A 144,179-nucleotide genomic window follows, 5' to 3' on the forward strand; every position below is an offset into this window, starting at 1 on the left:
CGGTGGTAGTGTCATGATGTGGGCAGCCATCTCCTACGCTGAGAGAACAGACTTGGTGCAAGTTCAAGTTGAACAGCACAACATTAAACGAATGAGAATCTCCGGCAACAAGTGCCCTCATTATACAACCAGCGACCGTCACTTTCCGAGAAGACAACGCCTGACCTCACACGGCAAGACTGACAACAGCCTTTTCGAGGAATCACAACATTCAGGTCTTGCCATGACCCTCCAGGTCTTCAGATCTAATCCTAATGGATCTTTTATGGGATGCACTGGATCAACGAGAGCAACAACCGCACAATCTTCGACAACTGGCACACGCAGTTCAGGCAGAGTGGGCCCGGGATCTGTTTCCTTCCATGGGACGACGATGCCAGTCAGTTTTGGACTCTGATGGTGGCCATACAAGATATTGTGCACAGATGACCTTCACCTTGAAAATCTCCTATGTTTAATTGAGCCATATGGAACCTGGTCAATGAAAATGATGTGTGCAAATATTGAACAATCGATTACCATCTGTTGATTATTTATTTGACATAAAAAATATACATCTAAAATCACTTTTGCGTTTCTTTTTTTGCAGAGTATATGTTAAAGTCAAATGTGTAAAATCAGTCAGTGTGCCAAGTGATCACATAGGCAATTTACAAAACGCCAAAATATTTCAGTCATTTCACAATGATTTTTCCGTCAAATAACTAAAAGTTTCAAACACTTTTCAACATCATGCGAGTGATGCCTAGAATGTGGACCCCGGATTTTGTTGCTCTGCGTCACTATGTTATTGTTGATATGAGCAGTGATCCATGAGGTAGGGATTCGATGACACGCTATCTATCAAGTCACCGAGCCTGACCACCTGATCCATTTAGTCGTCTTTTACGAAAAATATAGTATTACGTTGCTGTGGAACTCTCATCTCTGTGGATGGTGATCCAGAGAACACGGTCAAGTACCAAAGCAAGGGCTACCTTTTACATGAGTGAGTGAGTGAGTGAGTTGGGTTTAACGCCGCTTTTAACAGTATTCCAGTTATATCACTGCGTGTCAGCCTGATGTGGGAGGAAAGCCCGAAGTGATGCAGGTCTCAGACGTTTATCACTTCGGTGAAACCAACGAGCTAGGGCATGGCGCTGACAAACTTAGAAACATAATCGGGGCGAACAGGGATTCGAACCCACAATCATAGGTTTCTGGCGTGCCCAAGGGACGCAACTCTGCTCAGCGAATCGCGGCACCTTAGACTACTGGGCCACCCCCTTCCACCACCACCCCTTTTACATGACGTAGTTTGTCTCTCTGGGATTTTGTGTGTACGAGTGTGTTTTTTATATTCTTTTTCTGTGAAAGAAGCTGTACAGTTAAGTAAATTTCGCATCACTCTCTGCCCCGGACATTCAGCACTCATGTGAAACATGAGGACATTTTATTCTGGAACAAATGTTGTTGATTTTTCAAAAACATCCCAACGCTTCTTTGAAAAATACTAAGGTGTTTTAGTACATGAAAGAGTGAGATAGTTTAACGCGGCTTTGAAAAATATTTCAGGGTGTGTCAGCCCGACGTAATGCAGGTGTTAGACGTTAGAGCCTGGCCACCCGATCCCGTTAGTCGCCTCATACGACGAGCATGGGTTGCTAAAGACCAATTCTAACCCGGATCTTCACGGGGGTTTTGCTATTTCATATAATGTACTTTTACAAGCAGCTAAATCCTCAAGTTTAGTAACCAGTAAACGGAGCGCGATACGAGAAATAATGAAGGAGAAAGATGGCCAAAAAGTGCAATGTTATTTTGAATGATTTATTAATAGACTATTTGTGTAAATATATGCATGTGTAACATGTCGTGCTAAGATGTACATGTATGTAAATATTGTTAACTTTGAATCAGGAGTAATCAGGTCACGATTTTACAATATGTTTTATTGCTGATGTTACTCTGTAAAAAAATTATGCATTGAGGGAGAAGATGCCAGCCAACGCATGCACTACATCCTTTCTCATATCAAGGGTGTCCTTCACATTGGCTTACTTCTCATTTGGCCTATGGTTTACAGGGGGATTAGTGTGAGTGAGTGAGTTGGGTTTAACGTCATCATATCCCAATTGCGTGGATCGATGCTCAATCACTGGATTGTCTGGTCCAGATTCGATTCTTTACACACCGCCGTCATATAACTGGACTATTGTTGAGTGCGGCGTTAAACAACAAACAAACACAATAACCTACTCGAGACTCCGAATGACGGATTAGTGAATGAACGCTGTAGGTAATTCGCCAAAGGCTTGGGATTAACACCATTCCTTAAATCGGGACAGATAATCCGTAATTCTAGTTCTGGATGATAAAACCTATTGTTCAGATGACGTAACGTATCAATTGGTGACGTCATTCATTATGTCCAATAAAAGCAATGCACATCGCCTCAGCCGACTAATCAAGACAGAATCGCTTAATGCACGCACACATATCGATAAGAACACGTGTGGTCAAACTGATAGCTGCGTACAGGGTGCACTACCGCTATACAGACACTTACAGTAAATTAGAAACCCGTGAAAATCCCGTCTTTAGCAACCCATGCTTATCGTAAGAGGCGACTAACGGTATCGGGAGGTCAGGCTCGCTGACTTAGTTGATGCATGACATTTGTCTTTGAATCCCAACTGCGTAGATTGAAGCTTATGACGTCAATCACTGAATTGTCTGGTTCAGGCTGGATTATTCACAGACCTCCGTCATAATTATAAGCCGGAATACTGCTGTGTGCGGCGTTAACAAACAAAGTAAATTGGCTTTGTGTAAAGGCGTACACGACAAGCATCAGCACCATCAGTTCTTATACATCTAAATGCGCCAGTTCATGCGGATACGCGCCCCGTGCACGATAAAGACGGGTTCCGCCCTTCTGTCGGAGGTTGCTTCCGGAGGACTTAAGATGCTGCGTGGTCGTCTGGCAGAAACTGCAGCTGGGGTTACCGAGTGAGATTTCTCTGTGATACTATGTATACGAGCGACTGTTGTTTAACGCCGCAATCGGCAATGTGCCACCATTAATATCCAGTGACCTGTTGGTTGGTTGGTTTGGTTGGTTTGTTGTTTAACGCCGCACTCTGCAATATTCCAGCTATATGACGGCGGTCTGTAAATAAACGAGTCTGGACCAGACAATCCAGTGATTAATATCATGAGCATCGATCCACACAATTGGGATCGATGACATGCATCAACCAGGTCAGCGAGCCTAACCACCCGATCCCGTTAGTCGCTTCTTACGACAAGCATAGTCGCCTTTTACGGCAAGCATGGGTTGCTGAAGACCTATTCTAGCCCGGATCTCCAGTGACCTGTAAATAATCGAGTCTGGGCTATAGGCAAACCAGTGACCGACAGTATGAGCAACGATCTATGCCAGGCAATATATCAAGTCACACCTAAGTCGACTCTTGCATTATGCAGGAAAAAAATCAACTTCCGAATCCCCAAAATTTACTATCAAAAGATAGTTTACCTTTGAAACATTAAAACCCATCAAGCCCTACTTTAACCCATTGATGAAACCGACGCGCACAGCACGGGGAAATGCTGACAAACCAAGACATATGAGGGCGAATCGTGATTCGAGCCCACGATCACATATTCCTGGCACATCGAAGGGATGTAACTCTGTACCATATCAATACGATGTGCATGCTATGCGGTACGACTCCCATAACTCGCTTTGGGAAAAATAATAAAATATGACCCACCAGGTGAAAAGAAAAAGAAAACAAGTGTGCTGTGACATCACAAAGACGCTTTAACATCAACTTACTTCAGTGAAGATCGCCTTGTGTGTCGACTGTACAAAAACATTTTATTTCTCTCTCGTTAGTTCGTAATGTTATAAAAACAATTTCAAAACCTTTCAACATACAGTCTACTTTCATCTTCCCGAGGTAAGCGTCCACTAGCATATATCAATGCCCATTGGAAGCTAGACTTTGATAAAAAGGCTGGTGGACGCTCTTGCCTCACGAAGATGGTCTACTTTCAATTCATCAGAGGTGGTGAGGTGAAATGGGGTTTAACGTCGCGTCCAAGATTATGTACGTGCATGTACGTGTGTGTGTTTGTGTGGCTGCTTGTACTAGTCCGGACTGATGCCGATTTATAGTGCTAGCTTACTGAGATACCATGCCGCCGTTTAACATGAATACCCCACTCAGACACAGTATACTGACTCCGAGCCAACCAGTCCTTGTTTTAGCCCCTTAATGCCGAGCGCCAGACAGGGTAACAAGAAGTACCATCTTTTACGTCTTTTGGTATGACGCGGCCGGGGATCGAACCCCGGACCTTCCGCTCTTCGGGCGGTTCAATTCATCAGACATATATAAACAGTATAAACAGTCATAAGTCGGAAAATGAGTTCAAATTCTGGTGCAATGTTTTTCTGTAATCAACATGAATTGAAGTTTGTGAATTGTGTTTTCATTCCTGAGTGAGTGAGTGAGTATGGTTTTACGCCGCTTTTAGCAATATTCCAGCAATATCACGGCGGGGGACACCAGAAATGGGCTTCACACATTGTACCCATGTCGGGAATCGAACCCGGGTCTTCGGCGTGACGAGCGAACGCTTTAACCACTAGGCTACCCGACCGCCCCCTTTCATTCCTGAGATATTGTAGTTTTTAAATAAAATGGACATGTTAAAATGTGATTTTTCACCCATAAGGTCCCTCATATCACTGTTGGTCACAAATGTCTCCAAACACTGACTTCATTTGTAGCGAGTGAGTATGGTTTTAGGTTACTTTTAGCAATATTCCAACAATATCACGACGGAGACACCGGAAATGGGCTTCACACATTGTACCCATGTCGGGAATCGAACCCGGGTCTTCGCTGTGATGAGCCAATGCTTTAACCACTAGGCTACCCAATCGCTCGGACTTCATTTGTGAGACAGGTTGGTATGTGGTTTCAGAGGGGTATAGTCCTTGACACATCGTGAGTAACAAACTCACAAGCTTCATGTGTTTTGAATAGGTTGATCAACAACGTAAATATAGGCTAATATTTTCTTTCATCCCATTAAAGAGGGATTATCTCCAGTCTTGTGACAAATGCCAGTGTTGGCGAAGACATTGTAATTAGAGTGAGTATGGATTTACGCCGCTTTTTAGCAATATTCCAGCAATATCCCGGCGGGGGACGCCAGAAATGGGCTTCACACATTTTACCCATGTCGGGAATCGAACCCGGGTCGTCGCTGTGATGAGCCAATGCTTTAACCACTAGGCTACCCAATCGCTCGGACTTCATTTGTGAGACAGGTTGGTATGTGGTTTCAGAGGGGTATAGTCCTTGACACATCGTGGGTAACAAACTCACAAGCTTCATGTGGTTTGTATAGGTTGATAAACGACGTAAATATAGGCTAATATTTTCTTTCATCCCATTAAAGAGGGATTATCTCCAGTCTTGTGACCAGTGTGAGCCAAGACATTGTAATTAGAGTGAGTATGGTTTTACGCCGCTTTTTAGCAATCTTCCAGCAATATCCCGGCGGGGGACATCAGAAAAGGGCTTCACACATTGTACCTATGTTGGGAATCGAACCCGGGTCTTCGGCGTGATGAGCGAACGCTTTAACCACTAGGCTACCCGACCGCCCCCATTTTAATTAGAGTCGTGTGGAAACTGATATATTATCCCTTGTATGAATTGCCTAATTGATTTGGTGGTCAGACTCGCTGACTTGGTTCATGCATGTAATCATATCCCAGTTGCTGTGCATCAATGCTAATGATGTGAATCACTTGATTGTCAGGTCCATACACGATTATTTACAGGCCACCATCACAGAGCTGGAATATTGCGGGGGTCGGCATTAAACAACAAAAAGAAAACCTACATAAACGTCCTGCACACCATTAATCCAGCATCAAGGAAGTTGAAACTGGGGATATTTGGAAATGTGTACATCAGGCTTCAGAAATGGGGGTTGTAAAAGTTTTGTTCAAGTAACACTTGTCCCCAACTTGATTCAAACATAACTGCTTTCTATTAACAACTTAGTTGCCCGCCCACTCCCCCTGATGGTCGCCTATTATTGCAAAAAAGTTTTGTTCAAGTAACACTTGTCCCCAACTTGATTCAAACATAACTGCTTTCTATTAACAACTTAGTTGCCCGCCCCCTCCCCCTGATGGTCGCCTATTATTGCAAGCATGGGTTGCTGAAGACCTATTCAACCCCGGATCTTCACGGGTCTCACAATCTTATAGACTTTCAATATTTGTAGAGGTAGCATCATTCTGTGCAAGTGGGACCATGCATACCCACCAGGGAGGAGCAAGTCTGACCCAGTTAGCACCCTGATAGTATCAAGGACGTCCATTATGTGTCTTGTTGAAATTCAGGCTGATGTCGAACAGTGGTGACCCAGCAAGTATCATCATCTGGGCTAATTTAGGATTCGAATGCACGATCATTGTATCCTTACACACCAAAGGGAAGCAACTACCCACAGACAATTGCAGGGCCAAATACTAAAAGTCTGTAGTTGAGCAAGTGGTCATTGCACATGTATAGTTTCAGGCAAAAACATTCATTAGTTTGAGAGTTATTGCCAGTTGTGTTTCAGACTAAGTTGAAATTGTTTCGTTGGAAACAGAAAAAAATAAATTATTTTGAATTATCAAAAGGCGCCAAATAAGCTGATGAGCAATGCATATATATGCCAAGTTTTGTTAAAATATGTAGAAAGGTTTTCAAGTAATGGCATGGAAACGAACCCTATCCTCATTAATGAAAAAAATATAAAAAAACAAAGTTTTCAAAATGTACCAGTTAAGAAGATGAGCAATACGTCCAGTCCAGTTTCGTTTAAAAAACATTGAACAGGTTTAAAGTTATGGCTTGAAATAGGTTGGGAATGCCAACACCAATGGGAACTGAGCCAAAAATAATGTATCCCTGCCCTTTGGGGGGAGAGATATAACGAAGGGTAAAGAAATGATGGCAACCGGTGTATGTTTTCTGTGTTTATTTATACATTGAAAATATACCTCCCCTTCTCAACATCATGGGAAGATTAATTCAACCGTCTGACAGTTACAGAAACAGGCCTCAAATAGTTAAATTTAATCTCATCAAAATCAGATCCCACAGCAATAAACTCTTATGTCTTATGATCTGAGAACAACTCGACAGGAAGTTGAGTCAGGTGAACCAATCAGATGTCAGCTTTCTAAAATGAACCTGCTTAATTATTTAACCAGCTGATACAAATGAAAACACATGCACATGTACCGGTAACACAAATATTCCTTTAATGGAACTCCCCAATGGGCATAGATCTGAAACAACAGGATGTACAAAACACAGCCTTATTTATCTACATTCAGAATTTGTCCTTTTAGTTCGTTTTCAAGATACACAAATCAGATATGCTGCCCTGAATGCTTGACTCATGTGTGCCAAGAGGTTAGAGTCCTTGATGCCGATCGGCTGTTTAGAAAGGTCACCTGATACAACCTCATATGGAATATGTAATTTTAACGACATTGGTGTTTCCATGGCGATGTACAAGTGTGACACCAAGTAGCACTATCTGTACAACATCATACAAATCAGCTCCTATATACAACTGCTTCCTGATCTCGATACACATCTTCAACACAGATGTAACCATTTGCTTCTTCAAAATTCCTTCTTAATGTCTGAAAATAAACAAAAACAAGTCAATAAACATTCCAAGCTGATAATCCTACAACTCGTTAACAAATACAAGGTGAGACAATAGACACAAAGTGGGAGGGGGGTACCAGCAATATACTGGCTGAAAAAGGCTGATATACAAATACAATAAGTAGTAGTGAATGAATGAGTATGATTTTACACAATCTTTTATGTGACGTTTCTTTTGCAGTTCAGTATATTAAGGGTGACCCCCAAAGATGTCGGATTTCTTCAACAATGATTATATATAGAACCCCTTAACTTTCATTCATTTCAGTCACTGACAAATTTTAAAAGAGATATATAAAGAATGAAATTTGCTTTGCAAATGTAGCATGAAGATATATCGAATTTTCAATTAAGAGCCTGTTTGTGGTAAATTGGGAGTCGGTACATGGCTTCATCATTGCCAGCTTACCGCTCTGTTCCTGTAAGGAGCCCCGCCACCCTGCCTCCATCTTCTTCACAAACACATCAAAGATGTCGATGGTCGGACCCAGGCTGGTTCTCTTGTAGTCTGGAAATAAGTCACCTAATCTTAGGAGGATCTTTACCTCATTCTGTTTGATTTTAAGGGACTGAAGCTCGAAACTGTCAGTGCTTGTTTGTAGTGAGTGAGTGAGTGAATTGGGCTTAACGTCGCTTTTAACAATAATCCAGTTATATCACAGCATTTCAGCTAAATATAGGAGCCTGAAGTGATGCAGGTCCTAGACGTTTACCACTTTGGTGAAACCCACTGAAGTGATGCAGGTCTTAGACGTTTACCACTATGGTGAAACCCACTGAAGTGATACAGTCTTAGACGTTTACCACTTTGGTGAAACCCACTGAAGTGATACAGTCTTAGACGTTTACCACTTTGGTAAAACCCACTGAAGTGATACAGTCTTAGACGTTTACCACTTTGGTGAAACCCACTGAAGTGATGCAGGTCTTAGACGTTTACCACTTTGGTGAAACCCACTGAAGTGATGCAGTCTTAGACGTTTACCACTTTGGTGAAACCCACTGAAGTGATGCAGTCTTAGACGTTTACCACTTTGGTGAAACCCACTGAAGTGATGCAGTCTTAGACATTTATCACTTTGGTGAAACCCACTGAAGTGATGCAGGTCTTAGACGTTTACCACTTTGGTGAAACACACGGAAGTGATAAAGTCTTAGACGTTTACCACTTTGGTGAAACCCACTGAAGTGATGCAGTCTTAGACGTTTACCACTTTGGTGAAACTCACTGAAGTGATGCAGTCTTAGACATTTACCACTTTGGTGAAACCCACTGAAGTGATACAGTCTTAGACGTTTACCACTTTGGTGAAACCCACTGAAGTGATGCAGGTCTTAGACGTTTACCACTTTGGTGAAATCCAAAAGGTTTGGTGCTGGCAAACCTAGAAACTAGGATTCAAACCCACAATCTTAGGTTTCTGGTATGCCCAAGGTACACAACTCTGTACAACTAATTGGAGTGCCTTAGGCGACTGGGCCACCTGTGCCCCCATGTCCCTTTGAGAAAAGAATCTTTTCTTAATACGTTACAAAAAAATCACATAACCTAAATTATAGGTTAAGCAAGGAAGTACCTTTCTGTTTTTTGCCTGTTTCTGTTGTCACAGCCTCTGTCTTGTTCAGCTCCTCGAGGAGACCACTGAAATGTGCAACAGAATATGTGTAACTGGCCAAGGTTGAACCTTGACATCGCTTGGCAGCCTCATCATGTCAGATGTTCCTGTAACTGACAGTTACCAGTTTCCTTTCAATCAGTGGGCATACAAGTCACTACCAAGTGTTTGGAAAGGCACTGAAAACACTCATGTAACATTTCAATCTATTCACAATCAGATCTATACAACTAAAAAAAGTGAAGGACCACCCAGTTATTTCATGAGCTTCCTTCAGGAATTCTCTATGAGAAGGTCTGACAAGCCCACTACAGGTCGTATCAGCTTTTCCTGATTCATATCTTTACTCACAGGTCCTTCTTTCACAAAGTGTTCTTAGCCCTACGATTGTTGTAGGTCTATGTTTAAGTATTGGAGTTACGATCGTCGTAGTACGAAGATGGCTTTGTGAAATGGAGTCCTGATTTCGAAATTTTGATCTCGACAAAAACAAAAAACTCACAACACAAATAAAGAGACATCTACCTGTATGGGGGTCAAGGGCACCTGTACCTTCAGGTCAAATGACCCATCACTTGTATGGGGTCAAGGGAACCTGTACGCTCAGGTCAAGTGACCCATCACCTGTATGGGGTCAAGGGCACCTGTACCTTCAGGTCAAGTGACCCATCACCTGTATGGGGTCAAGGGCACCTGTACCTTCAGGTCAAGTGACCCATCACCTGTATGGGGTCAAGGGCACCTGTACCTTCAGGTCCAATGACCCATCACCTGTATGGGGTCAAGGGCACCTGTACCTTCAGGTCGAGTTAACAATCATGTATATCAGGTCAAGTGACCTCTACCCTCAGGTGCAGTGATCTGTCACCTGTCTGGTTCTACAGATTGATACACAAGTATCAACGCAGCCCCTTGGGATCCACAGCTGTCGCTGGACACCCACTTGTTATACGTCATAAGCGGACCTGTACCTTCAGGTCCAGTGACCAATCACTGCAAGGGCACTGGTGTACCTCTATTCCTCACAGGAGGGTCATTTGTCTTCTTGCTGTGGACAGACCCTCTGGCAATCTGAACCTCAGCAGGCGACTTTTGGGAATTGACAATCTTTCGCCAAATACTTGATGACCCCTGATCAGCTCTTCAGCAACCCATGCTTGCCTTAAAAGGCGACTATGCTTGTCGTAAGAGGCAACTTACGAGATCATGACTTGGTTGATGCATGTCATCGATCCCAATTGCGTGGATTGATGCTTATAATATCAATCACTGGATTGTCTGGTCCAGTCTCCATTACTTACAGACCGCCATCATATAGCTGGAATATTGCTGAGTGCAGCGTAAACCAACAAACCAACCAAACCAACCAAATACTTGATTTGTTCTTTCAAAAGTCAAACTAAACACACACCACTTGTTCAACTGACTGGTTACCTGATTGTGGGGACAGCAAACGGACTGAACTTGTCTATCAGGGCAGGATCCATCGGGACACAGACTCGACCTGAAGTGATGGGAGTCTACATTACATGTCCTGTACCTGTGTTATATTGTCTATCCTGGCACAGCTCAGACTCGGCAAGCAGGTGATGAGTATTGATGTAATATTGAGGAGGATACTAAAGTTCATAGGATGATGACATGTGGATTATTTCTCAGTATTTGGGGTCTATATCAAGCCCTTTCTTGAGGTGAATGAGTTACCATGGTGACAAGTAGCTGACAATCTCACCCCTCTATGTCAGTCTGTACCCTTGACTATGACTGCTATACAAGCTCACCCCTAGGCACATGACAAACTCACCCCCTATCCCATGACAATCTCATCCCCTTGCCCATGACGATCTCCTCCCCTTGCCCATGACAATCTCACCCCCTTGCCCATGACAATCTCACCCCTACACATGACAATATCGCCCCTGGCCCGTGGCATACTGGGCACATGTACCTGTTTTAGGATGAACACAGAATGGACTCTTGAGAAGATGGTTCACCCCTTTGCTGACGTTCACATCAAGTCGGGGGTAACAATATTGTAGCAATATCTCCTCCTTCAGAAATCGAAGCTTCTTGTTCCTGTATTTCTCCTGAAACAAACGGGATGACACTTGTCACCAGAGGCAGCTGTAGAAACTGCATCAACGCATATGTCTGACCCAGCGTGACAGTCTCAAGATGCTCCAGTTCACCCTGTCTACTGTGTACAGCAATAGAGTACTATCTGCCATTGTTATTGGAATGCTTTGGCTGAGTAGTGAGTGACTCAGTTGGGTTTAACGCCGCTTTTAACAGTATTCTAGTTATATCGCGGCGTGTCAGCTTAATGTGGGAGGAGAGCCCCAAGTGATGCAGGTCCCAGACATTTACCACTTCGGTGAAACCCACGAGCACGGGTATGGTGAGGACAAATCTAGAAACATAATCGGGGCGAACCAGAATTCGAACCCACAATCATAGGTTTCTGGCGTGCCCAAGGGACTCTGAGAACACAGAAAATTGCAGCGCCTTAGACAACTGGCCCAACCGTGCCCCCCTTTGGCTGAGTAGAAATTTCTAATCCTTGATAGTTTCCTTTATGGCATAAAGGGGCGGTCGGGTGGCCTAGTAGTTAAAGCATTCGCTCATCATGCCGAAGACCAGGGTTTGATTCCCGACATGGGTACAATGTGTGAAGCCCATTTCTGGTGCCTGCCACCGTGATTTTGCTGGAATACTGCTAAAAGCGGCGTAAAACCATACTTCCTCACTCACGGCATAAAATGTTCAGGTGCTTTTCTCATATAGAAGACAATTTTGAAGGTCCTCCACAGTACATCATGAAGTGTTTGATGAGGAATTTATCTAGGATTCCAAACTAAATGCCCTTGTAGGCAAATTGGGAAATATAATAATGTTTTTTAAAAAATTGGGATTTTTGTTTGAGTTACTATTTTCTCTAATAAAGAGGAGCTTAACATTGCATTCACTGTAATAGTGTAAAACTAAGCATTAGAAACTTCTTCCTCGTTATTGACCCTGTTCTCAGTGAAATACAAGTCACCAATACAAACCCATAACATTAGTTGTCCTTGGTTACAATGAATTAGGAAATTTTTAATTCCAATTTAGGAATTTGTACTGACAATAGACTATCGAATATCCGCCTCTGAACAGGTGAAGATAACTCCTTGTTGATATCTTGAAGTTTATTTGGAATTGGTGGCAATGGAATATGGAGTAAGAAGTCAAGTCTTTTCACACTCAAGTCAGTTCCGGTATGACATTCTACCAGACAGATCTCAAATCTCACCACACTGAGCGACTCCTCCACCCGTCTGACCAGGATTGACCACCGATTGGCCGAGTTGGTCCCAGAATTCTTAAAATCTTCTCTCAGTTGCTCACGGAACTCTAAAATACAACAAATATATTGTAACTGTAATATTCAGGAGGCCCCCTAAAAAGAAAAATGTTTTCAAATCTGTGAAATTGTGGCACACATAATCCTGCTGACTGAAGGGTAAATTTAGTCAGGGATTGGCAGACAAATCTTTTATCAGAATATGATTTGTATTAATTTGGTGGAAAGGAGTCCTTATATACAGTGATCAGCAGTATTAACAGTAAGTCTACTTGCCCCAACCTGTCTACTAGACTGAACCTGTCTACTGGCCCGAACCTGTCTACTAGCCCGAAACTGTCTTCTGGCTTGAACTTATCTACTAGCCCGAACATGTCTTCTGGCTCGAACTTGTCTACCAGCCCGAACCTGTCTACTAGCCCGAACCTGGCTACTAGCCTGAGCCTGTCTACTGGCCCGAACCTGTCTACTGGACCGAACCTGTCCACTGGCCCGAACCTGTCTACTAGCCTGAACCTGTCTACTGGCTTGAACTTATCTACAAGCCCGAACATGTCTTCTGGCTGGAACATGTCTACTAGCCCGAACCTCACTACTAGCCTGAACCTGTCTACTAGCCTGAACCTGTGTACTGGCCCGAACCTGTCTACTGGCCCGAACCTGTCTACTAGCCTGAACCTGTCTACTGGCCCGAACCTGTCTACTGGCCTGAACCTGTCTACTAGCCTGAACCTGTCTACTGGCCCGAACCTGTCCACTGGCTTGATCCTAACCTAACCAGTAAATATTAGTGTTAATGTATGGACTATCATGAGCATAGCTTACTTGACCGAGAGACATTTTACTAGACTTGGGCAACGGACTAGAAGCTAAAGTCACAGACTGGTTTACTGTTACACCACACTTTGACCTGACCTGCGTCGGGGACGAGAGACAAGACCTTGTCCCATCTCTCCTCTGTGTCAAGGAAGTCTTGGCTTTGGCATGCGTAGTCCACAAAGTGCTTCTCAATGATTGTCAGGGCACGCCTGGAACAATAACAAAGCCGTTACTGAGAAAAGATCCCCTTTAACTCATGCTTGTCATAAGAATCTACTAATGGGATGGAGTGGTCTAGCTCAGTGACTTGGTTGATTGCATGGCTTTGTAACCCGGACGATGTCAATTGTTGCTCATTCTATCAATCACTGGTTTGTTTGGTCCAGACTTCATTATTTACAAGCACCCTGGGGGTAGATTTAACAACAAATTTGGCTTGCTTCTTTTTAAAGTTACTGGCCCTTCTCCAAACTAACTTGCCTACAACTTAAGGGTGGAGGTCGTGAAGTTTCCTCACCCCTGAAACGCCTTTTCTAGCACTCTGAGATTAAATCGATGCTTCAATTTGCCTCATTTTGTGGTGATTTATGAGCAAATAAAGATGTTGTACACAACATTACAAAATGGCGACTGGTTGTCAAGCTACTGAGATGATCAACGTACATCTTTCTTTGAGCTAAGCATTCACAAGACCTCACTCCCCCCAAATATTTTCTTTATCGAAATTACATGATTCATGAGCAGTATCCAATTAAAAAAACTAAACATACATGACGACAGATTTTGACCAGCCAGATGGGCCATCCACGTTACGCTTCAGCAAGCCCTTGTTAATTTTAACTGACCACACAGGCCAACGGGCCAGCAGTTAAATCAACCCCTGCTGCCTGTGGCGTTACACAACAAACAAACAAACAAACAAACACTTTGCTGGAGCTAGGTCAGCACTTAAATGCAGACAGCAATGTATGATTTACTCACTTCACAGAAGGATGCATCCGTTCATCAACTGTCACCTTCTTGGTTTGATTTTCTCCACCCTAAATAACAGAGGAAGGTGTTACCTACAATCACATGATGCAGACAGCGTTCACGATGTCCAGGTCTTACATTCAGCCATACTAGTAGGATTTTCCTGAGGCAAGGGCTTTAACAGACTATAAAAGTCCAGTTTCCACCCTTGCCGAACTAGGCCGGATTTCCTGTGACTATTACCAGTTATGTCCCTTCTATGTTCCTCCTATTGACCAATCGGATTCCATCTTTAATATCACTTGCATTTGCTTCAAACAAAATGGTGGCGTCCAGTCAAGACGATCAGCTGAATAATCAAGATCTATATTGTAATAAAACAGGACTTACCCCGCAAAATTCATCAAATCACATGAGCTCCTTGATTAAAAGCATGAAACAATTTACAAAATACCTGCTGACACCCAGTTGGCAGTACACATGCTTTGCAAATCCCGCAGTCGCCCAAAATCTGCACTTGAAATCCATTTTGTTCAGGAACCAGATGTAATGTTCGATTAGCGATTTTGATTGGACTATGCATAGACTTGTAAGTCCAGCCAAATATAACTCCATCATTGCAGCCTAGTTCGGCAAGGGTTGAAACTGGACTTTTATAGTCAGTTAACTCTCTTGCCTCGGGAAGATGGGACTAAAATGATCTTCTAAATCTATCATAAAAGCTTTACTCGTGAAAAAAAGGAAGACACTATGATTGAGCATTATTTATTTACATCTATGTTGTGTTAAATTGATACTCTTTGTATGAACTTGATAAACAGAACATAGAACAACAGTCATTAAAAATATAAACATGCAATTGTAAATATTGAATCACAAGCCTGTACAAGACAGATGGATTGAGAGGTTGGATCAGAGTGGAATTGAGGAGGTTTCAGGTCCTTGAGGTTAGCGCCAAAATTATTTGAATCTATGGATTCCCTAGATTATTTTTTCGGTTGTTTTTTTCTAATTAGATTTTTAATCTTTAAGTTTAGGCAAATGAGAAGGATCCCTTGATTTCATGCTGTTTCAGATTCAGTGAATAGTTGTCGGTCTAAGGGAGAGAAATTTGGATGTCAACTTCTTTATTTAGAGGAACACAAAGTTTTGGAGGTATAGGTTTACAGCTCCATCATTTCACCTGATGAAGGAGAAGCATTTACTCCGAAATGTTGTGTTCCTTAAAATAAAAAAGTTGACATCCACAAATTCTCCCTCATGGGTATCCCTTCTATATGCCATTCCAAGACTTGTGTTGCTGGTCTGTCTGAAATATTGCAGACAGGTAGATGACACATGACAGGTCAACTAAACAAAATGTGACGTGTGTCTCTGCACGTTACCTTGACAACACTGAGGTACTCGGCAATGGCGGATCTGGCTGCCTGTGAGAGTTTGCGTGCTCCCTCGTCACACACCCAGCAATGGATGCCTCGTCGCCCAGAGTACACCCATAACAGGTGCTCATACCCAAAGTCATCTGGAGAAGAAGAATATTTCAAAGTTAGTTTGATCGTTGTTCAATGTTGTTCAATGCCACACTCACGATATTACAGCTATACCAGTGTGGCTTGTTAACAAGCTTGGACCAGGCAATGCCGTGATTATTATTGTGAGCAACAATTTGCACTGTCAGGGTACGAGCACACAGTCATCTATGTGACCAGGTTTGACCACCAAATCAATTAATTGAGCATCGACCAGCATACACCGCCAGGGGGTTCTTCTAACATGTATGTCAAAGGTCAAGGTCAAACAAACCTCAAAGATGACCTTGACCTTTGACATACATGCCACAAACATTTCAAGTAGTACGATTCGTTTAAGAATAAAGATACATGTAGTTTTATGCATGAAAAGGTAACCACATTTCAGAAAATGACAAAGAAACAATTTCCATAAAAACTTGAATGCTGGCCTTGCCCTTTGACCTAAACTTTTTCAAAGCCTGTCCCCATCTTAAAGAATGTATATACCAAGTTTAATGACAAGTGTATGAATAAGGTGTAACCACAAACTTTTAAGTGAGATTCCTCTATCTCATGACCTTCACCTTTGACCATCTCATAGCATGTGCCAAAGAATTCATTAGGTGATATATGTGATATATCAGATATATTGTAGGATATCTTCTGGTATCAATAATCTTTACAGTGAATTACACAATATTAAATTTAAAGTATGATACAATTACCTTTTACAATGTTTTATTGAACGTGACCTTGACCCTCGACATAAATGTAATTGTCATGTAATGTAAGATTTGTTACGACATGTGTAAAAAATAGACAAGTTCCTGTGGAGGAAAGCATACCTCAGAACAAACAATGACATTACCATGATTACAAAACCTAAATGCCCTTCACTTTTGACCAAAACCTCAAGCAGGGCACCAACAATGAGAAGGCATCTACTTCGATATGTTTTTTAGTTCTTGTGACCTTGACCCTTTCATGAAGTGTGACAAAAGAATTGCCCATCGTCAATTGGAAGATGTTCACGGCAGACTAATGTGTAAAGTTAAGAGTCTTTGTTAGGTAACCATTAGAAAAATTACTGACTGCGCTCAAAATGTCAATGCAGACCCACTTCACAGAGCTAATGATAATATTATCAAATAAAAGACAACTCTTGAAGAAATGACAAACTGATGCTACTTCATTCACAGAAGAGTGAAAACAGCTACAGAAAAGCAATGTTTTTGCATAAAATACCCCCCCAAAATATTCAAAACCCAATTACTTTCAATTAACTTGCGTACAGAAACGCATGCATTAAATGAAAAACTCAAATTATAAAAACAGCACGCCAAAATACCCAATGAAGACAAAGCAGCTAACTTCCGAAACACAATTACAAGCTAATTTACTTTCAGAGTCAAGCCTATATATTTAGAACAGTTATCATGGTTATAGACATCTAAAAGACTATTTAATTTTTTTCAAATCTTAAAATATTCACTCTCATGAAGAAAACAACAAAATAGAGTGATGAATCGATGTGTGGAAAAATATTGGCTACCCAATGAAAAATTTAAAAACTCAATTAAAACAGAAACGGTAGAATAAAAACTCAATTGCTCAAAAAGTTATCTGGAGCTTTGTGAAAAAGAGGCAAAGCATAGAAATCATGTACGCAGAAGCCATTGATATATGGGACATGGCTACCTCTGAGGGCTGCGTCCAGGATCTTCACAGCGATGATCATGAGAGGCCAACACTTGTCACAGATCTCTGCACCCCTGCAACACAACCACATTTCTAAATCTATATACGTATAAGATAGCTGAGCTATAAATCGCAAAGAACAATGAAGAATGAAGTGTGGTATATTTCACGATAAAACATTGTTCTGTCATGACGTCATTTCTGGAGATTCAAACATGCACTCACAACTTGATGAAGTCGTAAACTGGACGACATTATTTTTGAGAGGGAAGTGTCTAGCAAGATGTTCCTCACAGATGAGGGCCAAGCAGATATATGCTATGGCCAAAAAATCGCACCCAAAGTAGGCGAGATACAGCTATCCGGATTCAGAGAACTGTGCAGATAATCGACGTGAAAATTGTGAGAACACCAAACTTAACACACACCCCACTACATAAAATGAACATTGCTGAGGTCACATTGTATTCAGAGAGTCATCATTATTTACAAACAGGTAAATGTTCTTAAAGCTTAAACAGTTCCCACACGTCGTTTATTTCTAAAATACAACCAACAGCATCAAGGTTCTATACACAACCAACAGGATCAAGGTTCTATATACAACCAACAGGATCAAGGTTCTATACACAACCAACATGTTCAAGGTTCTATACACAATCAAACATCTTCAAGATTCTATAACAAAATAAAAATCAGGGTCCCTTTTGAGTTGGTTATAACCGTAGTTTACTATACAACCAACAGGTTTCGTGTCCTTCTTCTTGACCTCAGCTTTTCATAGGACAAATTTTAGATAATTACCAAATGGAAAAGATTTTAAGGACAATTTGGATGACAATCACGTCAATGTCCCAGAAAATGGACCAATCTGAAACTTTGTTCATATGATAAAACACTTTCACTGACATGGTATGAATCATAAACAGTCAATACATTACATAGTAACAGAGGATCTATGAATGGGCACCTGCTCAATATTTTCTGCCTCTTTTTTTAAGATAAAAGATTGACCTGCAACTCATAAAAAACTAGAGGCCTATAGGGCCCGTATCACTCACCTGGATATTTACGCAATCATGACAAAATATACATTTGCATTGTACATGTTTATAATACTGCAAATATTTCTTAATTTTGACTCTGTCAGCATTTAAAATGGGTGGATAGCAAATCTGACGGCATGAACATGTATTTCTTTAGATACATATGTAGCATAAAGATCTGACTGTTTCCATGTTATGATCAAGGATAAATCATATTAAAGGTATTATTCTCTTCATAACAAACAAATGTATACAATGTATCTGTTTATTACAGGGTGGGGATAATATTGGTTTGCATGTTATGGTTAAGGTTCTAACTCCTTTGGGAGTGCCGGACAGATGAACAGAAGTGCTTGTCCTGGTAGCATATGTGCATTCCTCTCATTATACTCTCAATTGTACATATGGTTATGCAGTGGGGATCTTAACTGTGTCCAAGTTATAAACTCTTTTTGACCCCGACCATCAGCCACTGTACACCCTGTACAATTGTGAATTCCACCTGAGAATACTTCCAACCAAATATGGTTGATGTCCATCTCTTAGTTCCTTATAAAAAGTAATTTAAAGCAATATTGCCAAATTACCGTTTTAGAGCTGGGGGGGGGGGGGTAGGGTTCAGCCTCTCCATTTCTACAATTTGAATCCCCACCATTGGAGAATGCTTCCAACCAAATATAGTTGATAACTATCTCATTGTTCGAGAGAGGAAGTCATAAAAAGTAATAATGCTAAATTACTCCTATTTGGATCCGCCCCTCAGGGGGTCAGCCCCACCATTTGTACAATTTTAAATCCTCACCACCAGAGAATGCTTCCAACTAAATATGGTTGATATCTATCTCTTACTTTCAGAGAAGTCGTTTAAAGCAATGCAGTCAAATTACCCCTATTTGGCTCTGCCCCTCAGCCCCTTGGGAGGTCAGCCCCTCAATTTGTACAATTTTGAATACTCACCACCGGAGAATGCTTCCAACCAAATATGGTTGATATCTCTCTCTTAGTTCCATAGAAGAAGTCACTTAAAGCAATATAGCCAAATTACCCCTATTTGGCCCCGACCCTCAGCCCCTTGGGGTGTCAGACCCTCAATTTGTACAATTTTGAATCCCCACCACCTGGGGATGCTTCCAGTCAAATTTCGTTTATTTCCAATCAATGGTTCAGAAGAAGAAGTTGTTCGAATAAATTGTTGATGGACGGACAATGGATGCCTTGATATGTCATAAGCTCACCTTAATAAATATTAGTAACCCTATTTGTTCCTGAAACATGAGGACAGCCTCTGTCTTGGCCTGGTGTACTCACGAGCAGCAGTTGCGGACGTCATCGTAGTCTGTCATGTCGATGTCAAACACCAGCTCCTTCTCCTGGGCCTGGAAGGAGGCTGCCTTCACAGTCTTGTGTTCCTTGGGCTGCAATAGTCACAGCACTCCAGGTTTAACATGCTTAAAGGGCAAGTTAACATTGACATGGAGAAATTTCGCAGTCGAAATATGAAACATTACTAATTTAGTATCAACAAAATAAAATTGCCGATACCTTGATATTACAACAAATGATGACATCCCCAGGGTATACTATTGAGGGTGTATTTGTGTTAGGTGGTGGTTTTCTTTCATAAGATGGAAATTTCTGAATTGAGGTGATGAACATGATGAAGAAATTAATGCAAATTTCTTTGAGGGTTCCTCAGATCTCCGTGCAGGGAGGTTTGTCTGTTTGTTTGTTGTTTAATGCCACATATAGCTATATGATGGCAGTCCGTAAATAATCAAATCTGGACAGACAATCCAGTGATTGACATTATGAGCATCGATCCGAGCAATTGGGACATGATGACAAGCATCAACCAAGTCAGCTAACCTGACCACCCTATCCTGTTAGTCGCCTCTTATGGCAAGCACGAGTTGTTGAAGACCAATTCTAACCTGGATCTTTATGGGTCTTGTGGGGAGGTCTCATATTGGAGTTATATATCTGCACTTATGTGATTTGAATAAGATTGCTTTACATGTAACTTGCAAACATGGTAAATAGACTCACCTAATTCTGTCATAATTTTCAGACTTACGGTTATCTCACCTACAATCTCACCTTCTCTCTACACACACTTAGACCCGTGAAGATCCTGGGTAGAATAGGTCTTCAGCAACCCATGCTTGCCGAAAGGCGACTAACAGGATAGGGTGGTCAGGCTTGCTGACTTTGTTGATTCATGTCATTGATCCCAATCGTGTGGACCGATGCTCATAATGTAAATCACTGGACTGTCCGCCGTCATATAACCGGAATATTGTTGAGTGTGGTGTTAAACAACAAACAAAACAAACAAACTTCACACCCACAGTAACATAGCAGTATCCTTCACTATCGTGGTAAGTTTTAAGAAAGACATCTGACAAGGCCCTGTAACAAGATTAATAAACAGTGGTACACAGATTGGCCATGTCACAACTTACCCTGTGAGAGAAAATAGCTCCAATATCAATCTTGTATGGACATCGCTTCTGAATCTCTTTTTCCAGCTCCTGCTGATCTGAGAACGACTGGTACCGAATATACACATCATCTTTCAGAGTGAAGGAGAACTCTCGATGTGTGAAGTAGTGTTTGGGCACTGCAACATAAATGTGACGGAAAAATAAAATTAGCATGGCTACATCACTACACCAGAGGCGATATATATTTTGTCATTCATTTCTTGACTATATTTCATGCAGCTTGAGCTTTCTGCATGCTTTACAAGCATTCAACAAGAGTCATCAGTAGATGACCCTCCCACCCCCTTCAAATTCAAGAGAACAAATCATCTGACTGCAGGAGTTAAAAAATGCCATTGCCAAGTAAGGTTTAGTGAGTGAGTGAGTGAGTATGGTTTTACGCCGCTTTTAGTAATATTCCAGCAATATCACAGCGGGGGACACCAGAAATGGGCTTCATACATTTTGCCCATGTCGGGAATCGAACGCGGGTCTTCGGCGTGACGCACTAACGCTTTAACCACTAGACTACTCGACCGCCCCCCAAGTAAGGTTTAGATTCCGGGCAAGCAGAGCACAACATAATGAACTGGGCCAAGTTTCACGAGAATGTAATCATGTGATCATGTTTATTGTTATGATATTTCATTGGCTAATATTTTGCTAGTGTCCCAGACTGGCAATCTTTTTTGCATACAGTTACACCATTCAACCAATAGGATTAATACACTTCAATGACAGGCGGGTAAACAATGAGCACCAGGCTTGCTTTTATTGATAAATCGCTGTAACACTTCCATATATGGCACACGCTTCTTGGAAATTAAATGTCGGAAAGTTAACTACATTTCTTTGAATTTGTAATGGGAATTAGCTCCACTGCTGACTTGTGAAGCTTTGTTAGGCCTAGCTTTGAAAAAATATTTTATTTGAATACACAAGTCACTGTCAACGCTCACCCGCTCCCGATCGTGAAAACTTTGTTGACAGATAGGTCAAACAACAATAAATGTGACTTTTAACGAGTCAAAGTATAGCATATATGATATATAACTCCATTCCCTGTCAACTAAAGTTTGTTTCAAGGCGTCAATAGCGATAATCTGACCGTGGTTGCTGTAAACTAAGCCGGAAATATCAATCAGCTGTACGGATGTTTTCTCCAATCTACCGGTGATTCAGCTCAAAAGTACCCAATGATACAACTTCAAAGAATTTTGACGAACGGTTGAAAGAAACTGTACCTGAAATTATTGTTTTATCAGGAGTAATATATTCCAAAATTGAGTACTTTTACAAAATGTTAAAAATTAAAAGAATCATAAGCGTAGCACTTTAGTACAGCCGATTGCTATTGCAGGGTATGGTTCGAATCCCACTCAGGGACTCGGAAATTTAACGGCCGCTACATTACCTACTGAGGACGTTCATATTAAATTTGAGCAAAATAAGCCTCAGTACGGCAGCACCCTTATATGGATGGCCGCTACACCAGCATGCAGAGAGCAGACACATGTCGACTGCCAATATTGCTCATATTTTTGATCAACTGAAGTTGAAAATGTCATTTTCGAAAGGTCAAACGTACCTCCGCCATAATGAAGCCACCTATAGTAAGGACCGTAAGGAAAAAGCCTCTTGTAATACATGGGCAGCAGATCAGGCAACGAAGCAGGATCATAATTGTGTTTGATATCTCCCATCGTTGTTGTTTACAAACAGGTTTCTTTAGCGGTACGAAATCTCCCGCCAAATCGTCAGTTTACGGCAAACTTCCGTTTGATGCGTTATTGACATTTAAAGCATTAGATGGACATTATAAAACTACAATAATTGAAATCAAACCATCATAGTTTGATTAAAGTCCGTCAAATCATTTCTAGGTAATCTTAAGTTGTCGTAACATTTCACGTGCGGCAATATTTTAAATTTCCTTACAGACATATTCATTAGGCTTCGCTATGCCAAAACCAATGTTAAAATCGTGAAAGGCTGTTGAGAGTTCGGTAAACTCCCCTCCCACATTTCCGGGTTTGGACAAGATTGTGTTTCTTGGCATTATCACAATCACATTCTCAAATGGTGATTTTGTAAGTGGTAGCTAGTTTTTGTACCTTCCGATTGCCATCATGAGTTAATTGAAATACCTTTTGATTGTATTTGTTTACGTGAATCTTTCTCTGTTGGTAAGCATGTCAAGGGGAATGAACTCTGTCACGACTGTTGTTCAGTTTCAATATATGTAAGATTTGATCCTTTGTACCGCTGTGAAAATTATTTTCAAACAAAGGAACACTTATCACCACATACCACTCCGTATGTAACTTATTAAAATTTTAATAAACCAAGTTGAAAACATTTATTTAGGTTATAAAGTAAAAATTGTTTTCATCCCAGTGCTAAGGATATCTAAGTCATATATTTATAGCCTACCTACTAACCTGGAATAAGAACTTCTTTTGATTTGCCCAGAAAAAGTGTTGATATTTAAAACTCATTTGAATGTATTAAAACCTCTGAAGAGAAGTATGATATTTTCATGTATACATCTTACTTTATAGTAGAGTTAAATGATTAGGCTACTAGAGATTACATATGCACCAAAGAAAATCCTTATTTTCTTGGGCGCTCTTAAAAACTTATTCTTAAAAAAAGTTTGTTAGTTGTTTTTTTCTATGCCAGCATTCCGATTTATTAGGTCAAGATGTTCTTGATGGAGGCCTGCTATATTTTGAGACTGATTTATGTGAGACAAGACAGTTTAACTCTCCTGGCTATATTGAATCTGGTGTGTCCAACTTCAAAGATAGTTTTACTACTGCATTTTTTTTTTATCTATCTGGATCAATCAACAACATTTAGTCTTAAAGGGACACTACATCGACGGATCTATGTGTTCATAAATCATGCATGAAATATGTTCTGAGTGTGTCATCACATGCCCGCTTCAGTTATCAAACCAAAACAATAGCGATCCATACAGTCTAGCCAATAATGCAAGAGTTGCACAGAGAAAACTGGCTTCAGTCTTGTTTATTAATATAGTCAAATTGAAGAGAAAGCTGTTTATTTCTTGAGGCTGAGTTAAAACATACTTATTGCCAGTTTGATTAGATTAGAAGCCAGTGTTTATCAAAGCCTAGATTAGAAAATAAATGAAGTTTACAAATCTATACAAATTACTGCACAGCAATTACAATGGCAGTACGCGATAGAGTGGTAGTACAATATTCAATGACTGTATAAAATGCGAAAACAGTGGAAATGGTAATGACAAGAATAATAATCACCTCGGAGATAGGTCTAGGCTGAACATAGGGTGAAAAGTGATATTCACATGAAAGATGGTCTTGATGTAATGTGAGATGAGACAGGCACGTGCCCACTCCACTTATTTCGCTTCCATCACTTTCCACACAGTGCTAGACCAGTCCAGTTTCACTAGAGCATCACAGAATATTCCACGTTTCTGACATGCTTGACATCCCTCCATGCTATTCCGGAAGTTTACAGATAATTCAAGCATCTAGATATAATAACTTCCACACCACTGCTTCAATTAAATAGTACTACATTCTTTACAGCCACCCATTGTCCATGCAATGAACTTCTACTGAATCTCAACAGAAACAATGTAAGTTACAATTGAGTTAGCTCAATGTTTAATAATAAATTAAACTGCCTTATATAACAATATGCCCTCGTTGTGTGAAGCCAATCACTCTTCTACCCAGGGTTCCTTGTGGCCAGCCGAGTACCTCTGTCATACAGTAACATCTTTTACAGTCCATTTATGTGTTTTTCATCTGTTTCATTTTGGATTAGTCTACACATTTCGATAACACAACAGTCATCATGAAATATTTAACCTTCATGAAAACATATCCTAAAACTTGAAAAACTATTACCATTTGCATATATATCCTCTACGTCCTGTCATCGAAGCCCTACAGAGAGCTTGCGATACGGTCACTTTGATGTGTCAAACTATCATGTCTTGCATGTCACTATATTGCAGTTGTCGTAGTATATCTATATAATTATGCAAGACAATATGTATGGCACACCGAAAGGCTTGCACTAAGCATGCCTGTTCTTATTTGAGAATAAGTGTGTGTTTACAAACAAGAGAAAAGTCTGGTCACATGATAAGCCCGTCCCCCAAACCCACACACGTTGCTATGTTGTGCATTATTTTTTAATGCAACATTAAACCTCACCTCACCTCACCTCACCTCACCTCACCTCACCTCACCTCACCTCACCTCACCTCACCTCACCTCACCTCACCTCACCTCACCTCACCTCACCTCACCTTATAGACCTTGTAAAAGAAGTGCCCATACCAGAGAAAGCCAGCTGACAAAAAAAATGTTAAAAGCTAAGGTCTGAGTCAAATATTTACCCAAACAAATTTAAATATCTATAAAATATTCAGAATCAAAGGATTTAAGGTTGAATGCAATGTAGTCTTTTGATAACTATCCGTCATACATATTTGTCTCATGCCACATACTTTTCACAATGCAGTTGCTTTCTGATCAGTGCCACATTAAAGGAAGATTTATTAGTTTATCAAATTTGGCAATATCTAGTTGGACTGAGGTCACATGTGACCTCGCCCCTGCGACAGGCTGACTTAAAAGTGGAACAAATGTTGATGGAGTTCAGGTCAGTTGGTAAACAGGTCATATGTCAGGTCCCAGATCTGTCAGTATTCAAGGATTCAGGTCAATAGTGATTGATGTCATCAGTTTGGGATGAGTGTGTAGACATACCATATTTGCACTATTGCCCCTTGTTCCAATAAGCCCTCCCAAGCTAGACTTTTCTTTTTGTTGTTTTTATAAGCACCACTTACTGAGACAAAAGTTTACTTGACAGTCCATATTTTGTTGTGTACACACTAATGTGTGTCTAGTACACACAAATGTTGAGATTGGACGCAGAAAAGAATACGCAGTGCCCCGAGGGATGCTCAGTCATATTCATTGTCCCTACAGCACATCAAGAGGAGTAATGGGTGTCTAGCTTCATCCATCAATCATGACCACTGTCCACATTATTATTGTTTGATTCCAGGCTCTCAAGGGCGGTCGGGTAGCCTAGTGGTTAAAGCGTTAGCTCGTCACACTGAAGACCCGGGTTTGATTCCCGACATGGATAGAATGTGTGAAGCCCATTTCTGGTGTCCCCCGCCGTGATATTGCTGGAATATTGCTAAAAGCGGCGTAAAAAACATGCTCACTCACTCACCAGGCTATCAAGTAATTACCAAAATGTACACCATACCGTACAGTACCATACCGTACTGTACCGTACCATACCATACCGTACCGTACTGTACCATACCGTACCGTTACATTAGTTTACAGGACCCATATATTGCCTACAATATGGACCCCCAATTTTGTAAGTCATGGTAAAACCTTGGTGTATATCATTTTTCTATGTGCCCGGGGCACTTTTATTGATTTGAAAGACTTTACATTTGTTGATTCGGGTCACTTGTCTTTAAAATGGGGTCACAGTTCTTATGATCATGGCTTCCTACGTTTAAAGGAGAGAACGCACATCAGAGGCCACCTTTTGTTAAGAAGATTCCAGTTTGAATTTGTTTTGTTAATTAGGTCTCATATCAGACTTTGTGGCTGATAAAATCAAAGATGTTTTGATAAGTTGATTTATGAAGACAATATTTTGCAGGGGTAAGCCGGTGACAGAACCTAGTTGACAAGGAGTCGTGTTTCTCCACACAGGGATTTACTTGGTTCTCTCTATAGTTATGTCCAGGGACACCCAGTAATAGATCTTTGGAGTCCAAGACATAGGGCTTGGTAAGGGACCCTGTGGACTGATACTTCACTGTTCAATCAGTTTGACCTTCACTATATGAAGGTTCATACTCCAATGAACTCGCACAAAGCATGCAAAGTGGAAGTCAATTCTTAATCATTAAAAATAAGTGTGCGCTTCAGTCACTTGGAAAATATTTAAACCGTGCCGGTAAGATTTTAACTGTGCTATTATCACGAAAATACAAGGAATTCTGAACCCTGTCATGCAGTTGTGAATCCCACAAGACTCGCAATTTAAATTTTATGTCCAATCTCAATTGCAGTAAACTATGTTTATAACGAACACGCTTATAACAAATTGGCGGATATAATGAACAGTTTTTTTGGTCCCGGCCATTTGCTGTATATATGTTGTATATATGTTTATAACGAACTACGGTTATAACAAACTAAAATTTGTGGTCCCTTTGAGTTCGTTATAACCGTAGTTTAGTGTAGTACCATACTCACTGTATTAAGCACCCCCTAACCGTCTTGCCGACCAGTCTGCCGGTAATTGTTAGCACCCCTATAAAACCCGAACATTTACATGACAGACCATATCTTCTTGAGTACATATTTTTACAGAAAACAGAAGTACAAATGGGGTATACACTTGCCTTGTAACTATGATCAAAAAGGTTTTAGCTGCATCAGCGTTTGAGCTAAAAAGATGTTTGTTCAATGTGCACTCCCTTTTGTTATTGTGGCGAATGTGGTATGCATGTAGGATTCAATACATTTTGTGTGTGGTAAAACCCTTTGTATTCCTGCACTCAAGGTTCAAATGAGGTTATACCACAGGTGCTGAAACTGTTTGCACTGTCTTCCAAAATAATACTGTCAGTGTACATGGTGAGTTTTCATATATATGCAGACAGCAAATGTGGCACCTTAACAATTAATTTCCTATTTCACACTGTTGACTGAAATACACCCATCCCCCACGGTCCCACCCCCCACCCTGAAATCTTGTCATTTCTGCTGAAAGCAATTGGCTCATGGATGTTTGTTTGTTGTAACATGACACACTAAGAAATATTCAATTTATGTGATGGCACCTAGTAGATAGTCAAATCTGGACCAGACTATCCAGTGATTGATATAATAAACACTTATCCGGCCCATCCGGGTGCAATGACATGGTATCAATGAAGTCACTGATCTTGCCAATTCTAACCAAGAATCATTAAATTTTGTAAAAACATTAATCCAACTTTTTAGAAATCGTTCATGGCAAACTGGAAATGTAGTTTTGTTTCATTTGAAAAAAACATAGCTACATTTTTCTATTAACTGTGTAAACTGATATACAAACTTCCTGGTGTAGCTATTAATGAATGTAAAAGATTCAGCTGTTGCTAGCGAGAGAAAGATTTCATGGCATGGTTGTCTGAGAGAGTCTGTTCCCGGGTGGGGGTATGCCTAGATGTGACAGAGAGTTGCTCCACTTGGCGATATTCCAGCTGTCAAGACAGACATCAAGGTGATTACCATTTAGAATACATAGTTCACCAACAAGTATGTTACTATGATACGTGCATAAATTTGACAGCCTTTGTTGGTTTTAGTTGGCACTTGTCGGAATCCAATGGTTGGGCATGTTACTTGGTTGATTGTGTGTCATCAAAGCCCAATGGTGGGGATCATTGCTTATACCTCTTTGCAGGCTGCTGTCATATAGCTGGAGTATTGCTGCGTGTGGTGTGGTGGTCCCTGATACTTTATTGCGTGTCGTAAGAGGCGACCGAATTAGATTGGGTGATTAGGCTCTATGACTTGCTTCATCCATCATACAACTGGGTGGGACGGTATTCACAATATCAACCACTAGTTTATCTGACCCAGATTTTTTATTTAAGCCAGGAATATTGCTGACTGTGTTATTAAACACAAGCAAACCAAAAAATCAGTGTAGTATTCTCCTGATATAGTAATTAAATAAATGTATTAGAATGTATCTGTATGATTTAATGATTAATGCCATGTAGGTATAAATATATATATATATATATAACCAACAGACAGGAGACTTAAAGGACACTTGCACACATATAACACTACTAGCCTTCAAAACGTGCAGGCGGCTATTTTGGCATCTTCCCGAGGCAAGAGAGTTAACTGACTATAAAAGTCCAGTTTCCACCCTTGCCAAACTAGGCTGGTATTTTGGAGTTAGATTTTGGCATAGTCCAATCAAAATCACACATTGAAATCGAAATACGGTTCGTAAACTGTCATGCAGATGTCGGTCGATTGCAGGGTTTGCAAAGCATGTGCACCGCCATCTCTGTGTCAACAGAAATTTCGGAAATCTTTTCATGTTTTTAATCAAGGTGATTTGATGTAAGATCTGTTTTATCACAATATAGATCTTGATTATCAATCAGATTGTCTTCACTGGGCGTGGCCATTTTGTTTGAAGCAAATGCAAGTGATACGAGGGGTTGAATCTGATTGGTCCATAGGAGAGGCATAGAAGGGACATAACTCGTAATAGCCACTGCTGGAGCCTAGGAATTCCAGTCTAGTTCATTCAGCAAGGGTGGAAACTGGACTTTTATAGTCAGTTAACTCTCTTGCCTCGGGAAGATGCTATTTTGGTTGCTTTTTTAGCAGTGTTGGGAAACGCTTCAGTGATCGCTATCAATCATTCAGTCATTTTGGTTGCCAAGGGGTCTGGGTCTTTGAATCCTAAAAACAGCCCTCCATTACTTATGAATGAGGTTCTTCAGCCCTGTTCTTCTAAAACGTACTTTACTTTCACATGGGTTACTGTACAAAGAGTGGGTGAGTGAGTAAGGAACAGTTTCTATACTTATTGGAGAGGTGCAGTGGAAAGTTTGATTTTGAAATGTGTATTTTCTGAAAAAATATGATTTTCTTCATGTTTTGAACTTAGACATATGTTGGCATCGCAGTTGTTGGTATTAGTGAGCCCTGCTCAATTTTTGCCTTGTTGGGTTTGTATCAGAATGATCATTGGCTATTTGATAAATCATGGATACCCGTTATGACCAGTGTGCTATATTTGTTATTGAATACTCTTGGTTATTATTACCCACGTGGTGAAGATACAGGTGGTAAGATACTAAATCCGTACGTCACACGTGTGTCGTACAAGGTTGAGCTTGTTTTATTCGTTTTGATTGGATAACCGTGACCTCTGTCACACCGGGACTACTTTTTTCATTCATAAAAAATCGCGAGACGTCATTCATTTTGCGATTACAAGGCAGAACTGAAGAAATTCATGAGAACGAGAGATATTTACAAACACCTTATTAAACCAAACAAGATAGTCACACGCATCAAATTCGGTTTGCATTCTATATAAGTTATGCATAGAGCTTCTACAGACATATAATCGAGCTAGATCTATAAATCGATTTACAATGTACGACTGCCGATCGAGCGCGTCCCTTGAGCGTGATGCACCCGACCACTTTCGCAACTTTCAATTTGATTTAACATAAAAGGATAAGCATGGTGAAATGAAGTCTGTTTAAACTATCTGGACAGATATCGAGACTTACTTGGTGGTTCGCAGTGGAAGACTAAACTTACCTTGCAATCAACTAAACGTGAAATCCCCTTGTAATCAACTGAACATGAAATCCCCTTGTAATCAACTAAACGATGAAAATGTGACAAGATCAAATGAAATGGATTTGAAACTAAAAGTGAAGTTGCCGTATGGTAACAATGTAAATGGGTAACCCTCTCAACTATTTCTATGCTATTCTAACTCACTATTTGGTAACCTAGAGAGAGATATCCATTTACTCCTTGCCCCTACGAATGCCAGAAGACAACTGAAACAAACTGTCTATAGCATGCGCATCCTGCGCTCACCCAGCAAGAAGCACGTGCTGCATGCCAACTCCAACGCTTTCCGCGAAGCTGTTGTGTACCTATGAATCAACCACTGTGTCCAGGAACATGACTCTTGTTCCCGGACAATTGTTCCCGGATGCTTCAGAACATGCCCCCTTCCATGATAGACCCCTGTCTATCATCTATTTGGAACAATACGTCATCAAAACAACGCAGTTCACAAACTACAAAAAAAACCAACTTATTTTTAACAATGACTAGTCTATGAAAACAGCAGCACTATTTACAAACTTGAACAACTGGTTCTTGTTCAGTCTCGATATTCGAGAGGACAGATCTTTGTAACTGGTCGAGTCAATCTCGACCCTCCAACTTTAACATCTACAACTCTAACATGGCCATCTTTGCCTGGGTAAGTTTTCAATATCCTTCCCATTGGCCAAGTTCCTCTTGGATTATCTTGTGATACGACAATCACCACATCATCAACTTGGAAGTCTCTTGATGACGTGACCCACTTTTTCCGGACATTCAACGTTGGAAGCCACTCTCTCATCCATCTCCTCCAGATATGCCTGATGAGTTCCTGGATCCTCCGCCAACGCTTCTGGGGAGAAAAGGAAGTGGAATCTATTTCTGGAGCGAAGTCTCCACCAAGCTGCCCATGTAGAAAGTGGTTTGGTGTGAGCGGAACATCATCCTGTGTGTGGGCACTCTGATATGTGAGTGGTCTTGAATTCAACAGAGCTTCGGCCCCAGTAAAAGCAGTCATCAGTTCTTCATCGGTGACATCACTTGAGCTGAGTACAGCATAAATAGCCCGTTTAGCTGACTTGACCATCGATTCGAATATTCCTCCGAAGTGAGGAGCATTTGGAGGATTAAATCTCCATACAATGCCTCTGTTTGCCAATTTCGATTTTGTGATGTCAGAATCTAATGAAGTCACCAGCTCTTTAAGTTCTTTCACAGCTCCAACGAAATTCGTTCCGTTGTCCGATATGATCTCCTTGGGCATTCCCCTTCTGTGTGCCATGCGGAAGAGAGCATTCAAGAACGAATTTGTGTCTAGTCCAAAAGCGATCTCTAAATGTACAGCGCGTGTAGCTAGGCATGTGAACAGGCACAGGTAACGCTTTTGACGGCTTTTACCTCGACCCTGTACAGTAAGAAATGGACCAGCGAAATCCACCCCCGCTTGAACAAATGCTCTCATTGAACAAACTACTCTTACCTTTGGAAGATTGCCCATGAGTTGTTGTGCTGGCTTTGCTTTTTGTTTTTTGCACCAAGAACATGCATTTTCCCATTCACGAATTTCCTCCCTTGAGGATATTATCCAGAACTTGGAAGACAATGAAGCTAATGTGGTATTTGTTCCCATGTGGTGACACATTTCATGATGATGTTTAACTATCAACTTTGTCACCGGGCTTTTTCTGGGAAGAATAATAGGAAACCTTGCTTCCCAGGACAGGACTTCTGCAAACCTCAGTCTGCCATTTAATCTCATCACCCCTGTTTCATCCAGAAAAGGCTGTAATCCTATGAGTTTACTCTTAGGTGGTATTCTACTGCCATGGTACAGTGCCCAATACTCTTTAGGAAATGCTTCCTTTTGATCTTCTGAAATTAGTTTTCTTTCAGCTCCTTCAATCTCTTCTAGGTCCAGTTCTTCTTTCCTTCTCATATCCTTTTGTGTCCGAGAGTTACTGAGAAACCTGTAGACCCATGCAAAGACTCTGCACAGTCTTTTCCAGTCGGAAAACCTACATGGATCCAAACGCCATGTCTGATCAACATCTTGCACCATCATTGTCACTTTCATATTTGATCCAGTTTTCCTTTCCATCTCAACTTTCTGGAAAGCATGTATCTGTTTTGGCCATTGGCTTACATCAAGTTTTAAAAACTCAGGACCTTGTAGCCATGCTTTTGTACCAAGTGTTTCAGGTTTACAACCTTTTGTAAGTATGTCAGCTGTGTTCAACTTAGTTGGCACATGCATCCATTGGCTGGGTTTTGTCACTTCTTGTATAAAACCAACACGATTGGCCACAAATGGCTTAAAGCTTCTACTGTGGCTTTTTATCCACCACAACACGTTCATGCTATCAGACCAGATCCTTGCATCATAAGGTGACATTTCTAGGCCTTTTGCAATAGCAAGCAGAAGTTTCACCCCAAGAACCGCTGCCATCAACTCTAGTCGTGGGACACTGATAGCCTTCAGTGGAGCAACATGACTTTTTGCAGCTACAAGTTGACTCGCTGTCCTGTGTTCATTAACACTCACCAGATAAATGACTGCACCAAAAGCATCTTGTGATGCATCTACAAACACATGTAGGCTTGTATTTGCTATTTCTGTTCTAAATTCAATCCATCTTGGGAAATATAAAGACTTCAAATCTGCCAATTCCCTATACCATTGCAAGACCTTCTCCTCTAAATCAGGATGCAGACTGTCATCCCAACCTACACCAGACACCCAAATGTGTTGCAATATTATCTTTGCCCGAATGGTAAATGGAGCTAACAGTCCCAAAGGATCAAATATCTTAGCAATCTCCCTCAAGAAAGCTCTTTTTGACATTTGAAAGTGATCATTTTTGATGTTGTAGCAGAATTGAAACCTATCACTCTCTGCATTCCAGAGCAACCCAAGAGCTTTCACTGATGGCAGTTCAGTCATCTGAATATTAATTTCAGATAGTCTATCTGCAACTGGAATACATTCAAGGACCTTCAATGAATTGGAGACCCACTTCCTGGCGTGCATTCCAGCTGTAGTCCACAGTTCATTCACCTGATCATAAAGCTCTATTGCTTTTTCTTCGGTTTCTACCGAATCCATTGTGTCATCCATGTATGTTGATTTAGCAACTGTGTCTGCAGCCAAAGGAAGATGATTTTTGCATGCCTTAGCATGTTCCTGTGTAATATACTGTGCCAGAAATGGTGAACAATTCATTCCGAAGACTACCCGTGAAAATTCATATACATCAGGTTCTTCGTCCAGTTTCATTGATCTCCATAGAAATCTGAAGTACGGTTGATCAGCTTCAGTAATCTTGATTTGCAAGTACATTTCTGCAATGTCACATATGATTGCGATTGGATGTTTTCTAAATCTTAACAATATTTCAACAAGATCATTTTGCATTTTCGGACCCTGGTGAACAACATCATTTAATGACACCCCATCACTCTTTGCTGATGCATCGAAAACCATCCTTACCTTCGTTGTATTTCGTTCAGGCCGGACCACTGGAAAATGAGGTAAGTACCAACATTTTTTGTTAACTTCTTTTTCAGGAACTTTTGTGATGTATCCTTTTTTCAGATACTGTGATATCACGTCCCCATATGCTTTCTGAATTGTAACATCTTTGGATAACCTTTTCTCAATTTGTTTCAGACGTTTGAAAGCACTATCATAATTACTTTCAGGAAGCTTTGACTTGTCCTTCCATGGAACATCAACAGTGTACCTCTTTGAATCATAGGTAAGTGATTCTTTTACAGCATCCACAGCCTGTTCCTCATCTCGTGTCATAAAGGGCGTGTACCCTGAAATGGTTTCAACCTCCCAGAACCTATTTACTAATGACTCAAGCTCTATTTCGTTGCTTGTTGTGTGTGAATCATGAGCAAAGAATGAGCCAGTCACATGTGCAGTATGTATTTCTGATTCGTGTACTTTACCAACACACGTCCACCCCAATGGTGTTAGCCTTGCTATAGGATCACCAGGATGACCACAAACATCTTTGAGAGAACAATGAAGTTCCAAATAGTCCATTCCAATCAATATGTCCACAATTGGTCTAGAACTCAATTTTGGAAACTCAATGTTACGCAAGTGACTCCAATCATTTGCATGTTTGTTCCAGTCAATCACTTTCATCATCCCTGTGACCTTTGTTGTAGTCAATGCTGATATGTTCATTTTCACCGATCCATCAACACTTTCTAATCCCACTTCAACAGCCATGCTATTAAAGGTTTCCTGCTTACTGTTGAGAACATTCACAGATACAGTCTGTCTTTGACCATGCACACCTAACTCTGATGCTACGTCTTCATTGATATAGGTTTGTGTGCTGGCGTCATCCAGAAGAGCATTGACCTGTATTTTGCGAGTTCCATTTTTCAGTACAACAGGAATTGTCCTGAGCGAAGAAAAGGAATATTCCTTTCTCGTAGTAGACATTGTTGTCTGTTTGTACTCATTCCGAGTTTCTTCAGATTTGTTGCTTGTATTCAAAGCGTCCTTTGTCCGTGAGTTTACCCAATCACTATCATGTAGTAATCTATTGTGTGTCGACCGACATCCCTCAATACCACATGGCACATTTGTGGAACATAATTTCCCAACATGACGGATTCCTAAACACCGAAAGCAAAGCTTAAGTTCTTTGGCTTTGACCCATCGTTTCTGGATATCTAAAGCTTTGAAGCTTTTACAGTTTACTATCTGATGACCCTTCTCGTGACAGAAGTGACAGAGCTGTACCTGTTTCCTGCCAAAGAAAGATCCTGACTTTTGATTGGACTTATGTTCCCTATCATTGGGCCTTTCAACGATACCCAGTTTCACCTCAGATGCTACGGTTTGAAATTCGGATTCTTTCAGAACCCATTCTCTTAATGTCTCCACCGATTCCTGACGTTGGAGTTCAAACAGCCATCTTTGGTAATTTGTTATCATTGACCCGGTCATTTTCCTCAACAACTGGGAGTACAGACACCCGTCACCCAATTCCTCATTTTTGTCAGCTTCTCTAAGACTGACAACAGTAATGTCTAAAAGTTCGGCATAATTCTCTAAGTCCTTGGCGTTGCCAGGACGAATGGGTCTGAAGTTATAAACTTCCTCCATTTTCAAAGCAATCTGCCTTCTTTTACCTCCATACTTTCTCTCAAGCCGTTCCAAAGCTACATCATAAGCTGCAGCAGTGTGACCTAGCCTTGATATGAGATTAGAAGCCTCTCCTGCAACATATTGTTTTAGTTGTAACAGCTTATACTCATTAGTGGCATTAGCTCTGTCCACGCATGCCATGAAAGCAGCTTTCCAACTTTCGTAGTCTTTAATGTTGCCATGAAACACAGGAATTGAAACCCGTTTCATCTTGCTCCACATATCAGCACCAATTTTATTGGTATGCGATGTCTTATTTCTTTCAATGAAAGATTTCATTTTGTGGTCATAGTTGCTATCTATCCGGTCATATGGCAAATGTAATTTCCCCGGTTCTATTTCAGGAGAAGCAGGTGCTTCCCTTTCTATTCTTATTCTACTCATATCTATTTCTGGTGGAACTGACTCACCATGACCAACATTCTGATGAACAGAAGGAACACACTGTTCTTCTTGAAGCTCTGCGACTTTAAGTTTCACAGGCTGGTATTTCTTTGTGTTAATTGGGCGAAATATCCTCGACATTACTGACCTTATACCAGAAGACGAGATGTCATCTGACCTGCTGCTCAAATGCAATCTTGCATTGTGTATTGCATCATCGCTATATTCTAAGACTTCATCTATTTCCTTACATGTTTTCTTGGCATTCTCGTAATCTCCATGCTGGTCGTATGCCTGGGACATGTCATACAATAAGTCAACAGCTTTAGCCTGAAGTGAACTCACCTTATCTATCTCATCCCTCACTGCTTTCCTTGTGGGGAGATCCTCCTGGTCTATCAAACTCAGCATCTGATTCTGAGCCTTTGTCAATGCAGACTTTGCTGCCGTCTTCTGTTTCTTAAGCTGAGCTATTTTTAACTCCAGCTTATCTACATCACTAATACTTGTAGCCTTTTCAGGATTTATTATCCCACATTCAGACTTTGCTATATCAGACATGCTTGTTGCTTTGCCAGCCATTGTGAACAAACAAGCATCAAACTACACCTGAAAATCTATCCTATTTTTGAATGACGTACGTTGACCCTAAGAACTATCAACCCCAGTCACTATAACTAACTAGCCCATATTCAGAGCAACCACGCTCTGCTACCAATGGTTCGCAGTGGAAGACTAAACTTACCTTGCAATCAACTAAACGTGAAATCCCCTTGTAATCAACTGAACATGAAATCCCCTTGTAATCAACTAAACGATGAAAATGTGACAAGATCAAATGAAATGGATTTGAAACTAAAAGTGAAGTTGCCGTATGGTAACAATGTAAATGGGTAACCCTCTCAACTATTTCTATGCTATTCTAACTCACTATTTGGTAACCTAGAGAGAGATATCCATTTACTCCTTGCCCCTACGAATGCCAGAAGACAACTGAAACAAACTGTCTATAGCATGCGCATCCTGCGCTCACCCAGCAAGAAGCACGTGCTGCATGCCAACTCCAACGCTTTCCGCGAAGCTGTTGTGTACCTATGAATCAACCACTGTGTCCAGGAACATGACTCTTGTTCCCGGACAATTGTTCCCGGATGCTTCAGAACACTTGGGATGATCCGGTTGTGCCATCGATGTGCCCTTTGAAGCGTATTTTGTGGCGCTGTTTCGGGAGGTGTTGTTCGTGGATGAACGAACACGACAGCACGACCAGATCACTTGAAGTTCACAGTTCCGATACAAATCATTCGAAAACTCCGTGGAAGTGTGCCTGACTTCTGATTTTGTGGCCCCAAACATCCCAAATGTGAACAATAACATTCCCTATCTCTAGCGTAAAAGCTGTGAGTGGATCGCGGTTGTCTTTTCTTATTCCGGTGGCGACCTTGCCCTTCGATCGTTCGAAGCTGTCACTGACATGCAAGCAGATTTGAGTTTGTTGATTTTCACGTCTTCAGTATATAGGGTGGTACAGTTAACATGAATGTCTTTGGCGAACAGTCTGATTTCCCTCTTCCAAAATGGAACGGGCATGATATAAATTCAGCTGATAGATCAAGGAAACCGAACCATTTTGATTGCACAGACGGGACCCCAGCAGTGTGATCGACTGTTGGTCCGATATTCAAAACGCTGCGCTAATGTGACATTTCAAATTTTCTTATCGGTGTCCTGCGTACTAACAAAATGGCGCTTGAATTACCATAAGTTGAAGACTTTCTTCCAAAAGGATCTTGAGCGTCGGTGCTGGTTTGTTTGCAAACAGAACAGCAGGCGCGTGTTGTAAATGCGTATGCATAAACATGTCAACAATGCCCATATTTGGTCATATATCAATATTAATGCGCAACCAGATTTTGCAACCGGTTTCAGTTTGGTCTGTCAACGAACGAAAGTTATGTATTTACACTTAAATATATATTTAACGTGGGTAATAAATAAAATACCACACTCATTCTCGTTAGATACCATTTTTACGAAACTCGTGAACTTTCTATGGTATCTAACGAGAATGAGTGTAGTATTCTCTATATATCCAATATTTAGATTTCAAAACATGAACCTATTTTGTAAAGAGTATGTCTTAGATAACTTTCCTTTGCCTAACATGACTGCAGATGATATCACTTAACAGAGTGAGTGAGTGAGTTGGGTTTAACGCCGCTTTTAACAGTATTACAGTTATATCACGGCGTGTCAGCTTAATGTGGGAGGAAAGCCCCAAGTGATGCAGGTCTCAGATGTTTACGAATTTTATAAAAATGTTTTAAGATCTGTCTGTCTTCAACATGTGGCCAAACCGATAACATTCATGTATTCCTTATCGTTCTGCTACATAGTGACAGATGATAGGAGATAGCTTACACGATATCACAAGGAAATCATGAATGTATCACAAACAAAGAAACAATATCTACATACAAGATGTGTACTAAGTCCTGTGTTTCTTACTTTGGTGTGAGTTTGAAGAAAGGAAGAGGCATCAGTGATTTACATCTAGCAAACTTTCTGAAAGAATGCTATACATGTCTGTTTATATTTTTCCATTCTTATAAGTTAGGTGTGTGTGTTGGGGGGGCCCCGGGATAGTTATCGCACACTGCAGTCTGAAATATTATCGTTAAGGGTATCATTTTGAATAATCTCACAAGTTATTGTATGAGATAACATTGTTCAGGTCGTAGGTTAAGCAGTGCACTCCTGTCGTCCTAGCCGTGTTTTCAAATTATTTTGAACCTATAGTAAGTCTTTGAAAGGCATTTAGAAGTGATACACACAAGAAAGAGAATTTATGGATGTCAACTTCTTTATCATGAGGAACAAAACGTGTCGGAGCACATGCTTACTCCTTCATTAAGACAGGTGATTATTTGATGAAGGAGTAAGCATATGCTCTGAAATGTTGTGTTCCTCACAATAAAGAATTTGACATCCATAAATTGTGTTCCTTATAGTAAGTTGCATGTGTTTTAATAAATGAATTAAAATGAATTAAAAATTTTAATATTAATTTTTTATAATGGCAACATTACAACATCCCTGAAGTCTAGATGCGACATTGTGTATGCAACGCTCCCTCAAAGCAAAATCAGCATTGCGAGTTCTCGCAAGCTTGCGATCATCACAACATCTTTACGGATATATTTTTGTAATGTTCTTGCAATTTTTGTCACAACTTTCTTTCAAATTTATATATTAATCTTCATTGCTTGCTAGATCTATATATAAAGGACAAGTGTGCAACAATATTATCCTTTTTTGATTAATAGTTAATAACTATGACATGAACAAACCACCCTCAAGCTTAAATTTGTGTCATAAATAAGATAATGTTGCTATTGGTTCAAGACAGCTTCAAGAATAGTTCTTTTGGCAGCCATAATTTTAGTCGTAAGTTGCTGAGATTTGTCGTAGCTAAGACATCTTTGTAAACAGGCCTCCAAGGGGTTAAACGCAACTCACTCACTCAAGCTTTGATCACTATGAAGAAAATGTAGATAATATAGTTATGGGAGATCGTGATTTAAAGCCATATTGCTATCTGATTGCTTCATGAACAGGTCATACTGTTTCAAACAAACATTTGTTGAGCCTGTTACAGTGTAAAGTAAACATCATTCATGAGATATAAACTAGATACAAGTGTATTGATTCTCGTTGTTTAGTTGGTAGGTTTCATATAGTACCGTTACTTTACAATGGAATGTAATCTTACAGATCCTCTCATGTAAGTCTTTACGTAAGCTATATCTAAGTCCATGATTGATCAAAACTGATGACGTGCAGGATCTAGTCACTGCACCGATTACCCTGGGACTATCTGAACAGAGATTACAAACGGAGGCATGTTTTTATGCTGTCAGCACAAGGGATATCAGACCAGGATGTGATGGTGTAGGGACATCAGGAAGTGGATGTCAGTTTCAAGTTGAGATGTAGCTCGCTATCTGACAGTGTGAGCTCATTACAAACCAACATAGATAATTGTCAACAGGAACGTCTAATGATATTGCATATTGCATCAGGGGCAGCGGAGTGGTCTAGTGGGTAGAGCGTCAGTTTGTCATGCTGAAGGCAGGGTTTGATGGTCCACATGGGTAAATGTGGCTTGAAATGTGCTCACCTACAAACTTCTTTTACATTCAACCATGAGACATGAAGTGGTGATACGTAGATTATATTCTACTCTTTTTTTTCTCTAGTGTGTGAGGGACTGATCGTGTGTGTGTGTGTGTGAGGGACTGATCATGTGTGTGTGTGTGTGTGTGTGTGTGTGTGTGTGAGTGTGAGTGTGAGAGAGGGACTGATCATATGTGTGTGTGTGTGTGTGTGTGTGTGTGTGTGTGTGTGTGTGTGTGTGTGTGTGTGTGTGTGTGAGGGACTGATCATGTGTGTGTGTGTGTTGTGTGTGTGTTTTGTAGGACTGTATCAGCTTTTGCGGAAGCCACCCATTTTTTGGAACAATTTCTTCATGGCCCCTCCCAGTTCCTAAATAATGTTCAAATTTATAACTTTTTATTTGAAAAAATAGAACTGTGTCATAATGTATAACAACTAATTATTATTTTTTCACATGTCTAGTTTTATGTTTTTTGCTCAATAAAGTTCTTGAAATAACTGGAAAAGAAAATATATGAACAAAAGGAATTTGTAAAAAGAAATCAGCACTTTTAATGAAAGTACGCTGTTTCTTAGATTCAAGATACGCTCATTTGTTTAAATATTCTTTTCGTGTGAAAATCTTACACCGTCAAGTCTACTGAAACAGATGCAGCTGCTATTAGGTGATGCTGCATGTGTTGGGATGCTGCAACAAATCCCCCACTCCCTGGACGTCCAGTAGCTAGTGCTGTGTGGGATTCAGCTGATGACCACCTCAGACTAGGTACTTCTGTAGGTGATGATGTGAGTGCTGTAGGCAAACAAACATGCCCGTTGGGTGTATTATGTTGAACGCTCCCTGCTCGGCTCACAGTCACGAACGCTTAGGCGTTTGACGCATCAAATAATTGTGTGTTACATACGTCACAACAAGGCTATTTTCATTGATGTACGTTATATGCATTTTTTTTTTTATTCAAATCAGTGTTAGACTATTAGGAATTATTTTCATTTTTTGCTGTCTTTAACTGAGAAATTGCTTTTTAAATTATAAGAAACCTGGCATAAAAATTACATGTATTTTTCCTGGATTATTACTTTTGGTAACTTTGAAATTCATTTTAACCCCCTTTCTTCCATATGTAGGACTAGAATGCCTGTACAACAAAAGATAAGTTTTGATCAGGAAAATATAGTTTTTTGATTGTTTTAAATATGGAGAATCTTACCCGAGTATCAAATATATCAACACGAGTTACAAAAAGTGGAAAAACTCTGAGGCTTGCCGAGGTTTTTTTCCACTTTTAACAGCGAGTTTTGATATATTTGATAACAAAAGACACGAGGGTGAGATTAAATTTATCATCCAACATTTTAACTTTTTAAGATTGTAGACAGTAATAATGTTGTTTAACACCACACTCAATATAATAGCTATATGATGACAGCTTATGAATAATCAAACTTGTTCCTCAGATCTTTTTTAAGATGATAAGACACAAAAACATAGAGTAAAGAAAGATTCACCAAAGTAAAATGAAGCTGAAACTTTCTATAAAAAATGGCCTCTCTCTTTTTTGTACATAATGTCTTCTTCCAAAGTATAGTTGGTTTCCATGGCATTGACATAATAAGATTGTTAACACAGATAATTTGATTACATTCACCATGTTGCTAGTGTTTCAAAGGTTCAAAATGAGTGAAATAAATTCCATTATTTTCCTTTTAAACCAATTATATGTACATTCTTTGTCCTTGATTAAAAAATAGCATAGATCTGGATGAGCTATAAGTCCCATAGCCCTGTCTATTTCAGTGGGGCGTCTGTTCAGCTGTCCCCTAGAGAACTGTAACAAATGTTATTTTAGGGATAACACTTGCTTAGTAAAGTACAGATTTTCGTACTTTTTTGGGTTGAGTCGAGAGAATGATAATCTGTACTTTACTAAGAAAGTGTTATCCCAAATATAACATTTGTTACATTTGACCACTTTCTAAATGGCATTGTGTATTTATAGCTTTCGGCTGGGAGCCATGCCAATTTACACTTGTCAGAGGGGTACTCAAAGTACGTGACCTAGACTACCAGTTGTCATTTTTGGCTTTAGAATTTTTGTGGAAGCCTCGGTGGCTGAGTGGGTTAGATCGGTGACTTTATGTGCTGGCGATTAGGTGCCTCACTCTGGCAGTGTGGGTTCGTATCCCGGACGGGACTCAACCCCAAAAAGTATGAGAATCTGTACTTTACTAAGAAAGTGTTATCCCAAATATAACATTTGTTACATTATACCACTTTCTATATGGCATTGTGTATTCATACCCTAGAGAACTGCTCCCTGGAAACTGCACCCCAAGAAAACTTATCACAAATGATTCAAGAACAGGGCCGGAAAACTGTTTCATTGGGACAATTTTTGTTTGTTTCTTTCATCGATAGAAGCTCCAACAAGAGACAGCTTAAAGGATTTAGATGGTCAGGTTCATTGACTTGGCTGGTGGTCAGGTTCATTGACTTGACTGATTGTCAGGTTCACTGACTTGGCTGGTGGTCAGGTTCATTGACTTGGCTGATTGTCAGGTTCATTGACTTGGCTGGTGGTCAGGTCCATTAACTTGGCTGGTGGTCAGGTTCATTGACTTGGCTGTTGGTCAGGTTCATTGACTTGGCTGGTGGTCAGGTTCATTGACTTGGCTGTTGGTCAGGTTCATTGACTTGGCTGTTGGTCAGGTTCATTGACTGGGCTGGTGGTCAGGACTTGGCTGGTGGTCAGGTCCATTGACTTGGCTGGTGGTCAGGTTCATTGACTTGTCTGGTGATCAGGTTCATTGACTTGGCTGGTGGTCAGGTCCATTGACTTGGCTGATGGTCAGGACTTGGCTGGTGGTCAGGTTCATTGACTTGGGTGGTGGTCAGGTTCATTGACTTGGCTGTTGGTCAGGTTCATTGACTGGGCTGGTGGTCAGGTTCATTGACTTGGCTGGTCGTCAGGTTCATTGACTTGGCTTGTTGGTCGGGTTTATTGACTTGGCTGTTGGTCAGGTTCATTGACTGGGCTGATGGTCAGGACTTGGCTGGTGGTCAGGTCCATTGACTTGGCTGGTGGTCAGGTTCATTGACTTGGCTGGTCGTCAGGTTCATTGACTTGGCTGTTGGTCAGGTTCATTGACTTGGCTGTTGGTCGGGTTCATTGACTTGGCTGATGGTCAGGTTCATTGACATGGCTGGTGGTCAGGTTCATTGACTTGGCTGTTGGTCGGGTTCATTGACTTGACTGATTGTCGGGTTCATTGACTTGCCTGGTGGTCATCTACATCTGGCCCAAACGACCATACATCTGGCCCAAACTGCCATACATTTGGTCCAAAATGCCATACATCTGACCCAAACTGCCTTACATCTGGCCCAAACTGCCATACATCTGACCCAAACTGCCATACATCTGACCCAAACTGCCATACATCTGACCCAAACAGCCATACACCGGGCCCAAACTGCAATACATCGGGCCCAAACAGCCATACACCGGGCCCAAACAGCCATACACCGGGCCCAAACAGCCATACACCAGGCCCAAAGAGCCATACACCGGGCCCAAACAGCCATACACCTGGCCCAAACAGCCATACACCGGGCCCAAACAGCCATACACTGGGCCCAAACAGCCATACACCGGGCCCAAACGGGTAATGTTAGAGCTTGCCAAAATACATGAACCCAGAAAGGGTGTTGAATGAATTCCCCAAAAGACCAAAATGGCCGAGCTGCTTGATGATGTGGGATGTCCCTGCTATGTTTGATGAAGGGACTATAGGAGGGTATGTATAGAATCTATGACGCACAAGCTGATTGTTTCACCGAACAAGTAAGGTCAGGTTTGTTAGTATTTCTCAGTGTGCAGTGTCAGCCAGGTGATAGATAAGGGACATGTTCTCTCTATCTACACACTCGCAGTGAGCAGCCAGCCCTACCAAGGTAAACACACTCCATCCATTGTATACATAGAGCATAGAAGAGTCTCATAATAAGCATCCTTGTTCATGGATGAATGTTGAGTAAAGTACGTCCTTACCAAACATTGCCTTTTTGTTTGGTTTTATGAGATTTATTGCAGTCTTATTCACTCATAGAGACATTCTTATTGGCGGTGGTGCTGTTTTGTATCTGTGTGGTTGGTGTAGAGAACTCATTTACTAGTTTTTCATGTTAAGTGGAAACAAATGTTCTGATTTTCAAGACAAATTTAATTCTTTTGTTGTATGCATGGTTTATTTAAGTCTGACATTCACATGGAATAGTGGTGTGTTGTTTATGCAGTGTTGTCTTGTGTTTTAAATGAATGTTAAAAAAATCATGATAACAGTACACTATCGGCTACTTTACATTTTTTTCCAAAATGTTCACCATTAGCTCAACTGGTAGAAGAGCACCTGTTCTAAGGAACTGGCATCTGGCATCATCTACTGTTGTTTTTGTCCTACCTTTTTTGTGGGAAGATGCCACTGGTATTATGAAACCTGAATTCCTCAGGGCATCTCTCAACTTTGATCAAGTAATTCCAATCTGTATATATTGAAAATCATTATAAGTGACCACAATGCACCAATTTATGCCCTTTTTGACATTTAATTCCCACTGTAAATTTAGTGAATGATAATTGAGGCTGCATGGTTGAGTCTATCTCTGTATGGTCAAGTCTATGATTTTGAAAGGCCACTGTGACAGCCATATTGAAAATCTGAGTTTCTACCATTTCCGATCTATTTGTGAATTTATCCTTGTGGAAATTGGGCTGTCAGGGCACTTATCCAATATTCAATGGTTAAATGAATTAGTTTGGTGGTCTAGCGGATAGAGTGTCTACCCAGCAAGTGGAAGGCTGTTCGTTCGAACCCTGGCCGCGTTATAGCAAATGGTGTTTACTTGTTGTTACCCTGCTACTTGTTGTTACCCTGTCTGGCACTGACATTTAGGGGATAAAACAAGGACTCAGTATACTGTGTCTGAGTGGGGAAACCAAGTTAGACTGCAGCATGGTGTCTGAGTAGGCTAGCACTATATATACCGTATTCGACGTAATAAGCGCCCTGCTCTAATAAACGCCCAGGGTGATATTTGCTAATATATTGGCTCGTGAACAATCCCAATTTGCACCCTTTCCGATTGATCAATGTACACAATACTTATTAATTTTTGTATACTACGCACTCGTGTGTTATATGCAATAATTATGGGCAATTAAATTCTGGAAAAATATATCTCTCGTATATAAACATTTCAGGCTGTAAGCATAAACCACTAAATTTATCTTTCAAATCTGATTTTTTTTCGACAAAAAAATATTCTAATGAGAGCCCCCTATTTCTAATTTTGAGAGCGCCCTGGGTGCTTATTACGTTGAATACGGTAATTGGCATTAGTCAGACTAGTACAAGCAGTTGCACACTCATGTGCATGCACGTCATGATGTAAGTGCAATAAACCCCATCAGGGCCCGATATTGCTGTATAAAACATTCACCAGTGCAACCCATTACGGAAAAATGAAACCAGGTAATTATGTCTATATGCACCAAAATTTCAAATGTTTTGCTAATCATCTGTTGTCCACACAACGATCTTTGAACACACTCAATACCCCATTTAACCATTCTACATCACTGATCACAGTGTAATTAGTCATGCTTTCTTGGGCTTGACGTTACCATTGGGTAAACCATCTCAGTTGACTTCTGATTTTATTTTAAGTATATAGTATCATAGGATCTCGAAAATACAATTCATAAACTCCCATTCATACTGGTTACAGAGACACATAACATCAAACATTTGGACTCATTCTTTGCAAAGTCCCATTTTCAAATTTATAACTGTTTATGTAATAACTGTAGTATTTAGAAATGTCTGATTAAGTGAATGTAGACATGTATCCTGGAATGTTTTGCAATTATGTTTTTATTATATCATAAACTAAAGAGAGGAAAATGAGATATTTTTGTACAGGTCGCACACATGATGATACAGATGTATCCTAGCACCCATAAGGACCTATTCTCCTCGTGGGTCACAAGTTTAAGATTCTTTGGGCGCCTTTCTGTTATGTTTTAAAAGTCAAATAAACAAATGAAGTCTCAAGATATTTTCATTTCAGAGACAAAATGTTGGTCCAGTGTAATAACAATTAGTTTGTCAGTATGTTGTGTCCTCAACACTACTCTTAATGAGACGGGGTCATGGGTGGCCCAGGTGGCCCAGGCGTCGCCGCTGTGCGGAGTTGCGTCCCTTGGGCACGCAACAAACCTATGATTGTGGGTTCGAGTCCCGGTTCGCCCCGATTATGTTTCTAGGTTTGTCAGCACCATACCCGTGCTTGTGGGTTTCATCGAAGTGGTAAATGTCTGAGACCTGCATCACTTCGGGCTTTCCTCCCACATTAAGCTGACATGCCGTGATATAACTGGAATACTGTTAAAATCGGTGTTAAACCCAACTCACTCACTTAATAAGACAGGGTTTCTTACTACGTCAGTATTCAAGGCCATTGCCAGATTTAGTTTCTAAGTTTCCAAATCGTTTTCTAATTTTTTTAATTTGTAATTATTTAGAAAATCCTATAAATCAAACTCCATCAGGTGTTGTTTTTGATGACAGTTGTGACTCAGCAATTTTTGTATCAGTCAACCATTATTGTGTCATGTCTGCATGGAATAGTTCTGTGAATAGTTGTCATTATAAAGTACTTCCAAATTTGTCACAAATACTGCAGCACAATGTCGTGACTGTCCCTTGTATACATGTGTTGTCTGTCATATATAAATTCCTTGTTCAACAACTCTCGGTTTTTTAGAGGAGCAAGCTCAAAAGTTTCTGAACATTTTCGTGTGTTTTGTGATTAAATGGACCAGAACATGCTCCTGTGGAGTGATATTTTTTGGTTCAGTGAGTAAAGTGTATGTTTTGACTGATAATAAAAGAAGTACTTGGGAATGAAACCGATCCCATACTTAGCTATAACTAACAACACTGAGGCCAGACCAATATAATACTTATCTCATGGACAATTTTATGCTCAATTTTGAAAAAAGTAAAAAGATTATACTTAAAAGTATTTGATTAAGAATATGCTGTTATGTCACATTTTCATTACTTCTTAAGACCTTTAGCTTTAGAGTATTTTGTAGAAAATTTGCCACTATTCAACCCTGACAATGTATCTTACTCCTCATCTTCCTGAGACAAGGGAGTTAACTTACTTTAAAAATCCTGTTTCCATCCTTGCTGAACTAGGCTGGAATATCTGGGCTTGATTGTAGTGGCCCCAGTGGCTTTTACGAGTTATGTCCCTTCTGTGTCCCTCCTATTGGCCAATCAGATTCCACCTCTCATGTTACTTGCAGTTGCTTCAAACAAAATGCGATCTGATCAATAATCAAGATGTACTGTAAATTAATGCGTCTCAAAAAGAATGCGACCACTGGCCCCTAGCCAAAAATGCGACTCAATATGAAAGCAACACCCCCCCACCTCTCAAGCATCAGTGGATTTATATCTAAAGAAAATGTCCTCTGTCAGGTTTACAGGAGTAACCTCACGTGATTCCAATCTTACATTAATCCAATAACACACCAAATAGCGCCGCTTATTAGCGCTGAGTAGAGTACTTCTGCTAAAACAATAAATGTGCGCTGGTTGGTGTCGGGCTTTGACGCAGTTGCAAAGAACAAAACACTGTGTTGGGTGGGTGGCGTCTGTCTGGACTTGCAGTGTGATCAGTGATGAGAACTCTTGTCATGACCCCAGCAGTGACAATACACAGGATGTAATTAGTGTTTAAATGACATTGTTGACAGTATATACTTGTCACAAGTGCTGCTCAATAAACAGTGGTGTTGAATACATAGTTGTTTGTTTTCAGCGTATGTCTAAGTTGGTATTCCTGCAATCCAAAATGTCTTATTTTTATATAAATGCGATGTTTAATAATGCACGCAAAGACCTTTCGCATTTTTCGCATTTAATACACGCTCACATTAATTTCAAGATTTACAGTATATTGTAATGAATTGGTCTTACTTCGTGAAGTGCATCAAATCACATGAGAACCTTGATTTAAAAACATGAAAAGATTTGGAAAATATGTGTTGTCACTGAGTGGTTGACATCTTGATTATTGATCAGATCGCATTTTGTTTCACATGCTTTAGAAATTCTGCAATCGACCAAAATCTGCTCAGCGATTTCTTTATGCCTTTTTTTTCATTAGTCCGGCCAAAACTCATAATTCCAGCCTAGTTCGGCAAGGGTGGAAACTGGACTTTTACAGTCAGTTAACTCCCTCAGTCAGTTAACTCCCTTGCCTCAGGATGTTGTTTCCTGTCTCTTTGCAAAGTGACAGAGAAAGCCATGAAACAAGCCCTTGGGGTTATTTTGAATATATGAACTAAATGACTTTGAGGTGAGGTGAAATGGGGTTAAATGTTGCATTCAGGATTGTTTCACTTCTAGAGCACCGTGCATGCATAGAGTGGAAATGTTTACATTTGAAACCACTGTGCTAGAACGACCTTTGTCACTTGAAGTTGTTTTAATGGAGGTTGGGGTTAAGAAGAAAGTCATTCGTCAAGGCCCCGAGAAGACCTTGGTAGAATAGGTCTTCAGCAACTCATGCTTGCCATAAAAGGCTACTGGGCTTGTCGTAAGAGGTGATAATAATTTAAAGTTCAGACATTGCTTAAAATCGTTCAGTGGACTCTCAGCCAAACTTTCTTATGATTATGGAAAGGGTTTAATTGCTTATTTTTCCAATCTTTCTTTGATTTCTCACTACAAATTCTGTCCTGTGAAGATTCAGGGTAGAATAGGTCTTCAGCAACCCATGCTTGCCGTGAAAGGCGACTATGCTTGTCGTAAGAGGTGACTAATGGGATTGGGTGGTCAGGCTCGCTGACTTGGTTGATGCATGCCATTGTATTCCAATTGTGTGGATTGATGCTCATGATGTCAATCACTTGATTGTCTGGTCCAGACTCAATTATTTTTCAGACTACACTCATATAGCTGGAATATTGCAGAGTGTGGTGTTAAATAACAAACATACAACAAACAAAGGACAACAAACAAAGAACAAACAAATGAAAATGGCAAGAAATATGCAGAGGACCAAGTGTGAATTTGATAATATTAAAGTTGACAAAAACAAATATTTCTAAAAAGAAATGATAAATTAGCATGTACAAACAGTTACCACTGCTAGTTTTTGGTGTAAGGTATAAAAAAAGATGCTTTGAAAATTGATATAGATGGGTGCTTATTAAAACCACACACAACACATTTGTCAGGGCGAACCGGCTGTAAACAAACTTAGTTAAACCTTGATGAAACTGAAACCTTTTTGTTAATAGATACAAGGCAATTGTGCACCCCTTCTGCACTTTTGTTTTCCTGTAAAAAAATATGTAATAACACGCAAAACTGTGGACTGTCATGTACATTTTTCATCTTTGTAAGGAGTGACTTATTTATTTTTTTTCTCAGTTTTATTCAGTTCCAATTTGTGTCAATACTCAGAACTATTGTGAGAGAATCAGAATTAAAGTCCTCAAATGCTATTAGTTAATGAGGACTACCATCATTGGATTTTTGACCCATGAAGATCCGGGGTGGAATAGGTCTTCACCAACCCATGCTTGCCATAAAAGGCGACTATGCTTGTCGTAAGAGGCAATTAATGGGATCGGGTGGTCAGACTCGCTGACTTGGTTGTGCATGTCATCAATACCCATTGCGTGGATCGATGCTCATAATATTAATCACTGCGTTGTCTGGTCCAGACTCAATTATTTACAGACCTCCATCATATAGCTTGAATATTGCTGAGTGCGGCGTTAAACAACAAACCAACGAACCAATCATTGGATTTTAACTTGTCCTCAGCATGATTTAGGGGACTTTTTAGTATTTAGTATTCTTTACTTTGAACTAAACCAGATCTTGAGAGAAGATTTTATGAGATTGTATACTGACACAATGAAAACGCACTGTGGCATTTAAAAGAAACAAATTGGTACATGGTTGTGGGGCCTAAAGGCATGCAACATGGCAATAATGTTGTCTGAGTTTGAATCCTCATTGATATTGTCATACCTGGACATATGCTTCCAGTCACTTGTTGCTTATCAAGAGTCAGAATCCACTAAGTGTTTTCAAAGTGTTTCAATGGATGAATAAATCAAATAGATTATAATCAGTAGATTATCATTCCCTAGATTATATGACAACATCCTTGATGCCTTTGGGCAGTCAGGTAGTGGTTTAAGTGTCAGCTCGTCACGCCAAAGACCCGGGTTTGATTTCTGACATGGGTAAAATGTGTGAAGCCCCCACCTTTGAATTTGCTGGAATATTGCTAAAAGCGGCGTAAAACCTCACTCACTCACTCACTCACTCACTCACTCAGTCACTCACTCACTCACCCACCCACCCACCCACCCACCCACCCACTCACTCACTCACTCACTCACCCACCCACCCACCCACTCACTCACTCACTCACTCACTCACTCACTCACTCACCCACTCACTCACTCACTCACTCACTCACTCACTCACTCACTCACTCACTCACCCACTCACCCACTCACCCACTCACTCACCCACTCACTCTTGCCATAATTCCGGGAGTCACAATAACCAGTGATTTACACAGAGTACTGTGACATCTTCCTGCCATAAAACAATAATTCATTATTCAGAAATAACAATGTCCCATTCAGTTCACCAGGTGCAACGGAAAAGCAAATGCTCTGTTTTGGGACGGTCCCTCACAGATTCTCTGTGGACTGTTATTTCAGGTGAGTCGGAGCCAAGTCCAGTCCACTTGGTGAGCAGACAGATCTGGATGGCGACAACATGGCAGGCACCAGGCATCCTCGGCATGGATAACAGGCTGCTAGACATGTTCCCCCCACACCAGGTAAGAGTTGACTCAAAACCCCCATCAACAAGAGCTGACAACCCCCCCCCCCCCACAAAAAAAAAATCCCCCAAAACTTGCTTTACATTGTTCAGCTTGTGAAACTCTGGGTGTAGCGATGGATTGTTTACAGTACTATGTTGTCCTTGTGTGGTGTCCATTCTCAAGTGGACTGCCTCAATGGCCTCGTGGATTGAGCGTCTGCCTGAAGAGAAAAAGGGTGGTGGTTCGATCCCAGCCACATGATACCAAAAGATGGCAACATATGGTACTTGTTGTTACCCTGCCTGGTGCTCGGCATTAAGGGCCGACCATTTGATATTCGAAAAAAAAAAATTGTCTCTATAAATTCTTAAAAGTAATTATGCTTCATATTGTTGGACAAATAGAAATTGTCTGGCGCAAAATTTACATTGTTGCAAAAATATTTTTGCTTATATTTTTGATTTAAGACATATCTGGTTTTCACAAAAACCCAGGGATTACAGTCCCCCCCACCCACTCCCCCCAACCCCCATATCCAAATGGTCAGTCCGTAAGGGGGCTAAAAAAGAGACTGGTCAGCTCGGAATCAGTATAATGCATCTGAGTGGTGTATCCATGTTAAACTGTGGAATGGTATCTCAGTGGGCTAGCACTATGAAACCAGCATTAGTCCGGACTAGTATAAGCAGCCACACACACAGAGACACACACACATGTGCATGTACGTTACTATTCAAGAGAAATGATCTCATTTCACAACACCATTGTCAAGTATCAAACAGGATATCAAGGGATGGTTCAGTAATTATTTTGGACTTGTCACTGTTTCATTAAAATCAGATTCCGCTACAATACCTCTCTGCATTTTAATGAGACTGAACATGTCATTTATTAGAAAAATGGTGTACCCCTTCACATGGTTGTCCATATTTTGTACCCCTAGGGTTTAACCATAGTTTTAAATTTTTGACAATTATATGGCTATGGATTCAGTTTAAAAGTATAATTTTACATACACTTTGATATTTCACTCAACATTTTTCTGATGAATGAAATAAGGAGTTTAGGACCTCACAAAACAAATTTCATTCCGTTGAAATTCTTTTTTTTTTTTGTCTTATTTGTCATTTTTATGTATGTGTTTTTATATATTACGGGAGAGGAACATGCACAAACTGTAGCCTTGGAGTTGTTCAATATTTGTTGGAGAGAACCCTGGTTTATTTTTCTCGTTAGGAAATGCTTTTTTCATTCGCTCTCATGACATGGAAGTGAGAAAGGTAATTTGGGTTTACAAACAAGAAAATTAAACTTGTTTACCATCAACCTCAACCTTACAGAGTTAACTCCCTTGTCAACACAGCATCGCTGTGACAACAGTGAATGTTGACCTTGTCAGTGGAGAGTAAACATAAACACCTTACCAGCCCAGATGTCACATTTGACACGTGATGAAATGTCAGACAGAAGGTTGTCGCAGCAATTAATCTCTACCACCTGAAACTAGGAATCGCTGTAAGATTCATCACATGAACTTCCATCTTTCTCAGATTAAGATCTGGAGGTATATCTGTGTAGAAAGTATGCTATTTGTGAAATTTCCAGGTGAAGACTAGCATCAAGATCTAAAAAATGTGACACTGAGACTTGTCCTGGGTCCAGGGTTAGTTCAGTAGTGAGTGTGTATGCCTGTCATATATGTATGACTCTCTGACCTGACAGGGACACTGTCGCCATAGCTGTCATGTAGAGTTGTGTCCCTTAGCTGCACCAAGATTAAATTCATGTGTTTGAATCTCAGTTTTCCCTACTTAAGATACTATCAGCACCATAACTGTGGTTCACTGAAGTGGTTCACATCAATGTTAAACTGAACCTCCATGCTATGGCCTAAAACTGCTTAAAGCCAAATATCTTACTCACTCTTGCACAACAGGTAATACATGGCTGCAGATGATAATCCTGCACTCTGGTGTTCCTTATTATTCCATACAAGCATTGATTCACTGAGTAGGATAACATGGTATTGGTGATAATCATTGTGAGCTCATCTGAGGGAGTATGCTGTTTGAGGCAATTCAAATACATGCAGGATGGTGTTCAGATAGCGAAACCATCAGATTGGTCATAATAGATGGCCATAGCAACAGGATTGTTGTCACAGATAGCCAAAGCAATAGGATGGTTGTCATAGATAGCAACAGCAAAAGGATGGTTGTCACAGATAGCCACAGCAATAGGATGGTTGTCAGAGAAGACCACAGCAACAGAATGGTTGTCACAGATAGCCACAGCAACAGAATCATTGTTAGGTTGTCACAGCAACAGGATGGTTGTCACATATAGCCACAGCAACAGGATGGTTGTCACAGATGACCACAGTAACGGGATGGTTGTCACAGATGACCACAGCAACAGAATGGTTGTCACAGATAGCCACAGCAACAGAATGGTTGTTAGATTGCCACAGTGACAGGATGGTTGTCACAGATAGCCACAGTAACAGAATAGTTGTCACAGATAGCCACAGCAAAAGGATGGTTGTCACAGATAGTCACAGCAACAGGATGGTTGTCACAGATAGCTACTTAAACAAGATGGTTGTCACAGACAACCACAGCAACGGGATGGTTGTCACAGATAGCCACAGCAACAGGATGTTTATCACAGATGACCACAGCAACGGGATGGTTGTCACAGAAGACCACAGCAACAGAATTGTTGTCACAGATAGCCACAGCGACAGGATGGTTGTCAAAGATAGCCACAGCAACAGGATGGTTGTCACAGATAGCCACAGCAACAGGATGGTTGTCACAGATGGCCACATATATGTGACTTACATCAGTCTACCCTAGATCAGTTGAGCCTTGGTCAGTGCTGTCGTGGTCAGTGATGTCCTGGTTCGTGCTCGTTTTTGAGCTGAGGTCAGATGGGCCATGGTCAATGTGGCCTTGATTAGTGCAGCCTTGATCCATCAGCCCTGATCTGTCGAGCCTCTGTGAGTGCAGCCTTGGGTAGATAGCACAGCCTTGATCAGTGCAACCCTGATCCATCAGCCCTGATCTGTCGAGCCTCTGTGAGTGCATCCTTTGGTAGATAGCACAGCCTTGATCAGTAAAACCTTGTATAGTACAACCTTGATAAGTTAAACCTTGGATAGATAGCACAGCCTTGATAAGTTAAACCTTGGATAGATAGCACAACCTTGATAAGTTAAACCTTGGATAGATAGCACAGCCTTGATAAGTTAAACCTTGGATAGATAGCACAACCTTGATAAGTTAAACCTTTGATTTTGCAGCCTTGATCATTAAAACCTTGGATAGCACAGCCTTGATAAGTTAAACCTTGAATAGCACAGCCTTGATAAGTTAAACCTTGGGTAGCACAGCCTTGATAAGTAAAACCTTGGATAGCACAGCCGTGATAAGTTTAACCTTGGATAGCACAGCCTTGATAAGTTTAACCTTTGATAGCACAGCCATGATAAGTTAAACCTTGGATAGCATAGCCTTGATAAGTTAAACCTTGGATAGCACAGCCTTGATAAATTAAACTTTGAATAGCACAGCCTTGATAAGTTAAACCTTGGATAGCACAGCCTTGATAAGTAAAACCTTGGATAGCACAGCCGTGATAAGTTTAACCTTGGATAGCAAAACAATTTTAAAGAAGTTGTTCATCCATAAATCTTATCCTTACTTAGTACTCCAACTTCTAAATGCCTATCAAAGAAGTTGGACTGTTATGGTCATTAAACTAATTTGGACAAGGGATAATCATGGCTTTATGGGTGTGGTGTCCACGAAGAATGTATTTGTTTGGGTGAGAGAGCATCATGTTATGAAAACGTGATAAGGTTCTCAGATCAAATATTGATAACATCATTGAAGAGGAAAGAGAATCTCGGACTAATGTATCTAAGTGGTCACACACGTAGGCCTTCACTATATCGCTTTGTGGGCGTGTCACCTCAAAGGACCGACGTCATTTGAAGTAGCATTGTAATTCACGGCAGAACGCCCGCGTCTAATGGTGTGTAACTGTCGCGTGTGTTTCCTCACGAAGTGAAGTTAGTACATTGAGTTTATGTGTTCTTCGTGGTATGGAACATGATGAGACATGACGTTTTCTCTGTTCCTTGTCGCCATAAGCGTCACATCCGTATTCTCCCCGGCATCACAGGCGTCTGACACAACTTGACGCCCGGACCGGGAAGTGTCATTGTCCCCAGGAACAGGTTTCTCTGAAAGTTTTACACACAAGAGCAACCGTAAACACACGTGGATAACTAAGCCTAATAATTCAATGTGGCCTATGTTGGCATCTTGGCAGATATTTTGGGTTAACTTTATCCTCTTATTCGACGTGGAGGCACAGATGACCCCGTCGTCAAAGGAACCCGTGAAGATCCGGGGTGGAATAGGTCTTCAGCAACACATACATGCCGTAAAAGGCGACTATGCTTGTCGTAAGAGGCGACTAACGGGATCGGGTGGTCAGGCACCCTGTCTTGGTTGATGCATGTCATCGTATCCCAATTGCGTGGATCGATGCTCATGATATTAATCACTGGATTGTCTGGTCCAGACTCGATTATTTACAGACCGCCGTGATATATATTGGAATATTGCTGAGTGCAGCGTTAAACAACAAACGAAACGAAACTGCAGGCATCAGTAGACTCCAGGTAATATACACCCTTCAAGAGGTCCAGTGACAGCAGGAGAAATAAGACATTTCTACACTGATTATACAGCACACGTGTTGTTGACACAGGTTCGAGGCGGGTTTTTTGGTGAAAACACAGTTTCCTTTGAAGCAAGAATCCAAGGATTTTATTTCAAACCTGGTCATATGCAGAAACACTGGATACGGTGTGCCGATTTCAAACGAGTCAAAAGAGATAATTATGATTAATTCCCCATTTTAAAAGTAAAGTACGTCTGCGGAGGAACAACCGTCGGGCATGAGTACTGAATGGGGTGTGTATCGGGCCTGTTACCCGCGAAGAAAAAGTAAAACTGCTCTTATTTTTTTATTTTCTGTCAAAAGAAACTGTAAATTTGTTTTAAACTCTTCCAAACATCTTTGATTAAGAACTGATAAATAATTTGGTCTATCGTGAGTGAGAGAGGTTAATTTAACGCCGATTTGAACAGTGTCAGCTTGATGGGCAAGGAAAACTCGAGGCTTTGCTGACGTGAAACCCGCCACCTCAGTTATGACTAGACTTGCATACGTCTCTTATGCGCCCTTAGAGTGTCCTGTCCGCTTAACTAGACTTGCCTATTATGTGGATATAATAACTGTACACCCTTGGACTTATCATTCAATACAGACTTAGAGCAAGGCTAAGTAATGACTAACAGATCTATTAACACAATCAGAGTGAATACTAGTACACATGTATAGGCATATGTTTCTGGTAGGCCTAAGCATTGATATAAACTACATATAAGTATTTATCGATGCAATAAACCAATCTTATAAACTTATCACAATCCGATAAATATGGGTGGCTCGGGTGGCCCAGTCGTCTAAGGCGCCGCGATTAGCTGTGCAGTGTTGTGTCTCTTGGACACGCCTGAAACCTATGATTGTGGGTTCGAATCCCGGTTCGCCCCGATTATGTTTCTAGGGTTGTCAGCACCACACCCCTGCTCGTGGGTTCACCGAAGTGGTAAACGTCTGGGACCTGCATCACTTCGGGCTTAGCTCCCACATAAAGCTGACACGCCGTGATATAACTGGAATACTGTTAAAAGTGGCGTTAAACACAACTCACTCACTCACCGATAAATATGCAAATGAGGTCCCCAGCAAGAACTATTTTTAATAAGCTCCATACATCGATGGGAGGTTCGCTTGCTCGAAAAGCTGTATACTTATTTACACAAATATGACTGTTAATAATTTGGCGGTTCACTCAGGCAGTGTATTTTTACGCGGTTTCAAAAGTTATTAAAATATGGCTAAATTTCAAACATTTCAATAATGACATTATATGTTAAAGAAATGACTACTCTCGTGTTTTATGTGTCGTAGTTATCATATTTTAATTCTTTCAAAAGGCTCCCATAATAGATTTTCTATTGCCATGATATTTTCGATTCGTATGAAGGTTTTCACACGTTCCGTACTAAAATAACCCGGAAATGACGTCACACAAGCTGATAACGTCAACCTTTTGTGTGAATCACAGTTCAAGTCATGTTCAATAACATGTCTAACCGTCAAATGTTTCCCTTGAAAAACGGAATATCTTCATGGTAGGTTAACAAAATAGCTGATTGAGTTTCGTATGCTTCATTGAACCTTTGAACTGCTCGGGCAGTTTAGTGCACCATGGTTGTCTGAGGAATGAGGTGGTGACAATGTGTAAACTGTTTCGGTGTGGATCGTTGCTCATACTATCGACCACTGGTTGGCCTGGCCCAGACTCGGTTATTGACAGGGTGCCGTGTTACATGTATATAGCTGGATTACTGATGTCTAACTAACTCACTCACTCACTCACTCACTCACTCACTCATTCACTCACCTTGGTGTAGTGGACAGAGCATCTCCGCGGATCGCGGAAGGCCGGTGGTTCGATCCCCGTTGGCGTCATACCAAAAATGTTAAAAGGAGGTGCTTGTTGTTACCCTGCTTGGCACTCGGCATTAAGGGGCTAAAACAAGGACTGGTTGGCTCGGAGTCGGTATATGGTGTTAGAGTGGGGCATTCATGTTAAAATGCGGAATGGTATCTGAGTGGGCGAGCACTATAAATAACACAGGCGCTCGGTGGAAAGAAGCAAATACACAAACGCGCACACTCGTGCATGCTCGTCGCTATAAAATGCAATTATCATGAAGGCGAGGTTAAACCCCCATTACCCAATCTCACCATTGAAATGAGTTAACACACGCAGTTGTTAAAGTGGATACAATATATGGATAACAACTTCTGTTAAGGCGACCATTCGGTATACAGTAAAATACAGTTATAACGAAAACGCTTATGACGAACTGAGGGGTATAACGAACCTACTTTTTTGGTCCCGACTATTTGCTGTACTTATGCTGCATATATGCTTATAACGAACTACGGTTATAACGAACTAAAATTAGTAACCCCTTTGAGTTCGTTATAACCGTAGTTTACTGTATATCTTTATACCCTTGTCAAACAAGGTTGTCCACAATTTAGGGATAACAACTTCTGTATTTACTGTAAAGGCGACGTTTCGATATAGATCTTTATACCGTTGTCAAGCACGGTTGTCCACAATTTTGGGATAAAAACTTCTGTATTTACTGTAAAGGCGACGGTATAAGGATCTATACTTAAACGTCGCATTAACAGTAAATATAGAAGTTGTTATCCATAAATTGTGTCTACCTTGTCATCATAGTCTGTCTTACAGACCCTGATACAAATATACATATCAAATACAGCCCATGCAAGTCTATAATGTTTGGCAAGTCTAGATCATTCTGAAAATGAAGAGAGTCACTGGGCTCCTTTTTATTATATTTTTATTAAGATAACTGAACAACTGTTTTTTCCTGTACGATATGTTCATTTCAGAGACTAGATGTTAGTCTATTGTCATCCATCAACTTCTATTTAATGCCTATCAACAATTCACACGAAGATACTTTAATTACCTGCAACTGTTATGCTCCAGTCTATGTGTATATGGGTGTGTATGCTTAACATCACTCAAGCAGGACCTGCTTCATTCATACGAAGGGCTAATGGTTCATGCTTCTCAATCTACGAGGGTGTGGCAAAGGTCAAGTGAGTTTGAATCGGAATTCTGTCCCGTGACATGCGGGTCTCTGGGTCGTTTTATGACGACTGGGTGTGCCATTTGACTTTCAAAAAATTGACAGTCATGATAACGACAATTATATTTGAAATTTCTCATGAAGATTTCTCAATCGTTTTGTACGTATATATTATTAGCCAAAAATTCACTTCCAACCACGAACTCCGAATTGGGTGGCGATCTTTCATACCAGCGTGCATCTGTATTGCCGGGGCGGTCGGGTAGCCCAGTGGTTAAAGCGTTCGCTTGTCACGCCGAAGACCCGGGTTCGATTCCCGACATGGGTACAATGTGTGAAGCCCACTTCTTGTGCCCCCCTCCGTGGTATTGCTGGAATATTGCTAAAAGCGGCGTAAAACCTTACTCATTCACTCACTACCACTACTACAACAACTACTACTACTATTGCTACTACTACCACTACTACTACATCGAACCCGGGTCTTCGACGTGCGAACGCTTCAACCACTAGGCTACCGGACCGCCCAGTAGTAGTAGTAGTAGTAATAGTAGTAATAGTAGTAGTAGTAGTACTAGTAGAAGAAGCAACGGCAGCAGTAGAAACACACTAATATTGTATTCGACAGTGAACCACATAGTCGACGTGGGAACTACCCGTGCATATATGCAAGCATGTTGCAGCCACAGGTGGGACATCAGTAGTTGACTTGAAATAACAACTTAAACTACGAGTGGTAATTCAAACAGAGGCACGACCCTGTAACACGGGCCCCCTAACTAGCACAATGACGATCCTATCCGATGTCTTGTTGATGAAGAAATGTTTAACCTGTTTTGTAAACAAAGTGTTATTTGGTATTCATGTTTTTTGCCTGTCCCTATTGAGCGCCGTTCCTTTGCAGGCTGATTCACTACTGTTACATCTGTTATTATTGAACGTGGACCATCCTATTAGTGCAGCCACTTCTAGATATCCGCAATCCCATACTATTCCCAACCTACGATTTCAATGCGGCATTCATGAACAAACCTGAATAATAATCGGTAACAAGGATGCGTGTATGTATATATGGGTATATCTAAGGGAGACAACCATGTCGTAGACAGATATGTTGTCCATATAAAATTTGTCACCGGAATGTTAACAAATTGAACAATTGTAAAATTTTAATTAGGTGATTGTATTGAAGAATATTTGTACGTATGGTAGGATCTATGTTTTGGAATGTTGCTATAAATGTGTGAGTACGAGTAAAACTGTAATTTCTGTCTTTTAAAGGGAATCGCGTTATAACGAGAAAATAGCTTAAAATGTGGGGTTATTTTTGTACCTGGTCGACGGTTAAGTTCCGTTTGTTTATTCTGAGCACGAGGGAAGCTCGACGTCACACAGGTAGAGAAGAAGGCGTGAACAACTCACTTTAACTCATTCAAATCAGCATCAGCATCTACAAGCATCAGCATCTAGTGTGGAATCTGATTAACCTGTTATGGGCCGGATCATGCGTAGCGTCAGTGTTGTGAGTACTTATTACTTTTTCCTACGAGACGTTAACACAGAAGATTCATTAGACAGATTTCAAAAGTTTATATTTTAGATTCTTCCAGTTCGAGTTACAGGATTACATACACAATTTGAACTGAGAGTCGGACTTATATTGGTCAGTCATGGATACTTTTCTGTGGCTTTTAAATCAGATCTATCAGTCCAATCAGAAGTTTTAAACACGAACCTGTTAAAGAAGTCTTAAAACCTCCTTTGGGTTTACACCATGTGTGTTATTCATTGCTGATGGCCTGTAAACTGTCGTGTATTCATGTCCTATTACACTGTGGGGACTTTCCTCGCACATTAAGCTGACGCGCCGTGATGTAACATGAATACTCTTCAAAGCGACGTAAAACCCACCTCACTCACTGACTATAACACTGCGGAGACCTGCATCACTTCAAGCTTTCCTCTCACACTAAACTGACACGCCTTGACGTAACTGGAATACCCTTCAAAGTGACGTTAAACCCACCTCACTCACTGACTATAACACTGCGGAGACCTGCATCACTTCAAGCTTTCCTCTCACACTAAACTGACACGCCTTGACGTAACTGGAATACCCTTCAAAGTGACGTTAAACCCACCTCACTCACTGACTATAACACTGCGGAGACCTGCATCACTTTAGGCTTTCCTCTCACATTAAACTGACACAACGTAACTGGAATTCTCTTCAAAGCGACATTAAACCCACATCACTTACTGACTTTAATACTGCGGAGACCTGCATCACTTTAGGCTTTCCTCTCACCTTAAACTGACACAACGTAACTGGAATAGTCTTCAAATCGACGTTAAACCCACCTCACTCACTGACTATAACTCTGCGGAGACCTGCATCACTTCAAGCTTTCCTCTCACACTAAACTGACACGCCTTGACGTAACTGGAATACCCTTCGTTGTGACGTTAAACCCAACTCACTCACTGACTATAACACTGCGGAGACCTGCATCACTTGGTAAACCCACCTCACTCACTGACTATAACACTGCGGAGACCTGCATCACTTGGTAAACCCACCTCACTCACTGACTATAACACTGCGGAGACCTGCATCACTTTAGGCTTTCCTCTCACCTTAAACTGACACAACGTAACTGGAATACTCTTCAAAGCGACGTTGAACCCAACTCACTCACTGACTATAACACCGCGAAGACCTGCATCACTTCAGGCTTTCCTTTCACCTTAAACTGACACAACGTAACTGGAATACTCTTCAAAGCGACGTTGAACCCAACTCACTCACTGACTATAACACTGCGGAGACCTGCATCACTTGGTAAACCCACCTCACTCACTGACTATAACACTGCGGAGACCTGCATCACTTTAGGCTTTCCTCTCACCTTAAACTGACACAACGTAACTGGAATACTCTTCAAAGCGACGGTAACACTGCGGAGACCTGCATCACTTTAGGCTTTCCTCTCACATTAAACTGACACGCCTTGACGTAACTGGAATACTCTTCAAAGCGACGTTGAACCCAACTCACTCACTGACTATAACACTGCGGAGACCTGCATCACTTCAGGCTTTCCTCTCACAGTAAACTGACACAACGTAACTGGAATAATCTTCAAAGCGACGTTGAACCCAACTCACTCACTGACTATAACACTGCGGAGACCTGCATCACTTTAGGCTTTCCTCTCACCTTAAACTGACACAACGTAACTGGAATACTCTTCAAAGCAACGTTACACCCACCTCACTCACTGACTATAACACTGCGGAGACCTGCATCACTTGGTAAACCCACCTCACTCACTGACTATAACACTGCGGAGACCTGCATCACTTTAGGCTTTCCTCTCACCTTAAACTGACACAACGTAACTGGAATACTCTTCAAAGCGACGTTGAACCCAACTCACTCACTGACTATAACACCGCGAAGACCTGCATCACTTCAGGCTTTCCTTTCACCTTAAACTGACACAACGTAACTGGAATACTCTTCAAAGCGACGTTGAACCCAACTCACTCACTGACTATAACACTGCGGAGACCTGCATCACTTGGTAAACCCACCTCACTCACTGACTATAACACTGCGGAGACCTGCATCACTTTAGGCTTTCCTCTCACCTTAAACTGACACAACGTAACTGGAATACTCTTCAAAGCGACGGTAACACTGCGGAGACCTGCATCACTTTAGGCTTTCCTCTCACATTAAACTGACACGCCTTGACGTAACTGGAATACTCTTCAAAGCGACGTTGAACCCAACTCACTCACTGACTATAACACTGCGGAGACCTGCATCACTTCAGGCTTTCCTCTCACATTAAACTGACACAACGTAACTGGAATACTCTTCAAAGCGACGTTGAACCCAACTCACTCACTGACTATAACACTGCGGAGACCTGCATCACTTTAGGCTTTCCTCTCACCTTAAACTGACACAACGTAACTGGAATACTCTTCAAAGCAACGTTACACCCACCTCACTCACTGACTATAACGCTGTAGACGTAAACTGTTTCGGAGACGTTAACCTGTCCCCTCACGAATAATTATGATTTCCAGATTGTTAGTCTTTATCCCCTTTGGACATGACGTTATTCACGGATGTTTGGTTGAATAACGCTGTAAAACGCCTTTGAAATCTGAGATAAAAGAACAAATATCATTCATATGGTAATAATTGATTTCCTTTCTATACTTTCGATGAAGCACGTGTTTCAAAAGACCACATTTGAATTCAGATGGCTCTTTGAATGATCGGGTTGCGGGAACTGTCATTGATGGTGTTCAACTCACGTAACGGAAAACAACCTACCACAGTATAATACAACTTGTGATGATCGCTGGTAGGCCATCCACGAACTGGGCCATAGTCATGATAATTCGTACCGATTCGCCAATAAGATTGAACATGAACCATTCATTTTTTATCAGTGAGTAGAATAAGATTGGTTTCTGTGGTAATCCTACTTTAAGCTGAATGCTTTGAGACCTCGATTTCAGACCGTTTCACCCTTCGCCTGGCAGATGTATAACAGAACTTGAAATATTTATCGGTACACATCGTCAGGTCATTTTTTCATATTCCTTAACCGTCGCATTAGGTAGTTCTTTAGTGAGCGCGGATAAGCTTTAGTCCATACTATGCTATCGAGAAGATGAAAGATGAAAGCTTTCTTTTGTGTTCACTTGGGTTGATACAAAGAGGAGGCTTGTGAAGAACATTCAAGTGAATACTCTTGCGTTCGTCACACCATATTACCACGACGAAAAGACGACTGTCGTCATGTGGTGGATGTTCCCAGCGTTATCGATGTGATTACGTTCTCAATTTCTATTGAAGGGAAATTCAGGCATTCTGCGAGACACATTTATGACCTAAAAGGTCAAACGGGCGGAACAGATGCTGACGATTTGCCCACCTCCTGCTACACATTCGGGTGTGCATTGCCAGGGTGCTTTTCACGATGGAAGTTGAGTAAAATGGCATTTTCAAATGTGTTCAGCCGGCGACCGTGCATAACGGCCAGTCTCACGTCATCAAGATGCTCTCGGAATTCAGGGTAGGAGATTCACACTGTTATGTCCACATGATCATTACGCTAACAATATGGCTGAAACACCGCCGACGTAACCATAGTTTTAGATCACTCGCATAGAAATTCCGGGGTAGAATTGGGCCCCAACAAAGCGTTTAAAATCAACCGGGTGGCCAGGTTCAGTGATTAGGCTGATGGACAAGGTCCAGGCGGCATATGACGATACCACTGTATTTCTGGCCAATGCTCGGATGTTTACAGGTCGTCGTCATACAGGTGCAAACTCAATTGGTAAAGGTCATCGTTCTGGCGTAGGCTGATAAGTTACCGTTTTGTGTTGTTTGTTCAACGCTGCACTCAGCCATAATCCAGCTATATGACGGTGGTCTGTGTAAAAAATCGAGTCTTGACCAGACAATCCAGTGATTGATATCATGAGCATCGATCCACGCAATTGGGATACGATGTCATGCATCAACCAAGTCAGCCAGCCTGACCACCCCATCCCGTGAGTCGCCTCTTACGACAAGCATAGCCGCCTTTTACGGCAAGCATGGGTTGCTAAAGACCTATTCTACCCCGGATCTTCACGGTTCCTGCTTTGGTTTTCTGATTTCGCCGAACGCGGGATTGTAAATTTGACGGGTCCTCAGTGTTCATTTTCTTCGCCCGGGACACGACAACCCGAGTCACCATACATCTATACAATCATAAGCCAGTCCACTGATGCGACCGGTCAAAACAACCTCTCACAGGCCGGATGCGACAGCATGAAACCGGTTATACCCATTTACAGAGTGACTGAAATTTCAGTATCTCGTCACATCGTTCTTAGATGCTTTGTGCTATCTTTAGTTCAGGTTCAGCGTACATAGTTTTTTTGGTGAAATTTGATATAAAGTAGTAGGCCGTCACAGAGGCGCACATTAAGTCTTGTGCGCTTGTGGTTGCCTCGGGCCCCGCAATTCATATCCACTGATCGCAGGTTCGAATTCCAGAATCGTCCCGTCCTCGTGGGTTTCATCAAAGTTGTAAAATGTCTACGTATAGTAACCATTTGCCTGCCCGCTTTAAATATGTACTTTAAACTCTGTTTAAAGCCGCGTTCAACCAAACGTATTAAGGGGAAAAAATGTTTTCATGAAATGCTACCAAACCTGTTCATTGTCATTCATTGTGTGAAAGATGTCATTAAACACATGTAATGTCGCAACACACTCTACAGCAATGGCTTTGTATTGCTTTATGTTGAGTTTGCGTTGGGTCCACGGGGAAATGAGGCAGGCAGACTTGTACCTCGTAGCTGTAACTACAGGTGCAATAACCATGCAGCTTTTCTTGATAAAGACAGCTGGCTGTAGTGAGCAAACTGCGTTTAACACTGAATAAGTTTTTGATTTGACGTTTACACGATAAACTGCTTTTTCATTGGACGAGAGGTCGGCCACATGCCCGCGAAATTGACATTCAGAAGTGTATGAGCGACACAATCTGAAGTTCATACGTTTTTCACGAGACCGTGTTCTTGAAATGACGTAAACATTAACGGACTACTTCCACATTACTGGGAAAACCCGTGGGAATTCCGTAGCACGAAAACAAACAGAAGCGTCAAACTCTCTTACGTTTCTCAATGTACACTGCCACGCTGAGTTCAAGATTAAAGGTTCTATGTGATCAGAAAACTATCGTAGTATCGACACGATCCGTGTCTAGGCTAACAGTGACCAACTACAGCAATCTATGACTTAATATAATCACCTTTCAATGATCGGCCAGTTTATCAATGATTACAAACACATGTAACCGACACGGGTTACAACTTCGGAAATCACGTTTATAGTGTCGGCCATTTTGACGTCTTGTACTTGATGTAAATGTATTACGACGCGCTGACATTGTGACTGACTTACTGAGGTAGTTCTTAACAGACGTTTGTCTTATCTGATGAGGATATTATTTGAGTACATTTGTTCTACAGAAACTACAAAAGTTGTCCCTGTTGAGCATATTGAGCATACATACGCTCATGTCACCTCTCGTTTTGAGGAACTATTTTATTCCGCGATACAGCTGGTTGTTGTATGGCTGTCAGTGTAAACAGGAAGTCACACGTAGTAAATATACTTGTGTATAGATCAAGGTCTACGTCCTTTGAGGTAAAACTAGTTATATAGCAAATTATAAGAATTGACTTTCACTTCAGCCGCGATATAATTAAAATATAATTATTTTAGAATTGACTTCACGTTATGTGAGCTCATTGGAGTATGAACCTTCATAGAGTGAGGACCAAACATTGTTTGAATGTCGTCGCAATCTCCGACGTTCATACAGTTTGGCCCGCACTCTATGAAGGTTCATACTCCAATGAACTCACATAACGTGAAGTCAATTCTAAAATAATTATATCCAATAGAAATCTCTGCATAAAGCAGAGACGAAAGTACGATTCCGACTTTATAATGAGTATTTGTTTATGAATCACTATCAAATAGTGATGATACCAGGTGTTCGCGAAAAGGTGAGCGTATCAAGTCCCACCTGGGCACACATCACAAACACACGCGAAGGCAAGTCAACCTACGAGTACGGCATGACCCTGACTGAAAGCAAGAAACAATCGGCGCGAATCTTGGGCCATATGATCCCATAAGGCAGTTTGATAAACCTCGAACAACACGCACATGGTCATTAACGCATCATCCTGTCAGTAACAAAAAACATGTCATTTATTGTGTCAGCGTGAAGGCAGACAAAGCGAGGTGGAAACATCGCGCGTGTTTGTCTGTATGGGGCTAATGAAGCTGAGTTGTAGTGCCGATGAGATATCACCTTGTCTCAGAATAGTCCGCGGTGAATAGAGTGGTGCCTTGGCACTGCAAATGTCGAATGTGATCGCGGTTTGCTACGGAAGCCTTTTAGGGCCATTTGTTTTTTATATATTTTTCGATACTATCTTGATATTTCAAGATACTAATTTGAAATTCCAAGATAGTGACTTGAAATTTCAAGATACTAAGTTGAAATATCATGATACTAAGTTCAAATGTGTGGTACGTCTTATGATAACGTCATATTTTGTTCAAATCTTGATTGTATTGTTAGTTTTTTAAGCTCACCTGGCCATAAAAGCCACTTCAAAAGAAACTCTAAACACGTTTTTCATTCTGTTACACCAATTGCCCAACTATGCTTCAATTTGATCAGCTACTTATGTGCTAATATAATAATACATTTCGGTATGCTGTTTATTCTGGAAAAGCACAAAGAAGACACTGTTAGTACAGCGATGATAACATCACGTGGCATTTAAAAGTATAATATTGTCAAAATAATTATTATGTATGTGGGCGTTTGACCTTATTACTATGATACCCTTCTTCTTCTTCTTCTTCTGGGGCGGTCGGGTAGCCTAGTGGTTAAAGCGTTCGCTCGTCACGCCGAAGACTCGGGTTCGATTCCCGACATGGGTACAATGTGTGAAGCCGTGATATTGCTGGAATATTGCTAAAAGCGGCGTAAAACCGTACTCACTCACTCACTCTTCTTCTTCTTCTTGTCAATAACGGTTTTGTGGATTCAGCGGAAGTTAGTGTGCATGTTTGTTACTCTCAGAGCGTTCAAGTTCGAGTTGGGTTCGGTGTAAGTTATTCAAGTTATTCAGGATGGTGGGGTACCCTGGTGGTTAAAGCGTTGGCTAGCCATACTGAAGACCCATTGTGTAAAGCCCATTACTGGTCTCCCCAGCTGGAGTATTGCAAAAATCGGCCTCAAGCTTTTCTCACTCACTCACGCAAGTTGATCAAGTCATGACAATTGGAATTTCAATATGGCCGACACGTCTTTGATTTCAAAAAAACATTTACTGACAGTAGCTTTTGTTACTTGCCAGCTTGTAGTCCTTTTTATTTATGCAGATTCTGTTTGGACAAATGGCAGTCTTGTGGACATTTTGAACAATTGACTACACGTAGCTTCAGTATCGCGACGTTCATTTTACCACCTAGAATAAGTTCAGAAGGCATCTCTTTGACTGGACAATACAAAGAATCATTGAGTGTATATACGAACTCATATATATTATTATATTATAGTTGTTGGTTGTTGTTGTTTTTTAACGCCGCACTCAGAAATATTCCTACTATATGACGGCGGTCTTTAATGATCGAATCTTGACCAGCCAATCTATTGATTGATGTCATGAACATCGATCCACGCAATTGGCACACGATGACATGCATCAACCAAGTCAGCGAGCCTTACCACCCGATCCCGTTAGTCGCCTCTTACAACAAGTATAGTCGCCTTTAACGGCAAGTATGGGTTGCTGAATCTTGGGATCTTCCCGGGTCTATTATATTATAGGTTGGGGTAAGTAACTGTATGGGGAAGTATATCACGAACTGATGCCATAATAACTCTTCAAGATTTATTTTATCTGTTAATCTAGTAATATAACAATATCCATATACAGGTGCCCATAACATATTTGTTCAGTGCTATCGGTGTTTGTTATAACCCAAACTAGTATCCTTGTCTTATCTTTATTGTAACTCTCCCCATGTTTCACTCAGGATATGTACCCACTTATATTGACGTTGGTCTACCCGAGTGCTTTATTACTTACCCGGCATATTTAATTATACCGGGAAACTGGGAGATAAGTCGCTGTGCCGATTCAGGCTTAAGGGGTATGAAGGGTGTGGATTTGCGCATATCCACGGAGACGGCCCGTTCACAAAATGATGGTGACATGGTATGACCGTTCACAAGATGGTGGTGACATGGTATGACCGTTCACAGGATGGCGGTGACATGGTATGCCCGTTCACAAGATGGTGGTGACATGGTATGCCCGTTCACAAGATGGTGGTGACATGGTATGACCGTTCACAAGATGGTGGTGACATAGTATGCCCGTTCACAAGATGGTGGTGACATGGTATGACCGTTCACAAGATGGTGGTGACATAGTATGACCGTTCACAAGATGGTGGTGACATAGTATGCTCGTTCACAAGATGGTGGTGACACAGTATGCTCGTTCACAAGATGGTGGTGACATGGTATGCTCGTTCACATGATGGTGGTGACATAGTATGCCCGTTCACAAGATGGTGGTGACATAGTATGCTCGTTCACAAGATGGTCGTGACATGGTATGACCGTTCACAAGATGGTCGTGACATGGTATGACCGTTCACAAGATGGTGGTGACATGGTATGCTCGTTCACAAGATGATGGTGACATAGTATGACCGTTCACAAGATGGTCGTGACATGGTATGACCGTTCACAAGATGGTGGTGACATGGTATGCCCGTTCACAAGATGGTGGTGACATGGTATGCTCGTTCACAAGATGGTGTTGACATGGTATGCTCGTTCACAAGATGGTGGTGACATGGTATGCCCGTTCACAAGATGGTGGTGACATGGTATGACCGTTCACAAGATGGTGTTGACATGGTATGCCCGTTCACAAGATGGTGGTGACATGGTATGACCGTTCACAAGATGGTGGTGACATGGTATGCCCGTTCACAAGATGGTGGTGACATAGTATGACCGTTCACAAGATGGTGGTGACATAGTATGACCATTCACAAGATGGTGGTGACATAGTATGACCGTTCACAAGATGGTGGTGACATGGTATGACCGTTCACAAGATGGTGGTGACATAGTATGACCGTTCACAAGATGGTGGTGACATGGTATGACCGTTCACAAGATGGTGGTGACATAGTATGACCGTTCACAAGATGGTGGTGACATGGTATGACCGTTCACAAGATGGTGGTGAGATAGTATGACCGTTCACAAGATGGTGGTGACATGGTATGCTCGTTCACAAGATGGTGGTGACATGGTATGCCCGTTCACAAGATGGTGGTGACATGGTATGTGGACATTTCAGTTACGATTGCTTAGTGTCCTGATCTTCTGTCCTTGAAGTAAACGCATTATCTATGGCCGCGAGTTGTAGTCACGTTATATTGGACTCCTTGTGTTTTCAGCTACCGTAATGTCATAGCGACCGATTTGGGACAACCATTGTCTGAATGAACATTTAATTCCAAAGGCAACCCTGAAGCGATGAAATCTATATTCCTTGAATCACTTAATTGCCGTTATTTATAATAATTGTTAATCCCAATTGTATTGTACATCGACTGTCTGCCATCCTGAACGAGATGCGCAAGTAAATCACTGATTAATTACGGTTGTTTAATCATATTTATGACTTACTAATTGTCAGGTGACCTTGGCTATATAATCCTTGGTCCAGAGATGCCGACCCAACCCTATACGAATATGCAAATTAATCATTAGCAACGCCACGTGTGTCTGCAACGCGCGTGCACCAACGCGATGTTAATAGCACCGAGATTGTCAATAACAATGAATGTGACTTATTTACTTATGTTTGTTGTTGTGACTAAACTTTATATGGTCTTGTGTTAATATTATTGCAAAAAAATCAAAACAAATCCCTTGTGTACAATGCAATTGAATTCGTTGGCTACAACCCATTGGCACCCGTGGAGATCCGGGTTAGGATAGCAACCCATGCTTGTAAGAGGTGACTATGGTTATTGTCAGAGGCAACTAACGGGATCGGGTGGTCATACTCGCTGACTTGGTTGATACACGTCATCGTATCCCAAATGCGTGCATCGATGCTCGTGACATCATTCACTGGATTGTCTGGTCCAGACTCGATTGCGGCGTAAAACAACAAACAAACAACAAACTATTGGCAGCCTACTACAACTTAGTATTTTGGCGTTTTCCTCTCATATCAAGGTGATATCCTGTGAAATATTGAAATACTGTTCAAAGCGGTATTTAACCCAACTGTCGTAACCGTATGCCAGAGGCAACTGAAGCGTGTATAAAATGAAACCTCGTTTGGTTAACAGGAAGATTTTGTTTGTTTTTTAACGCCACAATATTCCCGCTATATGACGGCGGTCTTTGAATAATCGAGGCTGGACCAGACAATCCAGTGATTAACATCATGAGCATCGATCCACGCAATGGGGATCAACCAAATCAGCGAGCCTGACCACCCGATCCCGTTAGTCGCCTTTTTCCGACAAGCATGGATTGCTGGAAACCAATTCTAGCCCGGGTCTTCTCGGATTTGACTGGTATGACTGGGTCAACGCGTTATTGTTTCGGTCTTCATGGCGCTACGTATTACAGCAGTACCCTAGGGCGTGACTGTGTTTGGTAAATTACTGAGTTGACAGTTTTAGTAATGCTGTACCCCCTCTTGTCGCATTTCGCCACGGAGGTAGTTGCCTATTCGTCATGTTTCCTGATGTGAAATAAAGCGTTATTTGACAGTTGCTTTGCTGTCAGCTAAGCCTTCCCCTATTGCTACCGACTCGGCTCCGAGACAGGCGGTCATATAAATAGGTCGAGTTGTACCTTGCCGGATAACTTGGCCATGTCGGTACCAAGCCTGACAGCTGGGCCGACTCAGTACCGAGCCAGACAGCATTATGTCTGCCGGACTGATAACCGCCTCCCATAAGGTTTTTTTTTTAAGATCCGGTGTAAAAGATTTTATCATTTCGGATTGCGATCTGAGTTTTAAGACTTCACAGGGAAGGGAGGTAACTCCGAATTTGGAACGGCGGTTCGATGTGTATTTGTGGTTTCATATGGGGTGGTGGGGTAGCCTACTGGTTAAAGCGTTCGCCCGTCACGCTGAAGGCCCGGGGTCGAATCCCCACATGAGTACGATGTGTGAAGCCTATTTCTGGTGTATCCCACCGTGATACTCACTCACTGTGGTTTCATATAATAAACAATGTCCAAAGGTATTGTTAACTATACATAGTTTCTGGCTGTGACCCTCAGACACCTGCAAGTTATTTTAACCTTGCCGACCCGTGAAGCTCCGGGGTAGAATAGGTCTTCAGCAACCCATGCTTGCCGTAAAAGGCGACTATGCTTGTCCTAAGAGGCGACTAACGGGATGGGGTGGTCAGGCTTGCTGATTTGGTTGATGCATGTCATCGCATCCCAATTGCGTGGATCGATGCTCATGATATCAATCACTGGATTGTCTGGTCCAGACTCGATTATTTACACAAACTGCCATCATATACCGTGAATATTGCGGAGTGCGGCGTTAAACAACATACAAACCATCAAAACTATTCAATCAGTTTTAAAGAAGGGCGTGTCTTTGCCAAAGAGTATGCATCTAGGCTACTTTATGACTGAGAAAAACGTTTGTTCGAATCATCGGAGCTGATCCATCTTTCTACTCAATACGCTATACCACAAGGAGGGATAACTCAAGGCCTATTTATATGTGGACCTGTATATTGGACAAATGAAACTGGTGAATTCTCTTTACGGAAGGCCTTATGTGGCTCCTGTCTTTTAAATTGTGGTCCGTAAATATAGGACCGCCTCCGTGGTCTAGTGGTAGAGGGTCCGCCCGGAGAGCGGTAGGTCCGGGGTTCGATCCCGGCCGCGTCATACCAAAAGACGTTAAAATGTTGTACTTGTTGTTACCCTGTCTGGCGCTCGGCATTAAGGGGCTAAAACAAGGACTGGTCGGCTCGGAGTCAGTATATTGTGTCTGAGTGGGGTATTCATGTTAAACTGCGGCATGGTATCTCAGTGAGCTAGCAGAATAAATCGGCATCAGTCCGGACTAGTACAAGCAGCCACACACACACACACACACACACACACACACACACACACGTGCATGCACGTCGCTATATAAGTGCAATAATCTTGGACGCGACGTTAAACCCCATTTCACCTCACCTCACCGTAAATATAGGTTGATGATCAAGTTGTTATCTACATTAAGGAAATAGTGTAGGACCCCTTGGGCCGGGAAAAAGCTCTTTTCTAGTGTAACACCGCCAAGAAGCAACAAAGAGACGACTTCAGAAACAGCAGGGTGTTTGTATTCCCAACGTGGTCTTCCCTGGACGGAGGCACGGGTGGCCCAATCGTCTAAGGCGCCGCGATTCGCTGTGCCAGAAACCTATGATTGTGTGATCGAATCCCGGTTCGCCCCGATTATGTTTCTAGGTTTGTTAGCACCATACCCGTGCTCGTGGGTTTCTCCGAAGTGGTAAACGTCTGAGACCTGCATCACTTCGGGCTTTCCTCCCACATTAAGCTGACACGCCGTGATATAACTGGAATACTGTTAAAAACGGCGTTAAACCCAACTCACTCACTCACTCTTCCCTGGACCACCTGAGACTGGGAGCCTGCCTGCACTAGATTGGACCACGAGAAGAACTGCCATTCCTTGTACTTAGGCATCCTTATAAAGCCATATGATATCTATTTTATTTATCTGTTATCACCTGCTACATCCGCAGCTGACATATTAATAAGGTTTAGGGCATACAGCTGCCTGATATAATCTTTAGTAATCTCGACTGCCACCATGTGCAGTGATGCTATCTCTATATTGTAATATATGTACAATTGTTAGTTGATCTTATCATGTCTTCGCTTATTAGGAATATTGATTTTTACTTGGGCATATGTTGGGCATATGTACTTAATTTGTCGAGTCTTGAATCAGACAAGTATCTGCGAACCCACATATGGTTTTTTCATTTAAAATCATGAGCCTGTTGTTTTTTTGGTGTTTTTTTTTTTTTTTTTTTTTTTTTTTTTTTTTTTTTTTTGGGGGGGGGGTTATAGAAAAACATCTTGCAACAATGTAATACCTTTTTTTTCAAAGGTCTGATGGATTATTTTTCTTCAGGAAAATTCAGGGACAATTTCCTTTTTTTTTAATAAAATCACAGTCCCTCCCTCCCACTTCCCTCCTCCCCCTTTCATGGATAACACCTTCAGGGTTAACTGGATATATCGACCTTTGGTGTGAATTCTTACGCTATTTCTTTATTATCAGAGTAGGGGCTTTTTCATATTCTATTTTTCAGCTATATTGACAGTTATTCTGCCGTTTATGCTTTTCAAAGGCGGATCATAACTTTTATCCTGTAACATACGTTACTAAATACTTCAAACAAGGGTACAGGTCTAAATTGCCTGTCGTGTTTAAGGTAGGTGAAGGTCAACAATAAAAGTATTAGGTCATTGACAATAAAGTGTTAGGGCAAGGTAAAAAAAAGTGTTGGGCAAGGACAATAAGTGCGAAGTATCTGAAGCCATAATCGCGGCCAGTTTCCTACCACCTTGTGTGCATAGAATTTCGATCAACGCATGCAAGTTTTATTATGACAGAAATAACAATTGTTTTGTGATGTCCATTTATGCAGTAACAACATCACAGCGTCGTCGGAAGTGTGCCCCAGGCAGGTAGACTGATGTGACGATGTGATTTAGTTGTAGGGGTACGACATTTCATTCACACTGCACCTACCGTGTTTACAACGTGTTTGAATTCCAGAAATGTTTTTCATATCTCTCCCCGGGGCATTACGTTAGCTTAATGTACGTCGTAGCGACGATCAACAGTTGAAAGACCTTGTTAAAATCTCAAAACACGTTTATACATTAACCCCGTTTTCTGTGGAAAAACACATCCACAGTACCCCATGCTTGTCTAAAGACCCGTGCACGGAGAGCGTGGACCGTAGCTCATGCTATGAGTGATGCGTGCCTGCGTTGTTAAACAACACTCATAAAAGCTATTTTTTAACTGAATACATTTGTGTAAAAAATTGTGAAAATATTGCTTCATTCATATTTCGATTTACGTATTCATATTTATACATTTAGACTTCTTTGACAAATATGCATATATGGATTTTCATGTCAACGAATAATTCCGAAATATTAAATATTGTAGTAAGTAAATATTTTATCGTGCTCTACAAGACCCGGAACTGTATATAAGCCGGGCCCTTGTGAAAAAAACCAACAACTTTAAAAACTCATTTTATTAAGTTTGGGACATTCAGTAAATATCGGATTTGAACATGTCGAGGCACTTATGTATATAAGAAAAAGAGTAATATTTAGTTTGGAAAATATTTTACTGGGGTAATAGATTGTGTGTACAAACGTCTGGAAAACTATACTTTTATGGAACCATGATCGCGTGCTCCCTAGCTGCTTATACGTATTCATGTTTGTATAAATGTCAATCCGTTCACAAATCCGTCTTAATGGTAGTTATCACGAGGTGGGTATAGATGTTATAACACCAGATTTCCATGGCAACCATAGCTCTTCAAGCATTGGCAAGAGCGCAGGTGAAGGGCAGTTGTCGTTGACCGTTTACATATCTCGTCGATTCGTGCGCTCTAGACTGCCGTCTTTCCGCCCAGTGATGAATGTAGTTTAATCGCCACCTGCCGTAGAATCGATATGGTGGAAGCATCAACTAAAGACACGTGTACGGGTGGTCATTAACAGGAAACAGTTGAGGTGTGCTGCGCTAAATATGGTACGATCCGAATGAAAAAGTAACGGGCATCCATAAGGTGTTATGGTCATTTATAGACTAATGACGCAACTGCGAGCCACTATGGTGACGTTAACGTCATTTGATCACGGACTTGTGGACTTGACGTTTTTCACCATTCAGACATTCGAGCAGAACTGATGGATGGACACAGATGGATTAAGCAATTGGATCAGCTCCTCTGATGTTATTGGTTTTTGGGGCAGTAGAGTGTCTGTTCCTGCTATGTTCTGTTCGAAATGAGCAGTTTTGTTGAATTTGTTTGCAACCAGGAATATTTATCACACGGGATCGTATTTTAAGCCCTTAAAGAAGGTTGGTATTTTCGAAACGAAAGACATGAAACAACGATGTCATGCCTCGGTCCATTAACAGAACTCTTTTATTTCGGTTCATGTCAATCATTAAGGAACACGTGACACAAACAGGGAGACTTTGGGGACTCCGACGATGTATTAAGAGTAATGCAGTGTGATTTGAATGTACAGTGCGTCGAGTTGTATTGAATCCAGTGACCAATCGTAATGGTCCCACAAGAGAGCCATTGAGGACGGTGGGGAAACTTGAGAACGCTGGACTGTGTTACGGCAACAGCAAGTGATGCTTGTTGAGAAAGTTGATACTTTATTAATGAAAAAATTATGTGTTTGGAAGGTTGCGATCGATAGTTTGCCTTGAGTGACTGTTTGGCATTTACAACCAGGAGTTCCAGCGAACATCGGACGCATTCATCAGGCGACATTTCCTGGCAAAACAACAGGAGTTTTTGCAGCTTAGCGTGAGTAAAAACAGACGAAGCGTAAAAGGGATTGTGAGTGGTATGAAATATCGTGTCCGTTAAAATCAGGCGTCATGTAATGGAGAAAGGTCGAGGTGTGCTGTTTTTAATGGATTAACAAGACCTTCTTGTTGTTGGCATCAGTGGTTTGCATCAGTTTGGTTAATAGTGTTCTGCCTTAGGAGACTCTACACAGTGGCATGACCTTTCATATACGTTTGTCACCAGGCAAGGATATCGATTTTCTGTAGAATACTATCCAGGTAAGCCTGATGTCACACCAGGTTCAGCCTTGAAGATAATGACACACCTGATCTGTCGAGCATCAAGACGTTAATTGCATTAGTGAGTGTGCAGGAATACCATTGTTGTCAATTTTACGCTAATGTATTAGAATTAATTACGAGGTGTGGGTCACTTGAAACTTATCGCATAATGTCAAGCGAATTTCTTCTGTAATCTTAATAGATTATTCATCTACGGGTGATCAGTTGAAATACACGTGACCCAGATTCCATGGCACGTGTACTCGTCAGAACGCCAGAACAACCGGTCTCGATTATCCACCCAAACGGATTTCATTGTGGAAAAGCCAAAAGAGTGATTAAAATTGTATAAATGAATCGATGAAAATCAGTTATGACACTAAAGGGTGGTTCCCGTGAAGATCCGGGGTAGAATAGGTCTTCAGAAACCCATGTTTGCTGTAAAAGGCGTCTATGCTTGTCGTAAGAGGCGACTAACGTGATCGGGTGGTCAGGCTCGCTGACTTGGTTGATGCATGTCATCGTATCCCAATTGCGTGGATCGATGCTCATAAGTCAATCACTGGATTGTGTGGTCCAGACTCGATTATACAGACCGCCGCGGAATATTGCAGAGTGCGGCATTAAACAACAAACAAACAAACAAACAGTTCCCTGTAATCAAGTTACCTGGCAAGGGGAGTGACAGGTAGGGCGCTGTAAGTTGACATGACTTCTATAGGCCCCCGTGATATAGCTTGCATGTTGCTAACTGCGGCGTAAAACTACATTCACCCGCACAAGGCGAGACACGTATCTCTTAAATTAGGTGACCAAAGTTACAGGTTAAACAAGCCCTTCACCTGTGTTAACTCTGTGGCATAAAACTACATTCACTCACTCAAGGCGAGACACGTATCTCTTATAAATTAGGTGACCGACGTTATAGCTCAGACAAGCCCACTTGTGTAGTGTTGACTCAGATCGTGTTGGGTGATACTCATATAAGACTGTATTCATGAGATGTATTTGAATAGATTGAGAAATAATTGGGCCTCTCGGAGCACCTGAGTACCTAAGTCAAGACTCTCACATAAACCCCAGCAGACCATGATTGAACTCAACACGAGAACATTTCAAGATAATTCATGTTGTCACTCATCTCGTTACCTGCCGCGCCTGTGATGAAAGAGGTGCTACGCTTCAAACGTCTTATTATTCAGGTTGATCGTCTCTCAGGAGAGTACGCAGAGTTGTAGAGCAATTCTCTCGGACTGTGACGTACACGTATGAATACTACGCAGTAGAATGTCTGTTACTCGCGCTGGAATGTGTGGTACGTCTACGGATACAACGTGGGCTACGTGTAAGGATACAACGTTGTAGAATGTTAGAACAGGTCTTTAGCAACCCAGGTTTGTCGTAAAAGGCGACTGCTTGTCGTAAGAGGCGACTAATGGGACTTGGTTGATGCATGTCATCGTATCCCAAATGCGTGGATCGATGCTCATGATGTCAATCACTGGACTGACTGGTCCAGACTCGATTATTTACAGACCGCCGTCATATAGTTGGAATATTGCTAAGTGCGGCGTTTAACAACAAACAAACCAAACAAAAATGTAGAATGTGGGTTACGTGTTCGGATACGACGCAGTAGAATGTGGGTTATGTGTTTGGATACAACGTTGTAGAATGTAGGTTATGTGTTTGGATACAACGTTGTAGAATGTGGGTTATGTGTTTGGATACAACGTTGTAGAATGTGAGTTACGTGTTTGGATACAACGTTGTAGAATGTGAGTCACGTGTTTGGATACAACGATGTAGAAAGTGGGTTATGTGTTTGGATACAACGTTGTAGAATGTGAGTTACGTGTTTGGATACAACGTTGTAGAAAGTGTGTTACGTGTTTGGATACGAGTCAGGGTCATGTCGCCGAGATTGTTTGTATCCATCTTACTTGACCCAAACGCAACAATCATGATTTGTATTCAGTCTGGAAATTACACTAAAAATATTCTCCTCAGAAACAGGCTTAGAAAGTGCCAAAATGTTATTACTAACTTCGTCGGCCATAATTCACTCACTCATTTACATATACTACCACATAGTCATATAAACCAGTGACACAGATGTCTAAAGCGACGCAGCTCGCCCTGAAGAGTAGCTTCCCTTAGCTGCAAGGATACGCTGACTGTGGGTTCAAATTCCTAATTGTTACTGGTTATCCCGTTGATCTGCAATCGTCCGCCTGCCAGTCTTTATCAAGCGAGACATGCATAACGCTTGGGCATTCTGAACGGAATTCATGTAATTTACAACACGAATACAATTAGTTGACGACGTCTGGTTAATATGACAACAGAGGGTTGGTAAGCTGTAGGAAGACGTCACCATATCGTGGAAAATGGGGTTTTTCATATTTTACACTCGCGGCACTCGCGAACGAGCTTCATTTACAGTCAATTACTGCTATCATTACAGATGCGATAAATGACGTCGTATTTCCACTTACAACAGGCGCATTCTATTGTGGAGGTGATTAGTCAGTGAACGGTCTAAATGTACACGTCCTTATGACGTCAAAGGACATTCTTCAAGCTCACGGAGGTGCTAATTTCTTATGAGTCACGAGCACGTGAGATAAGCGTCATCGGTCACCATCTATCGCCGGACCAAGTTGTCCTTGTTGGGGGCTAATGTATAAACGGGTTCTGCCCTGATAGTGGTGTCATAACGTATGATATACTACGTCTCATCATATATGTTTGTGCATATTTGCTACACTAAAACGACGGGTGTATATACTAGTAGTTGTACCAAGGAATTCCGTCAGTCCGTCCGTCCTTCCGAGGACATTTTTTGTGTGCGACCTATTACTCGAAAACAACTGCATATATGCTTTTCAAACTTGGTGAACACTTTTTATAGCAATAGGAGAGGTACATTTCGTAGTTTGATTTCAATATTTGGATTTTATGAAAATCTACAGTTTCTTTCATTTTCTTGCTTATGTTAAAACGAGAGTTGGGGAATCAGCTCGCTTGGCAGAGGTACCACTATACACGACCAACCCACACATCAACAGAAGACCGATGTGAATAAACAGTCAGTTTATTAGACAGCCACAGAATCATTTTATATATAAGCAGTCAACAAAAGAATGTTTACAATCAATTATTAGAGTGAGTGAGTGAGTTTGGCTTAACGCCGCTTTTAACAGTATATCGCGGCGTGTCATCTTAAAGCCCGAAGTGATGCAGGTTTTTTACCACTTCGGTGGAACCCACGAGCACGGGTATGGTGCTGACAAACCTAGAAACATAATCGGGGCGAACCGGGATTCGAACCCACAATCATAGGTTTCTGGCGTGCCCAATGGACGAAACTCTGCACAGCGAATCGCGGCGCCTTAGACGACTGGGCCATATTAGATGAACATGCTATGGAATCATACACAAGATATATACAGGTACACCATAAGTCACGATACATATTCCAAGGTACACGACGTGATGCAACAGTTTACATGTGATTGAGTATAGTATATCCGATACACCCTAGCTAATACATTACCCGAGTGGGCATTCACACAAGATACATTCAGTTCAGCCACAATACATATTCCAAAAGATAAACAACGTAATACAGTTAACAGAATTGGTATAATCTACACACAGAAGTAGTACGTGGGAATATCTAAGTTATACATTCAAGTATGACACTTACAGTTACCAATTAAATTTACGGGTATTGCCAAGGTTAATAGCATATACTCAAAAAGTAACAAATTACAAGATAGTTACGTTTCAGTTTATTAGACAGCCACAGAATGATTTTTGACTGTCTGTCGTCCGCATTCTAACTTCTACAGATAATCTCATTTTCTTATATAACTGACGATAAAGTTGTTATTGCGAATTTTAGTGGCGCTTTCTGGACAGAATCATATAATTTTGTTTGACGGAGGCATTGATGATAAAAGTGTTACTGGGTAAAGTTAAGTAAGAATAATAGGGAGGGTGGGGGTGGGGGGAATTGAAATTAGAATTTTTATTTTATATATTTTTTCGTAAAACAAAATAGGCCTTATGGGAGGTACCCAAGCGTTGACAGTGTTAGCTCGACACATAGAAGAACCAGGTTCGATTCCCTATATTGGTACAGTGTTTAAAGCATTCTTGGTCCCATCAGTGACGTTGCAAGTAGGGCAATGCCAATGGCGGAACTCCGCTACCGCTCACTGATAGTGGAGTGTATCTTCGCTATCAGCTACCTCATATAAAGGTTCGTGTTGAGGAGCCTGAGTGATACTTACTTCCTGTTGTTGTTTTGCTTCGCCGAAGTTGAACAGGTTCTAGATAGCCTTTGGTTAACCTGCCCCCGGTGCAGCCATTCCACAGTATTCAAGTCTGTCTCGGGTGTGACCAACATTCACTGAATGACCTTGTCGTCCAAGCACCTGCTTGACTTAAGCCCCTATCTCACGTTCACGAATCTGAACCCGAATTAACACGATTTAACGTTTTTCCTTAAATCGTTTTAGACCGTATGAAGGTCGCGCACTCATACGTGTTTATTCGTGTTAAGTCGTGGTCGGTCGCGCGCGGTCGTATGGACGTCGCAGCCTGGCTTAAATCGTGTTATAAATTTTTGCAATGCTGAAAAGTAGTATGAAGGTCGTATGAAGGTCGTATGAAAGTCGTGTTAATCGTATTTTGGTCACGTGTAGTATATAAGCTGCATTGCATCAGCATTCCTGTGTCAGTCTTCACCATGTTCAACAACGAACAAGACCCGCAAGAAGCAGCTTTGGAGGAGGTACTTCTGGTAGCTATGGCTTTGGTGGTGAGGGGTAGGAGGCAGCGTAGGCGTCGCAGAATGAGGAACAGGAAGAGATTCTGGAATCGACCATGGTTGTTGAGGAGACCTTTGCATGGGCAGTATGAACACCTAATGCAAGAACTGTATCTTGAAGAAGTGAATACATTTACCAACTTCTTGCTTGTCACTCCGGAGATGTTCAAGGAACTAGTAGAACGCGTTGGTCCTGACATCACGTGATAGGCACTTCCGGTCGTATGACAAACGTATGGATTTCGTGTTCAGGCCTATGGGAGTCGTATGAAAGGCGTATGAAAGTCGTGTTGAATCATGTTAAAACGTATGAAGGTCGTATGAGTTTCTTCCCACGCTCCCAACACGACTGAACGCGACTGAACACGATCTCCATACGACTGAACACGATCTTCATACGATTGAACACGACTGTCATACGACCTTCATACGACTGAACACGACTTTTCGTATGTTAAGTCGTATGGGCGTCGTATGACAGTCGTGTTTGGTCGTATGACAGTCGTATTGGGATCGTGTTAAATGATGTTAAGCCGTGTTGTATCGTATGAATATCTTATGACGGTCGTACGACTGTCGTGTTCAGTCGTATGAAGGTCGTATGATTGTCGTTTTTGGTCGAATGAGGGTCGTGTTTGGTTAAGAAATTTGCATAAACCACAAGGACGAGCACGAATCAACACGATGTTTCAACTTTTTTAAATCGTGTTCGCAATTTCTTAAATCGTGTATGTGAGATAGGGGCTTTTCTGATAGCGTCACCATGCACTGAGAGTATCACCTGTCGCAGCACACTTTCAAACACACATGTTGTGTCAGTTTTATCTACTGAAATATGTATCTTGTCAGTTCGTGTCGTGTGATTATGTTGTGATTTTCTTTATATGTTTTTCACAAGTGTACAATAGCACATACTTGTACACGAGTGAATCTAATCTCACTTTTCTCTCTCTCTCTCTCTCTCTCTCTCTCTCTCTCTCTCTGTATATATATACAGAGAGAGAGAGAGAGAGAGAGAGAAAGGGAGGGAGAGAGTTATAGAGTGTGAAATTCAGTGCATAGTAGCACATGTTTATATGTATATTTATATGTATGTATTGTGTGTGTATCGTTATAAATGTGTGTCATAAACGTAAGTCTCCTTGTTTATCTTAATGCCTTGTGTTTGAGACGTTGCGTTTTTGTGGAATTCAGAATATAATTGTAACTTTTTATCATTTTTTATCTTTACGTGCATGATGCAACTCTAGGCATGTTTGAGTCATTTGTGTTTCTGGTTTATTAGAGACGTTTATGAATGTCCCAAGGCTTGTCAAACACGACGAGGATATACTACTGACAGACGGATGCTATAACGTATATGGCATGATGTGATGTTGAGATACAATAGGTCGTTATTAAGACAGGAATAATCTATCAAATTACACATTTCATAATGAAAAACAACCGCTCGAGGTTAAGATGAAACCACAGGGAAAGAATTGTATTTGTTTTCAAGCGTGCCACAGACCCCTTTAATGATGGTGAGGTGTGTCCTTTTCAACTACTACTACTACTACTACTACTACTACCACCACCACCACTACTACTACTACTACTACTACGACTACGACTACTACTACTACTACTACGAAAACGACTACAACAACAACTACTACTACTACTACTGATCAATGTTTGTCCTATGCACACGCGGATATAACATGTGTAAACGTATTTACATTATATTTATCGCATTCACATTAATAATAACAATAAATCAATAAATCAATAAATCAATAAATAATAGTTTTGATCCATCATCGAACCCGGACAGTATCATTTCACCAAAACCAGATGACGCAGAGTTGATATTTGACCCATTTCTTTTCACCGACATTGGTAATTCCCTCTTCCTTTTCTGAATATCCAAATATATTTGTGAATCAAGCGTTTATTACGGGTGTTCATCATGTACCTTGTGATTACACGTTTATATATATTTTCATATAATAAACAATGCCACGTGTATTCTGTATCATCGTGGTTAACTATACACAGTTTCTAGCTGGGCCCTTTAGGAACCGGGGCGTTATTTTAACCGTTTAATTTTCAATTGTGCCATCGGAATCCTTCTTTGCATTAAGCATGTTCACATGGTCATCATCGTCCGTGTGTTTGTCACGTGTATTTGAGGTTTCATTCGGGGTGGTGGGGTAGCCTAGTGGTTAAAGCGATCGCCCGTCACGCCAAAGGCCCGTGTTCGAATCCCCACATGGGTACAAATGTGTAAAGCCTATTTCTGGTGTCTCCCGCCGTGATATTGCAGGAATATTACTAAAAGCGGCGTAACCCATACTCACTCACAGTGGTTTTAATATAATAAACAATGTCCAAAGGTATTGTTAACTATACATAGATTCTGGCTGTGACCATCAGACACTTGCAAGTTATTTTAACCTTGCCGACCCGTGAAGATTCCGGGGTAGAATAGGTCTTCAGCAACCCATGCTTGCCGTTAAAGGCGACTATGCTTGTCCTAAGAAGCGACTAACGGGATCGGGTGGTCAGGCTCGCTGACTTGGTTGATGCATGTCATCGTATCCCAATTGCGTAGATCGATGCTCTTGATATCAATCACTGGATTGTCTGGTCCAGACTCGATTATTTACAGACCGCCGTCATATAGCTGGAATATTGCTGAGTGCGGCGTTAAACAACAAACAATCAATTTTAACCTATCCGTTACGATTTTAATTGTGCCATCGACACTAATATACAAAGAATTTAATATCATATCTCCAATTGGTTGTTACAGATACAAATTCGTCCATTCGGAAATCATTTCATATGCAACTAAAACATTATCATATATAATGTGAGCGGGCAATGACAACGCCAACCTCGGTGATCGCTATTTGTTCATGCTGATTCCCTTGACATTGGACACATGCCTGCAATACGAGATATTCCAACCCAGACTTCGCCTAAAGCAAATGCATATCTCAATAGACACGCAAATTGTATTGTCTACCTTGCCGAGAGCAAGCGATTATAGGTATACATATATATTAATCTTGACACGTCTTGGTGTGACTAGTTAAAAATAGCATCAACACGGGACTGTGTCTATAAATAGGCAGTCAATGGGGTCCAAAGTCATGAAATTGAGCCATTGACGTCATTACCTGTAACATTGAACAAGGCGTTCACAATGTTAACAAAAGGAATGATGCAGCGTTAATGGGATGAAGCGTTATCATAATGTCGCGTCATGAACATGACCTACATACAGTCATGTGTGACAAGTAGACACTCCGCGTGTTGTTCAAGTGCGCGCTGATGGCGAAATCACTGATAAAATCGCGAGTGTTTTTTGTACAGGGTTTTGTTGGATATAGTATATAGGGTGACGTGTGTGGGGAGGGTCTCAGAAAGCTTTCAGAACTCGATCTGTTCACCAGGAGCGCCTTCAAGATGGATATTTGTAACATCCTACAGGTGGTAAGTTAATTAGAATATTTTTTAATTTTAATCTGTTAATTAATCAATATTTGTTTGTAAATAACACGTCTTTTATGAATGTAAGTAGTCATTTTGGTAGACATTTAATACAATATATTAATATGTTACAACTATTTTCGACCCCAAAATGCCAAGACTCGAATATTCCGATTCTGATGGGACGTATAAAAATTAAATGGTTAAACAGAGTCATATTTCGAGAATATTGCTGTGTACGGCGTTAAACATCAAACAGACAAACATGAGGTGACGTAACACTATCGACGATTTGAATTTCGAATGGTCCTTTCTGTTATGAATACAGGTTAAAAATCATGTCGACAAACGCTGCTTGAATAGTGTTTAATTGTTCAGGAATGATTTGAAAAATTCGTGAACGTATCTGTGGTACGACCCTTAGAACATATATTTGCCTGGCAGTTTGAGAGTCTTGTTCAGAATTTGTTTTCCCATGTGGGTACGGATGTGTGAAGCCCAAATTCTGGTCACCCTGCGTTTGAAATTGCTGGAATAAAACCAGTGGTTGATATCATGAGCATCGATCCACGCAACTGATATTCAATGACGCATCAATTGACCATCAGACCATCCGATCCAATTAGTCGCCTCTTACGACAAGCATCGTCACCTTTTACGGCAACCATGGGTTGCTGAAGACCTATTCTACCCCAAATATACACGGGTCCGAAGTTATGGTAGCGAATTGGTACCCGGTATTTATATAACTGGAGATATTACCCTGGATTGTCGAGGATGAATCACAACGCGATATAATGCAATGGAGGACGCGGGGATTAAGAATATCCTGTCCGGGGAGGGGGGTATATTTAGAGCGTCACACATTGACGACGGAAAGGGATGGGCGGGAACGTGAGTCAATGAAAGACATCAGTGAGTTTGGGTATGTTTAGTGGACACCTCGACCACTGTCAATGGAGGGTGTGGCAGGATACCTCATCCCCATCTGCTTTGTGTCTGCATCACTCCCCATAATTGCGTAAATAATGTGTGCAGGGGAATTTCGTTGATATCAAATCTTCCATACATATCAGTGACCTATTTCCTTTTAGCGGAAAATCTTCAACCCTGTCGATTTATGAAAGAGATCCTTGAATTGCGTGAGTCGCGGTGTATCTTGTCTGCTACAACATATGTGGTGTCGTGACTGATAAGACATTCCCGGTACATTCGGAGTCTCGTGGGTCGGGATAGTGCAGTAGGACAAATCGTAGCGAGAGTGAGTCCCGCCGTAGGCTACCTGATAACATAAGAGCTTGTACACTCTGGGAGATCGGCGAGAGAGGTAATGACACGGCGATGCGAGGCGAGGGTCACAACTACACAGACTGGATACAGACAGGTCCCTGCTGTGGGCGAGCTTCGACGCCGCTGACAGGTGGACGTCGCAGTAAATTGAACTCTGTGGTCGGTAGAAGAGTTCCTGTGCTGTGTTGAGGGTTCTGTCCGTGTGATACCGTGACAGTGGTGGCTGGCTTTCCGAGAGGGAGAAACGTGTGTGTCAGACACACGCCTTGTTGTGATGGCAGATGCTGGTATTTCTGGATCGTGAACGTCAGCTCGTTGGTGTGAAAGCGACCTCTGGGGACATTTCCGAGGTGATTAGGCAACCTGTTCGGAGGATTTCGATGGTATTTTCTGATGATATACAACATTTCATTCTGTGCCTCGTCGTGTCACGACTCAACACGCAAGAAAAGCCAGGACAACGCGCACCTGTTTCAGCGTAAGCAGCTTTAACACCTGTTGGCGGACGTGCGGCATTGGAGTGGATATGTGTGTGTATGTTAGAGGATATTCATTGGGATATACGTTTCGTGTGAGTGTCTGTGTACCATGTATTTGACAGGCGAGGGTCCATATCCGTGGTATGTTGAAATGTGTCATGTGTATATAATGTAAGATTGTAAGTTTGGACAGTATGTGTAAAATTGAAAACAGGATTCGTGAGTAGTAGATATTCAGATGTTTTGCTGGAATAAGTCTGTTTGGGTGACAAACTTTCCTTCCTTGCTGACACTTACACTTACAACCATTTACAAGCTGATACAAGAATTTATCCAGTAAGAAAAATCAAGAAATGTTTTCGTAGAATATACTTCACCCTCTCATCATCATCAAGCTATGGCTGTTGTGTTGCCCATCTTATGTAGACGTTTATCTCAACCGATTAGTTTCGTATGTGAGTGTGTGAGTATGGTTTTACGCCGCTTTTAGCAATATTCCAGCAACATCCCACGGCGGGGGACACCAGAAATGGGCTTCACACATTGTACCCATGTCGGGAATCGAACCCGGGTCTTCGGCGTGAAGAGCGAACGCTTTAACCACTAGGCTACCCGACCGCCCCCATGTCATGTCGTGTTTTGTAACTTGTTTTATATCAAGTTGGTTGACTGATACGGACGTGTTTCTGTAGTGACCTTAATCTATTGACAGGTTAACCTAGGGTCGCTAGCTATAGTGTACCGTGAAAATCCTCACGCCAGAAACATCATTTTTGGGTTTAGAAGAGCCCTGGGCATACGTTAGGTCAAGTTCAACTGAGTTGATATGCCGCGGTTTGTTTTGGATCTCATAAATTCATGTCTAGTTCATCAACACATGTTGATGAAGCAGTAGGGATGCTGGCGATGGTGTCTGGATTTAACCAGCGTGAATGTTTCCGCTGCTCTTTGTTTTCGAAACCTGGGTCTGTGGGTCAACTATTGATGACGAAAACGGCATATGGGATGAGTCGGCCGGATGGCCCTCTGAGGATGCTTGAGCACCGGTTTCCCGTATCACACATTGTTCTCATAGTGAAACTACGTCTGAAACGGGGACACTTAGCATACGGATATTGTTGAGTGGATGTTCTAGTGTTGTAATATGATGATGTTGGAGAATATGTGTGCAGTGCGTCCTGTTTCGTGATGCAGAAAGTAAGGCCCGCTAATTTTGTACAAATAACAGTTTTCTGAAGAGTTTTATAAAGGCACGTGTTTTCGAGGAGGAAAACCATCCTCTGGTATACACATACCTTTGTTCTGTGTCGCGGTTTAGACATTACGGAGGTGGTCGGGTAGCCTAGTGGTTAAAGCGTTCGCTCGTCACACCGAAGACCTGGGTTCGAATCCCGACATGGGTACAATGTGTGAAGCCCATTTCTGGTGTCCCCCGCCGTGATATTGCTGGAATATTGCTAAAAGCGGCGTAAAACCAAACTCACTCACTCACTCAGACATTACGACTCCATACTGTCAGCACATCGGATAGTACTTATGATTGTTCACGTTTGTAACGAACATCGTATATGGCGAACTTATTAGCTTGTTCCCTTATATTTCGTAATATTCATAGCTGATTGTAATTCTAAATTTATGACATTTTGTTAACGCTAGAGTATGAAAATCCATGCTTTCAAACGGTTGTTGAAAACATTTTGTTTTATGACGTATGGGAACTTCTGCTAGTTTAGATCAGGTTTATTTATTGTTTAATACTGCACTCAGCAGTATGCCAGCCATATAGTCCAGATCAGACAATCCAGTGATTGACGTCATGAGCATCGATAGGCGATGTGTTAAGGAGAACGGGCTTTTTTGCCATCCCTGGACCTGACTTGTTTTATCTTAGCACCCTTTTAGGTCACTGTGACCTTCGATTATCAGATTAGCATGTTGAAGACACTGCATTCCAAGTGCCACGTGACATCCGGGTATTTAACTGTCGAACGTCTCGTCGTAGCCCATCTAAACTGGTCTCTAAACTGGAGAGTGTCATAATATTCGGACTTAATTGCTTTTATTTATGACAAATTCAGTATTGTGATCAGCTGTTCTCAACAGCTTTTTTTCGTTAACCATGTATTATTTGGCTCGGGTTACCTAAGTAGTATCCCTTAGCCGCGTCAGGATCCGCTGATCAGGGTTTTGAACCCAGTTCACCCCATCTCGTGTACATCTAATATGTAGGATGTTCCATAAGTGATACGTGATGTCAACCAGATAGGACGAGATGAAGATGCGCTGTATCAAGAAGGATTTAATTGGGGCTATTTACAGATAGAGTTACATGTTCTGTTTCCTGGTCTGTGCACGATCTCGGATGTGATTATACAGCCCAGAATGATGCATCTGATCTGATCTCTAATGTATCACAATATAACTATATTTCCCTGACAGTAAACGCGCGCCTAGCAAGACGAGGACGGACGTGGCAGGGACGATTGTGTCCGTGACCTTGTATGTGTTGTGAATATACTCAGAAAACAGGTATTGTTATGCACCACTTCATGCGAGAACAACCGCTGGCTCCAGACAAATTGACATGTCAGGGTTGTGACATATTGAATCCGCTGGTAGTAGACAATGGTACGTTGTTCACATACATGACGCTTGTGATTGAGTGGAGGTAGAGACCTGAGAAGGCCCGTGACCTTTCTTGGAAGCGGACCGTCTAGCCCTTGGGGTAAGGTATTTTTTGCAAGGTACCATAGGGTCTTCCTTGCTGGGTATCGTTGGGTCTTCTTTGCTGGGTATCGTAGGGTCTTCCTTGATGGGTATCGTAGGGTCTTCCTTGATGGGTATCGTAGGGTCTCCCTTGCTGGATATCGTAGGGTCTTTCTTCTGTGTGTTGTAGGATCTTCCTTTCTGTGTGTTGTAGGATCTTCCTTTTGTGTATCGTAGGGTCTTCCTTGCTGGGTATCGTAGGATCTTTCTTCTGTGTGTTGTAGGATCTTCCTTTTGTGTATCATCGGTTATCCTTGTTGTGTATCGTAGGGTCTTCCTTGCTGGGTATCGTAGGGTCTTCCTTGTTGGGTATCGTAGGGTCTTCCTTGCTGGGTATCGTAGGGTCTTCCTTGCTGGGTATCGTAGGGTCTCCCTTGCTGGGTATCGTAGGGTCTCCCTTGCTGGGTATCGTAGGGTCTTCCTTGCTGGGTATCGTAGGGTCTTTCTTCTGTGTGTTGTAGAATCTTCCTTCTGTGTGTTGAAGGATCTTCCTTTTGTGTATCGTAGGGTCTTCCTTGCTGGGTATCGTAGGGTCTTTCTTCTGTGTGTTGTAGAACATTCCTTCTGTGTGTTGTAGGATCTTCCTTTTGTGTATCGTAGGGTCTTCCTTGCTGGGTATCGTAGGGTCTTCTTCGCTGGATACCGTAGGGTCTTCCTTGTTGGGTATCGTAGAGTCGTCCTTCTGTGTGTTGTAGGATCTTCCTTCTGTGTGTTGTAGGATCTTCCTTCTGTGTGTCGTAGGGTCTTCCTTTTGTGTATCATCGGTTATCCTTGTTAGGTATCGTAGGGTCTTCCTTGTTGGGTATCGTAGGATCTTCCTTTTACGGTTGTAGGATCTTCCTCCTTTGGCAATCTACAGGGAATCTTATGCTTGTTTTCAGAATCGTTTTTGTCCTCGCTGACAATTGTCATGTTTTCTTTCTGGGAATCGTAGATTAACTTTCAGTGAGGTAATCATGGGTGTGTTCCTGACCTTGTGCTTGACAAAATCATAGGTTAGTACAAAGATATTAATGCCAGGCATGCCAGTTTAATTTGTGTATTCCTCTGTATGTATCCTGTTTGAAGGAAGAACATTGACCCCCATTCACTCCTGTTGCCTAGTACATGGGATGCTTAGAACACTAAAGACATCAATCGTTGCCATAACTTTTCATACACCCTGCAGTGTTTGTTCCCGTCTTGAATATATGATAACCGCTACCCTACTAACGACCAGTTGCGCACGTGCTGCGGTGGCACGTGGAATTAGGCTAATGTGATGGATTTGTTACTGTGATTCACAATATTCCATCTCCGCATCCCGGTGCTATGGTAACATGAGTGTGAAGCGTTAGTTATGCAGCTACGTCGTCACGGTTAATCACGATGAAGCGTAAAACATACGACGATACAGACATCTTGTCATCAGGTCTGCTTACGTTCTGTAGTGTGTGCGATAGTTAAGTGTTCTTCTCATTGGTTTGAGGCTTAAAGTGATACTGATGATGGAGTCATTCGATAGGTATTCAATGACGCTTGATGGGCGTGAGATTGATGTTGGTTGGATTGAAGTATTTTGTGGAGTGAGTACATGAAGCTTCAAGCCGCATCAGCAATATATATACATTTATAAAAAAAATTATCTATTTTTTAAATATTTTTTGGGGGGGGAGTGGGGGTGTGTGGAACGGATGGATGAGTGTTGATGTGGAGTCTTGATTTTCTTGCTACCATTTGTTTTTATTGACTCAGTTAAAGCTATTAGTTGTTTTCACTACCGCGCTCTGTTAATGTAATTAGCTGGGTTGGGGCCCTTAGAGGTACCAGGAGCCGCTGATCGTGGTTTCGAATTCTATATTCAACCCGATTACGATTCTTGACCAATCAGCACCATTCCCTCTCTCTTTGGGTCTACAAACATGGAAATGTTGACGACCAACTTTGGGCTTCCCTCTCTGTTTAAGATGACATGTCTTGATGACAGCACTCGCTGAATCTACACTGACCCTTATCATAAGGATAGGTCTACTTGTAGTTTAGCCAAATAATGTCCATCATACCCCATTTACAGTGCCTTGTCCTGGTCTCGGTGGGATATATCAGGGTGATACTGTGTCCTTTAATCTAGGGTTAGGACTGAAATAATGTTCCAATCGGCGCGCTACAATGTGTGAAGCCCATTTCTGGTGTCCCCCACCGTGATATTGCTGGAATATTGCTACAAGCGGCGTAAAACCATACTCACTCACTCCAATCGGCGCTAAACTCAGTTAACTCACTCTTATCGGTGTCATTTTGATTTCCAGCACCTGTCGTCGTAGACATCGTTGTGACTGTCATTTCTCCTTGAACTGTATCTCTATACATAAGTAGGATCGTACGCATCCCTTACACGATCAAATCTAACTGCTAGCACCAGCATTGACAACGACATTGTGATAACATTTGATTTACTAAGGAATAAAAAAACAACCATGGGTTGCGTGCAAAGTCAACCATCGAATGACGGCTCCGTGGCGACCCTGTCGTACCATCAACGTTTCCGCAAGGTCAACAACGACGTCTCCGAAAACGAAGCTGCTCTAAACGTCGCAATGAAGTACGCCAAGGACACAAGTTCCAACAGCATGGAGAACTTGAACAAGAAACCGGTGAACACCTCCAGGAACATCTGGGTGAACAGCACCCGAGAAGGTCCACCTAAGGATCTACACAAGATGATCCACTCCAGGTTCCCCCTGTGGAAGAAATACGAGAAGTGTACGTTCTGTGTCAAGGAAGACCGTAGGAGGTCGAGTTGTGATGATGACTTCATTAAGATCACCCATCAGAGGCCTGGGAAGGAGCCCCTGTGTAAGAGATGTTCCAAGGATAGCATGACGCTGAAGCCCAACAACAACCGCCAGTCCCACGGCATCGAGTCTCTCAATGTGGCTTCGTTTGCAAACCTACTAGCACTGGTACGTTCACTGTCACTTTGTGAGTTATCTCCCCTTGTAGTCGGTCAGTCCTGTTCTTGTGCCCCTCGTGTTGTCCTGATGTAGGTATTGTGATCCGCGGTTGTCAAACTGAATGAATGAGTTTTAATTTCGCCCCAGCAACAAATAAGCGGTCGGGACCCCGTTCAACGAATCGATAGATCAAATCAAAATGGTTTAACATTGAAGCCCTGAGATCATCGTAAATAGTATAGTTGCGCTGTGAACGACAGGGACCTAAACCCAACCAAAACGTGATGTTATTCGTGTGCCATGTTGATTTGGACATATATGATTCCACATCGTCAATTCCTTGACAATTTGGAAGAAATCTCTAGGGCAGTGGGAGGGTAACCGTCATCACGCCGCAGGCTCAGGTTTAATTCCCCACATGAGCAAAATGTGTGAACCCCATTTCTAGTGCCCCCGCACCGTGTTATTGCTAAAGGCGACTTAGAACAACGCCATAATATAGAATCCTTTACCCGGCAGACCACGTTATTATATCAACACAATGACTACCCCACACTCCGGGAAGAATGCACCTCCATATAGGCTATTCTTATATCAAACCGACCTTGGGATTTCGATTATAAGATTACCCCGAAGAGTCCAATTGTTAGGGTCACAAGAGAACACTAATTTATAGGGTCTAGCATTACAGTCAGTATATGTCGGCTGCACATAACTGCGTTTGATGGCTCCTTCTGGTGAGGGTGTCATTTTAATACCACATTAACGACCGCTGTGATTTTATCGATGTTTCTATTAGGATCGTATGATTGTATTCTTTTATCACCGCACAACATTTACAAACACAGACCTCCATTTAACATTGTCCATGCAACCAGGAGCCGAGTTTCTATCTTGGGTATGTATGGTGTTTAGTATGCACTGTATATATTCACCTTGGAAGAGAGACTGTAAAACGGTACCAAATGTATAAATCCATCTCTTCCTGACATATAGGACTGGTATATATAGACGACAGAGGCGTCGGTGATAAATCTCAACATATTCTACCTGCTAAAAGCCGGGAAGGTATTTTTATGGCGGCTGGAAACTTCGTGGCCATCCATAAATTTGACGAGTTAGAATATATTTCCTGATCACAGGGAGTGGGGGGGATTATGAGGAATCTGACCCAGACTATGAAACTATAAGGAGGATGCGGGAGATGGGGATTATGAGGAATCTGACCCAGACTATGAAACTATAAGAAGGATGCGTTGAGGCGGCACTTTTATTATAAATAGCTTCATGGCCTACTGTACCATTGCGTCCGTGACATATTGTGGCGCAGTGAGTCTTGGTGATTTGATTATTGTCTTGTACTTGTTTGACATCTCATTCAAAGATCACCCGAGCAATAATAGATGTAGCAATGTACGAGTAGGGGACACCAGAAATGGGCTTCACGTTGCCTATGTAGAATCGAACCCGGGCTTTCAGCGTGACAAGCGAACGTTTTGATCACAAGGCTACCCCACCACTCGAAATGAACAGTGCACCCTCATCAATCAGGACGTTATCGTTCAAAGCTGTAATCACCCGGGGTTTCCGGATTAAGGGGGTTTCACTGTGTACATTATTCAGGTCTTGTCACTGTTGTCTTCCTTATAACCTTCCCCATAACCTGGTTCACTGGCTAGCATGGCGCTGATGTCCTGTGTATATATTTTCTCAATGTCAGTATATGTTATGTGGTATTTAGAATAGTTTTGTCGGAATGGTAATTTCAAGTAAAACCAGCTGGTTTAGTTTGTCACTAGCCGGAACGTTGTGGGATATATCTAGGTGTTTATGTGTCACTTTTACTCACTGTGCCGATTCACCACAACTTAGGGTATTTGGGGGTTTAATGTGTCACTTTTACCCATTATTTACCCACCTATTCCCGGCCACTGTGGGGTATATTTGGTGTATACTGATGCCGTACAGTGGTGTATACTGATGCCGTACAGTGGTGTATACTGATGCCATACACTGGTGTATACTAGGGCCATACAGTGATGTATACTGATGCCATGCAGTGGTGTATACTGGTGTCATACAGTGGTGTATACTGATGCCATACAGTGGTGTATATTGATGTCATACAGTGGTGTATACTGATGTCATACACTGGTGTATACTGATGCCATACACTGGTGTATACTAGGGCCATACAGTGATGTATACTGATGCCATGCAGTGGTGTATACTGGTGTCATACAGTGGTGTATACTGATGCCATACAGTGGTGTATACTGATGCCATACAGTGGTGTATACTGATGCCATACAGTGGTGTATACTGATGCCATACACTGGTGTATACTAGGGCCATACAGTGATGTATACTGATGCCATACAGTGGTGTATACTGGTGTCATACAGTGGTGTATACTGATGCCATGCAGTGGTGTATACTGGTGTCATACAGTGGTGTATACTGATGCCATACAGTGGTGTATATTGATGTCATACAGTGGTGTATACTGATGCCATACAGTGGTGTATACTGATGCCATACAGTGGTGTATATTGATGCCATACAGTGGTGTATACTGATGTCATACACTGGTGTATACTGATGCCACACAGTGGTGTATATTGATGTCATACAGTGGTGTATACTGATGCCACACAGTGGTGTATATTGATGTCATACAGTGGTGTATACTGATGCCATACAGTGGTGTATACTGATGCCATACAGTGGTGTATACTGAACTGTGTTGTGTATGCTGATGTCATACAGTGGTGTATACTGATGCCATACAGTGGTGTATACTGAACTGTGTTGTGTATACTGATGTCATACAGTGGTGTATACTGATGTCATACAATGGTGTATAGTGATGCCATACAGTGGTGTATACTGATGTCATACAGTGGTGTATACGGATACCATACAGTGGTGTATACTAAGGCCATACAGTGGTGTATATTGAACCGTGTTGTGTGTGTATGTCACACTGCCTATCCATGCTCACGGTGGAATGTGTAAAGGTTTCATTGTCTCAGCCCACAACAATATTAAACTCCTGCTATTGTATTTCAGACCGCCCTTGATCTGACCGCACCCGCCAGTGATGCCATTCTCAAGAACAGGAAGAATTCGTGGATACAGGTTGCAGGCCATCCAGGTGAGACACCAATACTTCAGATGGGCGTGAGACAACGCAAATATGCATGCCCGTGTGCAAGTTGGTGATGCAATGCCCGTGTCGACCTGATCAAGTTGTCATTCAAAATACGTGCAGTATATTGATGCATACGCGTGACTCGGGTGCAACGGTTGTTGTAGAGTGGGTGAGTGAGTTTGGTTTTAAGCTGCTTTTAGCAAAATTCCAGCAACATCACGGCGGGGGACACCCGAAATGGGCTTCACACATTGTACCCATGTCGGGAATCGAACCCGGGTCTTTGGCGTGACGAGCGAACGCTTTAAACACAAGGCTACCCGACCGCCCGCGTTGCTGTAGAGAAAGCACCTGGAGTCATGAGCTGCTGTGTGTTCTTCGCTTTTGGAAGACATGGCGTATCTTCCTGGCAGTGCACGTATACTCATGTGGTTTCGTCTTAGCTTGACAGTTGGTATTAGTGGAACACAGGTCCCTGTATCCGCTGAATAGACTTTCATGCCCACATCGTTGAGAACGTTTGACATATATAAGCGGGATGTGTCATTCCTTTTTTTCGTGTGAGTGAGTGAGTTTGGTGAAAGACTTGGAGCTCTACGTCAATAACCACGACGTGTTAGGTTCCAATGGGAGAAGTAGGGGGCACGGGTGGCCCAGTCGTCTAAGGCGCCGCGTTTCGCTATGCAGAGTTGCGTCCCTAAGGCACGCCAGAAACCTATGATTGTGGGTTCGAATGCCGGTTCGCCCCAATTATGTTTCGAGGTTTGTCAGCACCATACCCGTGCTCGTGGGTTTCACCGAAGTGGTAAACCTGCATCACTTCGGGCTTTCCTCCCACATTAAGCTGACACGCCGCGATATAACTGTAAAACTGTTAAAAGCGGCGTTAAACCCAATTCACTCACTCACTCACTTATATCACTGAGGCTGAAAAACCAACACACCGGCATTGTGGCGGCAAGATGGCGGTACAACAGTGCATATCTAAGTAGGGTCTGTATTGTGTTCAAGGGTCCTTCGCCCCTGCTGGTCCCAACACAGTCTGGAAGAAACGCATAGCCAAGGAAAACCACGAAACCAAGGCCTATGAAGCCCTGATGGACGATCCCATTACAGAGCCGATCATCCCATTCTTCAGTAGGGAGGTCGAATACAACGGAGAGTGTATCCTTTTGACCATAACAATACAACTGTTGTGCATGAATGATGAGAACTCTGATATCGTTTGTGAAATATTGTCTTTTATTATCCGATTATCTTATCAATTGTGGAACTAGCTGTATCGTCTTCGATTTCGTTGTTCTGGGATTTATGGCCTCTGCTTGTCTCGGAACTACTATTCATATAAATGTAATCGGTTCCATGCATAGACGCATTCACGTTGTTATTGCAGAATGCATTTAAAGTAAACTACCGTTATAACGAACTCAAAGGGACCACTAATTTAGTTCGTAATAACCGTAGTTCGTTATAAGCATATATACAGTTTCTTCCATACCTGTCTGATATTGGTGTTAATGTAATAGTGTTTTAAGCGGCCTTATACCCAACTCATTCTACCTGGTAATGTTTCCTTAACGCGGGCCTAGTCTTCATTGAGATGGAAGACCTCCTGCATCACTTCAGTAACCCCAACATCATGGACGTCAAGATGGGAAAGAGGTGAGTGACGCAGGGGAGGTAACCCAGAATGCAGGTGTGTGTGACACGTGACGGTTGATGGACTGATGGTGTGGCTGTGCAACGTCAACGTCCACCAGATGTGTTTATTCCAACATTCCCGTGTAATGGGTCATATGAACTGACAGTTTGAATATATTACCATGCAAAATATTAAAAAAATAACCGCGCTGTACATCAAATCTTTTAGTCATTTATTACCGACTTACTTCATGCGAACGTGTGTGTTAGGATTAGGGATGTCACAGTAAAGTATATATTGCTATTGGTAAGCGCTTAAAGTCAATAAATCGATTGTTTAATCAGTTTCCGATCAATACTATCGATTTCAGTTAGGAATAGAGATAGTTTCGATTGTACATGCAATTCTGTTCAAATTTGATTTTCTTTTGATCACCAGTGGTGGTAATTTACCCATGGTAATTTGGAAGTTTCTTTTTCTTAAGTCATTAGGGTAAAAATATCAAACGAATCAGTCATATCTCAAACATTATTTTCTATTTGTTGTTGTGGTTAACACATTCAAAGGAAACTTCAGTTCCGATGTTTAATTCAACTCTAAAATCCATCTAAAATGATACACTGAAACTATCGATATTTATCCAAATAGTTGGGGGGGGGATCCGTTTTTACAAGTGGGCTAGCGCTGAAAAGCCGGGGCGGTTGGGTAGCCTAGTGGTTAAACATTCGCTCGTCACGCCGAAGACCCGGGTTCGATTCCCTACTTGGGTACAATGTGTGAAGCCCATTTCTTGTGTCCCCGCTGTGATATTGCTGGAATATTGCTAAAAGCGGAGTAAAACCATACTCACTCAACCAATGAAAAGCCGTCATGAGTCCGGAATAGTATTAGCAGCCACACACACACACTTGCACGCCAGTCGCTTTATAAGGTCATTCAGCTGCGTTAAACAATAAACAGACAAACAAAGGTGAGGTGAGGTGAAATTGGGTTTAACGTCGCGTCCAAGATTATTGCACTTATATAGCGACGTGCATGCACGTGTATGTGTGTGTGTGGCTGCTTGTACTAGTCCGGACTGATGCCGATTTATAGTGCTAGCCCACTGAGATACCATGCCGCAGTTTAACATGAATACCCCACTCAGACACAGTATACTGACTCCGAGCCGACCAGTCCTTGTTTTAGCCCCTTATGCCGAGCGCCAGACAGGGTAACAACAAGTACAATCTTTTAACGTCTTTTTGTATGACGCGGCCCGGGATCGAACCCCGGACCTTCCGCTCTCCGGGCGGACGCTCTACCACGACAAACAAAGAAAACAGGATGACTGAGTAACTGTTGATGTTTCAGAACATTCCTGGAGTCTGAGGTGAAGAACCCTGTGTTGAGGAAGGATTTGTACGAGAAGATGGTGAAGCTAGATCCTGATGCACCAACACCAGCGGAACGGGAGCAGGAAGCCATCACAAAACTCAGATACATGCAGGTGGGTCAGGCGAACACTACCTGCTGCGCCACGTCCTATAACAGGCTATAGACAGACTAGGCCGCGCATACAGCAGCACCACCTGTTGTTATATAGGACGTTCTACAAAGCGGGCTTTGATCTTAGTTCCTATACTTTGCCATCCTCGCATTACAGTTGGCTTGGAGTGAGTGAGTGAGTGAGTTGGGTTTAACACCGCTTGTAACAGTAACAGCTTTTTCCAGTTATATCACGGCATGTCAGCTTAATGTGGAAGGAAAGCCGGAAGTGATGCAGATCTCAGACGTTTAAACGTGAAACCCACAAGCACGGGTATGGTGCTGACAAACCTAGAAACATAATCGGGGCGAACCGGGATTCGCACCCACAATCATAGGTTTCTGGCGTGCCCTTGGGACGCAACCCTGAACAGCGAATCGTGGTGCCTCAGACGACTGGGCCACCCGTGCCCCCAGTTGGCTTGGAAATTAAGATTAATAAGTAATTTATATTCAGGCATATGGCTGTTTCATCTTCATAACCTGTGTGGGGGACTTTATACTCTTAAGGCAGTTGAGTAGCCTAGTTGTAAAGCGTTCGCTCGTCACGCCAAGCGACCGGGTTCGAGCCCCACATGGTTACAATGTGTAAAGCCCAGCTATGGTTTGCCTGCTGTTATGATGTTGGAAAAGTGCTAATATGCTTTGAATAACTTATCTGCTCTTAACCACGTGGTTTTAAGGCTAAAAAATTTTGGTTCCATAGTCTACAGCTCTCTTTTCTGTTTCAGTTCAGGGAAAGAGAAAGTTCAACAGCTGACCTTGGTTTCCGGATTGATGCAGTGAGGGTGAGTAGATGATACAGTAAACTGTGGTTTAAACGAACACGCTTATAACGAACTGACGGATATAACGAACTTACTTTTTGGTCCCGACTATTTGCTGTAGTTATGCTGTAGTTATGCTGTATATATGATTAAAGTGAGTGAGTTGGGTTTAACGCCGCTTTTAACAGTATTCCAGTTATATCACGGCGTATATATGCTTATAACGAACTACGGTTATAACGAACTAAAATTAGTTCGTTATAACCGTAGTTTAATGTATTAGCCTATGTCACAAAGTGATAATAGAGATACAGGTCTCCTATGTCTTCACAACGTTTTTTTATTGACTTTTTGTTCATTGATATGCCCCTACATGCTCAGCCAGCTCGGGGACAGTAGAGTGTGTTGGAGTCGTGGCCATTTCTGGGGATGTTTGGGCCACGGGTAGCCCAGTCATCTAAGGCACAGCAAATCGCTGTACAGAGTTGAATTCCTTAGGCACGCCTGAAACCTATCATTGTGGGTTCGAATCCCGGTTCGCCCCGTTTATATTTCTAGGTTTGTCAGCGCCATACCCTTGCTCGTGGGTTACACCAAAGTGGTAAACGTCTGAGACCTGTATCACTTCGTTTCGTCTCACATTAAGCTGACACGCCCTGATATAACTGGATTATTGTTCAAAGCCGTCTTAAACCAAACTCAATCACTCTGATGGGCGGGGCGGTCGGGTAGCCTAGTGGTTAAAGCGTTCGCTCGTAACGCCGAAGACCCGGGTTCGATTCTCGACATGGGTACAATGCGTGAAGCTCATTTCTGGTGTCCCCCGCCGTGATATTGCTGGAATATTGCTAAAATCGGTGTAAAACCACACTCACTCACTCACTCACTCACTCACTCATTCTGACGGGCAGGTTGACAATGCACGTGACGGTATGTGTGTATTTTCCAGATGGCGGGCGAGGACACGAACACCAACTTGAAGAAGGTGAAAACTACAGACCAGGTCAAGGCCACCGTCACCAAGTTCACCCACTTCTGTCCCATGGTAATCAAGCCTCTGTGTGCACGGCTAAAAGATATCCGAGACAGATTTGAAAGATCCAACTTTTTCAGGACACACGAGGTGAGTTTCACGTGATGACGATAAAGCCTCAATTTGTGCTGATTCGTATATACGTACTTTATGGGTCTGTGTAGGTCCAGGTTAGAATTTGTCTTCATCAACCCATGTTTGTTTCCATGTAAAGACCCGGGTTAGAATAGGTTTTCAGAAATCCGTGCTTGTGGGAAGACTAGCGGGATCGGGTTGTCAGGCTCGCTGACTTTGTTGATACATATCATCGTATCCCAATTGCGTTGATCGATGCTCATGATGTAAATCACTGGATTGTCTGGTCCAGGTTCGATTATATGCAGGCCGTCGTCATGTAGCGGGAGCATTGCTGATTGCGGCGTTAAACAACAAACAAACAAAAACATACTTTATGTGAGTAAGTGAATGGGAGTGGGTAAGATTTTACGCCGCTTTAGCAACAGTACGGCATTTTCACATTCACACTAGAAATGGGCGTAATCGAACCGTCTATTCCTTGTGAAAGTGATGCATTAATCACTGACTCTTGATCATTATCAATCCTACTTATGTCATAATAATTGTACATGTTTTACCAAATAATATTATTTTCAGGTCATTGGGGGTTCGCTGTTATTCCTCTATGACAAGCAAGGACATGCTGGGGTTTGGGTGATAGACTTTGCTAAAACCATTCCTGTAGAGGCCAAAATGGTGTTAAATCATCGATCACCATGGCAACTGGGAAACCATGAAGACGGGTTTCTGTCGGGTCTGGATAATTTGATCCAGGTAAATCTTGATTACTTCCCATATGTTTAGTTTGGCTGTATTAAAATATGAACGTGCTGATGTGAGGAGCATTTTTAATAGTCTCCGTTGATGTAAACTGCAGGCAAAAGAAAGTTCTTGTAAATACTTGAAAATTATGTCAGATCTAAAAACCTTTTACGTTACGAAAACGTCAGTAGGCTGAAAAACGGCAAACTTAAGGTCCTTAACACAACTATACGTTTCAAATTAAGGCAACTATGCTTGTCGTAAAAGGCGACTAACGGGATCGTGTGGTCAGGCTCGCTTACTTGATTGATGCATGTCATCGATCCCAATTGCGTGGATCGATGCTCATGATATCAATCACTGGATTGTCTGGTCCAAACTCGATTATTTACAGACCGCCGTCATATAGCTGGAATATTGCTGAGTGCGGCGTTAAACAACCAACCAACCAATCAATATCACCATCGAATAACCATTTCTTCTGGTTTCATTTTGGCCGCCATTAAACATGGGTGCATACCTACATATTATTTACGGCAGTTATTTTTCAGATTAAAATATTGTTTAATGTTTAATCTGTACCACTGATCATTAGCCCCGCATGTCGTTTATTGGTTTGTTTGAGGATGAATATAAGTTTTAAAATATTCATTTCAGATATTTGACGAAATGGAAGCAAGTCAAGGGAGTGAAATTGTTCTTCATTCCCGAGACACTTGAGGCGGACGGAGTTGCCTCCCCTTCCGGAGCGAAGTTCTTCTGAAAGCGTGCCTTGCATGTGGAGAAAATGTTACTCGTCTGATTGTCAAAGGCGTCAGATTTGGAAGAAGTGCTGTTTTTGCCAGATTTGGGTGCTGTTTTGATTATATGGATTCCAAGGAAATCCAGGACTTTGGAGTGATATCAGAAATCACATTGTTCGTTTTTCAACATCACTGGTAAAAAAAGACGGTTGAGGTGGATGGTGTTTACACCAAGGCGGGATGAATGACGACGATAAGTGTGATACGCAGAATGAACTCACTATATTCATCAAACCATTCTCTGTGATACCTTTTCATAATTACTGGGTTCATACACGTGTATTGCAGGGCAGTTTCTAACACCTATGCCGTACTCAATGTTAATACGCTGAGGAGACGATGTGTTCCAAGTGAAAATATTCAGGAATTTGTGTGTTTTTTAAGAAATGTCAGTACGTGCATTTTGGTCATACGCTTTATACAGTAATGTATATTATACATTGTCTCGTTTCAGTTCCTGAGAGATGAATTGGTCTTGTTAATGGTTGAAAATATGCAATGCTAAAGCTTGTCTCCTGAATCCCAACTCGTCGGTCACCTCGTACAGTATATATTGTCAATATGAATATATACAACCGTCATAGACTGACACACAAATATACCACTCAAATATACTACTCAAATATACTACTGTTGTCATATGAAAGAATCGGCGTTCTTTAACTTCTTTTGAGTAGTATAGGTTACATCCGTGAGCGTTGTGTGGAGAAGTAACAAGCGAGAGTATGGTTTTTTTTGTAGTAAAACAACACAACATAATATTTATTTTTGATATTCCAATGACATAATTTTCATGTTCGTGTTTGTTTCCCCTGTCCTCGTGCATGCGCAATAATTTATGTTATATGTAATGATATTATTGATGTTTTATTTCAGTTGCAAAAATTACGTTTATTTTTCCAGATAGTTGCTAAAATACTGTTGAAAAAAATAATGTACCCTTAAGGACGAGCTACCGACATTGATACAAAAGAATTGATTTTGCAATAAGAATAATCAACTTATGTTTCTTGCAATAATTCATTTCAGCTGTGAATAATTTCCCTCGCAATACTATTATTAATAACAAAGAAATCAATTTAGTTTACCTAAAAAACATCAGAACGAAAGCGTCGGATCGTGAAAGGGAACCAACAAAGCAGTTACGGCGGTGTTGTCTCCCTTGGTACAAAGGGGGATTCAAGTCGGGGTTTCAATTGAGCCAGCCAGTGTTGATCGTCGTCACACAGCAAGGATAAAACATCAAGCTATACTTCCCAAGGACACAATCATCTGAAATGGTTTTATTATTTATTAGTTTGTTTTGTTTTATCGTCTTTAGCTGTCATGGAATTAGGCCAATATTAAACCGCTACCTGTTTATTTAAATTCTTTGGCTCAGGTCTGTTTTAGTGCAGATCATCAGTTCAAAATGAAGGAGATATTTTGATTGTACTGGCACTCACTTCCATCACTGAGTACCGAAAGGTGTGGGATGCAAACAATAATTCATACTAGTCTATTATGAAGTTCCAGTCCAAGCGAGTAAAGCTTGTGTGGTGTAGACATTCAACTGATGCCTGGCGTTGCTATGCATCAACGATGGCTAAAATTGTTTGTGTTACTACCTGCTCTTGGCTATACTGGTTGATGTGATTTCAAAGACGTTTGGCGTTTTTCGCCGCATATTAAAAAACAATCAGTTTGGTTTGTGAAAATAAGTGAATATATTTCTTCCTGGAAACTTATGGCCATTAAACATCTATATGCTCATCAATGGGGTCCCCAACGCCATATTGTGTGCGGCGTAAAACCATACTCACTCACTGTTGTGTCGAGCAGTTTCATTCAGGGTAAAACAACGACAATAGATTCAAAAGGTTCTAATTTATTTCTCCCGGGAATAAAGATGAATAAAAGATGTAATATTTACTCTGTGGTTATTATTTTCCTGTTTAAAATACGATTGCAGGTGGTTTGTGAGCAAGCTGAAGACGGTTCCTGAATTTGACTGAAGCATAATATATCTTTAATTAGCCGTGCTCGGAACAGTCGATCTATGTGGATTGTATACGTGGATTGTGTGGTTACCAAATGTGGATTGAGTGGTTACATTATGTGGATTGAGTGGTTAAATTATGTGGATTGAAGGGTGAAATAGTGTTGATTGTTTGGTTACATTATGTGGATTCAGTGGTTGCAATGTGCGGATTGTTTGGTTACAATGTGCAGACTGTGTACTTACAATGTGCGGACTGTTTGGTTACATGTGCGGACGGTGTGCTCCCAGTGTGCGGATTGTGAGGTTACACTGAATTCTTACATTGTGCGGATTGTGTACTTACAATAAGCGGACTGTGTACTTACAATGTGCGGACTGTGTGCTTACAATGTGCGGACTGTGTGCTTACAATGTGCGGATTGTGTGCTTACAATAAGCGGACTGTGTACTTACAATGTGCGGACTGTGTGCTTACAATGTGCGGACTGTGTACTTACAATGTGCGGACTGTGTGCTTACAATAAGCGGACTGTGTACTTACAATAAGCGGACTGTGTACTTACAATGTGCGGACTGTGTACTTACAATGTGCGGATTGTGTGCTTACAATGTGCGGATTGTGTGCTTACAATAAGCGGACTGTGTGCTTACAATGTGCGGATTGTGTGCTTACAATAAGCGGACTGTGTACTTACAATGTGCGGATTGTGTACTTACAATGTGCGGATTGTGTGCTTACAATAAGCGGACTGTGTACTTACAATGTGCGGACTGTGTACTTACAATGTGCGGACTGTGTGCTTACAATAAGCGGACTGTGTACTTACAATAAGCGGACTGTGTACTTACAATGTGCGGACTGTGTACTTACAATGTGCGGATTGTGTGCTTACAATGTGCGGATTGTGTGCTTACAATAAGCGGACTGTGTACTTACAATGTGCGGACTGTGTACTTACAATAAGCGGACTGTGTACTTACAATGTGCGGATTGTGTGCTTACAATGTGCGGATTGTGTGCTTACAATAAGCGGACTGTGTACTTACAATGTGCGGACTGTTTGGTTACAATGTGCGGACTGTGTGCTTACAATGTGCGGACTGTGTGCTTACAATGTGCGGATTGTGTGCTTACAATAAGCGGATTGTGTACTTATAATGTGCGGATTGTGTACTTACAATGTGCGGACTGTGTACTTACAATGTGCGGACTGTGTGCTTACAATGTGCAGATTGTTTGGTTACAATTAGCGAACTGTGACTTACAATGTGCGGATTGTGTACTTACAATGTGCGGACTGTGTACTTACAATGTGCGGACTGTGTACTTACAATGTGCGGACTGTGTGCTTACAATGTGGGGATTGTTTGGTTACAATTAGCGAACTGTGACTTACAATGTGCGGATTGTGTACTTACAATGTGCGGACTGTGTACTTACAATGTGCGGATTGTGTACTTACAATGTGCGGATTGTGCGCTTACAATGAAGGGACTGTTTGGTTACAATTAGCGAACTGTGACTTACAATGTGCGGATTGTGTGCTTCCAGTGCTTGAACTGAATTTTCAAGTTTGTTTATTACACCTCTCAACATTTCTTTTACATCCTCGGACTGTAGGAAATCACCTGGTATTAGTTTATCATGACATTCCGTAGAATCCATTTCACTGCCACTGCCGCAAGCAGCCTCACCAAGACGTCTATTCCATAGAGTTGTCTAACTTGAGCAGGGCCTCTCAATCTATGTTGCCAACACACGCAGCCTGATTGACTATTTCTATAACGTCGCGTCCAAGATTGCATGTACGTGTGTGTGTGTGTTTGTGTGGGTGTGCGTGTGTGTGGGCTGCTTGTACTAGTCCGGACTAATGCCGATTTATAGTGCCAGCTCACTGAAATACCATGCTGCAATTTAACATGAATACTGACTCCGAGCCGACCGGTCCTTGCTTTAGCCCCTTGATGCCGAGCGCCAGACAGTAACAACTAGAACCATCTTTTAACGTCTTTTGGAATGACGCAGCCGGGGATCTAGCCCGGTACTTTACGCTGTACCACTAGACCAAGGAGGCGGTCGAAGATTATCTAGACATTCATAAGGTACAAAACAATAATCCACCAAAGACATATCCTGTTTGGATAGAAATGTAAAGTCATTTTTCAATGACTTACGCCCATTCAGTATGCAGACATTTGCGCTAATTAAGAAGACAATACACAGGATACCATTATTGTTCTGGGTAAAGTCAATTACATGTCTATTTTGGAGACTGTCAATGCCTTCTGTATAGATAGTCTCATCGCCACATCGACTTTAAAAGTCTCCACAGATATATGACATATCACGATAAGCATGTACCTGTGAACGTAAAGTGTCATACAATTCATCAGCACAGACATTTCTTGATGAATTTTTAGGGGGGAAGCTAGCACACATATATATACGTGTTAATTACACCCAGTTGATCTGTGAGTAAGTGACAGCCATAATATCCCTTCATATGCATTGTCCCTATTATTTACATCATATGTCTCTTATTAGGCAGCCTACTCCTCCGGATCCCCGGGGGCAAGTCTGTGTAACCGAGTACGATTATTACCCTTCCACTGCTATAACGCCGTTGCTACTTGAATGAGTCTCTGTTATACCTAGTGTTGATTGTTTGGTTACATTATGTGGATTCAGTGGTTGCAATGTGCGGATTGTTTGGTTACAATGTGCAGACTGTGTACTTACAATGTGCGGACTGTTTGATTACATGTGCGGACGGTGTGCTCCCAGTGTGCGTATTGTGAGGTTACACTGTGTGCTTACATTGTGCGGATTGTGTACTTACAATGTGCGGATTGTGTGCTTACAATAAGCGGATTGTGTGCTTTCAATTTGCGGACTGTTTAGTAACAATAAGCGGACTGTGTACTTACAATGTGCGGACTGTGTGCTTACAATGTGCGGACTGTTTGTTTACAGTGTGCAGACTGTTTGGTTACAATGTGCGGACTGTGTGTTTACATTGTGCGGAATGTGTGTTTACAGTGTGCGAATTGTGAGGTTACACTGTGTGCTTACATGGTGCAGATTGTGTTCTTACAATGTTATGATTGTGTTCTTACAATAAGCGGACTGTGTGCTTACAATGTGCAGACTGTGTACTTACAATGTGCGGACTGTGTACTTACAATGTGCGGACTGTGTGCTTACAATGTGAGGATTGTGTGCTTACAATAAGCGGACTGTGTACTTACAATGTGCGGATTGTGTACTTACAATGTGCGGACTGTTTGGTAACAATAAGCGGACTGTGTACTTACAATGTGCGGACTGTGTGCTTACAATGTGCGGTCTGTTTGTTTACAGTGTGCAGACTGTTTGGTTACAATGTGCGGACTGTGTGTTTACATTGTGCGGACTGTGTGCTTACAGTGTGCGGATTGTGTACTTACAATGTGCGGACTGTGTACTTACAATGTGCGGACTGTGTACTTACAATGTGCGGACTGTGTGCTTACAATAAGCGGACTGTGTGCTTACAATGTGCGGACTGTGTACTTACAATGTGCGGACTGTGTACTTACAATGTGCGGACTGTGTGCTTACAATGTGCGGATTGTGTACTTACATTGTGCGGATTGTGTGCTTACAATAAGCCGACTGTGTACTTACAATGTGCGGACTGTGTACTAACAATGTGCAGATTGTGTACTTACAATGTGCAGACTGTGTGCTTACAATGTGCGGACTGTGTGCTTACAATGTGCGGATTGTGTGCTTACAATAAGCGGACTGTGTACTTACAAAGTGCGGATTGTGTACTTACAATGTGCGGACTGTGTACTTACAATGTGCGGACTGTGAACTTACAATAAACGGACTGTGTACTTACAATGTGCGGACTGTTTGGTTACAATCTACGGACTGTGTACTTACAATGTGCGGACTGTGTACTAACAATGTGCGGACTGTGTACTTACAATAAGCGGACTGTGTACTTACAGTGTGCGGACTGTGTGCTTACAATGTGCGGACTGTGTACTCACAATGTGCGGACTGTGAACTTACAATAAGCGGATTGTGTGCTTTCAATTTGCGGACTGTTTAGTAACAATAAGCGGACTGTGTACTTACAATGTGCGGACTGTGTACTTACAATGTGCGGACTGTGTGCTTACAATAAGCGGACTGTGTGCTTACAATGTGCGGACTGTGTACTTATAATGTGCGGACTGTGTACTTACAATGTGCGGACTGTGTGCTTACAATGTGCGGATTGTGTACTTACATTGTGCGGATTGTGTGCTTACAATAAGCGGACTGTGTACTTACAATGTGCGGACTGTGTACTTACAATGTGCAGATTGTGTACTTACAATGTGCGGACTGTGTGCTTACAATGTGCGGACTGTGTGCTTACAATGTGCGGATTGTGTGCTTACAATAAGCGGACTGTGTACTTACAAAGTGCGGATTGTGTACTTACAATGTGCGGACTGTGTACTTACAATGTGCGGACTGTGAACTTACAATAAACGGACTGTGTACTTACAATGTGCGGACTGTTTGGTTACAATCTGCGGACTGTGTACTTACAATGTGCGGACTGTGTACTAACAATGTGCGGACTGTGTACTTACAATAAGCGGACTGTGTACTTACAGTGTGCGGACTGTGTGCTTACAATGTGCGGACTGTGTACTCACAATGTGCGGACTGTGAACTTACAATAAGCGGATTGTGTGCTTTCAATTTGCGGACTGTTTAGTAACAATAAGCGGACTGTGTACTTACAATGTGCGGACTGTGTGCTTACAATGTGCGGACTGTTTGTTTACAGTGTGCAGACTGTTTGGTTACAATGTGCGGACTGTGTGTTTACATTGTGCGGAATGTGTGTTTACAGTGTGCGGATTGTGAGGTTACACTGTGTGCTTACATTGTGCAGATTGTGTTCTTACAATGTTATGATTGTGTTCTTACAATAAGCGGACTGTGTGCTTACAATGTGCAGACTGTGTACTTACAATGTGCGGACTGTGTGCTTACAATGTGCGGACTGTGTACTCGCAATGTGCGGACTGTGAACTTACAATGTGCGGACTGTGTACTTACAATGTGCGGACTGTGTACTTACAATAAGCGGACTGTGTACTTACAATGTGCGGACTGTGTACTTACAATGTGCGGACTGTGTACTTACAATGTGCGGACTGTGTACTTACAATGTGCAGACTGTGTACTTACAATAAGCGGACTGTGTGCTTACAATGTGCGGACTGTGTGCTTACAATAAGCGGATTGTGTGCTTACAATGTGCGGACCGTGTACTTACAATGTGCGGACTGTGTACTTACAATGTGCGGACTGTGTGCTTACAATGTACGGATTGTGTTCTTACAATGTGCGGACTGTGTGCTTACAATGTGCGGATTGTGTGCTTACAATAAGCGGACTGTGTACTCACAATGTGTGGACTGTGTGCTTACAATAAGCGGACTGTGTGCTCACAATGTGTGGACTGTGTGCTTACAATAAGCGGACTGTGTGCTTACAATGTGCGGACTGTGTACTTACAATGTGCGGACTGTGTACTTACAATGTGCGGACTGTGTACTTACAATGTGCGGACTGTGTGCTTACAATGTGCGGATTGTGTGCTTACAATATGCGGACTGTGTACTTACAATGTGCAGACTGTGTGCTTACAATGTGCGGACTGTGTGCTTACAATGTGCGGATTATGTGCTTACAATAAGCGGACTGTGTGCTTACAATGTGCGGACTGTTTGGTTACAATGTGCGGACTATGTGCTTACAATGTGCGGACTGTGTGCTTACAATGTGCGGACTGTGTACTTACAATGTGCGGACTGTGTGCTTACAATGTGCGGACTGTGTGCTTACAATAAGCGGACTGTGTGCTTACAATGTGCGGATTGTGTGCTTACAATAAGCGGACTGTGTACTTACAGTGTGCGGATTGTGTGCTTACAATGTGCGGACTGTGTACTTACAATGTGCGGACTGTGTACTTACAATGTGCGGATTGTGTACTTACAATAAGCGGACTGTGTACTTACAATGTGCGGACTGTGTGCTTACAATGTGGGGGCTGTTTGGTTACAATGTGCAGATTGTGTGCGTACAATATGTGGATTGTTTGGTTACAATGTACGGACTGTGTACGTACAATGTACGGATTGTTTGCTTACAATGTGCGGACTGTGTACTTACAGTGTGCGGATTGTGCGCTAGCAATGTGCGGATTGTGCGCTAGCAATGTGCGGATTGTGTGTTTACAATGTGGGGACTGTTTGTTTACAATTAGCGAACTGTGACTTACAATGTGCGGATTGTGTGCTTACAATGTGGGGATTGTTTGGTTACAATGTGCGGATTGTGTGCTTACAATGTGGGGATTGTTTGGTTACAGTGTGCGGATTGTGTGTTTACAATGTGGGGACTGTTTGTTTACAATTAGCTAACTGTGACTTACAGTGTGCGGATTGTGTGTTTACAATGTGGGGACTGTTTGTTTACAATTAGCGAACTGTGACTTACAATGTGCGGATTGTGTGCTTACAGTGCTTGAACTGAATTTTCAAGTTTGTATATTACACCTCTCAACATTTCTTTTACATCCTCTGACTGTAGGAAATCACCTGGTATTAGTTTATCATTACATTCCGTAGAATCCATTTCACTCCCACTACCGCAAGCAGCCTCACCAAGACGTCTATTCCATAGAGCGGTCTAACTTGAGCAGGGCCTCTCCATCTATGTTGCCAACACACGCAGCCTGATTGACTATTTCTATAACGTCGCGTCCAAGATTGCATGTACGTGTGTGTGTGTGTTTGTGTGGGTGTGCGTGTGTGTGGGCTGCTTGTACTAGTCCGGACTAATGCCGATTTATAGTGCCAGCTCACTGAAATACCATGCTGCAATTTAACATGAATACTGACTCCGAGCCGACCGGTCCTTGCTTTAGCCCCTTGATGCCGAGCGCCAGACAGTAACAACTAGAACCATCTTTTAACGTCTTTTGGAATGACGCAGCCGGGGATCTAGCCCGGTACTTTACGCTGTACCACTAGACCAAGGAGGCGGTCGAAGATTATCTAGACATTCATAAGGTACAAAACAATAATCCACCAAAGACATATCCTGTTTGGATAGAAATGTAAAGTCATTTTTCAATGACTTACGCCCATTCAGTATGCAGACATTTGCGCTAATTAAGAAGACAATACACAGGATACCATTATTGTTCTGGGTAAAGTCAATTACATGTCTATTTTGGAGACTGTCAATGCCTTCTGTATAGATAGTCTCATCGCCACATCGACTTTAAAAGTCTCCACAGATATATGACATATCACGATAAGCATGTACCTGTGAACGTAAAGTGTCATACAATTCATCAGCACAGACATTTCTTGATGAATTTTTAGGGGGGAAGCTAGCACACATATATATACGTGTTAATTACACCCAGTTGATCTGTGAGTAAGTGACAGCCATAATATCCCTTCATATGCATTGTCCCTATTATTTACATCATATGTCTCTTATTAGGCAGCCTACTCCTCCGGATCCCCGGGGGCAAGTCTGTGTAACCGAGTACGATTATTACCCTTCCACTGCTATAACGCCGTTGCTACTTGAATGAGTCTCTGTTATACCTAGTGTTGATTGTTTGGTTACATTATGTGGATTCAGTGGTTGCAATGTGCGGATTGTTTGGTTACAATGTGCAGACTGTGTACTTACAATGTGCGGACTGTTTGATTACATGTGCGGACGGTGTGCTCCCAGTGTGCGTATTGTGAGGTTACACTGTGTGCTTACATTGTGCGGATTGTGTACTTACAATGTGCGGATTGTGTGCTTACAATAAGCGGATTGTGTGCTTTCAATTTGCGGACTGTTTAGTAACAATAAGCGGACTGTGTACTTACAATGTGCGGACTGTGTGCTTACAATGTGCGGACTGTTTGTTTACAGTGTGCAGACTGTTTGGTTACAATGTGCAGACTGTGTGTTTACATTGTGCGGAATGTGTGTTTACAGTGTGCGAATTGTGAGGTTACACTGTGTGCTTACATGGTGCAGATTGTGTTCTTACAATGTTATGATTGTGTTCTTACAATAAGCGGACTGTGTGCTTACAATGTGCAGACTGTGTACTTACAATGTGCGGACTGTGTACTTACAATGTGCGGACTGTGTGCTTACAATGTGAGGATTGTGTGCTTACAATAAGCGGACTGTGTACTTACAATGTGCGGATTGTGTACTTACAATGTGCGGACTGTTTGGTAACAATAAGCGGACTGTGTACTTACAATGTGCGGACTGTGTGCTTACAATGTGCGGTCTGTTTGTTTACAGTGTGCAGACTGTTTGGTTACAATGTGCGGACTGTGTGTTTACATTGTGCGGACTGTGTGCTTACAGTGTGCGGATTATGTACTTACAATGTGCGGACTGTGTACTTACAATGTGCGGACTGTGTACTTACAATGTGCGGACTGTGTGCTTACAATAAGCGGACTGTGTGCTTACAATGTGCGGACTGTGTACTTACAATGTGCGGACTGTGTACTTACAATGTGCGGACTGTGTGCTTACAATGTGCGGATTGTGTACTTACATTGTGCGGATTGTGTGCTTACAATAAGCCGACTGTGTACTTACAATGTGCGGACTGTGTACTTACAATGTGCAGATTGTGTACTTACAATGTGCGGACTGTGTGCTTACAATGTGCGGACTGTGTGCTTACAATGTGCGGATTGTGTGCTTACAATAAGCGGACTGTGTACTTACAAAGTGCGGATTGTGTACTTACAATGTGCGGACTGTGTACTTACAATGTGCGGACTGTGAACTTACAATAAACGGACTGTGTACTTACAATGTGCGGACTGTTTGGTTACAATCTGCGGACTGTGTACTTACAATGTGCGGACTGTGTACTAACAATGTGCGGACTGTGTACTTACAATAAGCGGACTGTGTACTTACAGTGTGCGGACTGTGTGCTTACAATGTGCGGACTGTGTACTCACAATGTGCGGACTGTGAACTTACAATAAGCGGATTGTGTGCTTTCAATTTGCGGACTATTTAGTAACAATAAGCGGACTGTGTGCTTACAATGTGCGGACTGTGTACTTACAATGTGCGGACTGTGTGCTTACAATAAGCGGACTGTGTGCTTACAATGTGCGGACTGTGTACTTACAATGTGCGGACTGTGTACTTACAATGTGCGGACTGTGTGCTTACAATGTGCGGATTGTGTACTTACATTGTGCGGATTGTGTGCTTACAATAAGCGGACTGTGTACTTACAATGTGCGGACTGTGTACTTACAATGTGCAGATTGTGTACTTACAATGTGCGGACTGTGTGCTTACAATGTGCGGACTGTGTGCTTACAATGTGCGGATTGTGTGCTTACAATAAGCGGACTGTGTACTTACAAAGTGCGGATTGTGTACTTACAATGTGCGGACTGTGTACTTACAATGTGCGGACTGTGAACTTACAATAAACGGACTGTGTACTTACAATGTGCGGACTGTTTGGTTACAATCTGCGGACTGTGTACTTACAATGTGCGGACTGTGTACTAACAATGTGCGGACTGTGTACTTACAATAAGCGGACTGTGTACTTACAGTGTGCGGACTGTGTGCTTACAATGTGCGGACTGTGTACTCACAATGTGCGGACTGTGAACTTACAATAAGCGGATTGTGTGCTTTCAATTTGCGGACTGTTTAGTAACAATAAGCGGACTGTGTACTTACAATGTGCGGACTGTGTGCTTACAATGTGCGGACTGTTTGTTTACAGTGTGCAGACTGTTTGGTTACAATGTGCGGACTGTGTGTTTACATTGTGCGGAATGTGTGTTTACAGTGTGCGGATTGTGAGGTTACACTGTGTGCTTACATTGTGCAGATTGTGTTCTTACAATGTTATGATTGTGTTCTTACAATAAGCGGACTGTGTGCTTACAATGTGCAGACTGTGTACTTACAATGTGCGGACTGTGTGCTTACAATGTGCGGACTGTGTACTCGCAATGTGCGGACTGTGAACTTACAATAAGCGGACTGTGTGCTTACAATGTGCGGACTGTGTACTTACAATAAGCGGACTGTGTACTTACAATGTGCGGACTGTGTACTTACAATGTGCGGACTGTGTACTTACAATGTGCGGACTGTGTACTTACAATGTGCAGACTGTGTACTTACAATAAGCGGACTGTGTGCTTACAATGTGCGGACTGTGTGCTTACAATAAGCGGATTGTGTGCTTACAATGTGCGGACCGTGTACTTACAATGTGCGGACTGTGTACTTACAATGTGCGGACTGTGTGCTTACAATGTACGGATTGTGTTCTTACAATGTGCGGACTGTGTGCTTACAATGTGCGGATTGTGTGCTTACAATAAGCGGACTGTGTACTCACAATGTGTGGACTGTGTGCTTACAATAAGCGGACTGTGTGCTCACAATGTGTGGACTGTGTGCTTACAATAAGCGGACTGTGTGCTTACAATGTGCGGACTGTGTACTTACAATGTGCGGACTGTGTACTTACAATGTGCGGACTGTGTACTTACAATGTGCGGACTGTGTGCTTACAATGTGCGGATTGTGTGCTTACAATGTGCGGACTGTGTACTTACAATGTGCGGACTGTGTGCTTACAATGTGCGGACTGTGTGCTTACAATGTGCGGATTATGTGCTTACAATAAGCGGACTGTGTGCTTACAATGTGCGGACTGTTTGGTTACAATGTGCGGACTATGTGCTTACAATGTGCGGACTGTGTGCTTACAATGTGCGGACTGTGTACTTACAATGTGCGGACTGTGTGCTTACAATGTGCGGACTGTGTGCTTACAATAAGCGGACTGTGTGCTTACAATGTGCGGATTGTGTGCTTACAATAAGCGGACTGTGTACTTACAGTGTGCGGATTGTGTGCTTACAATGTGCGGACTGTGTACTTACAATGTGCGGACTGTGTACTTACAATGTGCGGATTGTGTACTTACAATAAGCGGACTGTGTACTTACAATGTGCGGACTGTGTGCTTACAATGTGGGGGCTGTTTGGTTACAATGTGCAGATTGTGTGCGTACAATATGTGGATTGTTTGGTTACAATGTACGGACTGTGTACGTACAATGTACGGATTGTTTGCTTACAATGTGCGGACTGTGTACTTACAGTGTGCGGATTGTGCGCTAGCAATGTGCGGATTGTGCGCTAGCAATGTGCGGATTGTGTGTTTACAATGTGGGGACTGTTTGTTTACAATTAGCGAACTGTGACTTACAATGTGCGGATTGTGTGCTTACAATGTGGGGATTGTTTGGTTACAATGTGCGGATTGTGTGCTTACAATGTGGGGATTGTTTGGTTACAGTGTGCGGATTGTGTGTTTACAATGTGGGGACTGTTTGTTTACAATTAGCTAACTGTGACTTACAGTGTGCGGATTGTGTGTTTACAATGTGGGGACTGTTTGTTTACAATTAGCGAACTGTGACTTACAATGTGCGGATTGTGTGCTTACAGTGCTTGAACTGAATTTTCAAGTTTGTATATTACACCTCTCAACATTTCTTCTACATCCTCTAACTGTAGGAAATCACCTGGTATTAGTTTATCATTACATTCCGTAGAATCCATTTCACTCCCACTACCGCAAGCAGCCTCACCAAGACGTCTATTCCATAGAGCGGTCTAACTTGAGCAGGGCCTCTCCATCTATGTTGCCAACACACGCAGCCTGATTGACTATTTCTATAACGTCGCGTCCAAGATTGCATGTACGTGTGTGTGTGTGTGTGTGTGTGTGTGTGTGTGTGTGCGCGTGCGTGTGTGTCGGCTGCTTGTACTAGTCCGGACTAATGCCGATTTATAGTGCCAGCTCACTGAAATACCATGCTGCAATTTAACATGAATACTGACTCCGAGCCGACCGGTCCTTGCTTTAGCCCCTTGATGCCGAGCGCCAGACAGTAACAACTAGAACCATCTTTTAACGTCTTTTGGAATGACGCAGCCGGGGATCTAGCCCGGTACTTTACGCTGTACCACTAGACCAAGGAGGCGGTCGAAGATTATCTAGACATTCATAAGGTACAAAACAATAATCCACCAAAGACATATCCTGTTTGGATAGAAATGTAAAGTCATTTTTCAATGACTTACGCCCATTCAGTATGCAGACATTTGCGCTAATTAAGAAGACAATACACAGGATACCATTATTGTTCTGGGTAAAGTCAATTACATGTCTATTTTGGAGACTGTCAGTGCCTTCTGTATAGTTAGTCTCATCGCCACATCGACTTTAAAAGTCCCCACAGATATATGACATATCACGATAAGCATGTACCTGTGAACGTAAAGTGTCATACAATTCATCAGCACAAACATTTCTTGATGAATTTTCAGGGGAAGCTAACACACTTATACGTGTTAATTACACCCAGTTGATCTGTGAGTAAGTGACAGCCATAATATCCCTTCATATGAATTGTCCCTATTATTTACATTATATGTCTATTATTAGAAAGCCTACTCCACCGGATCCCCGGGGGCAAGTCTGTGTAACCGAGTACGATTATTACCCTTCCACTGCTATAACGCCGTTGCTACTGGAATGAGTCTCTGTTATACCAATGCCCGAAGAGGTAGAATAGAGTTTGGAGAATTACAGTCTGTTGACCATCCTTTCACGTTCCAGCACCCGCCCATTAGCTGGTAGCCAGACCACGATACAAGTCAGTTGGGAGACCGGCTTTTACCTCGCCTACCTGATGACTTCTGATCTGTAGCCAGATCTCGTTGATTTGTTGATATGACCTCAGACGTCTATCACTTCGGTGAAACCCACGAGCACGGGTATGGTGCTGACAAACCTAGAAATATAATCGTGGCGATCCGGGATTCGAACCCACAATCATAGGTTTCTGGCGTGCCCAAAGTAACGCAACTCTGCAAAGCGAATCGCGGCGCCTTAGACGACTGAACCACCATTCAGTGAATTCCTGAAATCCCTGAATATTTTAAGTATTACGTGAAATCACTGACCAAAGCGGGGTTTTCATGAAATTTCTGAACTGTTCAGGGATTTCACGAAATATTTTTTCACAGCCTTTCGTTAACATATGTACATATGCTTGATACAGACAATACCTGCTGTGGGCGGGTGTGGGCGCCGCAAACCAGTAGATGTGTCAGAAACTGAGGTGAGATGAAATTGGGTTTAACGTCGCATCCAAGATTATTGCACTTATATAGTGACGTGCATGCTGTGTGGCTTCTTGTACAAGTCCGGACTGGTGCCGATTTAAAGTGCTAGCTCATTGAGATACCATGCCACAGTTTAACATGAATACCCCACTCAGACACAGTATACTGACTCCGAGCCATCCAGACCTTGTTTAGTCCCTTAATGCCGAGCGCCAGACAAGGTAACAACAAGTACAACATTTTAACGTCTGGCGTCTTTTGGTATGACGCGGCCGGGGATCTAACCCTGTACCTTCCGCTCTCCGGGCGGACGCTCTACCACTAGACCACGGAGGCGGTCCTCAGGAACTGAAGTCAGTCGTGACTGTTCTCTGTTGTTTAGTCAGTCGAAGGTTGGGTTTGTTGAATACAGCTACATTGGTGAATAAATGTATAGTCAAACGTTTGTTTCTGATTGTAAAAGTGAGAAAGAGTAAGTCCTGAGGCCGATTTGCTGATTCCCACAATACTCCCCATGTTGTGGTTATATTGAAGTCAGCTTCTTGGACACGGTCAGTGAGTTCAACTACGACAACCAAACGTTCCACATGCGTAAACAAACAACAAAAGCACCACCTCGTCTTTGCTTGTGTTCAGCCGTGCGTGTGACGTCATCTTCCGCGCTGTTGAGGCGAGGCTGCGAGTTGTGCAAACGCTTCATTGGGCAAATATTCAAGGACGCTGAGAATGTTAGGGTTTACTGGATCTCACATGGTGCATTTTCACGGTTAAGCACGACGATACAGACATTCGTCATCAAGTTGGTGTGTCTGCTTGTGTTCAGTAGTGTGTGCGATAGTTAAGTGTTCTTATCATTGGTTTGAGGCTTAAAGTGGTACAGATGATGGGCGTCAGATTGATGTTTGTTGGTTATATTGTTTGTTTGTGGATGGATGTTTACTTGTTTGTTTTTTAACGCCGCACAGGGCTACATGTATATGAGGCAGGTATGTAAATAATCCAATCTGGACCAGACAAGCCAGTGATTAACATCATGAGCATCGATCTACGCAATTGGGATACGATGACATGCATCAACCAAGTCAGCGAGCCTGACCACCCGATCACGTTAGTTGCCTCTTACCTCATGACAAGCATGGGTTGCTGAAGACCAATGCTAACCCGAATCGTCAGGGGGAGACAAGAACTAATTGGAAAATATATGTATACTGTATATTAGGGCGATCCATAATTTACTGTCATCAGGTAAGGGGGCGCGTGTGGCCCAGTCGTCTAAGGCGCTGCGATTCGCTGTGTGGAGTTGCGTCCCTTGGGCACGCCAGAAACCTATGATTCCTAAGTGTTGTGGATGACATTTGGGCATCTACTATCTGCTGTCGGTTAAGTTCTTTTCCTCGGGTCCATTCGAGTTCAGCTGTACCAATACTTAATAAGAATAAAATAAAGAATAAAATAAACACGGAAAGAATAGCGTCTACAACGGAAATATGATTTAAACTATGACATTATGTCTCGGAAATTTGCCATGAGAAGTACGATACACGAGTGTATGAGTGAGTTGGCTTTGAACAGCATTCCAGTTATATCAAGGCGTATCAGCTTAATGTGGGAGGATCGTCGCTTTAAGGCTGAAATAATACCGATGCGACATTAAATCACTAATGTAGGAGGAAAGCCCGAAGTGATGCGGGTCTTAGACGTTTATCACTTCGGTGAAACCCACGAGCACGGGTATGATGCTGACAAACCAAGATAACGTGATTCGAACCCAAAATCATAGGTTTATGGCGTGCCAAAGGGACGCAACTCTGATTACGCTATATGAAACCCGGATCGGGTAGTGCGTCATCTGGCTGATTGCACGTCAGTACAAGTTAGTCGTGGCACAATATCAACCTGTGGCCACGACAAGGTCGCAGTTATGTACATAACTTGGAATCATTGCTAACATTGTAGTTTCATACCACTGTTCTGATGAATCAAAAGCTGGTTGAAAGCTCGCGATAAGCGTACACTGCTATTTGCTAATAACTCCGTCGAAGTACAGCTGCACTCTGGGAGTGTGGGTTCGAATCCCGGTTATGCCTCGACCCCACGAGTACTAGAATCTGTACTTTACTAAGAAAGTGTTATCCCAAGTATAACATTTGACCCCTTTCGTGTATTTCAGCTGCATTATTTTCAGAATGAATTCGGCGATTGTTTATCTGAGAGCTTCAAACCAAGTGGAGTCAAGCTCAACATATACATAGAGTATTTTGTACGCTACATCAACCCTCCTCGATAGTCCGGGTGTATGATCGGGAGGTGAAAGGATTGTTAAATACAGTTAACTACGGTTATAACGAACTCGAAGGGACTACTATTTTAGTTCGTTATAACCGTAGTTCGTTATAACCGTAGTTTACTGTATATATATTACACAAAAGAAGTCGAGTGAGTAGTAATCTTCTGAGTAGTAATTGGGTTTTCATTAACTTCTTTTAAGTAATATACGTGTATCACGGAATATGTAATCTTTTTGAGGAAAAGTGACAGGCCGCGATTACGAGTATGATGCGGACGGACCAGGGTCCATAATGGGATTCGATCCACCTATCCGCGGGGGAACCTCACTGTGCCCTCACCTGTGTAGTCAGCCGTGGTAAAGTGGGTAACAAAAGGGGGATTACCTATAGTCTGTTGCATGTCTTATATAGAGAAAATTACTATCTGTCAGATTCAGAAAATGTATGCAGCGTTGATTGTCGCCGGACAGTCCTTCCTGCAGAAACGTCATTGTATGGTGGTGTTTTTCTGTTCTTAATTCGGAGTCTGTGTCCGTTGAAAATTAAGTTCTGTCCACCTTGGGAGTTAGCAACAAATCGAACATTAACTTGAGCATTAGCCTTTTGTTATGGCAGTATGACTTGCAAATGCCATTTTATACACTTCCAAGGTTGACATCGATCACTCAGCTATATTTTTAATCATCCCTATGCATTTATTCATGTACATGAAAAAACTGTTCACCTATTATCATCAAAAAACAGTTAGACACAGAACACAGAATTGAACAGAGTTCACCCTCAGAAGAGGGTTCACTTTAATGACACAGACTATACCAAGCGATTAAGTGTTCTGTGTCTCTTAATCCCCTATAATCCACTATAACAACATTTCGGGTGAGGACACAGCGAGGTTGAACCATCCTCGGATCCTGGAGCAGAACGCCTCGCAACAACGGCGTTGAGCGATGTGCCCTTTGTTTTAAGGTGTACAAAGATATACAAACACAACAATGTTTACATATTTTAATATGCTTTCATACTTACATGTGGTAATAAATCTATACATGATATTAAACACTCCCCTCCCATATTCAGTGTGTCTTTTACTCTCATTTGTTCAATGCTACATGGCGGGAAATATACGATTGCAGATAAAAATAGACACTTTAAGGTTTATGCAACATTTGATGACGTAGAACGCAGTTTATATGACGTATTTCACAAGCGTTTGACCAAAGTCCAGTTAATATTGTTACATATTCCCAGATTCCCCTAATAAAAACATGATTATTTAATACGTAAAAAGTCTAAAATGATAACGTAACTAACAACATGATATTAATAATCTCATAAAAATTTTGATTTGAAGTGTAACGCGCTATGAATATATAATGGGATTCATAATGGAATGTATGAACATAAATGGTTACTCTTGCCATAACTTACACATTGCTGTATAAAATATGAGACAAATTCTCAGATCTCATTGCTCCTCGCACAACACACGTCTCAAAAACGTCACTCTCCGTGCATCAACACCCATTCTTAAAATATGCATTACTTATTGCAAGGCACAACTCCCACGAATTACAACACAGAGCACCAATTCCTTGTTACAAAGCGCACTATTGCTCTCCACACGTAACGAGGATTCTGATTGGACGTACTGAGCCGATGACAGCGATTTGTCAGATCAAACACTGTAACCTTGACCTCACGTTATGCAGCGTGGTCAAAGATCGCACAAGAAGATCCCTGGGGTAAATACATTGTGGAAGCTACTGGTTTATGGTCCGTTTGCACTAATAGAATGTTTCATTTAAATCTTGTCGGGGTACTAGGTGTTGTTGGTGTCTTTGGTGTCGTCGGAAGTCGTCTCGTGCGACCCATGGACTTCGTAGGGGTAACACTTCCGGGTCGCTGAGGCGTAGACGATGAACGAGGGGAAAAGGTTGTGGGGGTTGTCGGCCTTGACCTTGGCCGCGTTGACCCGAAGGCAACTGAGGGTGTGGGTGTGGTTGATCTGGGCGTGCCGTACACGCCTGAATGTCTGCGGTTACTGGGTGTCTGTCCGGGGGTGGGGGTGCGCGTGCTGCGTCCTCCACCCTGATTAGATGCTATACTAGAAGATGAAGTACTGAGACGTTTCGAGCGACTGAGACTCCCTGTTGAACCTGAAACAGAAAACTACGTACAGTGTCCATCGCCGATATCGGAGTTTCTCTCAGTCAAAGAGGGAATGTTTTACAAGTTAAATAAACAATGCTAACTTAGTGTCCAAATGACAAAGTCAGACCAATTAGTTGCAAAAATTAACCGAGCTGTTTCAGCAGACCAAACACTGTTTAAATTTGTAATTTATATGTTTGTTCGTTGCTTAAGGCCGCGCTCGGGAATATTCCAGCTATATGATGGCGGTCTGTAAATAATAGGATCTGGACCAGGCAATCCAGTGATTGATGTCATGAGCATCGATATAAGCAATTAGGATACGATGCCGTGCATCAACCAAGTCAGCGAGCCTGACAACCCGATCCCGTTAGTCCTCTTACGACAAACATCGTCGCCTCTTACGGCAAGCATGGGTCGTTGAAGACCTATTTTATCTCTGATCTTCACGTGTCGCAATTTATATGTACTTATCTGACATCAAAAATACAATATATAACAATGTAAGGGTAGCATTTCAGCTGAAATAATTATGTTTCTGGATATATCTACAACGTGATACCACCATGCTGAATGGTTAATGCACAAATGACGCACTAGCGCTTTTTAGTAATTCTAACTTCTATTACGCAACTGCAAATGGAATTCTAATCACATAAAAACACGTGAACACACACACTCAGGGGGTGAAATTAAAACATTGTCAACAGCTTCCAGTGAAAATCACTAAATGTACTACTTTTTCTATAGGCAACGATCATTGTTCAATATATTCTCCTTTACCCCCTAGTCCTTAGCTATTCACATCTTCGGTAATAAGTTTATTCAACAAAGAACGTTGTCTATTGTTTGATGCCGCAATCGAATGACTCGCCTCTTACAACAGGTACAAGTTGCTGGGAACTTCTAACCCTGGGTCACCAAGGTGTAAGGCATAAGGCCCACTCAGAAATATTCCAGCAATGTGATGCGCTCAATAAATAATCGAATAAGGACTGCATATTCCAGTGATTTACATAACGATGAATCAGCGATTCCGTTCGCCTCTTACGACAAGCATGGGTTGCTGAAAACTCTTCCTAAGTCCCCCTAGAGCACAACGGCATTGCGTTGGAGCGGTGGAGACAGAACCCGTAGGGACACCAAGGTCTCGTAACAGTACATTGCTTGCCTCGAACAACATGATATATATTCCCAATACTTCAAGTAAACGAGGTACCAATGTAATTGGTCCTAAGTTTATGACAGATGATAGGGTGATTTACAATTATGTAAGCACATTCTGAATTATGTACGACAATGAATTATACACAGACAATAATCGCTGCCACGGACGACACAGTTCTACTACACTACTCAAACCTACCAAACTCTGGGTTTTTGTTAAGAAGAGAACCGTTAGCATTAGATAGGTTCACCATAGAGGAAGTAATTCTACTGCGCCGCAATGACGAATCTGCTGAACTTCCGGCTGAAAGAGCAATTGTGAACACACGTGACAATGTGACGTCATAAAACACGCGTGAGCCATGTAAGAAGTCAACCTAACGCTACTAAACTCACGTGTATCAACGTGTCCTGAAACAAACAGTATATATATAGGCATGCGTATTTATGGAGAAGCTTGGGTATTGGGATAATAATATACTGATAATAATATCGCTTTACATGGCAATAAATAATTGGATGGTATAAGCATGCTATATTTATAGTTATACACATAGTTATATACACCGTTGGTTGTATTGTATGTATAATTAGTTAGTAAAAAACACTGGACATGCTTGTTAAGGATGCTAGAATATTATCTACATATTATTCAGATTAACATATGATATAAGTCGGCTTGGACATATGTGGTTATCTGTAGACCCGAAACTCATCACCTAGAATTCACCATATTATCGGAAATCCGCTACCGAGAATGATATGACTTAAAGACCAAATCACACGTAGGAAAAATTCACAGCAACCACTGAGTACGCATGCTCAGCACCAGCCAATCACACTGCGTGTACCTGACGAATTTGATGACGCGTATCCCGTGTCGTTTTGACGTCGCCTCACCCCTGTGGGAAAGGGTGAAATGCTCCGCCCGGGGGTGCTACCCCTCCGGCCGTACGTGTTAGGAGTTGACCCGTCGGGAAGTAAAAGGGTGTCCCTGAGATCATAATTTGAACGCCCCCTTGCTGTGGAAGTAACCAGATTAGTCACGGGATGAAACATAAACTTGGACATAAGAAGCAGACATTACTGACGGAAAAAGCAAAACACACGAAGCAGCACATTACCAATCAGTTATGTCCATCCAACCAATGAGTATTAGCATGATGGGTTTCAACGCTTAAAGCAAAAATTAAATATATACACTTGTGAGTAAAATGAGTAAAACGAGTTAGCTCCAAACAAAATTAAACACCTCCAAAACGATGACAATTGTTATCTTATATTAGCTGTCGAAAAACATGCAACAAACATATCGGACGAACTACGATTCGTGGACCCACTACAGCGTGTCACATCGCATATATTTTATTAATGACCGTTTCAACTCAAGGTGCATGTATTACAAGCTGCCCGATCGGTCACTACTCTATATTAACTGTATCATGCAAATAGTCAACAATGGGTGAATAAAAGCTGTATACAACGTTATATAGACATGCCCTGTAAAAAATAGCAATATAATCACATTGGTTTTTTCAGTCATTACTTAACGGTCCTGCGTGATACAATGGAAATTAATTGATGAACTTTCTCTGTCACATGCGATGTTGCAAATTATATAAAACGTAAATGAACAATAATTTTCACGGAATCCTTGTATTCGTGTTAATTTGAGGAGGGTGAGGATCTGACGGAAGGGAAGGAGAATTCAACCAGGGGCAGACAACTCCATGACACTTACCTCGACAGGGGTCATTCTGTTCCAGGAACTCCTCCAGCGTGACCCAGCCTCCGCCCACTCGGACCATCACGCAGCTGTTGAGGAAACGAACCAAACGGATCTTCTCCGTCTCGCCGAACTGTAACATTGAACGGTTCTCAGATGACGGTTCATCATTAATAACGCATACCGGTAGTACCCTGGTGTTCTGATCAGGGGGTGTATGCTACCTGATCCAGCTTACCCATCCATAGTTTTAATTTCTTTTAAAATGCACGTCATACATCTTAACTATCGCATGAAGCACGCGTTCAACAGGCACATTCTGTTGTTATGGTAAACAAGTGACGCTTTATATCCATTATTATCGTATATCACCCTCTGATAAAATTCAAATATTTATTTAAGATACCAGGACGCCCTACAGCTGGATCTAGACACCAGGTGTTGTAACGTGTCCTGTGACATATATTTCCTCTATGAAGCACCATGCTAGGTTTGTAATAGACTACAAAGCCGATAGTCCACTATGAGACCATACCATGCAAGCAAGAATTCGCATCGATAAAAAGGATCAATTACAATAAAAGAAAATTAATGCAGATGACTTCCGATCGGTAAAACATCGATTGCAACAAAAGACAAAATATGCAGATGACTTCAAAATCCCAACGTGTCTCAACTTTTGGATAAAGATAGTCCCGCGGGCGATAAAATTGTGTTCCACACCATGCATAAAGTCCAACAACTTCCGTGTCTTTGTTATATCAAAAAGCGCAGGAAAGTAACCAAAGAAAAATCACCACAGACAAAACGACCCTTTCTAAAAAGTCAACATGTGAATAGTGAACAAGTAAACAAATCACGTGAAGGAACCACTCAATCTTACCCGACGTTTTTGAGAGTCTCCAAACTGAAAAATGTAATTGAAATATAAGAAACGACAAAGACAAAATAGTGCCTGACATCACGTAAGAAATAAAAACACCGATCAAGGGAGACAATTTGGGAACAAGAGTTATCTACCTTATATTTGCCTTCGTCCACGAACTCGGCCCTGAACTGATGGCGACATTGACATGAGGACACTTCTCTCTCGATCTCGTCGTGTATCATCTCCACGTCAGACTTGGACCTGTTGGCTGCCTTGGCCCTGGCGGACTTATTCTGGAGGTGACAAGTCACAGTTTAGGGAGATGGAGCAAATATCTGACAGAAGAACTGCCCAGTCATGAGCAAATCACTGAGAATATTGATCAAAGCTGAGGTCAGCTATATTCAAAGCGATATACACAAAGTGATATTAGCGATATACACAATGTGATATTAGCGCTAAGGTGATTGCAACACCATTTCTTCATCATAGGATTACGATCGTCTCCTCGTGGTGCTATATTCTCTTTGTGCCCCTGCAGCTAATAGTGTGATTCCATTTGCTTTAAGCGAAGACCAGACACTATTCAGTCTCTGGATGGCCGCGGGAACTATACAAATTAGTGTGATGTTAATTACAGTGACAATTATGTCTAGATCTTTCTACTTATTTTATTTATGAACGTTTGGGTATATCTCACAAGGTTCATGGTCGAACAACTCACCTTCTCTGGTTTAAGCGCATCGATGAATTCCTTGTATTCCATGTAATTTCTTCTGTCAAATATGTCAAATACAGCGTTCAATTCCGTTTTGTTCGTCGGGAATTCTGAAAAGTGAGTGAGTTTGGTTTAAAGCCGCTTTTAGAAATATTCCAGCAATATCACGGCGGGGGACACCAGAAATGGGCTTCACACATTGTACCCATGTCGGGAATCGAACCCGGGTCTACGGCGTGACGACCGAACATTTCTGAAAAGAACAGTCCATTCACAAACAATGGTATAGTTTTTCAAAATATTGAAAAAATCTTACATGTTCGGAAATTGCGTTTCCAAGTGAGTATTCTGTTTTGATATGTTTGTTTGTTGTTTAAAACCGCACACAGCAATATTCCAGCTATATGACGGGGGTCTGTAAATAATCGAGTCTGGAGCAGAAAATCTAGTGATTGATACCATGAGCATCAATGCAATTGAGATACCATGCATCAACCAAGTCAGCAAGTCTGACCACCCGATCCCATTAGAACAGTCGCCTCCTACCACAAGCATGGGTTGCTGAAGAGTTATTCTAACCCGGATCTTCACTGGTCTATTCTGTTTTGAACAATTGTTGAATCAGAGCCACGCGAAGGAATACCTACTTGACTTCAACATCCCTGTGACAAACTCCTCCCGCGTCACACACCCATCACAGTCCCTGTCCTGCCGCCGGAAGAAGTCCGTGATTCGGAACTTCTTTGCTTGGATCCAGTTGAGGTATCGCTGTCTCCAGAGGTCAAAGTTGAAATTCTTAAAACTTTCCAACTGTAAATAAGAATGAAATGGTTACACACACGATACAGTACTTGTTAAGTGTCAGTCCAAGTAGCTCCCACAAGTAGCCATGATAAGATAAATATCGGCATATCACCTCTAGAAGTGTGTCGTGCGCATCTTGTAGCTTCTTCTTCCGGTCTACTGACATCCGCCACACAGTCCGCCATTTACTCTGTAGTGCTGCCACTCGCGGGTTATAACCATCCACTTCATTCAGCCGCATGTTGCTGTCAATAAAGGGAGTCATTCAGTACTATTCTCATTGACAAAGTCGTCTTTCAAGCTCACCTTTCAGTCTGACCTTTTTCAAATACTACAAACATCTTAATGCATTTTCCCCCTTTCGTTCTAAAGTACTCACGGAAATGAAAAAAACCTGTTTTTTCGACCTCAGATCTTAAATAAATGCAGTTAATATACAAAATATGTAAATATTCAAACAACTAAATTAGTACTAATTGGGCCGTGGCACAAATACAGCGTATCAAATGTTTTTATGCCTTTTTACACGTAATAAAAGTGTGTAAAAATGTGAATAAAACAGACTATTGTGAAACAGGGCATAACCAGGTGTAAGTAGATCAAGGTGACCTATGACACCTTGACGACGAGAACAGGTGCATAGTCTGTTTCTGCTATGTCAACTTGTTACCTGCCATACTGTCTGTTCGCTTTCGATTCACTGTTGACCAGCTTGGTCAGTCTCTCTGCGTCAGCGTTTTTGCTGGTCACCTCTTCGTGGAACTCCTACAACGACAACATCATTCAGTGAGCTTCATCCAAGGCAGTCACTGTATATTCGCTATATCGAATCAACTACACGACAACAAATAACCGACAAATGGGATACTATGACATGCATCAACTAAGTCAGCAATGCCGACCACCCGAGCCCGTTAGCGGCGACTAACGATCCCGAGTTAACTGACTATAAAACGCCCTTGCCTCGGGAAGATGATTGTACAGATATTTTTGGAATACCTTTAGGTTGATATGGCTGTTCCACTGACGAAGTGCTAGTTTTCTATCAACCTGAGATTATGTTAGATGTTCCTGCATTGGCCTTATGAGACAATAGAGTCTACAGGTATTTTTGGAGGTGTGATTATATCGTTCAACTGACCAGGTGCTCCTTCAGCAGAGTCTCAACGACCTTGAGATCATCTGGGATGGGGTCTCTCTCCTTGGTGGACAGGAGAGCCTGGGCGTCCGTCAACCAGGCCAAGAGCTCCTCCAGGAGTGCCGCATTACCTTGGATGTTCCTCAGCGCATCCTGCAGCCTCTGGGCTCGACCCTTGGCGCGCTGCAACAACTGTAACAGCAACACATTCATCACCATCTCTACACATCTCCAGTGCTAAGTACCTACCAATTGTTTATCACGTTTAACAGCTGTATTGGTCAACATGCAGTAGTTGGTTGGTTTGTTGTTTAACGCCGCACTATGCAATATTCCAGCTATATGACAGCGGTCTGTAAATAGTCGAGTCTGGACCAGACAATCCAGTGATTAATATCATGAGCATCGATCCACGCAATTGGGATCGATGACATGCATCAACCAAGTCAGCGAGCCTGACCACCCGATCCCGTAAGTCGCCTTTTACGAGAAGCATAGTCACCTTTTACGGCAAGCATGGGTTGCTGAAGACCTATTCTACCCCGGAATCTTCACGGGTTATTGTATGATGTTCATAAAAGCATTTATTTGTGGATAATAAAAGGCTATTACACAATATGATGTCACAAATATACGCTTGTTCGAATTTTGCCCACCTTCGTGCAGAGTCGTGTATAATAAACGATAAAGTAATCCTGTCAAAAATGTGTCACCAGTGATCTCCGAGCTGCGACTTACCTGGTCCCATCTGGTCTGGGTTATAGTGAGGTAGTACTTGACGAATCGGACAGCGTTTGGATGACAAGCCTGAAGGATCTCCTCGGCGAGGGCCTTGATCTTGTCGACGGTGTCCTGGTGGTTCCGCAGCTCCTCTTGGAACTTCTGCAACGACGAACACGCGTGGGTAACGTTGGTATATTCAGCATCTATTGTGCTTATATGCAGTATCTACTGCGTCTTTGTTCCGTATATTCTCGTTACTCACCTCATGTCTTTCAATAAGCTGTATGATGGCCACCTCGTCTTCGGGTAACGCCCTGAATTTAAGGGCTGACTCAGCCTGTGGCAGAAACTCCCGCATCGTGGTAACCACGTCCTGGAACTCTTCAGCCTAAGGATAACAATAATAATCTAATGACATACGGGCCAAGTAAACCATACCACCACGGAGGCCACACTTGTCCATGTTTAAGTTATTGCAATTATCATGTGACCAACTTAGACACTGCTTCTTTGTTTAAGGTAATCATAGGCTGTTACATGTTGTACATTTTTAACCAGCAAAAGGGTTGTGTTTGGGAAACTTAAGTCAAAATAGCTAGGACAGCTCATTAGAACGAGTCCAGGACTCCTTTAAACAATTGTAAAGTGATCATATAATTAGTTCACGAGGCTTGTGATTGGTTGTGCTGATTTTAGAAGCCAAAGCCTACCAGTTTGAGAGCATCCCTCAGTTTGTTGTCTCGGACGTCACTGAGGTAGTTGACCCTCTCCCACAACTCAGCCAGCTCTTCCGCCTGCGACCGAGGGATGTTGCCCGCCGTCTTCATCGTCGTCACGGTCGTCTCCCGGGCTGCCAGCTCCTGCTGTATCGCCTACAACACACGTTCTTGTCAGTGAAAACACCAGGCTCATACATAGACATTGTCGAATATAGTTTGATACAAGGGCAGTGCTGTTCAAGCAGATGTAGAACATAAACGTCACGTTAACAGCGCCCTGGCGATCGAACATAGCCTTACGACAGTACTAGCCCCAACACCGCTTTGTGTAAACGTGCCACAGTCTTTTTGTGTTTGATCAAAACCCGATCAACACGACAAGTGATAGTGACATGATCGCGAAGCGATTACAGCAATAAACGAGGTAAATAAATAGACATATACAAAACTGTAACAAATCGATCTTAAATTTATTGCCACATAAATTACTCCAAAACATGAATTACTATCATTAAACACAAATAATATTACTGCCTACAATCGTGCAGGAGGTACCAATGGGATTGCACTCGGCGATATTCCAGTTTCATGACCTTGGATTGGGGCATTGGGGATCAACGTGACGCCGGGGATCCTGGTTCGAATCCCGCATGGGTACGATGTGTGAATCCCATTTTCTGTGGTATTGCTGGATTGCCAAAGGTGGCGTAAAACTCAGCGTGGGGTTACAGAGCTATGGTAAAGACTGGGTAGGTATGTGGGTTGATGGTGTGTGGACTCACCCTGTGTTGTTCATACAGCATGTGGACTGTGTCCAGGTCTCCTAGGACTTGCTGCTCGTCGGAGATGGTGGCCTCTGCTTTCTGCAGCCATTCCAGCAGGGACTGGATGGCGTCAGACACGCGGCCTGAAGTCAGCAGTGCCTCGTCCAGCTTGTTCTGACTGTAACAGAGGACATACACGTTAGTAAGGGGAAGGTAAGAAGGCAGCCAATATATTAATACGACTCTCTGAAGGAAAACCTGAGAACTACTCTCCCACATATGGCGCTCTCGTGACCTCCCAAGATGGTCTCTATATAACATCTCTGTTGCTTTGAATGTATATAACATCGTCTGAAGCTGTGATCGTTGATAACAGTCAATTGATGTGATCGTTCATAACATGCTCCGTATATGTTATTGTCTGAATAATCGCCAATGACCGTCTACAATGTCGTCTGCTGGTCTGTCCGTGGGCAGACCAGACGTTAACAAATGTGTAAATCCCTTCTCCTCTGAAAGAACATTTTCGATCAGAACGTCCCACATGCAGTACTACAGCCATATGCTACTTCAATTGACGTTTACAGCAACAAAGCGTCATACCCATCGACAAATGTGCAACACGGCGTACACATCAAAGCCTCGCAAAACTACATAATAAATCAGGAATATTTAAACAAGACAAACCGTTTACTGAATGAACGGAATGGTGACCACGCTTAGAACGTGTCTTTAAAATACAAACTAGACACATTCTACGGATAACAATTCTATATAGTGAGTCTTCATTTTCACCAGTCAACTTCTAAGAAATGCCTAGGAAACAATCCATTTAAATAATGTGACGTAGCCTGTCAATTTTCCGAACATGTAACATCAACAATTTTTCACCAATGATTTGTGTCCTGAAACGACGTGAAGGGGCAATATCTCTCACCCAACATGATGTTCGGTCCTTATCCTAAACAGGTCTTTCCTCAGGAGCAGTTTACTTGTGGTCGTCATATTTCCTGCGTTCTACCCATCTGCTATTACTTCTTTGTGGGACACAGAGCCCAGAATCCCTTACATACCATTGACACTGACGAGAGGCGAGTATTCGTCTAACTTAAAACAACACACGCATTCGGACACCCGGTCGAGTTAATTGTGTCACGCACGAGATTTACAAGCTCAGGTAAACAATGGACACGTTCCTTTGTTGTAAAACGAGCGGCGTTTTTTAAAGTGGACAGATCTTTTGTATGTACCTGCGTTGTTTTGACGGCAGTTTCATCCCAGACGGGTGGCAGCTGAACTAATAGCATTTGGTACTAATCCGTAAGTGCTTACGTTATAGATAAGCTGTTAACAGACATGTTTGTGAAACAATACAGGGTCTATTTTATATTGTAAAGTTTTATCAACTCCAAATATATTATCAGGTGTTAGATTTGCATTAAACATTCGTGGATGGAAGCGGTTTGAAAGAAACCCCTTTCGGAGACAGATTAAATGGCCTGGCCGGGCCCGTGTGCGAAATACGCATCAGTCGGAAAGCGCACTTTAAATCTCCAAAGTAAGTAAGTAAGTAAGCGGTTTGAACGCTTCAACGTGACTATGCATTATGCGAGCTTTCAGTCCGCTGTGATATGTCGCGTAAATCCTCACAGTTGGTAATTGATGTTGGACAGAAGACCTGGCAGTATCACAAACTTTTTCTCCATCTAGGAAATGTTTTAATGCTTCCAGTTTGACGATAATCAATCATAAAAGACCGTTTGTCTCGATGTGATGTTTTTTGTTTTATCACCCCGACAGGTATAGAGCTAAATTCCTGATTGGAATGTTCACATGCCTTGAGCGCACAACGACAAGGAGAAGATAACTCCTACCGGCATAGTCGCCACACAGGAAATGAAAGAAGCGTTTCTGCTGTCACCACACACGCCTTGTGTGTACGTTTTGAAAATTCTTCCATTTGTGAGTAATTGTGTAGATCTAATTATTCCGCACAACAGTAAAATACGAATGTTCGCAAAATCTTATTTAACATGTTCAGTAATACAGAATCCAGATTTTTAAAACAATAATCTACCATTAATGATTTTATATAAATGATATGATTTGCTTGTCTGTTAAAATTGCTCAGATTCATGTTTCAATGTAACCACACAGTTACAGGTATAATATAAACAAAATTTCTTATATTTATTATATTGTAACACCTTGGCTAATTTGTCTGAAAATACTTTGAAAAGAATGAAAAAAACACGATCTTAAAAGTAAGACCCGCCATTTGTTTACGACAGAAAAAGAACAGTGACTTTCCTGGACACTGTCATGATTTAACAACTTCTGACAGGGCATTCTTCTGCATCATTAAGAGATCCGCACAAGTGTCTTCAGCCGTTCACACTCAGTTAATGTCCTAGAAAATGAACCTATCCAAAGGCTTGCCGAACCACATGTCGCTCACTAGAAGCACGTATTTCTCGGAGACCTTGTAATCAGCATTAAGCTCCAGCCTGATGAAAGTCAACAGTAACCTCAGTCGACTTCGATACAAGCAAATAAGGAGAGCAGTCAAACTAACGGTACTGCAAGATTGTAGCTGAATCCAGGTGCCACACTATGTACAACATACACAATATATCATTGGACACCCAGGATGCCCCAAGCATCTCCGCACCTCAAACAAGAAGCTGAACGGTTTCGCCTTGACTTGAGAACATTTTAATAACAGTTTCGGTGATATAACATGACCAATGAATCGAAAAGTCTTGAAAAAGATAAGTTACGTTTGATTTTCCTAAATTATTTAAAAAAACTTTTTTTCAGCGATATTACAAACCAGTAAAACGAGTACTAAAAACAAGGAACGAAAGCTTATGACAGTATTTCATTCTTCGGATGGAATTGTATCATTACGCCATTGCAGCCAAATAATGTGTACGTGGAGATTCCTACAGACAGAATGTCTAATGTATGAGGGTGGTTGGAAGAGAAAGGTGCTGACTCGACATTTTAATGTGGTGCGACAACCTGGACCAAGTTGACGTACAAACAACGCCTGATGTACCCGGCGAAGTGGCCAGCCCTAGCAACGTACACACGGGTATGTACACCACTGGTCATGCGGCACGTCCACCCGAATATAGGACACCTAATCATATCATCAGCAAACACTGGGTAGATGCATATAGCACTACCCGTCGCGCTTTGTCCGTAAGTAAGACACCCTGAACACGAGCTTAACGTGCATAACGCCTTTCCAAGATTACTGTTACGAACATCGACAAAGAAAGTAATCCTAACAGAACGATAATAATATGATTTACCTATGCTTTTGTAGCCTATGATAATATATATGAATATGTCAAGTTTTTTTCAAAATATATCAAAAGAAAATATTATTTTCAAGGCTTGGAATGAATAAACGATCGCAACGTGAACCTGTCCCGTTCTTTTGTAACTGGTTGGAGACCATCGTTGAAATGGAACCCTGCCCAGTGCGAGGAATGTCTATCCTGGCCTGGCCTGGACTATTGTACGTATAAGCACCCTAAGTGTGTCCTGAAACCTTACTCCAGACCGACTACCCCTGCTATGGTAAATGGCGCTCTTTGACAAGAGGGTTTGGGGTGTTGGGTTTGGAAGCTACACAGAGGGGGTAAAGTATATTCTGTCAATTAGTTGCGGGTCGTTTGTAGATCGTTTCTCAAAACCTATGTTCGCAATTTCAGATTTGTTCAGATATCAGTAGCCCCGTGAAGATCCGGGTTATAATAGGTCTTCAGCCATGTAAGAGGCGAATATGCTTGTCGTAAAAGGCGACTAACGGGATCGGGCGGTCAGGCTCGCTGACTTGGTTGATGCATGTCATCGTATACCAATTGCGTGGATCGATGCTCATGACATCAATCAATGGATTGACTGGTCCAGGCGCGATTATTAACAGACCGCTGTCATATAGCTGGAAAATTGCGGATTTCGGCGTTAAACAAAAAAACCAAACAGATAGCAAAATTCTACAGAGTTTCAACGAATGATTTTGATTAATGCGTTCAGAACAGTATTCCAGTTATATAACGGCGTGTCAACTTGACGCAGGAGGAAAGACCGATGTGATTCAGGTCTTAGACGCTTACCTAGTTGTTGAAACTCATGACTAGGGGTATGGTGCTGACAAACATAGAACAATAGGGAGAAGGCAGTAATAAGTGTTGCACTTATGCCCAATACCTTGGTTTTTTTTGGACAATATAATATGTTTAATAATAATAAAACAATAATCGAGGCGAACTATGATTAGCATCAGGAGTTTCTGAAACGCCCAACACTGCGCAGTTAACTGCGGCGCCACTTGTGCCAAAACGAAACTACCCCAAAGTGAGCAATCAGACCAAACAGCATCGAGTAACATAGGGGTTCTTGTAACATATTTCCCACTGGATACCTCACAGTAGAGGTGAGGTGAAATGGGGTTTAACGTCGCGTCCAAGATTATTGAACTTATATAGCGACGTGCATGTACGTGTGTGTGGCTGCTTGTACTAGTCTGGACTGATGCCGATTTCTAGTGCTAGCACACTTAGATACCGTGCCGCAGTTTAACATGAATACCTCACTCAGACACAGTATACTGACTCCGAGCCAGTCCTTGTTTTAGCCCCTTCATGCCGAGTGCCAGACAGGGTAACAACAAGTACCATATTTTAACGTCTTTTGGTATGACGCGGCCGGGGATCGAACCCCGGACCTTCCGCTCTCCGGGCGGACGCTCTACCATTAGACCACGGAGGCGGTCCCTCACAGAAGAAACACAACATGGTCAGGTGAGATTGAGCTGTCCGTGATCAAGTGTCTCTGACGGTCACACCAGACAGGTTAATGGTTACATAGTTTCCACACGACTAAACACGACATATCCACTGTCCAACAGTCTACCCTACTTCCTCATTTAATTGTCCGTTTCACTTCAAACCTTGCTTTGTGTAGACTCTCAAATAACACGTGTCCACCTCTAGGACATGAAGAATATATTACAGATACTATTTACTGCCTTGCCTTCCACAATCAGCTGGCGTATCGTTCAGGTTACAACTTCACCACCAGTCAGCCGTATCGTTCAGTCGTGTAATACATTATTAAAGAGAAGCCCGATCTACCGCATTCCACTCGAGAGGAAGGAAGCCCACGCCAATTCTATGCTAATTTGTCTCTGTTCGTGAGGGTGGAAATTAATAGGTATTTAACAAGTGTTTAGTTCTCCACAAAGAATTCCTCGTCGTAAGAGCGGCCACCTGAACGAGACAGGTCAATGTCATGAGCGTGTTCACGTGAGTACTACGCACGTCAAGACGTGTAACGCGGGCGGTGACCGAAGAAGGACCACAACACTACAGGGCGAGACTTGTAATTAGAGAGAACACCCAATGTCCGCCTCATTACAGACAAGCAAGACGTGGTCAACCGCTGAATCAACCAACACAAAGCTACCCAGCCCACCTCTACCAGGTCATGAGGTGATTGCCATATAACGGAACGTTAAACTATGTATAATTATAATATCTTGCTTTAGAAAGATTGTTTGTTGTTGTTTAACGCCGCATTATTCAAGCTATATGACGGCGGTGTGTAAATAATCGAGTCTAGACCAGACAATCCAGTGATTAACATCATGATCATCGATCTACGCAGTTGAGAAACAAGGGCATGCATCAACCAAGTCAGCGAGCCTGACCACCCGACCCCGTTAGTCGCCTCTTACGACAAGCATAGTTGCCTCTTGGGGCAAGCATGGGTTTTTGAAGACCTATTCTACCCCTGACCACAAGTATGTGTTCATGAAGACCAAACCTTGACCTGGTCTTCACGGGTACTATAGGAAGTATGTTAATATCCTCAAAGCATGCCATTTAAATCACCCTGGTTACACCAAACATGATTTGAACAAATATACAAAAAAACACAGTTGTTTTCAGTTTTAAGCAGTTAGAGTCTAACGAAGAGGATTCTCTTTGCTCAGAAACCCCCCCCCCCCCCCAAAGAAATGCATTTCGTAAGTATGTTATGTGCATATGGTTTTGAGATATTATGTTAAAATTCTTCACACACAACAATCAACGCAATCAAACTGGGCCTCAAACAAAACAATTACATATTTACCAAGTCAATGACCTTCTATGGTAAACACTAGAACCTATTTCCCTGACTCAGCAGTTTGCCAGTTCGTAAAGAACATTTACAACCAAGCAATAAAAAGTGAGAACTTGAAATATGCAGTCTACATGACCCCGGGTCCAATATCTGCATAAATAATGTCTTCCAGTGACAGTGGGGTCTGGCGGCAGTGGATATAACACAGCCCTTCCTCTGTAGACGTGTCACGCTACTATAAGCAGTACATCAAAGGTCTCAGTGTTGTCTATAAGTGCAGTATTATATACCTCCTCGTGCATAAGTAGGTTTATACACTAGCTTATATAGACTCGTCAATGGGCGTCTTAACCACATCGTCAGTCAATACAATGTACATGTCAGTATACTACACACAGCAGATGTGTGCACTACATTGTATGTGGGATATAGCGCCCGTGTACAATCAGAGGCTAAACCTTGTCATCTATTCATATAATGGTCTGTGTCATATGTACGTGCGCTCCATAAGTTAGCAAAACCTGTCTGTTTTATTCATATTAAATGTCAGCTCGCGTGTGGATGTGACGACATGTTTAATACCTAGTAGGAATGTTTGGGTGGTTTGAGTAAGCTGTGAGTGAAGGACTGGATGTTGGAATGGATGTGGTTGTGTGTATATAGGATGCTTGTATGGGGGATATTATGAATGCTATTTTCATAATTTCTATTAATTGTGGTGTGTACATATATAAAGTATTGTTTTTATGAGTCTTTTAGTGTCTCGTAGGCCATTTCGGCCGGCCGCTGAGTTTTTACATTCTTGCCTCGTCATTTTATATGTTCAGCGGGTGACACTGTAATAAAATATTCTTCTTCTTCTTCTTCTACTGTCCTCCTAGGAGGGTATATGATTGGTTTGTTGTTAGTTAACGCCGCCCTCGGCAGTATTCAGGGATGATACGTCGTAAGTATACACGCCATGGACACAGCTGATGCATCTAAACACGCAGAACCTGATCAAATACCACTCCTTCAATTAACCGAATTGACAATATCCCTGTATGATAAACTTTGCAATGTTCCATTAAATTGCACGACGATGATATTTTCCTTGATCTATCACATTCCACCCAAGGAATAACTACATAATTTATCAACATTCTTTAAAACGTCTTAAATTCCTTCTCTTAGATGAAATGCCCGCTAAATAAATATTATTTGGACGGATTATGGTTTATCCAGCTAAGCTGCGTTTACAATTATAGTACATAGTACAGTTTGTAACGGCGAGAGATTAGCCAGGTTTATATACTCCCCGTGGAGTCCGTGTATGTTATATTTATGCAACTCACATACCAGAAATGCGTGTCAGGGGACAATAGGCTACATGGCTTATTCAACATAACGACATGTATACCGGGGGTCGAGTATTTATCTATTAGCATCTATATTAGGTGAGGAATATCCTATGATCAACAGATTACAAGGTGATAATAGCCGACTCGTAACTGCGATGATACCCTGTTGGTTGACTTAGGTGGTAGTGTGAGTGAGTGAGTATGGTTTTACGCCGCTTTTAGCAATATTCCAGCAATATCACGGCGGGGGACACCAGAAATGGGCTTCACACATTGTATCCATGTCGGGAATCGAACCCGGGTCTTTGGCGTGACGAGCGAACGCTGTAACCACTACCCGATCGCCCCTTAGGTGGTAGAAGCGACACACTATTCCATTGTTGTCGTTGCCGGTTGATCTTACAAACTATTCATCATCAGGCGGGATGGGTTGGGTGGTTTGGGGATGAGAGGTTGGGTGAGCGAGCGGATGGGTGTGGAACATACTCTGTTATAAACGACACCAATCATTGCAACATAGTATTGAATGACAACCACACTCTCTGAACACCATGGTAATATAATTGGTATGGGTCGAGTAATAGAACATGTCTCAAAAGAAAACCCCATAGAAATTATTTGTTTGTTTGCTTGTTGTTTAACGTCGCACTCTGCATTATTCCAGCTATATGACGGCGGCCTGTAAATAATCGAGTCTGGACCAGACAATCCAGTGATTGACATCATGAGCATTGATCCACGCAATTGGGATACGATGACATGCATCAACCAAGTCTTCGAGCCTGACCACCCGATCCTGTTAGTCGCCTCTTACGACAAGCATAGTCGACTTTTACGGCTAGCATGGGTTGCTGAAGACCTATTCTACCCCGGATCTTCAGCAATTAACGACCTGCCTACATTATACAGATTGACCATTTGGATTCAAATACATAACACTATGCACTAACCACAATACTAACACACCTAGGACGTTACATGGACATGTGTGGTTAGTTATACCTTCGCACGGTGAATCGTGATCCTATAACGCAGTACACTGTGAACGAAATCTTAATGTAAATAAAAGCGACAAAACCTTTCCCATAGTCATAAGAAATCTCTTCGATTGTACGATTCCATTATATCATGAACATATATTTATGATTCGCCATTAAGTAGTAATGATACAAGGTGTTCGCGAAAAGGTGAGCGTATCCTGCTCCTCATTGACAAAACGACGCCAAACCCGTAAAATTGTACATCCTCACATGAAATGACACGGTAGAACGTTATGACAAAAACAACTGCTCATACAGAATCCGAACATGTATATGTCATATATTCCAAGCCTTCATGATCAATATCCTGGCAACGTTAGCAAAACACATCAATCAATAAACAAGCATCTAGTGTATATTGCTTGATATCACCTGTTCATGTGACATCGGAGGTCGGCTTGTTTGTTCGAGGTACTGGCTATAATAAGCTGTCTGCCTACCGGGCCAGGGGGTGTTTACACACAGATTATTCTTAAATCGAAGATAATATTTATGAATATGCTCCTGAAATGTCAAGAGTGGGTAAATACGTACTTAAACAATAACGTATACACAGCCATTAGTGTTTGTATGACCTTGGTAGGACGTGTTCCAGAGACCATGGCCGTACTGACTTTGGTATAGATCTTGGCTATTCATATTGTTTCAATAACCTTGTCATCATTTGCTGCATCAGCACCATCTGCTACAAGATGGTAATTGATTGTGAATGTTAAATGAAAATTAATCCTTTTTGGGTTTGCAGTGACACGTGGATGAATATATTTCCTTGCTGCGCATGGCGCGTTGCTTTGATTGTGTTAGTGTGAACGACATGGTCGTTAGGGGTACCAATAAATGAACATATTGTTAACGATATATAGTCCTCTGGTCTCCGTCAGATGAATCGTTTATCAAACATGTAATTACTCTGCAAGGATTTCAGAATACCAGAAATATTCTAGCGGGTGGTATTGAATTTACCATTGTATAATGCTAATGACGTCCGTATCAGACGTGGTATTGACATTGCAATTCATCAAATGAAATAACTGGTAAATCGATGAACACATTATAATTATAGTTTGTGAATATTCTTTTACGCCGCTTTTAGCAATATTCCAACAACATCACGGCGGGGGACACCAGATTAAAAATATAATAATGTCCTATCAGCGATGATATACACTGACGATGTACATTTCTATCATGGCTACGACAACCATCATCATCATCATCATCATCATCATCATCAACACAGTGAAAATGATGACGATGGTAATAATTCAATCCGAAGACATATGTTGGTGTCTGTTTAAATACTAATATCAAGACTGGTTTGTCTGAAGTTTGGAAATCGGTTCCGATCAAGCTTGAATAAATAGGTCATATCCATCAGTAGCTGAGCAAATGCTCTTTTTCTCCTGTAAACAGCGCTCTCCGATGTCGAATACACGCCAACTGTCCCTGTACAATGTCACTTCTAGGCTTTTCGTTCAGAGGTGCATGCAAGGTCTGAATTTGGAGCAAACCCGTCACGTATCAGAATGTAAATTTGTTCAGCAAATTTTGAACATCATCTGGACCTTTGAGCAGTGGGCAAACATTTGAATTAAACAGCTACACATCGCAGAGAGGGGGAGCGGCACACAACAGGCAACCACCACCTGCATGTGACATCTCCAGCTGTTAATTACCTACATCCCTGGGCTGACTTTAAACCACAGTCTAATTCGTGGATTAATTTAACTGGATGCGAAAGGAATTGACATATTTGTCAGTTTATATAAACACTTTTGTTTAACAAGTGAACAATATTCAAGTTTTAACATTCTACATCATTAAGACACTCTTACGACACATCAAAGACACCCTTAAGACACCATACAGACACCCAATCAGTATCACGTGGGTACACCCCATCGCAATGACAATTTGTTAAAGTACAGGACTGGTAAAGCAAAACAGAAGCTAATTTGCTAAGTCCGCATGTTCATATCTGTGATCAATGTGGTATTGTTTCAGTGGTATATTGCTCACACTCGTATCTGTTACATGAACAAAACCAATATCAACAAGGCCCCATACAATATACTATACCTGGCACTATAAGAACTTACATATTGTGTAATATATATGTAGAACTACATGAAAGAAAACACACGAGAGGAAACACAATTAGAGGAACACGTATAGCATTTTATATTCCAGAAATTCCAAGTTTAATGATGTCAGGAATTCCTCAAATGATGTCAACGACCCTATCTATCACCACAACACGAATGGCGATGTGACACTTGGGTCACAACGAATATAACAGGCTTGGCATTGTTGAGTTGCACAATAAACACGGTTAACGATTGATTTTAGCATAGATGTCTTCTGACATGATGTCGTGTCGACGGCCATGGTCCAGTGAGCGTGATTGAGCTCTGAACTCCCACCGACATGGCCACAGGGCGTTGGGTTTAGTTCTTGTGATCAGTCAAAGTGTGTCATATATTTGTCTGCCCTCGTTCCCGTTTCTTATCAAACACGGGGCTTTTGTACTGAAATAGGTCAGTTAAGTTCGGATATTTGAATCAAACATCATGTTCATTTCAAATAAAACATGTCAGCATACCACTTCCGGATTAATGACTGCAGTGGATTATTGATGTTTCCTGTAATGTGTTCATGGAAGAGGAACCTATGTATACGTCAATAGTAGTATACGGTCTATAATTGTGTTTAAGGCTACGCTCGGATAAATAACTACTGTGGTAAAATTCGTTTATCATTATATTGCGATTGGTTGAAACCGTTGTTATTGTAACGTCGTATACGTATACAAAACCAGTTCAATAACTCCATAGCCCTATGAAATCAGTGAAAACGTTGCTGAGATTCTAACGTAAACGTTTTGGTAAAACTGTTTCAAGCTGTTTGTAGGTAAAGGACACAATGCTATCAGAGGGCAAAATGACATTTTATGGCAGGAATAAAACACTCGGACAACAGCGTACAGTTTAAGACCTGTCTGTCCAGTCGCAAGAATGCTTAATATCTCACTAGTCAAGTCACTCCGAGCAATGAATGTGTGTAGAACTATGTCCCTGATCTGACACGATTCTACCATCTCTGTGGCAACAGGGTAGGGTTTAGTAGGAATGTATATAATCTTACTTTCTTTAGCCTTGACCAAGAGGTCTCTCCCATGTATTTGGACAGGCAGCGGTAGGTAAATATTCCACTCTCAGCATCGAGACGAAAGTTGGACAGATTCCCAAAATAGAACTGGTCCCAATATACAGCCCTGTATCACACAAACTCTAATGTGTCAGATGGTGAGGTACACACACACGCGTTTTCTTACGACGCGAATCTCCGATTAGGATACAACTGACATATTTTCTTTTCGCACTATAGTGTCTAGGACAAATCACAGTAGCTGTGTGCCCTAATTATCCATAAGCCGCACCTGTCATAGAATACGGACCTATATAAGCAATGCTAAAAGCAACAGGACTTTAGATTTAACTGCGGGTAGTGCTTACTCTAATGAATAATCCTAGAAAGTGTGAAGGAATTCTATACACGGATAAACAATGACAGCTTGTTTATAGCGAACCGTCCGCCTTAGGCGGCCATGTTTAAAGTAGGCCAAATGTAATCAACTTACCTGGGTGACAGGTATGCAGGTAGCGGGAAGAACCTTTCAGGTTCATCATAATCATAATCATAATCATCACTACCGGCACTCATTGTATTGGCATTATGTAAATCCAGGCACACATTGTCAACGTTTCGAACACCTCGAGACGCTAGCTGTCCCTGTATCCAGTGAAGCGTTCACTCTCACGAGGTACAGCTCGAACTGTACCTGTTGCGCTGATTTGACTACACCTGACACAGGTAGAATTATGTGTCCTGTCACACCCTGTGTTTTAGCGTTCCTGAAAACCGAACCCACGGGATTTCCCATACACCCGAGTGTTCACCAACAGGTGCTATTCTTATCAGGAACACCCCCACCGACCTGGGATGGTTTCACATCACGCTTGCCATATTTGGATGGCCGCCATCTTGTGTGTGTGTCGTTTTCCCGCGAGCGTTGTGAGTTGTATCGATTACAGGGGACAGGTGAGAGAGAGGGCCCCGGGTTTAGCAAGGATGGCTGGCCTTTGAAGTCACTAATGCAAACTGATAGCCTTACTATTTGGACATGTTACGAGCTCTGTGACATCGTATGGAGTATGTTATCTATCTGAGAAATGCATACTGTTTCTATCAATTACTTATATAAAACTAGGTGGCGTCTCGCTCGTGCTATACATTTGCCGGATCCCAACCACAGCTTAATTAGAGATGCGCGGCGCTGGTAAACGCATAAATACCACCAGTGAATGTTAATTATTTTGCGACAAACGGAAACCTTATATTGCTCATTAAATGATTTCACATCTGATGAAGGGTGGTTTAGAAACGCTCTATATACATTATGTTATCAATTGTCTTTCTTCGATCGGAAGATAATACAATAACCTTGATATAAATGGTTACATGTGACCTTTGTATCTCCCGTCTCACTTTACCTGCCTGTATATTGTTTAAACGTATTTCTGAAACCCTTTTAAATCGGAACTCATATATTTCAAATATCCGTTAATTCTATGGTCCTGACAGAACCATTTTACTGGCTCTTAAGGTATAAGGCCGACACATCGTTTGTCTCGAACTACCGATAATTCGACGTATTTCTGATGGTCCAAAAACTGACTAACTTTTTGCATATAATATATGCACCAAATACTGGAATGTACTAATCGAGATGACTCACCCAGCCGCAGGGTAGACAATGAAACACGATAATTTCTTGTAGATCTCATGTTTTGGTTGTGACAGTTTTGTGGCTATTCTGATCGAGCTAATCATGACAACTCAATCAATCCCGTACTTACATACATCTTTCTTGGCACATGTACCAGTATTTATCTATGTGTTCAGGTGAACAATTGACTAGGCTTTGCATGTGTTTGTAACGGATGTCACCGGTGGGTCAGGACACGCCACCTATTTTCAAACACCTGGTTTCATCACTAGTGATAGTGATTAATAAACACATACCTATGACATAACGGACA

The 144,179-nt window shown here is 41.9% G+C and overlaps 4 protein-coding genes across 12 annotated transcripts in view; 1 reads left to right on the forward strand and 3 right to left on the reverse strand.

Moving 5' to 3' along the window:
- Nucleotides 1-7,047: 7,047 nt before the first annotated feature.
- Nucleotides 7,048-22,959, reverse strand: LOC139465802 (DNA primase small subunit-like). Its single transcript, XM_071247725.1, has 13 exons — nucleotides 22,822-22,959; nucleotides 21,213-21,370; nucleotides 20,059-20,165; nucleotides 17,705-17,778; nucleotides 15,881-16,017; nucleotides 14,505-14,563; nucleotides 13,620-13,732; nucleotides 12,654-12,754; nucleotides 11,313-11,451; nucleotides 10,799-10,868; nucleotides 9,326-9,390; nucleotides 8,158-8,256; nucleotides 7,048-7,720 (listed from the first exon to the last, which is right to left on the reverse strand). The coding sequence occupies exons 1-13, from the start codon at nucleotides 22,934-22,936 to the stop codon at nucleotides 7,701-7,703; spliced, it is 1,257 nt and encodes a 418-aa protein (XP_071103826.1). The 5' UTR covers nucleotides 22,937-22,959; the 3' UTR covers nucleotides 7,048-7,700.
- A 37,550-nt stretch (nucleotides 22,960-60,509) lies between these two features.
- LOC139465800 (inositol-trisphosphate 3-kinase homolog) lies at nucleotides 60,510-104,114 on the forward strand. Of its 5 annotated transcripts, none has more exons than XM_071247723.1 (10): nucleotides 60,510-60,633; nucleotides 91,820-92,473; nucleotides 95,537-95,621; nucleotides 96,630-96,782; nucleotides 97,208-97,280; nucleotides 98,614-98,749; nucleotides 99,519-99,575; nucleotides 100,504-100,677; nucleotides 101,242-101,418; nucleotides 102,064-104,114. In XM_071247723.1, the coding sequence occupies exons 2-10, from the start codon at nucleotides 91,988-91,990 to the stop codon at nucleotides 102,124-102,126; spliced, it is 1,404 nt and encodes a 467-aa protein (XP_071103824.1). In that variant the 5' UTR covers nucleotides 60,510-60,633; nucleotides 91,820-91,987; the 3' UTR covers nucleotides 102,127-104,114. The 5 variants fall into 5 exon arrangements, with proteins under 5 accessions (XP_071103824.1, XP_071103823.1, XP_071103821.1 ...); XM_071247722.1 differs by lacking the exon at nucleotides 60,510-60,633 and adding an exon at nucleotides 84,798-84,999; XM_071247720.1 differs by lacking the exon at nucleotides 60,510-60,633 and adding an exon at nucleotides 86,091-86,857.
- On the reverse strand, nucleotides 89,773-91,947 carry LOC139466056 (proteoglycan 4-like). The gene is made up of 2 exons (XM_071248070.1): nucleotides 91,906-91,947; nucleotides 89,773-90,384 (listed from the first exon to the last, which is right to left on the reverse strand). Exons 1-2 carry the CDS (start codon nucleotides 91,945-91,947, stop codon nucleotides 89,773-89,775), a joined length of 654 nt encoding a protein of 217 aa, XP_071104171.1.
- A 16,655-nt stretch (nucleotides 104,115-120,769) lies between the features above and the next one.
- The window catches only part of LOC139465804 (microtubule-actin cross-linking factor 1, isoforms 6/7-like), a 142,667-nt gene continuing 119,257 nt past the window's right edge, over nucleotides 120,770-144,179 (reverse strand). For 2 of the 5 annotated variants that reach the window (XM_071247728.1, XM_071247727.1), the window contains exons 38-52: nucleotides 130,575-130,734; nucleotides 129,784-129,945; nucleotides 129,336-129,461; nucleotides 129,089-129,232; nucleotides 128,354-128,542; nucleotides 127,883-127,977; nucleotides 127,325-127,457; nucleotides 127,056-127,218; nucleotides 126,415-126,518; nucleotides 125,843-125,983; nucleotides 125,706-125,729; nucleotides 124,838-124,955; nucleotides 123,948-124,118; nucleotides 123,296-123,400; nucleotides 120,770-121,934 (exon numbers count right to left, since the gene is read on the reverse strand). In XM_071247728.1, coding sequence (XP_071103829.1) covers nucleotides 121,576-121,934; nucleotides 123,296-123,400; nucleotides 123,948-124,118; nucleotides 124,838-124,955; nucleotides 125,706-125,729; nucleotides 125,843-125,983; nucleotides 126,415-126,518; nucleotides 127,056-127,218; nucleotides 127,325-127,457; nucleotides 127,883-127,977; nucleotides 128,354-128,542; nucleotides 129,089-129,232; nucleotides 129,336-129,461; nucleotides 129,784-129,945; nucleotides 130,575-130,734 — 2,194 coding nt within the window. In that variant the 3' untranslated portion in view covers nucleotides 120,770-121,575. The remainder of the gene's footprint in view (nucleotides 121,935-123,295; nucleotides 123,401-123,947; nucleotides 124,119-124,837; nucleotides 124,956-125,705; nucleotides 125,730-125,842; nucleotides 125,984-126,414; nucleotides 126,519-127,055; nucleotides 127,219-127,324; nucleotides 127,458-127,882; nucleotides 127,978-128,353; nucleotides 128,543-129,088; nucleotides 129,233-129,335; nucleotides 129,462-129,783; nucleotides 129,946-130,574; nucleotides 130,735-144,179) is intronic. The other 3 variants (XM_071247729.1, XM_071247731.1, XM_071247730.1) reach the window with 3 other exon arrangements.

Source organism: Haliotis cracherodii, unplaced genomic scaffold, assembly GCF_022045235.1.
Source record: "Haliotis cracherodii isolate W230 unplaced genomic scaffold, xgHalCrac1.p SCAF_18, whole genome shotgun sequence".
In the NCBI taxonomy this organism is placed as follows: Eukaryota; Metazoa; Mollusca; class Gastropoda; order Lepetellida; family Haliotidae; genus Haliotis; species Haliotis cracherodii.

What these genes read in the sequence shown, in the direction of transcription:
- LOC139465802 (XM_071247725.1), bottom strand. Translation starts at nt 22,936, where the DNA reads ATGGGAGATATCAAACACAATTATGATCCTGCTTCGTTGCCTGATCTG. An exon ending in GACGTCCGCAACTGCTGCTC is followed by an intron (nt 17,779 to 20,058) that starts GTGAGTACACCA and finishes GTTGTGTTGCAG; the next exon opens with GGGTGCAGAGATCTGTGACA. An exon ending in AACAGGCAAAAAACAGAAAG is followed by an intron (nt 8,257 to 9,325) that starts GTACTTCCTTGC and finishes ACTTATTTCCAG; the next exon opens with ACTACAAGAGAACCAGCCTG.
- LOC139466056 (XM_071248070.1), bottom strand. Translation starts at nt 91,947, where the DNA reads ATGTCGTTGTCAATGCTGGTGCTAGCAGTTAGATTTGATCGT. An exon ending in TAGCAGTTAGATTTGATCGT is followed by an intron (nt 90,385 to 91,905) that starts GTAAGGGATGCG and finishes GATTCCCTGTAG; the next exon opens with ATTGCCAAAGGAGGAAGATC.
- LOC139465800 (XM_071247723.1), top strand. Translation starts at nt 91,988, where the DNA reads ATGGGTTGCGTGCAAAGTCAACCATCGAATGACGGCTCCGTGGCGACC. An exon ending in ACAGGTTGCAGGCCATCCAG is followed by an intron (nt 95,622 to 96,629) that starts GTGAGACACCAA and finishes ATTGTGTTCAAG; the next exon opens with GGTCCTTCGCCCCTGCTGGT. An exon ending in GACGTCAAGATGGGAAAGAG is followed by an intron (nt 97,281 to 98,613) that starts GTGAGTGACGCA and finishes TTGATGTTTCAG; the next exon opens with AACATTCCTGGAGTCTGAGG.